A 143,398-nucleotide genomic window follows, 5' to 3' on the forward strand; every position below is an offset into this window, starting at 1 on the left:
TAATAAATAACCCAGTCTTCACCATAGGTTGATTATCTCAAGTATTTTGTTACAGTAATAGAAAACTGTGTAACACACAGTTCTCCAGAAATCTCCTTGAAAAAAATAATGATAATTATTTCCTGTTGGCCTTTCCTAAGAATATGAATTCCAGGGCCAGATATGGTGGTACATGCCTGTAATCCCAGCACTCAGGAGGCTGAGGTAGGAGGATTGCTGTGAGTTTGAGGCCAACCTGGACTACACAGTGACATCTGTCTCAAAAACAAACAAAAAATGTGAATTCCAGGAACAAATATTCATTCATATAATTATGTGGCCTTTTTGAAAAGGACTTGTGAAAAATAGCAATTATGAACATATGACCACTTCTAGCCTTCCCTTGCAGCCCTGAGAGCAGTTTGCATAACCTTCTACAGCCTGAGCAGAGAAGGGGACCTGTGAAATGCTCTGCAGATTTCCCCAATTAGCCATTTCCTTAATCCTGTTGGCCCTTTTGAAAGAGTTTTTGCCTGGGTGTCATAAGCAATATTTACACTGGAAGCTGTCCCCTTTGATTTCTAAGTCATAAGGCAATGGTGTCTTATTGATGAAAGCTGTCCAAACTGCCACATTTTGTTTGGTAATGAGGCCCAGGGATAGGCTGAGTGGAAGAAGCCACATGTGAGGCAGGGCTGCTGCCTGTCATCCGAGGAAGCTGCAAGACTGCTGTTGCCACAGCAGGGCTGCTGGCATTGCTCCCACGATGTGATGAGCAGAGTTCTCTCATCAGGCTGCGATTCAGTTTATGAAGTCCAAAGCTCTAAACTACGATGATGTTGCAAGAAAATGAGTTCCTAAGTAATGTGGCTAGTTTCCTCCACCCACTATCCTGGTCTTGGGTGGAACAGAAAAAGGAAAGCTCTGTTTAAACTGATGTTTGAGCTATTCCTTCCAGTCACAGCAGGCTGATTAAACTTAGGGTGTCTTATCTTGGACACCTCAAGATCTAATGAAGATCTTGAGTGAATTCCAGGAAATAAAAAGGCTAATAATATAAAATGTTAAAATATTCTCTCAAAACATTCACTGTAAGAAGAAAGTCTGTTTAGGAGTCAAGGTAACAACTGCAATCTGCTGCTTATCAGGAGCAAATGGACTGACATCAGTTACTTGCTCTCCTCTTTTCCTCTCCATTTTTCACCCCTCCCTTCCCTTTTCTCCCCTAGCTTTTTCCTCTTTCTAACAGCAGCACCCCAGCCAGATGTGCTCAAGTAGCAGTAAACAACCAATAGACAAGTTGATTCTAGTAACAGTACCTTTTATACAGCTACAAAACACTCAAATAGACTTTATGTGGCCTGGAACCTCAGAAAATCCTGCCAGAACTTCTGGGAACACACTGCTGTTGACCTGTCATTTCATTCCAAGGAGCTGTGCTGCAGGAGCTCTCTTCTGGTCAAACAGGTCTGCCCACCATTCCCTAAACACATCACAGCTTCTCATCATCTGGAATGTCTGGCCCTGCTGTCATCTTTATGACCCAAGTCCAACTCTGCTTTTTCCATGAAGCCTGCCCCCCACCCCACGGCTGAATTCCTCCCAGCAACTCCTATCTGCCCATGGCATTTGAGAGCTACACCCGCACAGTAAGTCAGGTGTGTCTCGTCTCTCTTAGAACCTTCTGGGACTAGGGACCCCTTCTTATTCACAGTCTCAATCAATGTGCAGGGCTTGTCAGCCATATGGAATGGTAAAGCAAACAAATTCTGGAGCCAGGCTGCCAAACTGTATCACTTACTACTCAGTTATGTCACTTAAACTACATATTCCTTAATTCCTCCAGAAGGTGGAAATTTTTTTACCCATTATAGTTTTTTTCTAATTTAATTGTATTGGTACAGTTTAGATATATATAATGATCACATTCATCATAGGGAATTTGTACCTGTACATGATATATCTTACTTTTTCTTTCTTTCCCATTCCTCTCCCTTCAACCCCTCTTTCCCTCCTTATTTACAAAAGTTTTGCTTCCATTTTTCCTTCTTTTCTCATTTTTTTTCTTGTCCCTTCCTTCCTTTTTCCCTCCCTCCTCCCTAGCTCCTCTTCTCACTGGAACATTTTCTTCCAATTTCCCAATATCTATTATACGTTTTGGTCCTTATTTGCCCTTTTGATTTCCCATACCAGAGAAACAATGTGGTATTTACACATGTATGTTCAATTTATTTTACTTAAGGGTGCATCCATTTTCCCAGAAATGTCTCAAAACTACCTTCTTTATGGCTGAGTAGTACTCCATTGCATTAAAAAAAAACTTCTTTATCCATTAATTCGTTGACGGACATTTGGGCTGTTTCCAAGATTTAGCTTTTATAGACTATACTGCTATAAACATGGGTATGCATATATCACTGTGGGATGATGTTTTAAATTCTTTTTTTTTTTTTTTTGTCTTTTTCCTTTTTATCAGTACTGGGGATCAAACTCATGACTGCCTGCTTGCAAGGCAGGTGCTTATGCCACTGAGCTAAATCCCCAGCCCCAATGTTTTAAATTCTTTTGTGAAGATACCAAGAAGGTGAATAGCTGGGTCAAATGGTACCTCTAGTTTTAGTTTGTTTTATTTTTTTTTTTATCGGTACTGGGGATCAAACTCATGACCACTCACTTGCAAGACAGGCACTTATACCACTGAGCTAAATCCCCAGCCCCTAGTTTTAGTTTTTTTGAGGAATCTCCACACTGATTTCCACAGTGCATCAGTCTACACTCTCACCAGCAGTGGAAAAGGGTTTCTTTTTCCCCACTGCCCTGCCAGCATTTGTTTTTGGTTGATTTCTTGATGATAGCCATTCTTTCTGTAGTGAGATACAATCTCAGCATTATTTTAATTTTTACCTCTTGAATGCCCAGTGATGCTGAACGTTTTTTCATATATTTATTTGCCATTTCTAAGAAGGTAGGAATATTAACAATGCCTACATCATTAGGTTGTTTTTTCAAATCCGTTTTTTTTTTTTTTTTTGAAGAGGAAAACAAATTTCAAAACATCAATCTGGGGGCATCAGTGATATATATATATATATATATATATATATATATATATTGCACATTGTCATCCCCAAATCATTCAGTCAGAGCACAAGACATCTGCATTCTGTTGTCCAAAAATACCAGCACAAACCTTTCTATTCAATGAACTCAGAGAAATCAGTAGTATAACTATCTTAACTCTTTTTATATACATATACATATACATATGTTGTTTCTTCAGCTTCACACACTAGTGAGATACTATGATGTTTACACGTGTTTATAATTTATCTTACTAATGAATACAGTCCTGAGTTGCATCCATTTACCTATAACAGTCTCCAGTTTATCCTTCTTTATGGATGAGTAGTGCTCCATTGTATAAATACTACATCTTTTTTATCCATTCCTCAGTGAATGGGCATTTAGGTTGTTTCCAAGATCTGACTATTACAAGTTGTGCTGCTATAAAGATGGGTGCACAAATATCACTGTGGTATGATGTTTTTAATTATTTTGAGAAGATACCCAGAAGGGGAGTAGCTGGGTTGATCCATTAGGTTTTCTTGAGGCTCAGAATTATACTCAAAAAGCACTTTGAGAGCTGGACATGGTACTACACACCTGTAATACCATCACTCAGGAGGCTGAGACAGGAAGATTGCTGTGAGTTCTGAGACAGCCTAAACTACACTGAGTTTAAGGCCAGACTTAACTGTGTAATGAGACTTTATCTTAAAAAAAGTGCTTTGACCATTGCCTTTCATGCATTAAGTACGTAAGAAATGCTAGTCCTCTTCAACTATTCCAACCTATACTCAGCAAGAATTTCCAAGTGCCCAAGAATGACTTTAAGCTTGGTCTCCCCCACCCAGTGGGGGAGACCAAATTTAGCAGGCACTTACTGAAGGAATTCCCTATTTGACTTTGAATGTCCTCTATAATCTGAGCCCCTTTGTTGACCCCGATACATAATTTCTTTCTCTCTCCCCTTTTCTTTCTCTGCACTCCCTTGGCAAAGTCAGGACCATGTAATTGAATACGTACCACCATTTCTTGTGTCTTGGTCTTATCTCCTCAGGAAGTTAATAAATTCCTTTTGTTTCTTAAATTTTGTGCTGGGGATGAGACCCAAAGCTAGGCAAGTGCTCTCCCACTGATCCCCAACCCTAGCCTGATACATTCCTTAAGAACAGTTGGAAATCTGGCAAGGTGGCCCACACTTGTAGTCCCAGCTCAGAGGCTGAGGCAAGAGGATCTTGTGTTCAAGTTCCACTTGGGTGACACAGTGAGATTTTGTCTCAAAATAATAAATAAAGCCAGGAGTGGTGGTGCAAGCCTGTAATCTCAGCACTCAGGTGGCTGAAGCATGAGGATTGCTATGAGCTTGAGGCCAGCCTGGGCTACATAGTAGATTCATGATCAGCCTGAACTACACAGTGAGACCCTGTCTCAAAAAATCAAAAACAAACAAATAAATAAATATATGAGAGCTAGAGATATTACTCTGTGGTAGAATGCCCCTGAGGAGGATCTCCACCTCTGCAGAGCAAACAAAAATAGGATTTTACCCCTTCTTCTCCCCTTGACTCCACCCAGCAGGTAGTCCCTCTTTTCTGGGTTCCTAGTAGGTGTCCAGGAAAAACATATCAACTGACATCTCCAGGTGCCCAGGGTTAGCGGAGGGAAGCTGAGACCCTGACTTTCTGGTTCTGAGCTCAAACTGGGTTGAAAAGCAGAAAGCAGGGGGCCAGTTTCTATTGACCTGCACTACTTACTTCTTAGCTCAAATTGTAAAATGAATAGGGTCTTGGAGAAGTTCTCAGTTGTAGAGACCTTAAAACTAGAGTGATTGGGGCTGGGGATTTAGCTCAGTGGCATAAACGCCTGCCTTGCAAGCAGGCAGTCGTGGGTTCGATCCCTGGTACCGATAAAAAAGGAAAAAGACAAAAAAAAAAAAAAAACTAGACTGATTAATGGCTGTTATCCCATTTACCTAAATGATTACGAGGATTTGTTGTTTATAATCAATACAGCAACCACCTTGCCCTTGCCCCTGAGGATAGGAGATCATTTCTAAGTAAGTTTTAGGGTTCTGAGATGTGATTGGAAATACTTTGGTCTGTCCCCAGCCACTCAGTGCACAAATAATAAGTACCTGGCCAGAAGTGGTGGTGCAAGACCCCCCCCCCATCCTGTTATATGGGTGGGAAGAACTGCCATCCCCACCTTGAATGCAGCTCCATCATCTATGGCTTTTCCTTCCCCATTGTCACAGTTTTAGAGGCTGAGAACTGGAAGGGAGGGCACCCAGAGCAGAAGCCCCCCTCCCCGACAGAGCAGGGGTAGCCTAGGTCCAGTTCTGTTTCCCAGACAGGCCAAAAATGAACCTTGTGAGCAACAGCGATGCTTCTTTTCCTCTGGAACTGGGTGGTAACTCCAGACTATGTGATCTGGGGCCCCAAACCCATTGGGAACTCAAGCAGATCAATCTTGTTTAATCATTGTGTGTTGGAGGAGGTGGGGCTGGTTAATGTTTGTCTGGTTCCTCTTGGGCTGTGGGCCATTTCTAGCTCAGGCCCTGCACCCATTGTCCCTCCCCTGGGCTGGGCTGACAGGACTTAGTGGCATAAGGCACACACACCTTACAGTCTCTGGAAACGGGTGGCGGTGGCGGCAGCCAGGTGTGGCAGTGTTGGAGAGGTGAGGACTGGGGACTGGTGGCTGGGGGGTGGGCTGGGGAGAGCTGATGTGGCATGGAGCCAAGGGAAGGCAGAACTTGGTGATAGGGAAAGACCAGGATCTGGGCCTTCTCTTGATCTCAGGATTCAGCCACTTGGATCCCTTGCATGCTTCCCTCTGAACAGGGCTGAGGTTGCTTCTGCCAGCTGCCAGGATTACTTAGCTTCTTTCTGCAGCCTCCAACCCTTACCCTCTTTCTAGGCTCCACGTTGCTTCTCCTCACTCCTTTTTTCTTTCTATCTTTCTTTCTTGTTTTGTTTTTTGAAACAGGACCTCACTATGCAGCCCAGGCTGGCCTTGAACTCATAGTGATTCTCCTGCCTCAGCCTCCCAAGTGCTGGGATTACAGATATGTGCTACCACGCCTGGTGTACTCATTTTTTTCTAAACCAGATTTTCTGAATCCTCACAGGGGTCTCCCTTGACACAAGGTAGCCAAATTCATCTGTCTGAGACACTTTTGCCACACAGGGTTAGGGTTCAGTGAGACCACTGAGTAATACCAGCTGCTGTTTTCCTTCTCTGATTACAAGGTAAACCGGGCATGCACACAACATGGGCTACAAGGGGTTAAATAATATAGTGCACTTGATGGGCTACAGAAAGGCCATCAATAGGGCTGAAGACATAGTCATGTACATTTTCATTTTCTTGAAGGAGGCAGGCAGAGTGTAGCTAAGCTTGGGGTGACCAGAAGTTTGGAGATTTAAAGGAGGGGTGCCACCCAGCTGTCTGAAACTCGTTCCAGCTATTGGGACTGGCACAGCAGAATGCATGGACTTAGAAAATGAAATAAAAAGAGAGAACATAAACAAGTGGAGTTTCAATGGACAGAAATATAGATGAAAATGTAGCATAGCAATGGGGAAGGGACTTGGGCTTGGGTGAGGAGTCGGTATGACTCCCAGTCTGAGTTCCAGCACTTATTTACCAACTGGGTGATAAGTTACTCTACTTCTCATTACCTTGTCTGTGAACTGAAGACAACAGCTCATGATCCACAGAGTTGTTTTAGGATGAGAGCTCATAAACATTCAGTAGACATTGCATAAATGGTGGCTGTTACCATAAGTTCAAGTTGAGAGCTGCAGGAAGTCAGGTGGGTGATGAAGCCATGGATAGGGAAAGGTCAGTGTTAAAAGAGCTGCCATTAGCAGAAATTTTTTGAAAAGACAACAGCATGGCTTCTTGAACTTTTGGCTAAGGTCAAGTGAAAAGACCCCTGCCAGGAAACAGAAAGAGAAAAGTGGATGAACTAAGCTGGATGTGATCAAGGCCGTTCACAGCATATGTATGCTGAGGAGGAAACATTATGTCCCATGACTAAAATACGGTAGACTCCCAAAGTGGAGGCTGGGAAGGTAAGCAGGGAAAAGGAACTAGAGGCCTTAACCATGCCAAACTGATGAATGAAGGAAGCCAGAAATTCAGAGGGAGATCTCAAAGCAGACCACATGGCCATAGGCTGCCTGGGAAATGGAAGAATGTGAGTCTTTGCCCAGCTGGGCCTCTCTGCCCTAACCTCCAACCCCCAACACAAGGATTGTTCTATAGTTGGAAGGAAGAATAGGGCAGAAGTGAGAATAGGACAGAAAGAAACAGACTCAATGAAAGCACTCTGCGTGTGTGGGGGTGTGCACACATGCACATTCATATGCCAGCCCACACAGGAACGAGTATAGGTGTTTTATTTTGTACTGGAAATTGAACTTAAGACCTTGTGCTTGAAAGGGAGGTGCTGTGCCACTGAGCTATATCCTCGGACAGAGTATAGATATTTTAGTTATGGGCTTGATCTCAAATTAGAATGTAAGGGTCCAGAGATATAGCTCAGCAGCACAGCACCTGCCCTGCACGCAAGGTCCTGAGTTCTATTTCTGGTATCAAAAAGAAATCAACTTAGAATGTAGTTTCCTTTAAAACAAAAAGGAGCCCCCAAAAGTAGTGCTATGTATACTGCTTTTGAGATTAGAGTAACATAACTGAATTTTACCAGTGCAGTTATCATTGAGGCAAGTTACCTAATCTCACTGAGCCACAACTTCCTGGCCTGAAAAGTGATAGTAATATAATAGAACTGTTGGAAGGACTAAGGACAATCTCTTAATTTTGTACTGTGCTTGAGTACTGGGCCAGATCAGAAGCCTGAGAAGTCCTATCTAATTAACATGGGAGTGAGACACACCTTGAGCAACGCAGAGCATATCAATATTTGGACTTTAACCCAATGTCAGGAAAACAACTTGAATTTCAAAATCAAGTCACACTCCTGGATGTTTTTTAAAATACAACCTATGGCATATTGAGGTTGATATAGGATCATTTCTCCTTCCAAAGGGGAAAGCAAAAGGTGAAATCCCAGTGCCCACACAAGGGTTCTTAGGGGCCGTACAAAGAGCTATTGGCTGTGTCCCAGACAACTCAAGAAGATAAGAGGCACACAACTACAAAAACATAGAAGCTTAGGGGTAGCCAGGATGTCTGTGAGGCACCACTGAAGGGCAGAGAGAACAGCTACAATTTGCCTTGGAGTTCAAGAAAAGGGGGGAAAATAGACCAAATCAGGAAGCAATGGAAAACTCCAGATAAGAAGAAAAAAAAGAAGTGTCAACTGATAGGAAAGAAGAGAAGGAGTAAAAGGAGTATAAACGATTAACCAGTTGTGCAAACCCCTATTCCTAAAAAAATCTAGATAGAAAAGTTATCCATCTGTTCAAGGCAGTACAGTTTATGGGAAAGAATATTGGGAATTGGCTTGACCTGGCTCAAATCTCAGATCTATTGTATGTTGATTGTCTGATCCTTATGCAAGTCTTTTAAACCTTTATTTGCCTCAGTTTCCTCCTCTGTAACATGAGGATAAAAATAACATCATAGGCCAGGCATGGTGGTACATGGCCTATCATCAGCACTCAAGAGGTTGAGGTAGGAGGATCACCTGAACAACATAGTGAGTTCAAGGCCAGGCTAAGCTACACAGCAAAACTCTGTCTCAAAACAAAACAAAAAAACCCAACATTTTACCTGATGGATTTGTTCTGAAGATCACATCAGAGTACATGTGCAAGAGCTGAGTACATAACAGGAGCTCAGTGGATGACTATTCTTAACAATTCTCTCCCCTCACACACCTGTGTTGAGTCTAACACATCTCACTGGTTGATGTATTTCTTTTTCTTTTTTTTTTTTTTTTTTTTTTGTATCTGTAATCAAACTCAGGGCCTTGCACTTGCCAGACATGCACTGTACCACTGAGTTATATCCCCGACCCTGAAGGATTTCTTTACAGCTTAACCGGGTTGCCCCTAGCAGCTTTGCCTCCAAAATTCCAGGCTTAAGAAAAATAACATCCATGCCTCTGTTTTCCAATGCTGAGTTGTTTTGTTTTTTTGAGACGGGGTTTCACTGTTTAATGCAGGCTGGCATTGAACTTCATTGTATAGCCCAGGCTGGCCTCGAACTCACAGCAATCCTCCTACCTCAGCCTCCTGAGATTACAAACTAAGATTACTGGAGCATGCCACCATGCCCAGCTTGCATGCTGATTTAAACACACAGCACAAATTCACTGAGGCTGTTTGTTTTTTAAAACAAGGTCTTACCATGTAGTTCAGGCTGACCTTGAACTTACTATGTAGCCCAGGTTGGCCTTGAATTTGCCACAATCCTCCTGCCTCAGCCTCCCAATGCTGGGTTTATTGAAGAGTGCCACTACACCTGGTACCAAGGTGGTATTTTTTTAAATTAAATTATTAAGAAATGTTTAGAGACATAAACTATGTCCTATAGACTGCCTCTTCTTCCCTCTGTGTTTTTTGTTTCGTTCTGTTTTGCAGTACTAGGGATTGAACTCAGAGCCTTCACACTGTACTACCAAAATACATCCTCAGTTCTTTTTAAATTTTTTATTTTAAGACAGAGTCTTGATAAATTGCTAAATTGCCCAGGGTAGACTTGAACTTATGCGCCTCTTGCCTCAGTCTCCCAGAGTACTAGGATTACAGGTTTGCTCCACTCAGCTTCCTCCAATTTTTTTACCACATTCCTTACTTTTTCCAGTTGCTGTTACCCAGCCCCTTCCTTTCACAGCAAAGAGGCCCACCCAGAACTGAGTGCAGGGCTTCTTTAGGAATCACCGGCCTGCTGTGGAGCACACTGATGACAGACATTGACCTGCATTTCCTCCAGTCCAAGCCTGCCTGTGCTCCTCAGAGTTGGTGCCCTGCTTCCAGCACATTTTCTGGCAATGTAAGGACAGACATGGTGGAAGGTGGAGAGAGGCTTGCTTTTGCCTGCCTAAGGGACCTAGAAGAATTTCCTCCCTAGAGCAATTGGCAAACTCCTGAGAGTGGGAGGTTAAAAAGCACCTGATACTGAGGGCAGGTCCACAATAGCACAGTGGAGAAAAAAGAGATCCTGGTTTTGGCGGACCATTTAGTACCCCTCAAAGGCAGCATTGTTTTATCTTCTTGAGAAGCATCACACACACACACACACACACACACACACACACACACACACAGACATGCTAAGAATCAAACTTAGAGTCTTCCACACTGAACTACATCCCCAGACCTTTTTCCATTTTTTATTTTGAGACAGGGTTTCACAAAGTCACCCAGGCTGGGCTCAAATTTGACATCCTTTTGCCTCAGCCTTCCAGAGTGCTGAGATTACTCATATGTGCAATCACACCCAGCTCCTAGAATGCTGTTAACACCCTTGATAACTGGGTATGGTGATGTATGCCTGAAATTCTAGCACTTGGGAGGCTGAGACTGGAGGATCACTGCGAGTTTGAGACCATCCTGGGCTACATAGTGAGTTCAAAACCAATTTGGACTACATACTGAGACCTTGTCTCAAAAAGACAAAAACAAAATAAAACACCCTTGATCACTGACTATGTATGATCTGGGCTAGCTGGGCATGGTGGCTCACGCCTGTAATCCCAGCACTCAGGAGGCTGAGGTGGGAGGATTTTTGTGAGTTCCAGACCAGCCTGGGGCTACAAAATGAGCTCAAGGCCAGCCTGAACTGCATAGCAAGACCCCGTCTCAAAAAAGACAAAAAGAAAAAAGAAATGAACTGGGCTAAGAACTTTTTTAGATGGCCTTAAGAAGCCTTATCATCACCCTGGGTGGTATGTATGTATGTAAGTATGTATGTATTTTGGTTTCTTGAGACAGAGTCTCACTATGCAGTGCAGGCTGGCCTTGAAGTCACTACATAGCCCAGGCTGGCCTTGAGCCCATGGAGGTCCTCTTGCTCAGCCTCCGAAAAGTTGCGGTTAAAGGCTACACCACCATATCCGGCCACCCTGAGTATTAACAGAATCTGTGAACAAGTAAGCAGGCTCATATAAATTCAGTAAGTAGCCCAAGGTCTTATTAAGTGAAAAATCAGAATTCAGACCTGAAGCTATGTGACTCTTGCCTAATCTGCTTTTTCCTTGTGACCTCTCACTTTCTCCTCCTGGCTTGTCCTCATCATGGGCCCACCTACCCATCCCCTCTACAAGCTGATTTTCCTACAATTTGAGGAGAAATGGTCAGGATTTGTTTTGTGGCACTAGAACTGGAATGTGCTAACAGCCAAACAGCCTTCATGTTTTCTGAGTTTGTACAGGTAACATTAGCTTTTGCTTGCTTTTCTTTACAGCAAGCCCTTTCTTTTGCTGACACCACCTGCAAAGGTACATGGAATCTGCTGTGGAAATAGTCTAAATTTCTGCTTCAGACACTATTGTATTTCATCTAACCCTCCCACTTTCTAGTTTGTGATGTTGGGGAATGAGTTATCTGAGTTTCAGCTTCCTCATCAAGAAAATGCCTTAATAGGCTTCCTAACCGTGTGGAAAGAAAAAAATGTACAGGAAAATGCTAATCACAGTTCTTAGTTTCATAAATATGAGCTCCTTTTCCTCCCCTCTAGCTCACACAAACCCTGGAGGGGATCTAAGCCTAGGAAAAATTCTGCTGACCTTAAGTTTTTGCTAGGGCCATGAAGAGGGCCTCAGTCCAGAGTCTCCTGGCCCACTAGGGTCCCCTCTTACATGCACCTGTCTTTCATCTCCCTTGCCCCATGGCCATTCTTCTGATGGGGCCATGGCGCCGGTGCAGCGATGGACCGGGCGGGCACAGAACAGGTGGGTGCAGGCTGGGTGTCCGGCACTAGGACACAAGTGCTCTGTGTGTAGGGTGGGCGGAAGTCAGGGCGTTTGATCTGAATTCTAAAGGGCGTTGTTCAGAGACCCACAAAGGTCCCATTGTGCAGGCACTGGGTATAAAGCAGCATATGACTCCTCAGCACCCGGTGGTGATGAATTGGAACGCAGGCGCGGACTCAGGGATCACTCCCCCTCCACAGACATGAGACCATAGGGGACCTGTCTGGGTGGCCTCAGGAATAGGTGCTCCCCAAGGTAATGGCTCTGTTCAGTCTCCCCAGGTCTGGAGTTAGGAGGTGGGAATAGGGAGTCAGAGGATGGCTGATGGCAGAAGAAGATGGGCCTGGTAAAGAAAGGGACTAGAGAGAAAAGAATGTTAGATGAATGTGAAAGAGGGGGATGGGGCTCAGGGAAGTCAAGTTGAGTGAATGAGGAGGAGGAGAGATTGGCAGGGGAGATGGGGTGATGGGGAAAGCTACAATGATATCTCCCTTCCTTCCCTGACACTTGAAAGAAGGGAGAGGGTTGAGCAGCATTATGGTGCATAGCTTCCTGACATTTTGCTTTGTGCCTTGTGTTTTGCAGGTGTGAATGAAGCAGGATGAACTGGACAGGTTTGTACACCTTGCTCAGTGGTGTGAACCGGCATTCTACTGCCATTGGCCGAGTGTGGCTGTCAGTCATCTTCATCTTCAGAATCATGGTGTTGGTGGTGGCTGCAGAGAGTGTGTGGGGTGATGAGAAATCTTCTTTCATCTGCAACACCCTCCAACCCGGCTGCAACAGTGTCTGCTATGACCAGTTTTTCCCTATTTCCCACGTGCGTCTGTGGTCCCTGCAGCTCATCTTAGTTTCTACCCCGGCTCTCCTTGTAGCCATGCACGTGGCTCACCAGCAGCACATAGAAAAGAAAATGCTGCGACTTGAAGGCCATGGAGACCCCCTACACCTGGAGGAAGTGAAGAGGCACAAGGTGCACATCTCAGGAACACTGTGGTGGACCTATGTCATCAGCGTGGTGTTTCGGCTCCTATTCGAGGCTGTTTTCATGTATGTCTTCTATCTGCTCTACCCTGGCTATGCCATGGTGCGACTGGTAAAGTGTGAGGCCCACCCCTGTCCCAACACAGTGGACTGTTTTGTGTCCCGCCCCACCGAGAAAACCATCTTCACCGTCTTTATGCTGGCTGCCTCGGGCATCTGCATCATCCTCAATGTGGCCGAGGTGGTGTACCTCATCATCCGGGCATGTGCCCGCCGAGCACAGCATCGCTCCAATCCTCCCTCCCGCAAGGGCTCAGCCTTTGGCCACCGCCTCTCACCTGAATACAAGCAGAATGAGATCAACAAGCTGCTGAGTGAGCAGGATGGCTCCCTGAAAGACATACTGCGCCGCAGCCCTGGCACCGGGGCCGGGATGGCTGAGAAGAGCGACCGCTGCTCAGCCTGCTGATGCCACCAACCAGGCAACCTCCCACCCCATGCCCCCACCCTGCCTTGGGCCTGCCCTTCCTTCTCCCCTGCTGGTGCACAGGCCTAGGCCTGCTAGGAATTACCCCATCAGAACCTTCCTGTCCTCCTTACTACCTTCCCTCTCAGGGACTTCTCTCTGAGGAGGTAGAGGGGTTGGGAGCTGGAGACCACCTTGATCCGGTGCTCAAGGTTACTGAGGGTGTGGGCAGGTCTTACTGCCTGTACCCCTTTCTCTTCCCTCTCCCTCTTCCTGGGACCACTGGGCACAAGAGATGGGATCCTTTGACAAACGTCTCCAATGTTGAAACTAATTTTAACCCCGTGCTGTCAGATACCTATTTCTGGAGTCACATCAGTGGGGATGGATGTGGGCAAGTGGAGTGGAGGAGGGGTGCTGTGGATGTGGACATGTGGGTGGAGAAGGGAAGGTAGCAGCAAGCATGAGGGAAAGGAAGACACCTTTGGGGCCAGGGAATTAGGGAGGGAGGAGCAGGCAGAAGAGTGGGGGTTGGTCAAGGCTGCCCCGTCTCCATCCCTAAGGCCTCTCTCTGCCTGAAATGCTACACATTAAACAGGATTTTACAGTATATGAAGAGATGGGTGTGTGTTTGTCAAAGTTCTTTCTCCTGCAACACCTGACCTCCCCCTGGATGAGCTGGGATGCTGGCTTTTTGCTGATCAAGAAAGGAAGGAGGCAAAAGAAAGAATGATTTGAAGCTGCAGATGAGGAGCTACTACTGCACTCATGGCTGGGCAAAACAAGATCCTGAGTCTTCTGCTTTGTTCTCCTTGTTGTCTTTGTTTTTCACTTTTTATAGCTGCATTGGGATCTAACCCACATATATCCTCCCCTCCCTGTGATTTTAAACAATGAAAATGACAATTCTCCCTGGAGAGACAGGAAATGACAGAAATTTCTCACATTTGAGAGAGTGACACACATTCCCTGAGTACCCTGGCAAGTACATTCTCCCACACTCCTGGAGTTGTCCGCTTAATCTTCAGAAGCTCTGCATACCCCTTCCCACAGTCCACCAGTCAGTTTACACAATGACTCTGACTTCTTTCCTTTGAATTTAGTTCCTAATTCTATCCTCTGCCCCAGCTTTTTTTCTTCATTGATTTCTGAATCAGTACTCACACCCTAGATAGCCTGCCTCCCTAAGTCAAACATGTCAGAGGTCACAGCCAGTTTCCTTTGCAATACCACCCTCCCCCATCAGCTGTGGTAGGAATATCTCCAAGGCAGGGGAGAAGACATAGAAATTAGGAGACCTGGATGAAGCTAGGTTCAGATCCTAGGTGTGTCACTTACTAACAAAGCATCCCGTACCCCAAGCTTGTTTCCTTGTGAGCAAACAATGGTCAGGTTAGTACATTGCTAGGCTCCTTTCAACACTGTGCCTCTGGGATCTTCAAAAGACTTCTGCAGCTTTAAAGGGCTTTACCATCTCTGAGCCAGTGCCTTCACCAATGGCCCCTCAGTCAAAGTTTCCCCCATGGCAAGCACATTTCCCTCCTCAGCTTCCCTGTCTCTTAAGAGTAGAAAACATTTCCGCTCCCTCTCTGACTATGTAGGAAGTGTATCAGAGAGGAAAAATCAAGCATAATCTCAATCAGAATTGTTTTCCCTCTGAGAGTTTTTTCTCTTCAAAGAAGAAGCATGCAAGAGTCGTTCCTTCAAAGAAATTGCTCCCTTAGAAAAGAAAGGAAAACTGGGTATGATGCATGGTTGTAAACCCAGCATTCAGGAGGCTGAGGCGGGAGAATCTCAATTCAAGTCCAACCTGGGCTATACAGTGTGTTCAAAAACAGCTTGAGCTACATAGTGAGACCTTGTCACAAACAGCCAAAACTAAAAAAATTTCTTCAGAAAGAAAAGGAAGCCAGGTGTGGCGGCATATACCTGTCATCCCAGCACTTGGGAAGCTGAGGCGGGAGGGTCACTATGTGTTTGGAGACAACCTGAGCTACATAGCTACAGAGTGAGTACAAGGCCAGCCTGAACTACACAGTGAGACCCTGTCTCAAAAAAATTATAATATATATATATATATATAATAACCCTGAGAGTTTCTCCACTCTCAAAAACACTTCTTTCCTGCCAGAAATTTTCTTTCTCCTTAGAAAATGACATGACATGCTGTCAGAGGAAGCACTCATGGTGGCAGAATATTCCTTTTCTTGTAGAAATCTACCCCCTTCACCCACAACACAAAAAACAGCATTTCTTCTCTTCCCAAAAGGCTATTAAGAGCAAGATTTTTCTTAGTCCATGAGGAAACCTCATATCCTGCCCACAGTAAGAAACGCTAAAACCCCATGAATCTAGTTTGTCTTCAAAAGATACTACCAATCCCTCTTGGAAAGAGGTTCTAATTCCAGATCAAGGCTTTCCTTCTCCAGGGGGCAGTGGTGGAACAAAAAAAGCTATTGAGCTGTGTGTTAACAGCTGAGGGAGGACATGCTTGCCTTCTTTTTATAGTTGTTTTGAGACAGGGTCTTGCTATGTAGTTCAGCCTGGCCTTGAATTCACTGTGTAGCCAAGGTTGGCCTCGAACTCCTGCCAATTCCTCCCAATGCTGGGATTACAGGTGCATGCCACCAAGCCCTACTCCAGGACATGCATTTTTGTGTCCTATGAACCAGGTGGGAGCAGGTTGAAGGAACTTTTAGGGGAAATTAGTGGATTCAATGTCTCAGGGAGATAAAGGGAGGATCAACCTAACCATAAGACTTTTTTTTGAGACCTTGTTATGATAGTGTAAGGGAGAGAAATTGAGGCAAGTGGGGCTTAGTACTTGTCACATAATAGATAATGTGTTGAGGGACCAAGGTAGGGAAGAGGGCATTGGAATTAGGAGACCTGGCTCTCCACTGACTAGCACTATCCCTTGGATGCATTATACTCATTCTCTCCAGGTCTGTTTTCTTATCTACAATATAGGGTTTAGAGCCTAGCATGGTGATGCACATCTGTAATCCTAGCACTCTGGAGGCTGAGGCAGGGGGATCTCTGTGAGTTCAAGGCCAGCCTGAACTACATAGTGAGACCCTGCCTAAAAAAGAAAATATATATATATATATATGGTTTATAACACCCTTTCTGTCTTTCACAGAGCTTTTGTGAGAATCAAACAAGACATGATCAGCTGGGAATGTAGCTCAGGGGTACAGTGCTTGCCTAGCATGTACAGACTCTGGATTCAAACCTCATTACAGCCAAAACAAGATATTCTCAAAACCTGGTTATAGGTGGGCATTCTGGCACAGCCTGTACTATCAGCACTCAGGAGGCTGAGTGGGAGGACTACTGAGAGTTCCAGGCCAGCCTGGGCTACATAATGAGTTCAAGGCCAGCCTGACCCTGTCTCAAAAAAATGCTGGTTGTGAACTATAGAGGAAGGTAATTTTTTTAAGCACTGAGATCATGGCTTTACAGCAACTAGAACATTTTGATGGAAGCTCTAAAAAGGAGTGAGGCCGGTTCAGCTAGCTGAAACTAGTGCCAAAGAACTTGGTAATATAGGGAGCCAGGTACGGTATCATACTTCTGTAATCCCAGCACTCAGCAGGTAAAGGGGACTGGGAGTTTGAGGACAGCTTGGACTACATAGTAAGGTCTTGTTTCAGAAAAAAAAAGGAAGAAAGCAGGCATGGTGGCATGCTGGCACAAGCCTATATTCCTTCCCAGCAGTTGGGAAACTGAGGCAAGAGGATTGAGGCCAGCCTGGGCTACAAAGTGAGTTCAAAGCCATCCTAACTTCATAGTGAAGCTTTGTCTCAAAAAGACAAAAAAGGAAAAAAGAAAAACTAAGTTGGCAATAATGGAGTTGGCTCCCTCAGGAAGCAAATAGCAGTACAAACAGTAAAGTCTAAGAGATATTGCAGACTTGAGGATAATTCAATGAAGGTTAATATACAAGAGGTCTAATCTAGGGGCAGAAAAGGCCTAGTAACAGGGACTTCTCAGACATTGTCACAATGCTGGTGTTTTTAGAGATACCTGTGGTCTTTTAGATGTGTCTACGTGCAGAGATGCCAGGAGCCATGGTAAAGGGCAGAGTTCACTCCTGAATGAAGAGGCGGCTGAACTAGGGGTATAGTCAAGATCTCAGCCAGCTGATTTGAGATTTCAGAGCAAGCTTCAGTATCCATAGAGAATTGGCATAGCAACCACAAACTGGATTCAGATGCTCAGTCAGATAGCCTGGGTGCACACAGTGGGGGATAGAGGGAAATGCATACTCTACTTACTGATTCTACAATACTTAAATGCCAGGCCTGACCTGTGGTGCACAAGGGGCTGCATAGTCCTACCAAACTGGGCTCCCTTTGACTCCTAGACTAGGCCAGGCTGAACCTACAGGATCAAGTAGGAAAAGGATTGAGGCATTCCAGAGAGAGGATAAAGCAGGCAGAATACATACAGACATCTGAAAAACGTGTTGTGTATCCTCAGAATTAAGACAATGCTCTGTAGATGATCAGGAGCAGAATGAATAAATGGGAGGTGGGGAAGATAAACTATGACTAGATCATGATGGGGCTTATGTAATTAGGAGTGGTTAGTAGACATTCTAGATACTGAAGAAATCATTAAAGGTTTTGCTTTGTTTTGCAGAACTGAGGGTTGTTTTTGTTTATTTGTTTTTGTGTTTGAGATAGTGTTTCACTGTGCAGTTCAGGTTGGCCTTGAAATCACTTTGTAACCCATTCTGGCCTCAAACTCACAGCAATCCTCGTGCCTCAGCCTCCCAAGTGCTGAGATTACAGGTGTACACCACCACGCCTGGCAGTACTGGGTACCGAACCCAGGCCTTTTGCACTGAGCTATATCCTCAGTCCTTTTTTTATGTTGGGACAAGTTCTCACTAAATTGCCCTGACTGGGCTTGAATTTGGGATCTTCTTGCCTCAGTCTCCCAGAGTACTGGGATTATAATTATGTACCAACATGTTTGAAACCATTAATGGTTGTTAAGGAGAGGAGTGACACCTTCAGATTTGTGTGTTTTAGGCTGAGTCTTTTTTTTTTTTCTTTTTTCTTTTTATCGGTACCAGGGATCGAACTCATGACCGCCTGCTCGCAAGGCAGGTACTTATGCCACTGAGCTAAATCCGCAGCCCCAGATTTGTGTGCTTGGAACTATCACTCTGATAGTTGTACACAGAGTTAACTGGGGATTATAAAGACTTGAGGCAGAATGACCAGATAAGGAGCTTTTGTGATAGCCCAAGTAGGGCCTGTAGGACTATGATAAGTGGCAGAGGAACAAGAAGCCCTTCTCGGTTCACCTCCTACTACAACCCTCCCCACTCCCTCCCATGCATTGTTTGCTCTGGTCATAGCTCATATGCTCTACTCTTTCAAGACTGTCTCAAAAGCATAAAAATTTTGGGGCCAAGGATATAGCACAGAGGCACAGTGCCTGCCTGGAAAATGCAAGGTTGTAAGTTTGATTCCCGGAAACAAAATACATAAATAAAATAATTTTAAAATACAAGGCAAAACCTGGGGTTGTAACTCAGTGTGGAGGTCCTGAGTTCAATCCCTGATACTGCAGGAAAAAAAGAGATAATCTACATCAGAATTTTATATCTTTAAATTTGTATATATATATATATGATAGCTAAAATGATAGTACAACTAATTGTATTAGTTTTTGAAAAAGAACAGTTAATACTCATATGACTAGATCAATTTTACATGTCTATATCTGATAATCTAAGCAACCCTTTCAAAGGTAACAATATGTAATATTTACAACCATTGTCAAATTCCTATCATCTTGTTTTGAAAACCTATATTGTTATTGTTTTGGGTTTGTTGATGTTGTTTGTTTGTCTCTTTGGCTTTTTTTTATGTCCTTTTTCCTCTTAACTAAATATATAAACAAAAAAGAATTTGAGGTCTGATGTAGGGGATGGAGGTGAGGGTGCGGGTAGGGAAACAAAGATAATTTGCAGGTTTCCTTCCCCTTCCTTAACTTGAAAACACCTAAAATGTCAATCTGGACTCACATGTCATTTTGTCTTTGGAGCCTCTGTCCTTTCTCCCCACAGACCAGGTCCCTCAGAGAGAATGAACATTTCCCACCACTCTGAATTCCCGCAGTACATTACAGTAAACGACAATGAGAATGCTTATCAAGCCATGTGGCAATCACTTGCATAAGCCTGACACATGGTAGGTGTTTTGACAAAGTGTGATAGTACATACTTATAATCCTAGCTAATTAGGAGGCCAAGACAAGAGGATCGTGAGTTTGAGGCCAGTCTGGCAACTTAGTGAGACCCTGTGTCAAAAAAAGTAAAATAAAAATAAAAAGGGCTGGAGATGTAGCCCAGTGCAAGATCCTGGGTTCGATCCCCAGTATCCTCCAAAATAAACCCACAATATAGTTTAGGCACATATGTGAAGTCATGAGTAACTCAGAGATATGTAGGTACTATAAGCACATGCAAAAGTTCACAGTCTTGAGTGTATAGACTAAAGAGGCAGAAGGGGCCCCAAGAATTCGAAAGTTTGAGGCCAGCCTGTACTACATAGTGAGTTCAAAATTAGCCTGAGCTACGTAATGAGATTGTCTCCAAATAAATAAATAAATAGAAAAAAGAACATGGTCCAGACTATGGTATCATATTCCATGATAGCCATGATGTTTGCCAGACCAGACATAGTGTGTCCTTTTTATTTACTCGACCCAGGAACACTCTGTAAGCTAGTTTCTCTCCTAATCTTCACTCTTGCTTTCTCCAATAAACTTTGCCACTACTAAAAAAAAAAAAGAACACAGTCTAACCTGACATGGTAGTACATGCCTGTAATCCCAGCACACTGGGAGGCTGAGGTAAGAAGATTGAAAATTTGAGCCCAGCCTGTAAAGGCCCTGGGCTTATTCCAGTACAGAGGGAGGAAAAAAGAAAGAAAGAATATGGTTTTACTTCCTGGGCTGGATTGTGGCTTAATGGTAGAGCACTTGCTTAGCATGTGTAAAACCCTAGGTTCCATCCCAGCACTGCCAATGAACAGACAAAAAATGGTATACTTTTTTCGGGGCGGGGGGTACTAGAGATTGAACTCACAATCTCAAACTTACCAGGCAAGTGCTAGAACTGCTGAGCTAAATGCTCAGCCTTAAATGGTGCACTTTCTACCTATATGACTTCAGCCATGTTACTTGGTCACTCTGTGCCTCAGTTTCCACTCTCTTTCCGAGGCAGAGATAATTATAGTACCCGTGTCACAAGACTGTAAGTGAGGAGTAAATATGTTAACTAAACTGAGTATGGTGGTGTAGTACCTACCTGTAATCATAGCACTCTGAGAAACTAAAGCAGCAAAATTGCAAATCTGAGCCCAAAAGTGGGCCATTTATCAATTTAGTGAGACCCTGTCTCAAAATAGAAAACAAAAAAGGAGATGGGTGTGATGGTGGCATGCCTCTAATCCCAGTACTCTCCAACTTAAGCCCAGAATGGACAATTTAGTGACATAGTAAGACTGTCTCAAAATAAATTTTAAAGAGGGTAGGTATAGCTAGAAAAAAAGAGTCAAAGCTTTTCAATACATAAATGTGATAAGTAGAAAAAAAGGAAAGAAATAAGTAGTTGGGCATGGTGGTCCACGCCTCTTAACCCAGCATTTAGGAAACTGAGGCAGGAGGATCACCACAAATTTGAGCAGCCTGGACTACATAGTGAGTTCAAAGGTGACCTAAACTACATAATGAGACTGTCTCAAAAAAACCCCGAAAAACAGGGGACAGACTGACAGACAGAGACAGAGAGACAGAAAGAGACAGAAAAAGGAAATGAGACACAGAGAGAGAGAGAGAGAGAGAGAGAGAGAGAAAGAAAGAAAGAAAGAAAGAAAGGCAGGCAGGCAGGCAAGGGCAAGGGAAATAGCCCTTGGCACGGTGCCTGGCAAGCATAAGGTTGTGAGTTCGATTCCTGGTACCAAAGAAAGGCAAGCAAATTTAATGAACTTTCCCTGGCACTGGTATATGAAGAAGATTTCCACCATGACCACTGATGTCTTTTCTTTTTTTTCTTTTTCTTTTTCTTTTTTTTGGTACCAGAGGTCTAACTCATGATCTCGCATTTACAGGCAAGCACTTGAGCCGCTGGGCTAAATCCTTGGCCCAACCACTGGTGTCTTATACATTTGACACTCTTCCTCCTCTTTTTTTGGTCTCTCCCTCTTGGTTCCTTTCTGTGATTAACTGGAGACATTCCTTGCTGTATTTTTTTAGTACTAGGTAGTGAACTCAAGAGTGCTCTTCCACTGAGCTATATCTCCAGCACTTATTTTGCTCATTTATTTATTTATTTTTGGTGGATACCAGGAATCAAACTCAGGACCTCACACTTGCCAGGCAGACACTGCACCACTGAGCTATATCCCCAGCCCCTATTTTGTTTATTTATATATAGTTTGGAGTACTAAGGATTGAACCCAGGGCATTTACACTGCATCACACCTCCTGGGATCCTCCTGTCTCCCAGAATGTTCAGGTTACAGGCATGTTCCAATATTTATGGCTTTTGTCTTTTTTTGAGACTGTCTTGCTAAATTGCCCAGAATGGCCTTCAATTTACAACCCTCCTGCCTCAGCGTCTTGAATAACTGAGAATATAGGTGTGCCCACCATGCCTCGCTCTATTCCAAATGACTTCATTTACTCCCAGAGCTTCAGCTAGAAGCACTTGGGAGATGGCATTCATTCATTCATTCATTCATTCATTCATTTATTATTGTGGCTCACGTCTAGACATCTTCCAAAATTTCATGTAGCCATGGGTGGCAGGCTTTTCAGAGGTGGCTAGATCTAGAGAGTGTGATGGTGGGATCAAGGATGTGTGAGTCACTTCTCAGATGAAGAAATACAAACAGAAAATAAATATGTGAAAAAATGTTCAACATCACTAGTCATTCAAGAGATGCAAATTAAAATAATATTGAGATTCCACCTCACCCCAGAAAGAATGGCTATTACCAAGAAATCAAGCAATAGCAAATTCTGGAGGGGCTGTAGGGGAAAAGGAATCCATCTCCACTGTTGGTGGGAGTGTAGACTGGTGCAACCACTATGGAAATCAGTGTGGAGATTCCTCAAAAAACTAGGACTAGAGGTTCCATTAGATCCGGCTATTCCCCTTCTGGCTATCTTCTCAAAAGAATTAAAAACATCACATCACAGTGATATATGTGTATCTATGTTTATAGCAGCACACTTTGTAACAGCTAGATTTTGAAAATAACCTAAATGGGGGCTGGGGATTTAGCTCAGTGGCATAAGCACCTGCCTTGCTAGCAGGCGGTTGTGAGTTCGATCCCTGGTACCGATAAAAATGAAAAAGACAAAAAAAAAGAAGAAAAAAAAGAAAATAACCTAAATGCCCATCAACTGAGAAATGGATAAAAAAGATGTAGTATTTTTATACAATGGAGTACTACTCAGTCATAAAGGATAAACTGGAGGCTTTTATAGATAAATGGCTGCAACTGGAGACCACACTCATTAGAGAAATAAGTAAGACACACATGTTTAAACACATATGGTATTGTTTCATTAGTGTGAGAAGCTAAAAGAAAAAGCATATGTGTATATGTATATATATATATATATATATATATATATGTATATAAAAATAGTTCAGATAGTTATACTACTGATTTCTCTGAGTTTGCTGAAGAGCAAGATTTGTGCTGGTATTGTTTGGACAATTGTAAGCAGATGTCTTGTGCTCTGGGTAAATGATTTGGAGATGACAGTGTGCAATGTATGTACCATCGTTGCCCCCTGATTGATGTGTTTTGAAATTTTTAGTTTTTTTTCTTGCTTTCTTTTCCTTGAAATAAAATGGATTTGGAGAAAAAAGGGGATGTGTGATTAGTGAATCAATCCACCGATTGTTTTGCCATAGTTCTGGCTAGGATTTTTTTTTTTAAGTTCTGGCTAAGATTAATGGTGGGAGTGCTATACCCACTTTGGGGCATGTAGTTTGCATACAATATAAAGGACAATATAAGGTGTTCTTGCTTGCCTGTTTACTGTGGATTATTCCTCCTCTGTGATGTCCCCCTCCCATTGCACCCTGCCTTGAGTCAGCTTATTATGGACTGAATTCTACAAACACTAAGCCAAATGAGCCTTTCCCCCTTTAACTTTGGATGTTGGGTATTTGGCCTCAGCAACAAGAAAATTAACTAAGACATTTATTTTATTTATTTATTTAACACACAGCTAGGGATGGAACCCAGGGCCTTGCATATGCCAGGCCAGTGCCTTACCACTGAGCTACACACCAGCTTCTGCGTAACTTCTAAACTGACATCTCAATTCTCTTCCCAATCATTCATCAGACCCTGCAAAGTTACTCTGAATCCATCCTCTCTTCCCTTCCTTACCTGCATAATCCCCTGGAAGCCAGCAAACTGTCTCAGCTATATTTCTCCCACACATCTCCATGCTCCTAGTCCTGTTCCCTCCATCCTTCCTGTTGTTTTAGGGACCTTCTCCTCAAATCAATAGATCTGAGCCTGCCTTTTCCCGTCTGGGATATCTCAACCTTACACTTCCCAACCCTGTACCTATGGTCTCAATTCCTGTCTTCAAGAGTATGTCAAACACTACCTTCCTCAGTACTCACACATTCGCCTCACCTAAAGCAAGTTCCTCATTTCCTTGCTCTTCCATTGCATTCTTTCCCTCATTCTGTCCCATACTGGCTGCTCTCCCCCTCTGCCTGGGAGCCTACTGGGGACATGAAATGTTTACTTTTTGTCCTTTGTTCTTTCTCCCTATTTGTGTTATGTTTATTTTGGAGAGATAGGGTTTCACTTTGTAGTGAAGGCTGGCCTTGAACTATGTAGCTCAGGCTCACCTCCAACTTGTGACAATTCTTCTGACTCAGTCTCTCGAGTATTGGGATTATAGGTGCATGCTGCTATGCCTGGCTAATCTTTGTCTTTTTTGTTATTTTGAGACAGGTTATTTTGAACTGTCTTTGCACTGAGTGCTGGGGTTACAGGCATATGCCACCATGCCTGACTAGAAAAGTCATTTTAATAGCAAGTTTCCACACACTGAAAAAAAAAGTTTGCAAACACTTAAAAAATATTCAATAGCCATCTACTGAGGACCCACTAGATTTAAGGACCTAAATCACATGTTTTAGGAAAGACAAAGTTTGCCGGGCACGGTGGTACATGCTTGTAATCCCAGTACTTGGGAGGCTGAGGCAAGAGGATTCCTGTGAGTTCAAGGCCAGCCTGAACTACATAGCAAGACCCTGCCTCAAAAACAAAAACCAAACAAACCACGACACTTCTAGTAGATTCATTTAGTGGGGTATGCAAGAATAATTCTCAAACTGAAATGGGACATCTGAACTCCTTATACTTTGAGGGACCTGAAGTTATCCAGTGTTGCTGGTCTACGCTCCTCAGCCCTCCAAACATCACTCCCCCTCCTCCAGAGAAGGCAAAAGTCAATTTTAACTCTTTATTTGAAACAAACAATTTCAGAGACAGAAAGTTAGTTGTGACAACAGCTTCTCACTACAACACAAGGGCAGGCATGGCTCACTGAAGGGATAGGCCAGGAGCCTCAGAACAATATATACAATTTGAACAATGGCTAAACTGGTGACAGTTATAAAAACACAAAAAGAAGGCTAGGTAACAGCAAAGCCAATAGGGAAAGAACTGGGTACCCCCTTTGTGGAACACTAATAGTTTTCTGGGACTAGAAACGCAAGATGAGGAAAGGAGATGTAGGTAGAAGGGGCAGGAATCACCCCCACAGCTCCTCACAAACCACATCCTGAGGACATAGGCCCCCGCAGGTTTGGCCTGGTTCTTTTGATAGGGGAGAACAAGAGCAAGGAGCCCAGCCCCAAAGCAGGCCAGAAGATAGTTTTGACTTGCGAGCTTTGTCCATGGAATTAAAGGGAGGCAGTTACAGAGGGGGCTAGGCATGTGGATTGAACACCATGGCTCATGACAACTTAAGATGGCAGAGACAAACACAGAAACCAAGGGGATAGGAGTCTACACAACAGGAGTCTGCTCCCCATACTTAAGAGTCATTCTCTGCCTTTGAGGAGAAAAAAAACAGGCGTTTGGAACTGTTAAAACTGTAGCCCCAAGGATTGGTGCTTACTGGGGTGGGAAAGGGGTGTGATGGTGAGAGGGTGCCAAAACCCAGTTATCTCATGGGAAGGGAAGTGTTTCTAAGCTCTGTGTTTTAGGTAAATGGTCCCCTTGTTACTTCCACTGTTCACCTATCAAATGAGCCCCTTTCACATGGTACTGGGGAAGACAAAGGAGGGAGTGGGCAGCTTCGTTCTTCCCTAGGTCAGACTAGGAACAAGGGGCTTCATCTACACAGGTGGGCCAGGAAACCCAAAGCCAACAGGATCACCAGAGCTACTGACACTCTATCCAGAGTCTGGCCCTAAGAGAAAAGATTTACTTTGAAGCACAAAGAAAGTGAAGCCAGCTGGTTTTTGCCCATCACTGGGGAACTAGCCCTAATTTGAGGACCCCTTTGTTGTCAAGTACTACTGAAGAAGGTAAAAGACAGCAGTTCCCAGGGAAGGCAGGGAATGGATGAGTAGAGAGGGGTAGTCAGGGCCCTTCAGAATGAGTAGCACTGGTTCCTGGGCCATTCACCCTGCAGGATGGGACCACAGGATGGACAATATGTGAAAGACGGAAACAGGTGGCACATGGCCTCAGTCCAGGTCTTCCTCCCCAGAACGACCCAGTTCCTCGTAAATCTCCCGCACAGCCAGGATGCGATTGAGCATGCTCTCCAACATGCTACGGTCCATAGGGATCACTGAATACCAAAGAGGTGATTCAGCGATACAAGACCGCTCAGGTTGCAGGTAGAACACATCATTTCGAGTTCGGAGGCTTTCAGGACTACAGTGGGGGACAGGAAGAACAGATGATCAATACTAAGGCAAAGAAGATGCCTTGGGTCTGTGTGCTGATGTCATTCCTGAAAACCCTCCAACTCACCATTTTGAGAGATAAAACTCATAGAACTTCACAGGACAGCGGAGAGGATTCATGCGGTTCTCACGTTGCTCTAAGATAGGGGCTTCATCTTCTCTCTTTCGTTTCCCAGGACCTGTGTCTATAGAGGAGGGAAATGATCTAGACTTATTAAGAGTACAGGTTCATGGTGGGCATGGTGGCGCACAACTGTAATTCTAGCACTTGGGAGGCTGAGGCAGGAAGATTACTGCGAATTCAAGGCTAGCCTGTACTACATAGCAAGACCTTATCTCAAAAAACCAAATCAAATCAACAAAACAAACAAACAAACAAAGAGTACAGGCTCAACAAGCTACTTTCCAGAGCACCATCCAGGGTACAAGGGGGAGGTCTTGGGGCACAAAATACAAACTCAAATAAAGGGAAATCGGGTGTGTAGCTGGTGGTAGAGCACTTGTCTAGTATACACATGGTCCTAATTTCTATCCTTAGTATCACAAAGATGGGTGTGTGTGTGTGTGTGTGTGTGTGTGTGTGTCAGTCTCTCCAGGGCCAGAGAAGAGGCTCAGTGGCACAGCATCCACCTGGCAAATGCAAGGCCCTGAGTTCAATTCTAGGTACCAAAAAAAAAGCGTTGAATCAGTCTCTTTATACCAACCAAACCCTTTAAGTACTTCGTAGGGGTACTGCTTTGCAGCCTACACTGCTCCCTATTCTTACTGCCAAAGTCTCCCTTTAAAATCTCCCCCAAGTTGATATCTTAAAGAGGTGACCTAAGAAGCCATATAATATAGACTGATGAAATAGACCCTACTGCAAGGTGCAGCTTGCCTTCCAGGACAGAGAAACAATGCTTTCCCCAACCCCCATGCATCGGTCCAGGTAGAGGTCCAAGTCCAGAGACAGGACTTAGTACTCACATTCAGACAGGACACAGTTCCAGGGCCAGACAGAATGGAAGCCAAGATATGGTTTCTAAACCATGGAAACTCTGTTGACTCTCCCTGATACCCTGATACATCTTACCAGCTTCCTGACTGTTCAGCCCCCCAAAACACTAGGTAAGCAAGCAACGTGCCTTGAAATGAGGAAAGATGGGGAACAGGTAGTCAGGTCACCTCCTACTTATGCAACAGCCACTGTCTGACAGCTAGAAGAACTGTTTTCCTCTTTTCTACAAACAGGAATAGAATAGGAAAACTTGGGGGAGCTGCAATAGTGGAGCATGGCAGGGAAAGTAGAAAAGCATCAAAAGCAAAGGCAGGAAAAAAGCCTCATACCTCGCCCTTTCCTCTGCCGGACAGGGGCGTAGTAGCGGATGCTCACCACCTTGGAGGTGCCCCGAGGGGTAGTACACTTGCGTGACTGCCGCACCACATTGGTGAAAGAAAGCTGCATGTGTTCTTCAGCTGTCTGCAGCCCAAAAAACTTAGTGTTGAAGAACATGAGAGTGTTGAGAAGGACAAAGGGTGAGTAGACACCTAGCTGCTTGCACTCCCAGAGATGCTCCTCCTCCACTCGTGAGAATACTGTATCTGCAGTAAGGAAGAGGAGAGGTGGCTCAGAAGAATGGACTACCAAACCCAACAGCTTCTGACCAAGTTATGTGCATGCACACTTACTGCAAACTTGTCATTTGGTGAGTAACCATTTTATATATAAAAGACCTTGACACTCAGCTGTACTACACAGTGACTCAGCATTTTTATATGCTTTCTACCTGCATTTGGAGCTTCTCTCACATCTTCAAGCTGTAAGCAGATAGACATAAACCTTGAAGTTTTGCAATATAATGATTTCTTTCTTCACTTACCACTCAAACCTGAGCCATCTTTTTTGGTCCCAGAGATAACTCTTCAGACCTAAGGTGTTTTTTTGTTTTTGTTTTTTTGAGACAAGGTCTCACATTGTAGTTCAGGCTAGCTTTGAACTGTTTACATAGCTTAGGCTGGCCTCAAACTTGCAGTGATCCTGCCTCAGCCTCCCTTGAGTGCTGGGATTACAGGCATGTGCCATCATGCTTAGCTGGGCAAAAATCTTGATTCCCTCCTCACGTTCAAGGACAGAGGCTCTTGCTTCTCTAGTTCTAAATCCTGAGGCATCCAATCACATGTTCATGCCCTTGGACTCTTTATGAAAAATGGTAGGCCAGTGTGCGGGAAGAAGAGAAGAAAAGAAATTTCCAGGGTTGTTAAGTTCCTGTCCCTTACTGTTGGGAAGAAGTGTGGGCTGCCAGGTACTCAGAGACTTGTTGAGCTCTTGAACGAAGGTCAGGTAGTAAAGGTCCGTGAAAATGTTTACCATGCGGTTATTTTCAAGCAAGTACTGGAGAAAGAAGAGACACACACATAAAACCAGACTGTAAATCTTACAGGAAAGACGATGCTGAAGGCCCAGGCCTGGTGCCTTTGACACCAATTAGGAAACAACAGGAAACAGCTGGTTGATTAGGTGACCAGCATGCTTTCCCCAGGTGTTTCTACACCTCTGAAGTGTGAGGCTTTGCTGGAAGAGGAGCAGACTTAGAGAAGATACTCCTCAGAAACCCAGACTCCCTTGTCAGGTAATATGACTGACTTCTCCCAGTGAGAACTAAAAACATCACCCTACCACTCAAGTAGCCCAACCCCATTCATCCCTCACTTCTGACCATGGTTTCAAGGCAAAGGGGACCCACATAAAAAAGTCTACTTCTTGACCAACAGTCCCAGTATCAAGCTCTGATTAGAGGAGTATTGACATCTCACATCCTATGTTTCATAGGAGAGTAAAGCAAGCTGCCTATTTGGGCTAGGAGACAAGTGTAGTTCCAGTAGGACCCTGTCTGTTCTGTTGAAAGTGACAGGAAACAAGACGGTATGTGAGGGATACCTGCTGGATGCCAAGACACAGATAGTAGATACTGTCAGGTTCATATCGTTCACCGTTGGGTCGAGTGATTTCTCTCACAAATTGGGCCAGACCATAGTTGAGTTCAGCAGCTGAACAGGCGAGAATATCTTCTTTGATACGCATGGGTTTGGCTGCAGTGATATGTAGTGGAGATGGGCGCAATTAAGAAAACATGGGGAATTTCACTTAGCTCCACCACCATTAACCCTTTAGTCACACCTGATTCCTTAACAAATCCCCCAACTTCAAAAAACAGCCCTGAGCCTTGAATTGAGATACCACCTATCTTTATTTTTTTTTTTTTTTTTTTTTTTTTTGCGGTACTAGGGATTGAACTCACGACCTTGCACTTGCCAGGCAGGCACTTATGCTGCTGAGCTAAATCCCCAGCCCAACCTATCTTTATTTTTAAATTTTATTTTATTTTACTTTTTTGTTTTGTTTTGTTTTGGAGACAGGGTCTCACTATGCAGAGCAGGCCATCACTGAACTTGTTTATGTAGTCCATGGTGGCCTTGAACTCAGTGATTGGAGTGCTGGGATTGCAGGTATGTGCCACCATGCCCAGCCAGCATCTCTCTTTAATCTACAGATCTTCCCCATCTTTACAGGGCACCCTTATGTGATCACACCCTTATTCCTTTAGACATGTTCAGCTGACTTACAGAAAAGCCCCTTTCTCCTCCTCCTTCCTGGCCTTCCTTTCTTCCAAGTACTTACGGCCAAAGCGCAGTTCGTCACCTTTGCTGGTTTCTCCATTGGCGTATTTTGACTGCACCCAGCACTTCCAAGCATTGACACCATATGAATAGTTGAGACCAGTACAACTAGGTTGGCTGCTCATGGAGTCCCGTGAACAGCTTTCAGAAAGCACTAGCCGCTTTTGACCCTGGAGTGGAAGAGGAGAGGGTGAGGTGGCAGAGGGAAGGCCAGGGTCACATCAGTGTTCACCACCAGCGATGGGGGACGAGGTAAAAACACAGGAAGGCTCCACGGTACATAGCTCCAGAACAGCTCTGATAACCTTGTGAACAGGAAGGATTGTATCTCAGGATATAGTTTGGCTATAACTCAGGATTCCTCATACTGGAGAGAGGAGGTTAGAGATCAAAGTAAGATTGCTGGTTTGGCTACAGGCACACTCACTCCTCCCCTTTGGGCCTCCAACCTCTTTTTGTGAATACAGGAGCCCCAGTCCTCACCTTCCTCATGGTTCGGGGAAGGTCTTGTTCAGTAGACACATCCTCAGGCCCTACTAGGCCACAGTCAAAGAGGAAGTCCACACTAGGGTTGATGTCCAAAGGATCTAAGAGAGGGGAAGAAAGAAGAAAGCAATCTTTTAAGACCTCAGACTTACAGTCTGATCACACCCTTGCTGCTCTGCCCACCTGACTCAAGATAAGCCTCTTGGACAACTTCACTGGCCTCAAGTAGAAGCCACAAAACTATACCAAAAATATGTTCAGAGGAACCAAAACACCAAATATAAACACAATTATATAGGTATACACAATGGGAACTGTACACTTAAAATGGTGACAATGGTAAATTGTTTTTTTTTTTTCTTAAACCACACTTAGAAGTAAAAAGCCGGGTGTGGTGGTGCATGCTTGTAATCCTAGCACTCTGGAGGCTTAGGCAGGAGGATTGTTGCAAGTTTCAGGCCAGCCTGGACTACACAGTGAGTTTAAGGCCAGTCTGTGGTCTCACAGAGTGAGACCTTGTCTCCAAAAAAAATACGGTAAAATAAAATAAAAATAATTCTTGAGACAGTGTGGTTAAGAGTAGATGGGTCGGGGCTGGGGATTTAGCTCAGTGGCATAAGTACCTGCCTTGGAAGCAGGCAGCCGTGGGTTCGATCCCTGGTACCGATAAAAAGGAAAAAGACAAAAAAAAAAAAAAAAAAAGAGTAGATGGGTCCTACAGCCAGACCAGAGTTCTAATCTCAACTCTGCCTGCTTTTGAGACAGCTGACTTTGGACAAGTCACTGGGCCTCAGTTTTCTCATCTTTAAGTTATATATATATATAGTCTTACTAAGTAGTTCAGGCTGAACTTGACTTCATCATGTACCTGGAGCTGGTCTTGAACTCCCAGCAATCCTGCCTCAGCCTCCCAAGTGCTAGGATTATAGGTCTTCTAAGAATAAGAGATAAACTAGGTATAGTGTCGCATGCCTGTAATCCTAGCATTTGGGAGGCTGAGGCAGGAGGATCAAGGACAGTTTGGGCTACATAGTTTAAACTAGCCTGGAATACACAGTGAGACTCTATCTCAATAAAATGAAAATAGCTGGGTGTAGTGGTGGTGGCACACAGCTATAATCCCAGCGGTCAGGAGACTGAGGCAGAGAGTTCCATGAATTCCAGGACAGCCTGAGGTACATGGTAAATTCGAGACCTGCCTAAATTGCTTAGTGAGACCCTATATCAAAACACACACACACACACACACACAAAATCAGTACACTTGCTATCTCTAGCACTATTTTCTGTGAAAACCTTCTGTCTTAGGGTAACACTAACCACTGTTTAGGGGCATGCTCAGGGTCACAAGAAACACTCCTTTCAGGATAGCATAAATGCTATGTTTTCAATGCTACTCACTCTTGGGGAAGTCTGCTTCCAAGTCTTGCCCAGGCTCATCCAAGACATTGGCCATCTTGACAGCCATAGCCAAGACATCATCTCGGGCTGGCCCAAACAAGTCACAGTCTTCCAGAAGTCCCTCTGCACTCTGGTTGCTCACAAGATCTGGGAGGCAGAGAATTCAGCTCAGTTGCTGCATTTCCTGGAACCCACAGGGACCTTCAGGGCTGATCCCAACTCTTCTCATTCCATTTGGCACCAACGTCACCACTCTCTACCCCCTTAGGGAGACAGATTAGCAGCACCCTATCTCCAGCATTATTGCCATCCATAGAATACCACAAAGGTCAGATGAGGCTTTGTCTAACTCCTCAGCCTCTGCAATCATTTCTGCCATAGCCAAGATGTCAGCCTCCAAAGGATTGGAAGGAATCTTCACTTTCAGCTCCTCAATGGTCTCCACAATCTTGTCTGTGCTCTCCAAGGTAGTAGGCAAGAACATGGGCACAGGCACCTGGAGGCACAAATTCCAACTAAAGGCCAAGAAACACACCAAAAACTGACAAGAGTAAGAGAGAGAGGTGAGTCTCAATCCAGCTGGGGCAGGGAAACTTACCGGGATAGGCATCGAGAAAGGCACCGGGACTTTCTGGCAGTACAGATGCATAGGCACTGGCACAAAGATGGGGACAGGGATGGGCAGCACAATCACCTGTGGCTTCCACTCTTCTGCTGATAAGAAAGGGGTCTTCTCAGAGCCCCTGCTAGATAGATCATATCTGACCCAAGACCCAACACTAACCTGCCATCCTTAAAAACTCTACCATTGCTTAATGTCAGAAAACTGCCCTTGAACCAAAAGTTGAGAGAAAGTTTTGTCATAGGACAACCATATGCAAGATCCTCCAGTCACCTATGAAATGCCCTAGCCTAACTCCTCAACATAGGGTTGAAGGCCTAGGACTGAATACAATCTTGGAATCAGAGAGTTTTGCTTACCTGTCTGACTCCCTTTGGACTTCATCTCCACCTTGCAGGAGACTCCCCGGTTCTGCATCAGTGGCTTACACATGGCTGCTTTGTTTTTGCGGGGAGCTGCTGGGGGTGGCAGGGGTGGAGGGGTTGGAGTGGCTGGAGCTGATTGGGTCTTCATAGGGATCTGCAGAGACAAAGGAACATTAGTGCTGCTAACTATAGTACCCTTCTCAAGATTATCCTCCCTGTTGGCTTTTATCCTAACCTTGCTCAAATTCCCATTTTCCTCTGCGGTCTTCACTATGTTGCTGCTCTCCACTTTGGTTTGAGAAGGTGTCTGGGGCTTTGACTCAGAAGACTGGCCTGTAGATCAAAACAAATGAATGTTCTTGTTGGAGGAACTAGTTATCCATTTTCCTCACCTCTGTCCCAGGAGAGCTTTGTTAAGAGATACTCCAAATATAATTTTCAAGTCTAAGCTTTCCCTTTCTTGTCAGCCCAGGTATAGCCTTCTCTGTTCCAGCAACAGTAGCTGAGAAGATTCTTTGCCCATGGCTACGGAAAAGAAAGAAATACTGCATCTTCTCCCAAATCCACAATTTGAAACCTTCCATTTAGATAGGCCCCAGGAGTTTGGTATCTCTAAAGTGGTGGAAGGATCAAGGTAACATCCAGAAATTGGAAGTTTTCAGTATCATTAAAGGTAGAATTTATTATGCTAGCACTTCCTTTTCTTTGAAAATTAACCATAATCCTCACATGCCCCCTCCTACCCAGGTAGGCATCCACTTTCTTAAAAATATATCTTGCATAGAAAAATCAGCAGACGGGGGCTGGGGATTTAGCTCAGCGGCATAAGCACCTGCCTTGCAAGCAGGCAGTCTTGAGTTCGATCCCTAGTACCGATAAAAAGGAAAAAGACCAAAAAAAAAGAAAAGAAAAGAAAAATCAACAGACTCCAACTCTGAGAAGATTTAAGTAAGATTCCTCCTGGTACCTACAAGGTCTAGAAGTTAAAAGACAGCATAGTACTAGGAGCTCTGGCCAGGATGAGATGAGGGCAATAGAGGAAGCAAAGGGCTGAGTCTAGGGTTACAAGAGTCTAGGTCAGTTCAAACAGAGTACCCCTCATCCAGGACTTACTGTTCAAGAGGCTCTCAGGTCCACTCTGGGTGTCCAAGTTTGGTTGGTTCTGCTGGCTATAGAAACGCAGTAGACACTGTTGGTTGCAGAAGTGACGTATTTGCCCACGCCAATGGATGGTCTCCAGCAGCTTCCCTTGGCGCTTACAGGCATGGCACCGGGCAGCCTAAAGGTGTTGACAGGATGGTCAGATCTACTTCTCTAACACATGCTACGCCCTTTTTCCTGGGGAAGTCCTGCTCCTCCCCTTGGAGACTGAAGGTAGCCTTCCCTTATTTGGAGACCAGCCTCCCTCTTTTATGACATGCCAAGTCTCCTTACCTTGCAGTACCATAGAAGGTATTTGCTCTTACAGTCCTCACTGCAGAAGTCCCAGGTGCTGCCATCCAGTTGCTCAGTGACTCCGCGCTGACAAGTCTGGGAGCAGTAAGTACAAGTGATACAGCACAAGCCCAGCTTCTTAGTAAAGTCTTGTTTGTAAAGCAGCACACAGCCTGGAAAGAGAAGAGGAGAAAACATCCAGACACATGAAGATACCCACAGGCAGAAGACTAAGCCTTTTCAAGGCACCATACCTGAAGCCTCTTAACAGCCTCTCATGCCCAAAACATTACAATAGATAGGGAAGAGCATCCTAAGCAGAAGGATCTGCTGGGACTACTTTGCAAACCTTGCTACCTTCTCTAGCATTCTCCCTGGTTGAGAGGCACAGGGCCTCCACCCCTTCCCTACCTCCTTACCTTCACTGCAGAAGCTCTTCTCCACCCCACTGAATCGGAGCTTCTCATGCAGGAGTTTCTCCTGCCTGCAGTGTTCACACTGGGATACCACACCCCGAAGCCGCTTGAAGTCCTCACAGCAGTCACGGCAGCAAAACTGGAAAACCTGATCCTGAGGGGAGCACAGGGTAAGGGGTGCAGAATCGCAACATCTGAACCTGGTGGGATCCAAGTGAAAGGGCTCCTTCAGGTATGTGGTGAGATGTGGGTGGGGGTGGAAGGGTCTTACCTGCCAATCCAAGACCTCAGGCTTGCCACTGAAGAGGCTGTGGCAGTAGTGACAGCTCAGGTGAATGCCCCCCTCAGGGCTTGTACGCTAGAGGGAAGAAGACAAGTAAAGGAGGGGCAAAATGTGTGCAGTGCTGGAGGGGAGGGCAATCAGCCTTTTTCTTTGTTCTACCCAGGCCTACCTACCCCAATTCTCCTACCCTCTCTCTGTTACCACACCCTTTATCCCTGGTCCAGGGTCTGGAGTACCTGGAACTTGGTCCAGCAGCTGGGGCTGCAGAACTGGTAGACTGTGCGGTCAACCTTGTTGTAGTAACAGGGGTCAGAAAGGCTGCGGCGGCAGAAGCTGCAGGGTCGGGGAGGGCCTGGGGCAGAGAGAGAGAGAGAGAGAGAGACAGAGAGAGAGAGAGAGACAGAGAGAGAGAGAGACAGAGAGAGAGAGAGACAGAGACACACAGCGAGAGAGACAGAGACAGAGAAAGACAGACAGACAGAGAGAGAAAAGAGTAGAGAGAGAGGAGAGAGAAAGAGCACACAGAAGGTGTAAGGCAGTGCAGAAATGGAACAGAAAATCCATGGGAAGACGTAGTTGGGGCTGAGGTCGGGCAGCAGGGATTGCTTTAAAAGAGGGGAATATGGGAGGTAGAAGGAAGGCCAGCAGGGGTCTCAGAGAAGAGGGCTTTGCACCTACCAGTGAGCCCTGCCTGCTTCACTTTGTAAGAAGTGGTACAGCACAGGGAACAGAACAAGCTGGTCTTGCCATTACGATCCACATGTGATAGCATCTCAAAGTTCTTACACAGGGTCTTGCACCAGACACATGGGTACACACGTGTATTTTTCTGTGAGGATGGGGAAGGAGAGGCTGAGGCTGGATTTGTCCCTTCACTTTTATTTTTTAAATTTTTTAAACAGGAAATAGTTCAGGCATACAAAAAAGAATAGATGATGATATAACAAAGACCTGTGTATCCACCAGCCAGCTTCAAAAATAAAACATAACAGATACAATTGAAACCCCCTTTATTGTGTTTTATTTCTCCCAGCCCTTGACCCATCAGGCACCTTTATTTATCACCCAAGAACCACACCCCCTTCCGAAACCCTCTAACGCACTACTCCCTCGGCCCCACCTTCTTGTATGCCCCCAAGCACGTTGTGTTGCAGAACCGCTTTTGTTGGCCCTCATGGAAGAGGAGCTCAGGGCCAGGACTCCCGGTCTTGGTATAGATGTAAGCCCCGCACTGGTCACAACAGTTGGTTTTCAGTCCCTTGTTGGCCCGGAATTTGGAGAAGCAAGAATCGCTGCAGAGCCGGTGCACCACGCTGCCATTGCTGACCTCATGCAGGACCTGCCACACACACACGCACACACACCCTGAGCCGGGGCCTGGCTACCACCGCCCACCCTGATGCAAGGATAGCCCCCCACCTCACCCTAGACCTTCACAGCAGACAGTGGGCCCAGGGACCCCCCAACCTGTGCATCAGGCTGCCGACTTGATGGTGAGGTCCTGGGAGGCCAGCTGCATACATCCTGGAGAAACTCTATCCTTGAATATGCTCCCTCCTGATGGCTGCCTTTCCTCCCCATCTCCCTTGTTCACAGGGTCTGGCCCCTGCAGCCCCACAACTGGAGGGGCAGGTCAGGGCTAGCCAGACTCTGTAAATGAGCTTCATTGAATGTCTCACCTCTCCAGTCTTCTGGCATATACTGCAGCGAGTGGCATCAGCAGGATCCCCAGACTGGGGAATTGGGCGCTGCTGCTGGGCCTCATACAGGGAGAGACAGACAGACGTGCAGAACTCATGGAAGGAGCCTCCTGAACCAGTTTGTGCCACGACTGATTCCTTGGTGTTCCAGATCTCCCTAGAGGTAGGAACAGGTTGGAATATCTACTTACGACCACTTTCTCACTTCATCATTGTGAACTGATGACCACAGGAAAAATATTCTCTGCTCCTTTCCCTTAATTGCTCTCCCAGCTCCATGCTGCTTGGTTCTTGCCAATGCTACCCTACCCACTATTCCCGCCCTGATTTCTGCTTCCCCAACTCTAAAGTTCTCACGCACTTCTTGCAGAAGGTACAGGTCTTTTTGCCCGAGGGCTTCTTGGAAAAAGTAGTGAGACAAGATGAAGAACAGAACAGCTGAGGCAGTCCCTTGCGCTGATAGGCCGTCTGCCCCTTCTGCAGCGGTGTTCGGCAATGTGCACAAGTCATCTTGGTGCCCACTGAAGAGCGCCCAGACCTTTGTGCCACACTTGAGCGTAGGGACATGCGAGGAGAGCGCCGGGGCCGGAATGGCACAAAGTCCTCATCATTGGGATCATCCACCATGGCATCAGAATCCTCATCTGAGACTGGAACTGAGGAAAGCGGGGAGGGTCAGTGAGCAAAGGCTGCCAGACCAGGCTGCCAGCCATGTGATGACCCGACTAACAGTTCAGTCCTGATCCCGGGATCCCAGCCCCATCTCCATTTACAATAGTATCTTCAGTCACTGGTGTCTCTTGCCCTAGGTTTCTTGATAATGTTCTAGAGAGGAGAATGGAGGGGCTCTAAGAGAGAATATTGGGGACAGGGATGGCACAGCTGGAACAGGGAACTGTCCATTCTCACTGCTCTTGTTTTCAATCTCCCCCACTGCCCCTGGCTCCCATGCCAACCCACAGTGGAGACACACTTCAAAGTCTGTATGGAGAGGCACTACAGGAGCTGAATATCTACGCCTTTCCATATCCCACCTTTGGCTCTTCTCCACACCCAGAATTTCCAGGCCATACTTTCTCAAATCCTACTCACTGCTCTCAGTGGAATCCACAACCTCAGGTTTTGGAGGCTCTGCTCTTCTAACGCGCTCGCTTCTCTTCTGTACCTTGGAAACATGGGGAGGAAAGCTGACACTAGGGCCAGGCTAACAGAAATATGGGAGGGGGTGCAGGGAAGTGGGTAGGAGAAGGAAGGAGTGAGTAGGGATCCTTGGCCTAGCCCTTAGGAGGGGAGAAAAGAGGCCTGACTTTCTTCTTTAGAAGCAGTAGACAGACACAAGAGCTCCCTCCCTCCTTCTAACACTCCTTAGAGGCAGTCTCCACAGAACATCTGGGAGAGAAAATAAAGGGTCTGTCCTTCCCAGAGCTATAGGGGGAACCAGGCTTCTTCCAATCCCCTCCCCCCTCACCCTCTCAGGTGGCTTCTCACTCGCCTTCCCAGTCAGGCCATCTCCTGCAAAGGAAGCAGAAGACACCCCAAATCTTGAGCCTGCCCTTGCCACCCCTTCCCTGGCCCAACCCCCTAACGCAATCTTCATTACTGGGGAAGAACCTGACTCAAAACTGAAAGGGAAAACTTGAGTACCTGTGGCTTAAGGCCTCTCTCAAGATTACCTGGGGGGAGGGGCTCTGTCCTAAAGGAGGGTGGGTTGCATACATTTTCCATTTTAAATCAATCCTTCCCTTCTCACTAGATTTCTGACCCAGTTATTGGGAATTAAGGAAACAGGTAATACATCTTTTGAGGAGAATTTGTATTTTACCAACCAACAAAAACAAATGCAGGGCTGGGGATTTAGCTCAGCAGCATAAGCGCCTGCCTTGCAAGTTGTGCAGTTGTGAGTTCCATCCCCAGTACCGATAAAAAAAAAATGCAACTAGTCACGGGAAGGAAGAGGAAAGCATCAATGTATGGGTAGATTCCCCTGGACTTGAGTGGTTACATAAATCCCAAGACCCTGGTCACAGTCTGGAGAGAGGACACCACTAAGCTAGGCAAAGCAGAGGAATGCTAGGCTATCCTTTCCCTTCCTATCAGAGATACAATCTGAGGCTCTTTGGTCTACCATTCCTCTGAAATAGTAGGCTGGCTGGGGCTCCAGAACCTAGCTACCATGCATCAATTCTAGAAACCCCACTTCCATCTAGATCCAAACAGCTAGAAAGATCTTAGAGCCGAGAAGGTGAGTATCCTTGCACAGATCCTGAAGGCAAGACCCCAATCGAAAAGCCCATTGGGTTAGGAAAAGAGAACAGCTCCCATCAAACCCATTCCTCCTCAATGCCCTCTGTGCTTCCCACTACCTCTATTTTCTTTAATCTTCACCATAGCCTTCCACTCCTCCTTCCCAAACCCCAACTTCTTCCACATACTCTCCTACTCTTATCTCATGCCCCCACCCTCCTCAAAGAACACTGCCACCCCTCCTTACCGCCACCCTCTCCCTAACCCTGATTTTCCACATCAGACAACCTACCTGGCAAGGATGGATGTGCAGGGGGGCTAGAGACTCCAGGTTTGGTCTGAGAATTGTTGATCCCATCCCCCAGAGTCTCTCCCACTGAAGGACTAGGGGGGCCATTTGGGCTCTGTGGCTGCCCTTGGGGAAGCTCCTCCTCCTGCCTAGGGGAGCTCCTTTTCCTTGTAGCTATGGAAGTTGTCTCCTCCTCTTCAATACGGGGGGACTGCAGGGTTATTGGAGAATCTGGAGCCAAAGGCTCTAGTAGCCCCACCGGTGAAGAGGGATTTGCCCCAGCCCCTGGATCAGGTGGTACAACCTCAGGGGTCTGATCCCCTGAATTCCATGGAAGGGTTCCCTCAGGACCATGATCCACATCTGGGGGGGAGGGGGCTTTATAGAGCAGCCCCCCCAGCCCCAGAAGCTCAGTGGCTCCATCCAGGATTACTCCAGGGTCTTTTTCCAGGCCAGCAGGGTTATCAAGCAGGTCCAGAGCTCCCGAGGATGGAGAAGGACCAGGGGGGACCCATCCTCGAGTTGGGGCAGTCTGGGATTCCAGCAGATCCTCTCCAAATTCCATGTCTACTGGAAGGTCTCCAGCCAGGGGCTTCTCTGGCAGGGTCAATGGGTCAAATGGACTGGGGAACTCACTGGGGTCCATGAGGAAGGCTGGATATGGGCTGCAGACTAGGAGTAGAAGAGGGGGGCAGTAGAGGTAGTCTTAGTCATAATTTCTTCTTCTATAGGCTTTGGGACACACCCCATCATCCACTTGGGTTTCTCCTGAACAGCCCCCCACCCCACTACCCCCAGGCATTTCCACAGGCTTTAGTCCCAATGAACACTCCCCCCACACACACATACAGCGCCCTCTGTGGTGAGTGGCTTTCCCCGCCCTGGCCCCATGCTCCTCAGGCAGGCAGTCAGTCAGTCCTTTCAAACGCCAGCCCCCCCCCCACCCCCGCCATGCAACTCCCAATTCCCCTCCCCCCTTACCTTTCAACCTCCCCCCACAAACTCCGGCTGAACGCTCCCCTTGAAGTCTCCAAGGGCCTTCGCCACCAGGAGCCTTTCCCGCCCCCACGACCTCAGTTTCCAGCCCTCCTCAGGCTTCGTGCCCCCCGCCCCGCGGTTCTCAGTCTTTACCCATCCTGTCTACACCCCCACCTCGCGTTACAAGGTTCTCCTACGGCCCTTCCCCACCTCCACAAACTGCCCTTCCTAACCATTCGCCCCCTACCCTTAGTTACCTTTCAGGGTAGTCCACTTCCCAGCCCCGTCCCCGTTTCCCATTTCTTCCCCAGTTCTCTCTTCTGTTGCCCACCCCCCACCTCAGGCATTTACAGGAAGACATTTTGGAGCTACGATTTCTCTTCAGACCCCCTTCCCGGCTTTTTCGAGATCCCGCCTGCAGGTTCGGTTCGGCTTGATCATGCCCGACCCCTACCTGCGGCAGGGTTAGTGTAAAGGCTACAAGCCTAGAACTGCAGACAGCGACGGCCCCGCGCTCCTTCTCCACCTCCCTCCCTAGCAGCCAGGACAGGGGTCGCGGCCCCTTTAAATGGCAGCGCCGCTCACGGCGCCCAGAGCGCTGCACCAGGCGGGCGGGCGGCGCCAGCAACCAACGCTATTGGCTGGCTCAAGGAGGGGGCTCGCGAGACAGCCCAGGCCCCCGGCGCGAGACTCCCAGCCTAGTGGCGGCCTGGAAATTGCGGAGTGGAACACAATCATTGGAGATGGAGCTTGAGCCCCCGCCCGGGGCCCCGTTAGTTGAGGAGGAAAAGATAGCTTCTTAAGCTTCCAAACTCGCTCCTAAGAAAGGCGGCGCCCCCTTTGCACCGAAAGGCCTAGTACATTAAAAACAAAAAATAAGAGCTACGCACCTGCTTCCCTTACCTGCCTCAAAAGTCTGGCCCCGTTGCACCCGTGCCCGCCCTACCTCCTAGCTCCTTCTCCACCCGTGATCCCCTCCTCTCATTCAAATGGTTCCTGGTCCCCTCCCCCTCCTCGTGTCTCTACTCTTCCCACTCGTGTTCGACAGCCGCCCCCCCCCGTGTGCGCCCTCCCACAGCAGTCCCTACCTACGCCTAGCAGCAGGCGCCTGCCAAGATTACCCTTCCCCCATCTGCACCTCTCGGGGCCCGCCCCCTGAGCTACTGTTGGGGTTGTGAGTGACAGCGAAGAATGGGGGAGGCAGGGACCCAGCCCTCGCGTGCTCCTCCTCCCCTTTTCTGCAGCTTTGGGCCCCCCTAAACAATCTGAGAGTCACAGTTATGGTTGTCTTAAGCTTGCTCTCCAGCCACCAGAGGCATGTTAAATGGCTCTGGATCAGTGACAACGCCTGTGCAGTAACCTTTACTGCTTGCTAATCCCTAGACCATTTTCTGCAAAGGTACCCCCAACTCTGTCAACGGTTTTATGGTAAGTTCTGTGATCTCCCTGAGTCTTCCTACAGGAGCTCCCTATATTATTTCTTCTATAGTTTTCCTCACAAGGGCCAATAGCTCGGCTCATGTCTTCTCTGTCTTGGTATCCGGCTGCTCTTCCTCTTTACCCCTCTCCACCTCTTTCTGCCCTTGTCTGTCTCTTTTCTTCCTCCTCTTTTTCCTCCTCCTTCTCTTTGTCTCTGTCTCTCTGTCTCTCTCCCTCCCTCTCTGTGTCTCTCTGTCTCCTTCTGTCTCTCTTTTTTTTCTCGGTCTCTTGTCTCTTTGCCTCTCACATGCAGGAGCACGCAGGCGCTAAGACACACTCAGGCTCCCCCGCCTGGATAGTGCTCAGTATGTAGGTGTGGCTGAGGTTAGAGAAGTAGAGTAGCAGTAGGGACCACTAGTATTAGGCCTACTGGCTTTAAAAAAATATGCGTTAGTATTCACTCTCAGTCCTCGTTATACATAGTTAGAACACTATAATCCTGCTCACCACGTTCCCACTCCAATCCTTAAAGGCTGCACAGCATTTAGTAAATGAGATAGTAGGTTCAGACAGCAACAGAATACCTTTTGGAACTTGTAGATTTGGTGTCCAGGGCCCACTCTACCCTCTTTTTGCCTGTAGCCTTTCCTCCTTCCCATACTAGCCTTGAAGCCTTGGGGATTTAACCACCTTTTCTTATTCAGTTTTTCAGAAACCTTATCCTTTCTAACTACGCTCAGATCCTTGAAGTTATCTTTGTTCTTTGCTGTATGCAGATAGAAATGCAGTTTTTTTCCCCAAGGTTTCCTGAATTTAGCTTTCTCTCAGTTTTAACTAGTGGTCTGTATACCAACCTTCTGCTTATTTCTGTGTTCTGCCTTCCTTTAACATTTTCTGCTAGTTCCATCTCAGTTGGGCCACTTAAAGTATTACCCTAAGGTTATTATTTGTCCTCAACACATTCTGGATCCTTGACTACTCTTTGTCACTAAGATACTTTCAAGTCGACAACTTAGAAGAGAGTAAATGGCATATTATTCTAGAAACAAAGCTGGGGGTAATGGCGCACACCTGTAATCCCAGCACACTGGAAATTGAGGAGAGAGGATCACTGCAAGTTCCAAGCCAACCTGGGGCACATGGTTGAGTTTAAGGTCAGCCTAAATTATAGGGTGAGACCCTGTCTCAAAAAATTAAAGTAAAATAAAATAAAAATAATTCTAGAGACAATGTGGTTAAGAGTGGATAGGTCCTATACAGTCAGATCAGTGTTTTAATCTCAACTCTGCCTTCTTTTGAGACAGCTGACTTTGGGCAAGTCACTGGGCCTTAGTTCTCTGACCTTTAGTTTTTTTGTTTTTTGTTTTTTTTTTTAATACAAGGTCTCACTGAGTAGTTCAGGCTGGGCTTGAACTCCCAGAAGTCATCCTGCCTCAGCCTCCTGAGTGCTAGAACCACAGATGCATGCCACCATACTAGGCAGCTTTCTCATTTTTAAAATAGAGATAAGCCCAGCGTGGTGGAACATGCCTATAATCTTAGCATTAGGGAAGCTAAGGCAGGATGATCCAGGCAAGATCAGGCTACATAGTTCAAGCTATCCTGGACTATAGTGAGACTCTGTCTCAGTAAAACTAAAGATAAGAAAAAAGGAAGAGAGGGAAAGGGGATGAAAAAACAAGAAGTGTTGTGTACATACAATTCTCCATGATGAATGTATTCATTATGTACTATAAACACACTAATTAAAATAGAGTGGGCTGGAAATGTGGCTCAGTGGTAGAGCTCTTACCTTGCATGTGTAAGACTAGAGTCTAGATTCAATCCCCGACACCACATACAAGCACAAAAATAATAATAAAATAGAAATAAAGAAACAACATAAATGTCCAGCAATGCCAGGTTTGTTGCTGCACACCTGTAATCCCAGCACTCTGAGAGGCTGAGGAAGAAGGACACAAGTTCAAGTCCAGCCTGGGAAACTTGGCAATTTAATGAGAACTTGTCTCAAAATTTAAAAGGAAGCACTGGGGATGTAGCTCAGTGCAAAAGGACATGGAATCGGCCCCAGTACCACTCCACAAAAATCTAGTTGTAGGGCTTGGTCAAATCTATTTTGGTTATATTTATGCAATGTACATAGCCATTAACAACTACATTAAACTGGCCATTCATGATGGCACATATGTATAATCCCAGCACTCAGGAGGCTGAGGCAGGAGGATTGCTGTAAATTTCACACCTAAGTGGCTACAAAGTGAGTTCAAGGCCAGTCTGAACTACATAGCGAAGCTCCCATCTCAAAAAGACAAAAAAATTTTTAAAAAACTAAGAAGGAGCATATTATGGTACTGAAACTACTCTATATGATACTATAATAGTGGATATATGTCAGTGAATATTATTCAAACACATTCAACATACAATAACAAGAATGAACCCTAGGTGGCTGGGGATTTAGCTCAGCGGCATAAGCGCCTGCCTTGCAAGCAGACAGTCGTGAGTTCGATCCTCGGTACCGATAAAAAAGGAAAAAGACAAAAAAAAAAGAATGAACTCCAATGTAAGCCATGGTCATTAGTAATGATGTGTCATTGTGGGTTCATGGATTATAACAAATGTGCCACTCTAGTAAAGAATGTTGATAGGCAAGGAGGCTGTATTGGGCAGGCAGGGAATGTAGGAGAACACTATACTTTCGGCACCATTGCATTGTGAAACTAAAACTGTTCCAAATATTAAAGTTTATTGCCAGTTAATCCCAGCTACTGGAGAAGCTGAGGCAGGAGGATCCAAAATTTCAGTCTAGCCTGGGGAATTTATTGAAACCTTACCTCAAAATTAAAAGGGCTAGGGGCTGTAATTCAGTGCACCCTGTGCTCAATCCTCAGTGCAGCAAAATATAAAATAAAAATAAAAGTCTGTATTACTTTCATTTTCTAAATTTTTCTCTTGAGTACATATTTTTTTTACAATCAGGAAACATTAACATTTAAAATTAAGGATAGGGCCAGGAATTTAGCTCAGTGGCTTAAGCGCCACTGGCAAGCATGAGGTCATGAGTTCGATCCCCAGTACCAATAAATAAATAAATAAATAAAATAAGGACATAGCTGATTATGGTGGCATATGCCTATAATCTCAGCACTCTGGAACCCAAGGCAGGAGGATTATATTTTCAAGGGTACCCTGGGAAATTTAGCAAGTTCAAGGCCAACATAAGACAGAATTTGTCTCTTTAAAAATGAATTAATTGGACTGAGATTTAGCACAGTGGCTTAAGTGTCTGCCTGGCAAGTGCAGGGTCATGAGTTCAATCCCTAGTACCAAAAAAAAGAATTAATTAAAAATAAAGATAAATAATTAATATGCACAAAGCCCTGGATGTGATCCCCAGCACCATAAAAATAAAATGAGAAATGAAAAAAATAACATCTACCTTGTAGAATAGTGAGAAACTATGTTCAAGTACCCAATAGACTTTCTCTTTTTTTTGAGACAGCGTCTCACTATACAGTTCAGGCTGCCCTTGGGCTCACTTTGTAGCTCAGGCTGGTCTCAGATTTGCAGTGGTCCTCCTGCCTCAGCCTCCCAAGTGGTAGGATTAACAGGCATGTGCCACAAGGCCCGGTTTAGATTTTCAATAGTTTGAGTTTTTTTTTCTTTTTTAATTAAAGAAATTTTTTAAGGAGCCAATGTTCATAGAAAGAGTTTGGACTTTTCTTTTTTTTTTTTTTTATTGGTACCAGGGATCCAACTCACGACTGCCTGCTTACAAGGCAGGCACTTATGCTGCTGAGCTAAATCCCCATTCCCGAGTTTGGCCTTTTCAGTCAAGAAAGATGAGGGGCCCAATCCTAATTCTGCCATTTATCACCTGTGGGGCAACTCTGAAACTCAGTGTCCACAAATGTAAAATGGAAATGATAATACCTCATGAGGAGGCAATTAAAAAATTAAATAAGGGAGCCTAGCATGATGGCACATGCTTGTTAGTTCCAGCACTGTGGGAGGCTGAGGCATGAAGATGATAAATTCAAAACCTGCCTGGGTAATTTAGCAACTTAGTGAGACTCTGTTTCAAAATAAAACATAAAGGGTTGGGATATGTCTCAGTGTGAAGGGCCTGTTTCATTCCCTGTACAGGGAGGGGGGAATTAAATAAAGGCTGGGAGTGGAACTCAGTGATAGAATACTTCCCTAGCATCCCCAAAGCACTGGTTAGAATACTTCCCTAGCATCCCCAAAGCACTGGGTTTATCCCCAATTCCATCAAAAAACCAAGCAAACAAAACATTAAATGATAAATATAACTGTCTGATATGTAACAATTACTCTCAATAGCTCCTGATCATTACTATCATTATTAGAGAAATACGTCTGGTTTCATACATGACCTGGGACTTCCCAACCTGGATCCTTCATACCCTTAAAATAAATAAAATTTTTTGTGACTATACCAAGAGAGCTCACAGTTGATAAATTTTTTTCTTTTCTTTTCCTTTCCTTTCCCTTTCTCTCACTTTCTGTCTCAAATAAAAAAGCAAAAATGAACCTTATACTCTTTAGTTATCACCCTCATCTCTCGGTCCCCTGGCTTTAACAACAACTGCTCTACTCTATCTGCAGAGATTCACCTATTTGGGACATTTCATATAAATTCACCGATTGGCAGGGCTGGGTATTTAGCTCAGTGAAATAGGCATCTGCCTTGCAAGCACTCAGCTGTGAGTTCGATCCCCAGTACCAAAAAAAAAGTTCACCTATTGGGTAAATTTTGTATAATGTGGTCATCCTTAATTAGCTTCTTTGCCTCGCATAAGGTTTTCAAAGTCCATCCACATAGTAGTCTATATCAATATGTACTGAATGATTGTATGTTGTATTTTGTTTTATCCATTCATCGGTTGTGCACTTGGGTTATTTCTACCTTTTAACTCTTTGGGTTTTTTTTTTTTTTTTTTTTTTTTGTCTTTTTCCTTTTTATCGGTACTGGGGATTGAACTCACGACTGCCTGCTTGCACGGCAGGCGCTTATGCCGCTGAGCTAAATCCCCAGCCTAACTCTTTGTTTTTTAACTCTTAAGAATAATGCTGCTTTTTTTGACACAGGATCTCACTATGTAGTTCAGGCTGGACTTGAGCTCACTTTGTAGCTCAGACTGGTCTTGAACTTACAACGATATACCTGCCTCAGCCTCCCAAGTGCTGGGATTACAGGTGTGTGCCATGCCTGGTTGAATAATGCTGATATAAACATTTGTGTACAAATTTTTGTGTGACTATGTTTTCAGTTCTCTTGAGTAGGTGACTATGAATAGAAATTCTGGGCCAGGGCTGGGGATTTAGTCAATGATAGAGCATTTGCCTAGCATGCTCAAGGCTCTGGCTTCAATCTCTAGCACTAGGGGGAAAAAAAAAGAAAAGGAAATGGAGGGTCATATAACTGTTTATTTTTATTTATTTCTTCTGAACTGAGGATCCATCCAAGGGTTTCATGCAGGCTAAGCCCACTACCACTGAACTACACTCCCAGTCCTGATGATTCTATTTGAAGAACTGTAAAATTATTTTCTAAAGTAGCTGTATCATTTTATATTTCCAGCAGCAGGGTTCTAATACTTTCACATCCATATTAACACTTATCTGATTTTGATTATAGTGATCCTAGTGAACATGAAAGGTAGATTTGATTTGTACTTTCCTGGTTGCTAATGATGTCAAACATCTTTTAGTGTGCTTTGGGATTTTTTTTATGGTACACTATTAGGGATTAAACCCAGGGCAGTTAGCTACATCCCCAGCTGCCCTTCACTTTTTTTGAGAGAGGTTCTCCCTAAATTACTAAGTTGTCTAGGCTGGGCTCAAACTTGTGATCTTCCTGCCTCAGCCTCCCAGGGACTTATAGATATGTGTCACCACATGTCTAGCATATCTTCCTCCGGAGAAATGTCTACTCAAGTCCTTTTTCCTTTCTTAAAAACTAGGCCATCTTTTTTTTTTTTTTTTTTTTTTTTTTTATTTAAGAGGAAAAAGAGAAAAACACAAAACAAACCAAAGCGGCGTAAGGGTACACGCAATACAGAACTACAAAACAAAACAAAACAAAACAAAACAAAACAAAAAACCATAACAGTAAGAAATTACCTGCTAGTAGATTACACACTATTTTCTTGAAAATAGTTCCTCAAATCACAGTATCAAAGAACACAAGGTGGACATTCAAACAGGGAGACTGCAAACAGCTGTGTTCAATGTTCCAAAAACATTGATAAAGTCAGCTATTTAACACCCCCAAACACACTTGCTGTTATACCCGTTAGAGCTCTTTTTCTTTTTTTTTTTCCCTCTCTTTTTTACAACAAAATTTACACATCTTGGATTTTATTACTCCTTAGTGCTTATTACTTTCTTTGTGGGGGGGGGAAGAATACAGTCAAATATGGCAAAACAAAGCTGTCAGTCAATACCAAGGATAGACATCTTTTTATTATTGAGTTACAAGATCTGTTTGTCTGTTTTGGATACAAGCCCCTTATCAGATATATGATTTACAAATATTTTCCCATTTGGTGGTGGTTTTTTTTCATTTTCTCAGTGATATTTTTTGAAGCACAAAAGTTTTAATTTTAATGGATTTTAAGTTATTCTGCTTTTTTTCTTTTGTTGCCTCTACTTATCGTATCATATCTAAGAATCTGCTGCCAAATATAAAATCGTGAAGATTTACCTCTGTGCTTTCTAAGAGTTTTATACTTCTTTCCTTTAGGGCTTTAATTCATTTTGAGTTAAATTTTGTATATGGTGGGAGGTAAAAATCCAACTTCTTTCTTTTGCACATAGCTCTTCAGTTGTCCCAGCCCCATTTGTTTTTCAACAAATAATGATATACTCACTGGTTTATTTCTGGATTACCAATTCTACTCCATTGATCTGTAGGTCTAAGTTTATACTATTATCATACTCTCTTGAGTACTATTACATTGTGGTAAGTTTTGAAATTAGAAAGTGTGAGTTCCTCAAGGATTTTGTTGGTTTGTTTTTCAAGGTTGTTTTGACTAATTTGTCCATTGCAATTCCATATGCGTTTCATTATCGGTTTGTCAATTTCTGAAAAAAAATCAGTTAGGATTCTGATAGAGATTACATTGAATCAGTGAGCTAATTAGGCTAATTAGGGAAATTTGTTCTTTTTTTTTTGAGTCTGACCATGTTTCCCAGGATGGCCATGAACTCCTTGGGTCAAGTGGTTCTCCTAACGTCACTTCCTTCCAGTAGCATCACAGGCACATGCTACCAGGTACTGCTGATGCCATTTTAAAATTAAGTCTTCTGTTCTCCAGTGCAGAATGTTTCTCCATTTTAAAAAAATCTTTTGGGGCCAAGGATATAGCTCAGTGCCATAGTACCTGTCTGGCAAACGTGAGGTCCTGAACTCAATTTCTAGTACAAAGAAAAAAAAAACTTTCTTAGCCGGGTGTGGTGGTACATACTTGTAACCCCAGTACTCAGGAACCTGAGGCAGGAAGATCACTGAAAGATCAAGGCCAGGGTGAACTATGTAACAAGACTCTGCTTCAAAAAAAAAAAAAAGAATTTTACCAAAACAGATCTTTAATTTCTTTTAAAATTTTGTGGTACTGAGGATCGAACACACAACTTTGTGCATGCTAGGGTCTTTTAACATTTTGTAGTTTTCATAGTATAGGTGTTGTTTGCACTTCTGTTATTTATTCCTAAGTATTTTAGTATTTGTGCCATTATAAATGTAATTGTCACCAGGCGTGGTGGCCCATGCCTGTTGTCTTAGCACTCTAGAGGCTGAGGCAGAAGGATTGCCACAAGCTTGAGACCAGCCTGGGCTATGTAGTTCAAGGCTAGCCTAAACTACATAATAAGACCCTTCAGGATATTCTATATACAAGATCCTGTCATCTGCAAATAGATAATTTTACTTCTAAAATAGTAAATGTAATTGTTTCTTTATTTTCATGGTGTTTACTTCTAGTGTATAGACATATAAAGACTTTTGTAACCTTTATCCCTGCTGGACTTATTTATTAGTTGTTTATTTTGAGACAGTGTAGTTTAGGCTGTGTAGTTCAGGCTGGCTTTGAGTTCACTATGTAGCCCAGGCTGATCTCGAATTCATGGTGATCCTCCTGCCTCAGCCTCCCAAGTGCTGGGATCACAGGCATGCACAACCATGCCTGACATATTTATTAGTTTTTTGTTTCTTTGTTTTTTGTTATTGGGCCTCCAGGGACTTCACACTGAGTGCATATCCAGCCTGTTTTTTATTTTTTTATTTCAAGACAGGGTCTCACTAAATCCCTACATTGCTCAGGCTGAGTTTCAATTTGAATCCTCCTGCCCCAGCCTCGAAAATTTCTGGGATTTACAGGCAGCTACCACAGCCAGCTTTATTTATTAGTTCTTTTTTTTTTTTTTTTTTTTTGTCTTTTTCCTTTTTATCGGTACCAGGGATCGAACTCACGACTGCCTGCTTACAAGGCAGGTGCTTATGCCGCTGAGCTAAATCCCCAGCCCTATTTATTAGTTCTAATAGTTTAGTTGTTTTGGTGTATTCTTCAGGATATTCTATATACAAGATCCTGTCATCTGAAAATAGATAGTTTTACTTCTTTTAAAGTCTGATTTTTTTTGAGACAGGGTCTCACTATGTGGTTTAGGCTGGTCTTGAACTCATATGCAGCCCAAATTGGCCTCAAATTCATGACAATCATCTTACTTCAGCCTCCAGAGTCCTAAGATTATAGGTGTGCAACACACCCGGTTTTCCTTTACATTTTGGGTAACTCTTATTTTTTTTTTCTTGTCAGTTGCCCTGGCTAGAATCTCTACTAGAATCTTGAATAGAAATGTCATCTTTAAAGATAGAGTTTTGCATACCAGGGACCTTTACTTTGTGATTTTGGGGTTTGAACCCAGGGTCTCATACAAGCTAGGTGAGTGCTGTAACACGGAGTTACACCACCAGCCCTTTTAATTTTATTTTTAGACAGGTCTTGCTAAATTACCCAGGCTGGCCTTGAATTTTTGATCTTCCTGCCTCAGCCTCCATAGTAGCTGGTATTACATGTGTGCTGTATTACACTCAGTTTAGGCTGGCTGGCTGGCCTGCCTGTCTGCTTTCCTTTCTTCCTATCCTTCCTCCTTCCTTCCTTCCTGTGGTGGGAATTGAACCCAAGGTTTTGCACATATTACCACTGAGCCACAACTCAGCCCATTTTTTAAATTGGTATTTTCTGCATATCAAGTTACACAGTGATTTTTTTGAGACAGAATTTCACTTTGTAGTGCAACTCACTATGTAGCCCAAGCTTGCCTGAAACTCACAGCAATCCTCTTGTCTCAGCCTCCAGTGAGCTGGGATTTACAGATGTGTGCCATATTGCCAGTTTAATAAAATAGAATTAAGCATTCAGTTCCTCAATCACATTAGTCATATTTCAAATCCTAAATGGCCACATGCATGCGGCTGGTAGCTACTGAATTGAGCAGAGCAGATACAGAACCTTACCATAACTCTATGAAATTTTATTAGGCAGCACAAGTCTAATTGCGTCCTCACATAAGGTGGTGCCAGTTGGGATACTCTGCAACCCTGAATGTGAATTAGTTAACTGATGAGAATTAAGTACAATATCCCTCAGTTGAGCTTTGTAATTCTTTTTTTTTTTTCTTTTTGAGACAGGGTCTCACTATGCAGTTTAGGCTGGCCTTGAATTCACTTTGTACCCCAGCTGGTCTCAAACTCACAACAATCCTACTGCCTCAGTCTCCCTAGTGCTGGGATTACAATGTGTGCCACTATGCTCGACCAGCTGAGCCTTGTAATTCTTGATTAACCACAGAGATGAGTTAGGCTATCAAAACAGTGAAGACAGGCCTCCTGTGGTATATAGAACTGTTCTGATCTGGAGGTCCATAATACATTCATCGCAGTGATGACACCTGTTGAATTTCTGGAAGGCATAAGAACAATAATGACATTTGGACTACTAGATTCCCAGGTTGTCATGGAAATGAGAGCGATAGTTACAATTCTGTATAATTACAGAGGTTAGGGTGTCAAGCCCCTTTCCATTTCTGCCTCTTTCTAAAACCGTGACCATTTCAGTGGTGCTTGCCAAGTAGTCAGGGGCGGAGGCAGCTGGAGAAGCAACTAAAAACGTGATTAAGTATAACTTGTCAGGGCGCAAACCCTAATGAGGAAGTGTGAAAAAAAGAAACATGGCGGGGCATTTTTTCAGTAGGAAAAGGCTAGATATACCATGTTGAATACAATGACATTGTTAAGCTTGCTTGCACAGGCGCAGTGCAAAAATTCTCACACACAAAAAATTCTCACAACACGCCTATGCACGCATTTTCTCCTCTTTTTCTCTTTCACTTTCCTCTCTTTTTCTCCTCTCCTTTGCCCCTCCTACCACTTGGTCGTTAAGTCTTTCCGTCAGTCCGTTTATGTCTTTCCTTCCCAAGCCCTCACCCCTTGTCCTCCTCTCCTTCCGTCCTCCGCGTACCGCCGCTTGTGCATGCGCATTAGGTATAAAGCCTCGCTCTTTGTCCCCATCTGTCGTTCACACGAACTCAAATCTTTGGCATTCGGTAGCCAATAAAATCTAAGAAATGGCGGAAAACGAGCCTGCCACCTTGATTGGCAGTTCACAGAACCAATCAAAAACGCCACTTCGTACCCCTTGGGAGGCACCGAGCTCCGTCGTCTCGTTTCCGGCCGTCGCGCGCTCTTTTCTCAGGACGGTGGAGCCTGTGTAGCGTCGCCGTTACTCTGAGGAGAAGATTGTCGGTATTAGGTGAGTTTTGGGGCGGCTTGGTTCTTGTTTGGGAGGGGAGTGAGATTTCACGTATGATGCATGAAGGGAGACGGGAGGGCGAGGCTGCGTTTGGAGGGAGGATGGCGATTCCAAGGCCCCTTGAGGCCTTGTCCCCGCCGCCACACGGCCTCCTCAGCCCACCCGCGGGGGCCTTATGCGCTCCAGTAGCCTCATCTCGGGCTTAACCCATTGCGTGTATTCATTCCTTCCCCGATTCTTTGTGCAGCTATCTGCGAATCTTAGCTCTATCAGTAGTAATTTCTCCGCGCCAGAGCTTCACTGGGCCGGAGGGTGTGGGGTCTATTATGCTAGGGCCCTGAAGTCGAGGTTGGAAGAGGAGGCGCTTTGTCGGACGCTCCTCCTCTCGGCCCCGCGAGGCCATTAATTCCGAATGGGCGAGTGGGGCTTCTCCGGCGATGTTTCTTTGTCAGAACTCTTAAGCTGGAAAGTTACTCCATTGTTCCAGACCCCGCAGCTTTCATGGTCAGATTTTTGTATTCTTATTTTTTGGTCTTGCTTCCTACCTTTTTGAGCCATTTGTGGCATTACTTTTTGAAGTGAAAGTTACAGCTTTCCAGTCGAGTATTTTCCACTGTGAGAACATCTTTATTTTACGCTGATAATTTTCTTTGTGTTTTTAACAGCAAAGTTAGGACTGGGAGGCACTTTTTGCTGTCTTCAATCAAGTTGAGGTAGGTATAGGTGGGGAGTAGAGGTTGCCAGATAAAGTACAGGGTGCTCAGTTGAGTATTTCATATAGATGACAAATTATTTTTTAGCACATGTTGCATGGTACTTAGATTAAACCTTTTTTTTAGTCTGAAAGTTTAACTGAGGCCCCCTCCTTTTTGTTTTGCTAAATCTGGCAACTGTATCAGTATGTTGGCCCAACTTCCCTAGAGGTCCTAAGAAACTTAGGAAAAAACCTTACCTCTTATATGTGTTTTACAGCTTTCAGGCTAGCTATCTGGGCTGCCATGTCAGCCTGGTAAATTTACATTATTAAATTTCTATTTAATAATTTGACTCCTTTCTTGGAAATTGAGGGAATACTTTGGATTGCAGACAGATAAGTGGAAATCCTTGTTGCTTATCTTTGTGCTTTGTTCTTTTTTCAGTGGCCCATTAATTAGAGGGCAGTGAATTTATTACTCAGAACAGATTTCTGCACATATTTCCAAATTATATTAGTGATCATCAAAAAAGTAGGTGATCGGAAGTAATACTTGAGTACTTGCTACTTTATGGGCACTGCTTACAATAGTACTTTGTACAGTAACTGCAGTCCATTAAGCCTGCTTTGGGGAGGAATATATAGAAAGGGAAGATTGTAAAGACTAGCATTGGGAACAGTCCAGAACACAAAAGAGCAGGGATGGTGGTTCCCTCCCCCATCTCAGCGCTCAGGAGGTAAAGGCAGGAGGATTGCCCTGAGTTTGAATCCTCCCTGGGACCCTGTCAAAAAACAAAAAAAAAACACAAATCAGGCAATTTTGTTATTAAAACGTTATCTCTTTTTTCTTGGTACCAGGGATCAAACTCAGGACCTTGAGCTTGCCAGGGAGGTGCTTATGCTGCTGAGCTAAATCCCCAGCCCAAACATTATCTTTGTTACAATCTGTCACAGTGGGAGACATGTCAGTGTGTAGTAGTTGATGGCAGCCATTTAATTGGAACACCCTCTGTATGTAGAAATAGGTATTGGTAATTGCTTTCACAGGTGTTAACTCTGCTGAGTACTCGGTTTAGTCTTCAAAATAACTCGTTCTGTATGGTTATGGAACAGATAAATAAACAGGCTTAAAATTTAAGTGGCATGGTCAGTAAGTGTGTTGGAGTTTAAACTGAAATCAAGCTGTACAAGCTGTACGTGTAGCACATTGAGTATGAGTTTTAGAGTTCAGCAGACCTAGGTTTCACTCCATCATACTTGGTGTATATCTCTCCTTCATGAACTTGATTCTTTCCACAATTCTTGTCATAAACCAAGTTGGTCATAGACTAAATCAAGTTGAATGGTTAGGTTCAATATTGACCTTATGGGGAAATATGTTTCAGTTTGTGACCAGAATCATGGAAAAAATTGCATTTTGTGAACCAAGTATCACCACATATCTCTAAGGCATTGGGTTCCTTAACTAGAGTAATAAATAGCGTAGCACTAAATGAGGCAATGCAGGCTTAGCATAGTGCCTGGCTTTTAGCGGTCAATAAATACTGTACCTGGTATGGTATTTATCTTCTAGGCTATGGTCTTTTCCTTTTTTATTTTGAACTGGGTCTTGCTGTGTAGTTTAGGCTGGGCTTCCTGTTGAAGATTCTCCTGCCTCAGCCTCTCAAGTGCTGGTGTGACATCACACTTGACTCAGGCCAAACTGTGAAACCAAAAAATTTTTTTTTCTTTTGGTACTCAGAATTGAACTCACCTCATGCTTGCCAGGCAGGTGCTGTGCTGCTGAGCTGTATCTCTGGCCCATTGAAATATTAAATGGTTTGGAAACATCTTAACATTTGGCGCTTAACAGTTTGTCCTTTAGGAGGTAGAGGTGGATCATTTCTACTTGAAGTTCTAATAAACTGTAAATATACTGCTTTGAATATTTTTAACTTTTTCATGGGTCCCTATATAAAGGTTTCTATTAACATAAATATATATTGTGGCTCTTGAATGTGATGTTAGCTACTCAGTCTGGGGCCACTGACTCCTAAATAAAAGGCTGGAAGAAAACAAAAGGTTCTTTGAAGTCTAACCTGAGGTAAGGTAAGAAGAACTAATGGGAGAAATGTTTATGAAGATAACCCAGATTTCTGCCATTGGCCACTTTGGGATTAGGGGAAGGGAGCTATTTATTTGGGTCTTTTTGAAACAGGGTCTCACTATGCTGTTCAGGCTTGCCTTCCACTCACTTTGTAGCCCAGGCTGACCTCGAATTCACAGTGATTTTTTTGCCTCAGCCTCTCTAGTGCTGGCATTACAGGCATGTACCACCATGTCCTGCTGAATGTAGGTTTTTAAATCAAAAGGAGATTTGATTGTGATACCCGCCTTACCTCATCTCCAGTTATTTCTAGGAATTAGAGTTTGTGTTTTAATTTCCTACTCTTATGTCTTTATTTTTAAAAGCCCTGAGTTTCCAGTTGGGTGTGTAGCAGCACACAGCTGTGGTCCTAGTGTTGAATGGCTGAGGATGAGGTGGTGAATGTAGCTCAGCTTTAGAATATGGACATACTCAGTGCTCTAGGTTTGCTCCCCAGCACCACCAAAAAAAAGGGAAATCATGTTTTGGATTTTTGCTTTGGTACTACAGATTGAACCCAGGGACTACAGTGAGCTAGTCTCAGTCCTTTTTTGAAAGTTTGAGGTAGGGTCATGTGAAGTCTCTTAAACTGCCCAAGTGGGGCTCGAATTGGGACTCCTGTGCCTTAGTCTCCCAGAGTGCTGGCATTACAGGTGTGTGCCTCCATGCCCAGGGGCTTTTTTTTTTTTTTGAGGATCTCATTGTGTAGTCCAGGCTGGTCTTAAACTTGTAATCCTCCTGCCTCAACCTCCACCCCCAGGGCAGGGATTACTGATGAATGCCACCACTCCCAGCCTGTTAGAACTTTTTGAGAGAATGGTGCTATGTTGTGTAGCAGAGTCACAGAGATAGACACTTACTACAGCATTGTAATAGAAAAAAAGCTGAAATAAGTGAACATCCAGTTGGTTTTATGTAGCCATTTAAAATTATGTTGACCATATAGAAAAGAAAAAAGCTGAACATACAGTGGTGTATTATTTGAATTTCTAAAATGGAAAGTAAATAAGCAAAAATAGAAGTTGTGCAAGGACTATTTAATCATGGACATGCCTAAAGATGTATCTTTGCACATTGCTTATAATGCCACAACGTTAAAAACAATTTAAGTATCAAATGCACCAGGGGCTTGACAGCTAAATACTGTGTTTAAGGGGTTTAGCTCAGTGGGGTAGGTGCTAGCTTGGCAAACGCAAAGTTGTAAGTTTGATCCCTGTTACCAAAAAACAAAAAATAACAAAAAAAATAAATAATGCATTCATTAACAGTGTAAGAGTTAATGACATAAAAGTGGTTTATTTTGTTTCTTGGCTTTTTGAGAGAAGATTCTGCTGTGTAGTTCAGGCTGACCTTGAACTCAGTGTATGGTCCGGGCTGGCCTTGAACTCATGGCACTTCTGCCTCAGCCTCCCTCCTGCTAGGATTACAGGTGTGCACCACCATGCTGGGCTCAGTGAAAGTGGTTTATGATGTGTCATAAAGAAGAAAGGACAGGTTTCAAAATAGTTTTTATGATAATGAAGTCTTGGACACATACAAATGCAGTCTGCCAAGAAATGTATACACACTTCAGGAAAAGAAAAACTTGTATAGATTTTTAATACTAAATATATTGAGACATGAGATTAATGAAAGTTATCTTTGGTCTCTGCAATTAGAAGAGATGCTCAAAGTGGTAGCAGTTAGCTTCCAGACATTTATTAGTATGGCAGTCAGCTGTGTGGGTAACCTTGGTCAGTTGAGATTGCCACACATGCATTTTTAATTTCTCTAAGGGCCAGCAGTGTAGTGGGTTTTCTCCTATATATCACATCCTTTAGGGTCCCCCCCATAGAAGGATAACACCATCTGTTGAAAAAACATCGTTTTTCTTTTCCTGAAGTATATATGCATTTTTGACTGACTATATATAAAGTAAATGACTAAAAGTATATATTAATGTTCATGTTGACGATTAGTGGTGACTATAGATTTAATTTTTTTATTTCTAAGTTTTTTTAAAATCAGTACCGGGGATCGAATTCACGACCACGCGCTTGCAAGGCAGGCACTTACGCTGCTGGGCTAAATCCCAAGCCCCTATTTCTAAATTTCTAAAGAAGTATTTTGAGATTAAAAATTGTAATTTCTGATTGGAAATGAAAAACCTAAGATTTGATGAAATGATGGGAAAGTTCAAGTCCTGGCCTTAAGGTCAATTGTTCTATTTAAAATTACAAATTGGGTGTGGTGGTGCACATCTGTAATGTCAGAACTGAGGCTGAGGCAGGGGCAGAGGGATTGCCTGCCAGAATTTGAGGCCAGCCTGGGTTGCATGTGAGATCCAGTGTCAGAGAGAGAGAGAGAGAGAGAGAGAGAGGAGGAAGGAAGGAAGGAAGGAAGGAAAGAAAGAAAATTACAGTCTGCTTCCTTCCACTCATATCCCCCCATTTATCTGTGTTTTTCTGTAGCACTTAACCATGTAAGTACTGTATATTTTGCTTATATTTTTTTCTTTTACTTTTTTTTTAATCGGTACGGGAATCCAACCCATGACCCTGAGTTTGCAAGGCAGGCATTTATGCCACTGAGCTAAATCCCCAGCCCTGAGCTGTTTTTTCATTGATTAGAAGGTAAGCTTCAGGGGCTGGGGATTTAGCTCAGTGGCATAAGCGCCTGCCTTGTAAGCAGGTAGTCTTGAGTTCGATCCCTGGTACCGATAAAGGAAAAATGCAAAAAAAAAAGGTAAGCTTCCAATAGCAAGTATCTGCTCTGAGGCACCTAGAATAGTACCTAGTAAATAGTAGATATTCAGTGAACATTTGAGTTTTTTGTTTTTTTTTTCTTTTGTCTTTTTCCTTTTTATGGGTATCCAGGTTGATCTTGAACTCATTATGTAGCCCAGGCTGACCATCTTCCTGCCTCAGCCTCCAGAGTGCTTAGATTTGAATTAGTAAAATGAAAATTTAGCAGTGAGTAGAAACAAGACACTACTTTTGCCTTTTTCTAGTCTATATTGACACATTAAAAAAATTCCCTCTTAAGAGTATGAGATGTATTTTTCATGTTTACATGGTTTTCATTTTCTGTTATTGTGTGGTTTTTTTTTTCTTTTTTTGAACAGGGTCTTGCAGTGTAGCACAGGTTGGCCTGTCTTGGGGTGATCATCCTGCCTTTTAGCTCCTGAGTGTTGGGATTATAGGTGTGTGTCACCATGTTCTTTTTTTGTTGTTGTTTTTTCTGAAACGGTCTCACTATATAGTTCAGACTGGCCTTGAACTCAGGTGATCCTCTTGCCTCATGCTCCCAAACACTGGGATTACAGGTGTGCCCCACCATGCATGGCTTCCATCTTTTTGACACTTTTTTTTCTTTTTTATTGGTACCGGGGATCGAACACATGACCGCCTGCTTGCAGGGCAGGTGCTTATGCTGCTGAGCTAAATCTCCAGCCCCTGGCTGGCCATCTTTTTTATTTATTTTTTTGTGGTACTAGAGATCGAACTTAGGACCTCACGTTTGCTAGGCAGGTGCTTATGCCACTGAGCTAAATCCCTGGCCATCTTTTTTTTTTTTTTAATTTTCACTTTTATTTTTGCATACATATTTGGTTTAAAAAATCAGTGAATTTCTAGGCTTGGTTGAGGTAACTGAGAAACCTTTACAAGTAGTTTATATTGTGTAGATCCGATGTATGCAGCAACCACAGTCTGAAGTAAAAGGAGAAGTAACATCTTTCTAAAGACAGGCTTGGATATTGTAATCCAGTATGTTAAGATGTTTCCTTTCTCTGGATAGCAGGGTTGATTGATATCTGGCTGCTATAAACCAATAGCCAAGCAAACAGGGTACAGACCACCAAAAACTGAACCAGTCAGTCCAGCCCGTGTCATGATATATAGGTTCAAATCACCTATACTCACAGGTAAACTTATAAAACTTTCGTAAGAGGCATTTGCTGACAAAAGTGGGATCACTGCCATTGGTAAGCCAGCAGCTATACCAGCCTTTGTCACATGTAAGATGTGCCAAAAAAGACTGCTTGCTATTAGACCACAGAAAGCAGCATTACGTCCAATGTATGCCAGTCCACGTCCAAGTAGACTCCTGTCTTATTTCTAGAAGTTGTTTAATTTTTCTGGCTATGATATCAATTAAGTTTTTCTGGTTTATGATCATTTAAACCATTTTCATTATTTTGTTACCACAAAGGCCATTACAGTAAGTGCTTTCATGGATATAGTTTATTTTTATTGGTACAGCTTAGTTACACCTAATGATCACATTCATCATAGGGAATTTATACCTGTACATGATATATCAATAATTTTTTCCCTATTCCCCTCCCCTCCCGTCAGCCTCTCTGCCTTTTTTATTTTTTGATACAAGGTCTTAACTCTACTTCAGGCTGGCCTTGAACTCACTGTGTAGTTTAGGCTGGCCTCAAATTCATGGCAATCCTCTTGCCTCAGTCTCCCAAATGCTGGGATTACAGGTGTGCACTATATTGCTTAGTCTTTTTTTTTTAATCGGTACCAGGGATCGAACTCACAGCTGCCTGCTTGCAAGGCAGACGTGTATGCCACTGAGCTAAATCCCCAGCCCCACAAAGCTTAGTCTTAACCTTCCTTATAAAATCTTTGTTTCCAATTTTTTCCTTATATTCTTTTTCCTTTGTCTCTTCTTTCTTTCCCCCCTCCCCTCCCTTATTCCCCTTCTCATTGGAATATTTTCTTCCCATTTCCTAAAATCTTGTACATCTTCAGTTTCTCACACCAGAGAAGCAATGCAGTATTTAAACACATGTGTCTGATTTATGTCTGATTTATTTCACTTACAAGGTGCATCCATTTAGCTGGAAATGTCTCAAGTTTATCCTTCTTTATGGCAGCATAGTACTCTGTTGCAATAAAAACCCCTACATTGTCTTTATCTATTCATGGTTAACAGGCATTTGGGGTGTTTCCAAGGTTTAGTTATTACAAACTCATGGTTGTGCATATATTGCTGTGATATGCTTTTAATTCTTTTGGGAAATACCAAGAAGGAGATGGCTGGGTACAGTGGGCCTGAGATTTTTCAGGAATCTCCACCACACTCCCACCAATAGTGAAGGGTTCTTTTTTCCCTATAACCCCACCAGCATTTGTCATTGGTTGATTTTTTTTTTTTTAATCGGTACCGGGGATCAGACTCATAACTGTGATCCGAGTGCTTGCAAGGCAGTGCTTATGCCGCTGAGCTAAATCCCCAGCCCCATGTTGATTTCTTGATAATAGCCATTTTTCCTGGAGTGAGATGGACTCTCAGTGTTGTTTTAATTTGTATCTCTCAAATAACCAGTGATGTTGAACATTTTTTTCATATACTTATTTGCTGTTTCTACTTCATCTGAGAAGTATCTAATCATTTTAGATGCCCACTTTTGTATTGGGTCTTTAAATTTGAGGGTTTGATTTGATTTGTTTTGTTTTTAGTTCTTTATGTATTCTAGGTAGTACTGCTTTGAGGAACAGCTGGCAAAAAATTTTTCCCACACTTTGGGTTGTCTCTCCAGTCTGGTTTCTTTTGCTGTGCAAAAGCATTTTAATAAGATGACATTTTGCTTGTTGATTCTTTGTGATGTATCCTGTATGAGTGAGGTTTTGTTCATGGATGTAGTTTAATTTTAACATTTCTTGATAAATTCTAAAATTCTTGAGTTAGAGAGCTGGAACTTTTTTTTGTTTGATTTTTTTTTTTTTTTTTTGGGTAAGGGATCAAACTCATGACCTTGAGCTTGCCAGGCAGGTACTTACACTGCTGAGCTAAATATTCGGCCCCATTTGATTGTTTTTTGAGACACAGTCTTGCTGTGTAGTACAGGCTGGTCTTGAACTTACTGTGTAGCTCAGGCTAGACTTGAACACCCTAGCAGTCCTCCTGCTTTTAATCTGTCAAGTGCTGCCATGCCCCATTGGTTTGTGTTTTTTTTGAGATGAGGTCTCATTGTAGTTTCAGGCTGATTTTGAACTCATGGTGATCCTCCAGCTTTAGCAGCTCAAGTGCTTGAATTGCAGGTGTGTTCCACCACACCTGGCTTTGACTATTTTAATATCTTGAGTTATCTATTATGAAACACTTTTTTGGCTGGGTATGGTGGTGCATGCCTGTAATCTTTAACACTGGGAGGGGGCAGGCTCAGGTAGGAGGACCTTTGAGAGTTTTGAGACCAGCCTGAACTGCATAGTGAGACCCTGTCTCAAAAAGACACATACACACAAAAGAAACACTTTCTATATACGGAATTTGGTTATTGCATTATTTACTAGGTGGTACATAGAGAGTAAATATCAGGAAGATGATGCAAACCAAAAGTACATCTAACCCTGTGCCACATCCTGGAAACTTTACTGTTGATTCTACTCTATCTGTTGTAAAATGTCTCCCCCAAAACCTAGACTTTATTACTCCAGTCTTAACAATCTGTTTTAGTCATTGATCCTCATCTCCACCTCTGTACTGGTGCTTAAACCCAGGATTTGAGCATTAAGCTATTGCCAGGCATTCTTTCTTTTTTTAAAAGAAATAATTCTCATTGTCTTTTTGAGACAAGGTTTTGCTGTGCAGTTCAAACTGGTCTTGAACTCAGCATTCCTCCTGCCTCAGCCTCCTGAGTTTTGGGATTACACCATGCCCAGTGTATTTTTTTTACGTTTTATGACAGGGTTTTCTCCAAGTTTCTCAGGCTGGGCTTGAACTTGGGATCCCACTGCCTCAGCCTCCCAGAGTGCTAGGATTATAGGCATGTACCACCATCTCCTTCCTTCAGTTACTGTATTTAAAGTGAGGTTTGAGGGCCAGGGTTTAGCTTAGTGGTATTAAGTGCCTGCCTGACAAATGGCGAGGTCATGGAGTTTGATCTCTAGCACCAAAAATAAAATGAGATTTGATATATTTTTAGGGAGTATGACAACTTTTTGATATATTTTTAGGTAATATGATAATTTTAATTATACTGAAAGACATTGCTATTAGTCCCCCTCACTTTGTATTCCATTAAATATATTATTTTTGCCCCTGTATGATTTTGGGTAACAGTGATTTATTGTTAAAGTACTTATGAGACATTTTTGTTTGTAGTATGTAATGATTACACTTAGTAATATAAATATATTAAAGTGGAAATTTTCTTTGTTCTTCTGGTAAAGTTCTCATTTAATGTTGCCTTTGTTTTTTTGAGTTTGGAGATTGGATTTAGTGTACCTCATAAGTGTGTTTTTAGAGTTTCGAATTGTACTACTTTGCCACAATTTTTCAAAGTGACCATTTGTTTGGATCTAGCAAAAGCCAGACTACCAAAGGTAATTCGTGACAATGTAAGTCATCAGGAAGGTGACTGATTGCAATTGTTAGCCCACTTTTTCTTTTTTTTAGGGTGTAAAAATGCAGAGCAATAAAACTTTTAATTTGGAGAAGCAGAACCATACTTCCAGGAAGCATCATCAACATCACCACCAGCAGCACCACCAGTCACAGCCGCAGCAGCAGCCGCAGCCGCAGCCACAGCCACAGCAGCAGGCACAGCAGCAGCCACAGCAGCAGCCGCCACCACCACCACCGATACCTGCAAATGGGCAACAGGCCAGCAGCCAAAGTAAGTAACTGCTCGAATAAAAATAGGTTCCATTTTGGAAATGCCTTCCTTGTTTTTTATTTTAAATTTTTTTAAGCTAGTGTCTTGCCATGTAGTTCAGGCTGGCCTTTAACTGAGGGCAGTCCTCCTGATTCAGCCTCCTGAGTACTGAGATTACAGGTGTTTATTACCACATCCACAACCATCTTTTTTTCCCCACAACCATCTTAATTTTTAGATTATATCTTAGAACTGTGAGGGAATAGGCTTTTATGGTATACCTTTTTGTTGTTGTTTTTTCCTGTTTCCCTCTTAATACCTTTTATGATAGAAAAGGGCTGATCCCCTGAAACCAGGGAACAGAAATGCATGATAGCATTTGAATATATATTGTTGTGTTGGTACATTGTACTACTAAACAGATGTCTATGTTTTACCTCATTTTGTTTCTTAGAAATAGTTATCAACCAAAAGAAAAAAAAAGAAATAGTTATCAATTGACTTATAAAGAAAATATTGGTAAGTCTTTAAAGTTTAGTGGCAAAAATTGGTTTAAGAGTTTATAAACCCTAGGGCCAATGACAGGCCAGTTTTAATCAGTTAATTGTCTAAATGTATGTTTCCGCTTGCGCGCGCGCGCGCATGTGTGTGTGTGTGTGTGTGTGTGTGTGTGTGTGTGTGTTTTGCACTGCTTAGTATGAAACCCCAAAGCCTTACACATGCTAAGCGTAAACCACTGAGCTAGATCCCCCTGTCCTGAGCAGTTGCTTTAAATTTAAAATCTGATTCCTTGTAATAAGAATCCTTTAGTTGCCTAATAATGTCTTTGGGCAGTAGCTCCTGTATTCATTCTCTCTCTCTCTGTCTGTCTCTGTCTCTGCCTCTGCCTCTGCCTCTGCCTCTGCCTCTGCCTCTGTCTCTGTCTCTGTCTCTGTCTCTGTCTGTCTCTCTCTCTCTCTCTCTCTCTCTCTCTCTCTCTCTCTTTGGAGTCAGGGTCTCATTATGTAGTCCAGGCTGATTTTAAACTCATGTGGCCCAGGCCAGCCTTGAACTCAGAGCAGTCACCATGCTTTAGTCTCCCAAATACTGGGATTATAGGCGTGTGCCACCACTCTTGACTACACCTGGCTATTTTCTAAGAAGTTTTTATTAGTACATATTTGTAGTACATAATGATTGGTGATATTATGAGTGACTAATTTTCTTTTTCCAGTTTTTTGAGGACTTCTGTTTCTTTTCTCAGATGAAGGTTTGACTATTGACCTGAAGAATTTTAGGAAACCAGGAGAGAAGACCTTTACCCAACGTAGCCGTCTCTTTGTGGGCAATCTTCCCCCGGATATCACTGAGGAGGAAATGAGGAAACTATTTGAAAAATATGGGAAAGCAGGAGAAGTTTTCATTCATAAGGATAAAGGCTTTGGCTTTATCCGCTTGGTAAGCAACTGTGTTCTTTGGGGCACATGATTTGATGGATATGGAAAAATAGATTTAGAAATAATTCTCAAGATTGCTTAAAGTTTGTAATTGATGAAATGAAAGAAAAATGTGAAGATTTTTTTTAATTTTGTTACGGGTTTTTTTTTCCTTTTTTCTTTTTTTTTTTTTTTTTTTTTTGAGAATTGGAAATTGAACCCAGGACCTCACATGCCTCCCAGGCAGGCACTGTGCCACTGAGCTATATCCCTGTCCCTTTCGTCAGTTTTTTTTTTTTTTATTTAAGGAGAAAAAGAAAAAAACAGAAAAAGGGTATAAGTAATACAGAAATAAAAAAAAATAAACAGGAAATCACTAGTTAATAGATTACATACTGTCATCTTAGAAATAGTTGTTCAAGTTACAAAATTAAAGCATATAAAGTAGACATTCAAGCAGTGAGATTGCAAACAGTTCTGTTCAGTGATCCAACAAAAACTCAGTAATATGGTTATCTATCTTATACGCTTAAATATACATGCAGTTAATCCTTTAGGGCAGTTTCTTTTCTCTCTTTTTTACAATGACAATTGCGCATTCTGGATTTTATGAGAATAAAACCAAATGTGACATAACAAAACAGAGTCAGTCAAATCAAAAGGATGAACATAGTACATGATGTAAAAACATAATACAAGGTGATCAACAATGGTTACCATAATGCCTCTTGCTATCTTAAAAAGAATTGCCTATATCATCAGGTATAATAAAATTGAACAAAACAGTTAAGAAAACCAATAAAACCGAATCATTGGAGATATTACAGGACCTCAAAAGAAGATAATAGTCAAACCAGAATGGGCATCATAGTGGATCTCATTATCTTCACAGTTGTTGCCTATACTCTCAAACTTGGTACTATCAAGCAAAACAGAATAGAGGAAAATCAGTCAAAACAAGATGGTGAGAGCAATACAGGGTTTCAAATCAAGTTAATAGGAAATCAAAGTGGGTTACTATAATATATCCTGCTATTTTTTATTTTTTTTCCTTAATTAAAAAGATAAAAATTAATAAAAAGAGATTGAGATAAAAGACATAACATAACAAAACAAGTCAGAACATAACAATTTAAGCAACATAGTGTTTCACCACAAGATATCCCAACATAAAAGTAGTTATCATAGTGTCTCTGTAACTTTATATACTGTAGCATCAAACATCAAGACAATGTAAAACCATTCAAGAGAATGACAGTATTACAGAGTATTTAGAACCAACTAACCGAAAACGAACAATGGTTTCTGTATTATCTCCTTGTCTATAAATGTTTTTGTTTATATTATCACATATAATAAAATCCAATAAGGTACAATATGTTAAGACTGATGGAGACAGAAGAACAAAAGCTTGATGGGACTTCAAGACAAGATGATATTAACTCAGCACTAGCTATTATGATGTCTTGTTTTCACCAAAATAGCTGTTCATACCAGCTCAGACAATAAAATCAAACAGCCCAGAATATAACCATTACAATTAATGAATGAAAACATTATAAGGCGTCAAAGTAATATAATGGGGAATCGTGATTACCACATACTTTTATGTATTATCATTTCTTACATGAGTGAAACTATTCGGTTTTCATACATGTGGGTTTGATTTATTTCACTTATGAGTATGGTCTCAAGCTGTGCTCGTTTATAAATATCTCAATGTTATTCTTTATAGCTGAGTAGTACTCCATTGTATAAAAATACCACAACTTTTTTTTTTGTCTTTTTCCTTTTTATCGGTACCAGGGATCGAACCCACGATTGCCTGCTTGCACGGCAGGCACTTATGCCGCTGAGCTAAATCCCCAGCCCCAAAAATACCACTTTTTTATCCATTCCTCTCTTTCCTCAGTTTTTAAGAACATAGGTTCATTTCTCTAGGATATGCTTGGAATTTATTTTGTTTTCATTGGGAAATTTGAATATAGTGAAGGTGTAAATATGCATTGCCCAGCTTCAACTCATGGTTAATTTTATTTGCTGTCCACTATAGCATGTTTTTTTCCAGGGAAAGTTTTAGTGCCACTCAAAGTTTATATAATGCATTTCTAAAGTCTATACATATATTGTCTCATTAGACGCCCCTAAAGTGATAGAATTTTGTACCTTTTCAAAATCTTTTAATTGAGGTGGGTGTGGTAGCACACACCTGTAATTCCAGCATTCCCAGAGGCTGAGGCACAAGGATCATTGAGTTTGATACCAGTCAAGACTACAAAGTGAGTTCAAGGCCAGCCTGAACTGCATAGTGAGACCTTGTTTCAAAAAGATGGGGAAAAAACCCTTTTAACTGATCACATAGGCACTTTTTAGAGGAAGAGTTTTGGGGATGGAACCAATAGCTTTGCACATGCTAGAGAGGTATTCTATCCCTGAGCTACACACCCAGCTTTACCTGTGTGTGTGTGTGTGTATGTTTGTGTGAGTGTGAGACAAAGTTAAGACAATACAGTTCAGGCTGGCCTAAACTAACTATGTAGCCCAAGTTGGCCTCAAACGTGGGGCAATACTCCTTCCTCAGCTTCTCAAGTGCTGGGATTATAGGTATATGCTACCATGCCCAGCAAGGGGAGAACATTTCTAGTTATTACCTTTCTCCATAAATGATTAGATCATGATGTGGCAGCAAGATCAGTAGACAGAGATAGAACTTTGTAGGTGTTATTTTTTATATGAGTATCAAGGAGTCCCATCAAAGTCTTTGGTTCTGAAGAAGTATCTTGGAAGATGTATGTGCTTGAGAGTGTATTCCTAGTGAAATGTAAAGTATTTTTTGTGCTGAATTGTAAGAGTAGAAATGTTAGGATGGTCTTGTTGTTTTGGTGATTTGGTTATCACTTGGGAAAATAACCTATCATGTAAGTGGTATTTATAGATTTCCAATTTCAGTCACTTAGGATAACTAGAGTTACCTGAAATCACAATTCAGTTGTTTTAGTTTTTATTCATTTCTTTATTTGTATTAACAAAGTGGGGGTGCATTCTGTTACTGAGCTATGTCACTTTATTGATGATTGCTCAAGTAGTCTGTATTAAACTGAATTTTTCCTAATGTTCTTAGGAAACACGAACCCTTGCGGAGATTGCCAAAGTGGAGCTCGATAATATGCCCCTCCGTGGAAAACAACTGCGTGTGCGCTTTGCCTGCCATAGTGCATCCCTTACAGTCCGAAACCTTCCTCAGTATGTGTCCAATGAGCTACTGGAAGAAGCCTTTTCTGTGTTTGGCCAGGTGGAAAGGGCTGTAGTTATTGTGGATGATCGAGGAAGGCCCTCGGGAAAAGGCATTGTTGAGTTCTCAGGGAAGCCAGCTGCACGGAAAGCTCTTGACAGATGCAGTGAAGGATCTTTCCTGCTAACCACGTAAGTAAGGATCATCAGAAATAGACCTTCAATTCCTACTGGTCTGGAGAATTATCCTTTAATAACCAAATTCCTGTGTTTAAAGTTGTATGTGTCTATTTCTAGAAATTGAATCAAGGGCTTTTGTACTCAGCTACATGCACAGCCCCCTTTTTTTTGCTGTGTAGTTCAGGCATTGAACTCACTGTGTAATGCAGGATGGCTTTAAACTCGTGGCAAGCCTCCTGCCTCAGCCTCCCAAGTACTGGGATTACAGGCATGTGCTAGCACACCTGGCCTTGAAAGGTTGCTTTCTGCACACAGTCTCTCTGTATTTCAGTTTATTTAGTGAAGTTCTATAGATATCAAATGTTAGGCTGCATTTAAGTATTGTACTATCCTACTTTTAACAATTTTTTGGTGACCATATTCAGAGATGTGAAGCCTAGAGACTTCATCCTGTTAACCCCAAATTCTGTATAATGCAATTAAAAGGATTTGGTTACTTGGGGATAGATGTAGAAATATGTCTGATTGTCTAGTCCTGGTCCCTAGTTAGTTCTTTGTGCAGTTGGGCTTTTGTTTTTGTTTTTTGTTTGGTTTGGTGAGATAGGGTCTTGATATGTAGTTCAGGCTGACCCTAGAACTCATGGTGATCTTCCTGCCTCAACCTCCGGGGAGGGGAGATTACAGGCATGCACCACCATACCTGGCAAAGAGATGATTTTATTAACACTAAACTTCCTTCTTTCACCCAGATTTCCTCGGCCTGTGACTGTGGAGCCTATGGACCAGTTAGATGATGAAGAAGGACTTCCAGAAAAACTTGTTATAAAGAACCAACAATTTCACAAGTATGTTGGCATGATACATTACCTGTTAGGTGTGACCTATTGTTTGTTTGTTTTTTGAGACTCTTACATAGTTTAAACTGGTTTTGAACTCACTATGTAGTGTAGTCTGACCTTAAACTTGCTGTGATTCTCCTGAATCCTGGGATTAGAGGCTTGTGCTACTGTGCCAGGCTTTGTTGATGTTGTTGGTTTTTAATAAATGAAGCCTATTTTATCATTTTAAGTGTTAATGATAAAATTTCAGCACAGCTGTTGTTTTTGTTTTTGAGATGGGGTCTTGCTGTGTAGTTCAGATTTGCCTTGAACTCACTAAGTAGCCCTGACTGGCTTTAAACTTGTGGCATTCCTCCTGCCTCAGCTGGGATTGCAGTTTTGAGCTACCACATTGGGTTTTATCTACTGAGGTACTTCTTTTAAGGCATATGTAAGAGACAAGTGTTTGCTTTACATATCCTTTGGCATTTAACTTTGCTCTCAAAAAGAATGTGTTGCTTTGCTGGGGAAATTTCTTTTGTCTTTTTGAGACAGGATCTTGTTATGTAGTTCAGGCTGGCCTTGAACTCATTTTTTAACCCAGTATGGTCTTGAGTTTGCAGTGATCCTCCTGCCTCTGTCCCCCAAGTGCTGGGATTACAGGCATGTCCTACTATGCCTGGCTGCTGGGAAAATCTTGAACAGAGTTAGTAATTTTGAAACCTTTTCACAGGGAGCGAGAGCAGCCACCTAGATTTGCACAACCTGGCTCCTTTGAATATGAGTATGCCATGCGCTGGAAGGCACTTATTGAGATGGAGAAGCAGCAGCAGGATCAAGTGGACCGCAATATCAAGGAAGCTCGTGAGAAGCTAGAGATGGAGATGGAGGCTGCTCGCCATGAGCACCAGGTTATGCTGATGAGGCAAGGTGAGTATAGCCTTGTCAGTTTAAAGCTAGAATAGGGCCAGGATTTAGCTGAGTGGCACAGGCACCTGCCTGGCAAGTGCAAAGTCCTGAGTTCGATATCCCAGTACCAAAAAGTAAATAAAACTAGAAGAATAACAAAACGTTTTTTTGTCAGGAGTCTCTGCTTTTATTCTGTGAAATAGTTTATGTTGCTCTTGGTAGTCTAATAAATGGCTTGGGGAAGGAAAATATTAGATTCTTGGAAGAGGAATTTATATAGATTTAACTTGAATTTTGGGCCCTGGGCATTTAACCTCAGGGGATATTATCCTCTTTGCATTCTGGATCCTAATGGAAAATTATCAGATACATGAGTAGTACTCTCAATATGTTGATAGATTTGATGAGACGCCAAGAAGAACTTCGGAGAATGGAAGAGCTGCATAACCAAGAGGTCCAAAAACGAAAGCAACTGGAGCTCAGGTAACTTTTCTCGAACCTTTTTCTCTGACAACTGGAAAAGGTAATGTCTCCCTCTTGCTTCCTACCACTGTGCGACTTCATACATCTATAAATGTATTGGTGAATATCTCATGGTTGCTTCTCAGATCCTCCCTTTGAATGGGAGATGCTTTAGTGCCTGTGGTTCTAGAAAATTACCTGAGACTGCACTAGAAAGAAAGCAGCTAAGTATTGTTCTCATCAGACTTCCTTGAGGGTTGCCATAATTCTGGGTGAGCTATGATAGTCTTGGGTGAGTGATCTCATCTGCTTGGCTCAGCCTCCTGTTAAGATCTGCCGAAGTTCTGGAATGCCTGTATCTTAAATACAATGATGGCTCTCTAGGCAGGAAGAGGAGCGTAGGCGCCGTGAAGAGGAAATGCGGAGGCAACAAGAAGAGATGATGCGGCGACAGCAGGAAGGATTCAAGGGAACCTTCCCTGATGCGGTATATCTCCCATGTGTCTGTGATGTACCAGGCTATTTGTGATATCACAAAACCACCATGAATTGTGTACCAACATATAAGGTTATGACCAATTTTTCTATGCTGTGAAACTCCTTTTAGAAAAAAAGGATTCATGGGAGCTAGAGGTAAGGTTTGAAAGGGAGTTCATCTTCTCTCACTGGTGATTAGGATGCAAATTTGGGGACCCTCGCCTGTATGTTCACTGTATGTTGTAGACTCAATAGTTGTAGAATGAGATAAATTGAGTTCTGCTAACAGCTTTGTTTAATTTACTGCTGTTTCTGTAGAAGTTGGAGTCCCAAAAGAAATAAACCATTTCTCTCTATACCCCTCACTTTGTTACTAATGGGAAACTTAGCTTGTATCCTAATAGCTGTGTGACCTGAACTCCCTGTGCAATGAGTAAGGGTCTGTGAATTGCTCCTTACCTTAGTCTGAGTGCTCTTGGGATATGCTAACACTGTATTTTATTCCTTTTGTGTGTAGTTCTCAATAAATTGTGGTAGAATGCATTACTGTCTTGGACTGTCTTGAGTGTTTTTGTTTTTCAGAGAGAACAAGAGATTCGGATGGGCCAGATGGCTATGGGAGGTAAGGACTTCAGATGTGATGGCTCTGATTTACATTTTTGTTTGATGTCTGGAGAGCTATACATTTTCTCTTACCTTGTCCAGATTTAAATCTGGGTCTGATACTTACAGGAACTTTATTTTTTGTGGACTGTGTGTAATCTCTTTTAGTCCAGAGGTCATATTGAACTTTTTCTTTGGTGTAGAAAACCCATCCACTTAATCTAATGACACTTTCTGCTTTAGGTGCTATGGGCATAAACAACAGAGGCGCCATGCCCCCTGCTCCTGTGCCGGCTGGTACCCCAGCTCCTCCAGGACCTGCTACTATGATGCCAGATGGAACATTGGGACTGGTAATAAACTGCAGGGCCTTAAGAGTAATTCTAAATAATAGGAGAAAAGGCTTTGCCTTCATAGCGCCTGGGCCTACCTCAGTTTTGTAGGAAATAACCATCTGTAGGACTGCTGGTATCCATGAGATAGTTTGTTTTTCATTTGAAACAAGGTCTCCCTGTGTAGTTCAGGCTGGCCTTGAACTTGCTACAGTCCTTCTGTCTTGGCTTCCTGAGTGCTGGAATTACAGGTGTGTACCACCATGCCTGGTGGTGGGTTTTACTCTTGAAAAAATTCAAACACATTATATCTGAGTTAAGTGACAAGCCAATCTGATGGCTACTCTGGAGAGACAATGAAAGTTTGGCATTATCATATAAAATAGATATGAATCCAAAGACATGCCTCTCAGATCCAGGGTTTTCAGTTGTAGTGTCAAAATGGTAGTGCCAACAAAACTGATTAGGCTTAACTTGCTGGAGAGTGATGACCTGCCCTTGTTTAGATACTAATCAGGAAAAAGGATTTGTATTATTGTTTAGTCAGTAGTGAGAAATGTAGATAAAAGGTTCAAGGTAGGATGACTCAGTTTGTCCCAAATTCAGACAACTGTCCTCTGGAGGGTTACTCAGTGCTAGCATCAAGAGCCTTAGAATAGTAAATTGGAAATCGCATCCAGTGGAGAGAGTAACTATAGGTGAGTGGGTAACTTAGGACAAAGATTCTATTGTAACATTGCTCTCTTCTTCTCTTTTAAGACCCCACCAACAAGTGAACGCTTTGGCCAAGCTGCTACAATGGAAGGAATCGGGGCAATTGGTGGAACCCCTCCTGCATTCAACCGTGCAGCTCCTGGAGCTGAATTTGCTCCAAACAAACGTCGCCGATACTAATAAAGTTGCAGTGTCTAGTTTCCTGAAACCCTTAAAAGAAGGAACCCTTTTGGACTAGCCAGAATTCTAACTTGAAAAAGTGTTAGGGATTCCTCCCAATAGTTAGGTCTTCCCTGCCTGGTACTACTCTAAGGGAGTATGCTGGAGGCAGAGGGCAAGGGAGGGGTGATATTTAACGAATCAGTTCTGTGTGGTATATTGTTTAATCAATTTCTGTGTGATGCATTCCTGAAATTTCAAATATAATTAATTGTTGAAGGCCTGGGGCAACCATGACAATGGTTCCTTGGAGTCCTGTTAATCTTGATCATTCCGGTTTTTTGTCCATTGTGTTTTATTTGCTTTCTACACCCCTCACTCCAGAGACACTGCCACATATACCACAAAAACCAAACATCTCCATCTCCCAGTGACCTTAGCCCCATTGCTCCATTTGCTCCCAGATGAGGATTCAGGCAAATGTCCACAGAGGTCACAGACAGCTTATGTGTGTTCTGTTATATCCCATATATTATCCTTTCATGTAGTAAAGACATTTTCTCTTAGAGATTTTCATTTTAGTATATCTTAAAAAAATTCTTGTGTTAACTTGCCTCCATGTTTTCCTTGGGTAAGAACGTCCTAGGAATGACCCTTTTATGTCCATGATGTTGCTCTTCACAGCTTTTCTTGATAGGCTTAGTACAATCTTGGGAACAGGGTTGCTGTATGCTGAAGGTCTGACAGTAGCTCTTAGCCTTGCCTATCTTAGATAAGTATGCTGTGCATTTTTATTGGTGTACCATGTTTGATTTATCCCTGATACCTTAAATTTGGAGTTTTCTGAGAAATGGAGTGGTAATACAGCATCAACTTATTAAAGTACATTTTAAGCCTTTTAATTTTCTGTGCTGTTTTTTTTAAAGGGGAAGGGAGGGAAGTGTGGTTACCTTGTAAGGATACAAACAGGTTCTATAAAGGTGATCCATTATGACCTTCCGATTGAAGTATTAGTCATACATTTAGGCAAATGGGAAGGAGGTAGGAGTGAGGTATATACTGAGATTGAGATGGTTAAAAAGGATCTGTTGTCGGCGTTACATGGAAATAATGAGTGATCCCAGGGGAATTTTTTGGGGGGGATCTTTTTGAGACGGGGTCTTGCAATTCAGGCTGGCCTTGAGCTCACTTTGTAGCCTAGGCTGGTCTCGAACTCACAATGATCCTCCTGTCACAGCCTCCTGAGTACTGGGATTACAGGCATGAGCCCCACACCCAGCTCTTTTTTTTCTTTTTTTCCAGTCTCTAACTCCTAAAAGTCACAATAACCTTTCTGCCTCAGCCTCCGGAGTGCTGAGATTATAAGCATGCATCAGCATGCCAGGCTCCCAGGGAAGCTTTGAAAGGAAGAATGAGGTAGAGGAATTGAGGTATCTTAATTGAGCTGGGGTGAAGGGGTCGTCTCTTGGTGTTTGTTTCTGAGCAGCTGCTGGTGTGTCAGGCTTGGAGTTGGCAAAATCTAAAACTGTCTCAACAGTTCGCTGACCTCATGCAAGTCTCCCTGATTTTTTTTTTCTGGAGCCTCAAAGCTAAAATTCTCATAAGCTCCTTCCCATTGGCTGGGAAGACCAATTGGAGTTCCTTGCCCATGTTAGGAGTCATATGCCTTCTGAACTAAAGATAGAACCAGCAGGCCCTTCCAGGCAGCTAAAAGCCTCCAGAGTAAGAGGTGTTCCCCATTCTGCAGACTCCTTGAAATACCCTTTCAGTAATTCTACCAATACCTCCATGTCTCTACTCTGCCATAACAAAGGCTGTGGGCAACAATTTGACCCCAATACCAACCTTTCTGGTGAGTAGTTCTTAACCTGGCCAGCACATCTGTGGGATGCTTGGGAGTGGGTGGTCAGCTGTGGGGCTGTTAAGCAGGGAGAAAAACTTGATGTACTGGTTGTAATTGGTTTAAATGATCAATCTTTATGTCTTTTTTTTTTTTTATCGGTACCGGGGATCGAACTCACGACTGCCTGCTTGCAAGGCAGGCGCTTACGCCGCTGAGCTAAATCCCCAGCCCTAGATGATCAATCTTTGCTGAAACATTTTATATAGAGAGAAAATAAACATGTCAGACATGGTGGTATATGCCTGTAATACCAGCACTCTGGATGCTGAGGCAGGAAGGTCACTGTGAATTCAATAACAGCCTGAACTGCATAGTGAAACCCTGTCTCAAAAAGACCACCACCGACAAAATAACCTGGAGAAAAAGAATCGTAGTTGGTATAGTTCTCTTTTGATTTTTCTACTGATATTCACAGATTCCTGTTGCTATCACCCTGGGGTCCCAATCTTCCATGATGCTCTCAAGGTGAGGAGTAGGTGAAGAGAGATCACCTCACAAGGGAAGTATACCCAGGAATCTAAACTCATCTGGGTCTCTTGTTAACCAGGGTTGGTCCTGCTGCCAAAAGAGAACTATAGATTTCTCTGAGTTCTTAAACATCAAGGTAAATTGCTTCACTTCCTTGGATTATACTCCTAATAGAAGGATTCTGTTTCTAATTCTTTTCTCCTTATTTACAATAGGGCTGTACTATGGGACTACACTGTGCTGAAAAGCTTCCTGAGGCCCCTCAATCTGAGGGCCCTGCTACAAGTTCGCTTCAGGAGCAAAAACCTCTGAATACAATTCCAAAGTCAGCAGAGACCTTGTGCCGAGAAAGGCCTAAGTAAAGAGGAGGAAACCCCTGGGTTTTCCCTAGATTGAGGCAATGTCCTAGGAGTGATTAAATGGATCATTGGGATTTGGTAAATAAGGACCAGAGATGTGAGGAGGGTTTGAAAGGATATACAGTATTCTCTGCTTTAGGGGAAATTTTTGTCTGGAAATGTCTGTCCTCTGCTCAAAGAGGGTCTGAGGATGATGGGATTGATTATTTTGAATCAACAGAGTAGGTAGCCCCAGACAAATACATGCTTAGTAGATAATAACACAAAGGGGATGGTTGAGAATGATCTTTTATTTTTTTTTTCTGGAGAATAGTTTCAAGATAAATCTTAAAAGTAATTGCAGCCAGGAAGCTACAGAAAATTTTGTGAGACTAGTAAGAGCAACAGAAGAAAACTATGGTAGGTCCACAATTAGAAAGATGAGATGATGCAGTTCATTTAGAGCAGCTGAGTAGACGGACAAGAGAAGCTTTGGGGATTTATTTCCCTAGGGTTGAGGAATGTGGGATGTTAACAGAGATTAAGTTGGCAGTGGCTTGAAATTGATAAAAGCTAAGTGAAATGTGTGTACCAACTTTCCCCCAAACAGCTCAGCATTATTTAATACTAACATACACTAACAAAAGAAAAACATACAAACAAAACACTAAATCACCTGCCTATAACCTCTAGGTCTGATTTGCCCCTGAAGCTGCTGCCACTAAATATATCTCATGTCCTAGAAATGGCATTGGAACAAAAAGAACTAGACCAGGAACCTGGAGCAGGTAGGTAGATTCTTTGGAAGGCAGGGCTCACAGACTGGAATGTAGTGGAATAGCATTGGGGTAGGGGGCGGGATGAATAGGTTCCTGACTCTGTTTCCTTTGCCCAGGAATTGATAGTAGTCTGATCTGGACTGGTTCCAGCTGCCAGAACCCAGGATGTGACGCAGTAAGAGTTTTGGGGAGTTCATGTATGTGGATGAGAGATACTACACTTGAAAATAACTGAGTATAGATACGGGGGTACACCTTAGAATGACTTGATTCTTTTCGTAATGCTTCTTTATCTTTGTTAGGTTTACCAAGGCCCAGAGAGTGATGCTACTCTATGTACCTACCACCCAGGAGCACCTCGATTCCATGAAGGGTGAGGGAGGGGACTGCGTAATTTGTGAGGCAGGTTTCTCCCAATATTGATCATAAGTGTGGAATCTGGGGGTGGAAATTCAACTGAATTATCTTCCTGCCTCAGGATGAAGTCTTGGAGTTGTTGTGGCATCCAGACCCTGGATTTTGGGGCATTCCTGGCACAGCCAGGATGCAGAGTTGGTAGACATGACTGGGGGAAACAGGTAAGCCCTAGCTTTCTTGAGTTTTGGTCAGAACCTGATCCCAAAGTTAAACTTGCCATACCTCATGGCCAAGTTCCCTGTCTGCTTTCTTTAGACCGAAAAAGTTTCAGCTCCCAGGCCAGGGGTGTGGCTTAGTGGTAGAGTGGTTGCTTAGCATGTGCAAGGCCCTGGGTTCTATTCTCAGCACTATAAAAAAAAAGATTTTGCACCTGATTACTCTATATATAGCCTAGAGTACTTTGCCATACAATAAGTCTTGTTAATCTTTCTGAGACTGTGGCTGTCTGTCTTCACCGCATACCTGATAAAAACTCCTCTTGGATTGAATCTCTTTTCTGTCTCTCTGTCTCTTTGTCTCTGTCTCTCTTTCTGTTTCCTTTAGTACTGCGTATTGAACCCAGGGACTTCACACTGAGCTCTAGCTCTAGCTTTCTTTGCTTTCTGCAGTGCTGAGGTTTGAATCCAGGTACTTCACACTGAGCTTTAAACCAAGCCCTTTTTATTTTATTTTATTTATTTTTTTGTGTGGTACTGGGGATTGATTTCATAATCTTGTGCTTGCCAGGCAAGCACTTAAGCCACTGAGCTAAATCTCCTGCCCGCTTTTTTTTTTTTTTTTTTTTTCTTTTGAGACAGAGTGTTGCTACGTTTCCAGGTTGGATATTAAATGTGTTATCCTTTTCCCTCAGCCTCCCACAGTGCTAGGATTACAGGCATGTACCACCACCTCTAACAGTTCATTCTTACCATTCATATTTAACATCTTCTCTTTAGCTGCCAGCATCTTGCCGCCATGATTGGCACCAAACAGATTCCTTAGTAGTGATGACTGTATATGGCCAGATTCCACTTCCTGCATTCAACTGGGTGAAGGCCAGTCAAACTGAGGTGAGGAATGATCTGATGCAGGGTGGATGGCTAATGGATTGGATAATAGTACTAGTCTTGCAGGCAGAGGTCCTGTATGCAGTTAACCTGTAGGCTGCAAAGTCTCCTGAAAGGAAGGGAAAACTATTAGGTCAGAGTTGTCTGACCGTCCTATGGATAACACTCCTGTCATAATGACTCGTTCTGACGGTCTACCCTTGTAATTCTTTTTGTTCAGCTTCATGTCCACATTGTCTTTGATGGTAACCGTGTTTTCCAAGCACAGATGAAGCTCTGGGGGGTAAGTGAAGACAAAGAGGGGAGGAAGATAGGGTGAAGGAAGGGCCAGACTGGAATAAATAGAGTATCTTGAGGGAAACACTTTTAATGGGAACTTAATTTGGTTTCATATTCCCTCCCCCCTTTCTTCTTCTCTTCCCCTCTCTTTCATCTTTGTCCCTCTCCCGTTTCTTTCCTCCCTTTCCCCTTTTTATTTTTCTCTCTTCATCACTCCACCCAAACCTGAATCCCTTCGATTCCCTTGTTCCTTCTTTCCCTTGTGTTCTTCTGTCTTTCCCTCTTCCTCAGGTCATAAATGTGGAGGAGAGCTCTGTCTCTTTGATGCCATCTCGGGTGGAAATCTCCCTTGTCAAGGCTGACCCAGGATCTTGGGCCCAGCTGGAGCACCCCAGTGCACTAGCTGAGAAGGCTAGGGCAGGGGTTGTGGTAGAGATGGATGAGGAAGAATCTGAGGATTCAGATGATCTGAGCTGGACAGAGGAGGAAGAAGAGGAGGAAGCAATGGGGGAATAGTGACACCACAAAGTTTAGTGTATAGCTAGGACTCCAGTGACTATCCTAGACTCTGATTGACCATGTGGTATCATAGAGCAGTAGGACACTAAAGAAGGGGCGAACAAGACTGAACCATACTGTTTTATCCCATAAATAAATCTTGTATTCTACAGTTTCACATAGTGTCATTCTCTCACTCCACTATGTAAAAGATATTAATTCCCCCAACTTCCTTGTGTGCTTGACACACATGTGAAAACAAGCACACATACATGTCTTCTTTACAATCATGAGGTATTTACTCTGTGCCCAGTATGTGTTTGGTGCGTTAGAGATACCTGAGAAATAGAAGATTTACTCATTCCTCTTGAGAAAATTGTATGCTGGCTGACAAATCAAGGCTAATCTACATGAAATAAGAATAATGCTTATTATTAGATAATAATAGTTCTAAATAACAGTGCTAATTTTTTTACAGTGCTAAATTGTGTAGTATAAATTTTTATTTTTCTTTCTCTCTCTCTCTCTCTCTCTCTTTTGTTTTTTTTTTTTGTTTTTTTTTTTTGGTACTGGGGATCAAACTCATGTCCTCGCACTTGTCAGACAGGCACTTATGCCAGTGATCTAAATCCCCCAGCTCTTTTTATCTTTTTCAGTTATTTTCTGGAGAGTGTTTAAGAGCTATAGAAATCAAAAGAATGGAGGCATTACATGGGTTGAAATAAAAACAGAAGGCTCCATGGAAATAGCATTTTTAAAATTTTGTTTTGTTTGTGGTACTGGGGAATGAAACCAGGGTCTTTGCACTGAGCTACATCCCCAACTTGTTTTTTTTTAACCTTTAATGGAATTTGTTTATTTATTTAGTTAGTTTTTTTTATTTTTAAAGAGGGTAAAATAAAACATAAAAAAACAGATAAGATAACAATATACAAGACACAGATTTCAAAGTAAGACACTGGAGATCTTCACTATCATATTGTCTCTTGTTTTCTTTCAAATAGTTGTCCATATCTTCACATACAATGAATTCATACAAAACAAGATAATATAGAACTGATCAGAACAGGATGATGAAAGCATTTTAGGTCTTTAACACCAGACAGTAAGGAAGTCAACAATGGCTGCCATAATGTCTCTCATTCTCTTCAAAATAGCTGTCCATACCTTCATGTATGTTGAAATTAAACAAAACAAAACAGACTAAAATCACTCTGAACAATGAATAATATATTGCTGAACTTCACATCATGGTGCTACGGAATCAGCATTGGGTACCTTAGTGACTCTTGAGACAGGATCCCCTTATGTAGTCTAGGCTGGTCTTGAATTCACTATATAGCCCAGGCCGACCTCAAATTTATGGTGATCATCCTGCCTCAGCCTGTAAAGTGCTGGGATTACAGGTGTGTACCATCCATCAAGCCTGGCTTTGTTGATTTAGTCCTGAGTATATTTTTTCCACAATTTTTTTATTAGTTCATATTGGTTGAATAGATTAATGGGTGTCATTTTGGCAGATTTTTAAATGTATATAATTTTACCCATTATCCCCTTCTACCATTCTCCCTACTTTCAAATTCTTAGGGGATTTAAATGCATATTATATATTTTTTATCAGTACATGTTTGCAATGCATAGTGTTTACGTTCAGCTTGGAAGTTTTATACATATACATATACATATACATATACATATACATATACATATACATAGGCATCCTGATCATTTTTACTTCCCCTGATCCCCTGTCCCTCTTTCCCCAGGTCCTTTTCATATCTCTACAGAGTCTACCTCACTATTTCTCAACTTGGCTCTTTAAATTTTTTCTATTTTTGAGCTGGGCATGGTGGCACATGCCTGTAATCTCAGCACTCAAGAGGCTAAGACAGGGAGATCACTGAGAGTTTGAGGCCAGTCTAAACTACACAATGAGACCCTGTCTCAAAGAAATAAAACAAAACAAAAACTTGTTTAAATTTTTAGTCTGTGAGACTATGGGATATTTAACCTCATTTATTTCATTTAGCATTATGGTCTTGAGATCCATCTTTTTTTTGTCTTTTTGAGACAGGATCTCACTATGCAGTTCAGGCTGGTCTTGAGCTCCCTTTGTAGCCCAGGTTGGTCTCAAACTTGCAAGGGTCCTATTACCTCAGCCATCCAAGTACTGGGATTATAGGCATGCGCTACCATGCCCGGCTAGAGGGCCATCTATTTTTGACATATTCATCCCTTCTGTTACCTATCCTTATATTTCCTGCCTCTCTACTTATTCCCTTCCTCTTGTCTAATAATAGTCTCCTTTCTACTTTAAAATTTTTTTTTCTATCTACTTTTTTATCCTCTTTTTAGGTTCCATATATTAGAACATGAGATATTTGTCTTTCTGAGTCTGTTTTATTTTGTTCAACATGATCTGCAGATCCATCCCTTTTTTCCCCCAAATAACAAATTCTTGAGTTTTTAATGACTGAATAATACTCTATTGTGTATAATATACAATACACATTTCTTGTCCATTCATCTGTTGATGGGCACCTAGGCTGGTTCCATATCTTGAATATATATTAGGCTGCAATAAATGTGTGTATACGTTATCCCTATAGTCTGCTGACTTTAATTCATTTATTATCAAAAAGTGGTATAGCTAGCTATATCAAATAATAGCTTTGTTTTTCATTTTTGGAGGGCTTGAGAGTGGTGGTGTATACCTGTAATCCCAGCACTCTGGAGGCTTAGGCAGAAGGATTTTCATAGTGGCTATTGCTAATTTACATTCCCATCAGCAGTATAAAAGGGTTTCTTTTTCCCCAAATTCTCACCTGCAATTTTTTTCTTTTCTTTTGATTTTTTTTGACAATAGCCATTCTGACTGGGATGAAATGGAATCAGTGTGTGTGTGTGTGTGTATGTGTGTGTTGGTCTTTGAGACAGGGTCTCTCTATGCAGATCAGGCTGCCCTTGAGCTCACTTTGTAGCCCAGGCTAGTCTCAAACTTGCAACAGTACTACTGCCTCAACCTCTCGAGTGCTGGGATTACAGGCATGTGCCACCATGCTCAGCTTCTCAGTGTGGTTTTGTTTTGCATTTCCTATTTTACAGCTTGACACAGGGTATCACAAAGTCAGTAAATTGCCCAACCAGAAATTGAACTTGAGATTCTCCTGCCTCAGCCTCCCAGAGTAATGGTATCACAGATGTGCACCACCATACAGAGATTAAAAAGTATATTTTGGACCAGATATGGTGCATGCTTGTAATCCCAGTACTCAAGAGGCTGAGGCACAAAAATCATGGCAAGTTCTAGGCTAGCCTGGGCTACAAAGTGAGTTCAAGACCAGCCTGAACTGCATCATAAAACCCTGTCTCAGAAAGAAAAAGAGAAATATATTTTGAATGGAAATGTGAATAAAAGACATTTATTTGTATAGGTATATGGAGTAGTTGGGAGAATCAGATTGGAACAGAAGGTATTTCATTTTACTTTTTTAGTTTTTATGGTGCCAGGATTAACCCAAGGCCCTCCCCCTGAGCTACATCCTCAGTTCCTTTGGGATTACGCTGTGCACCATTAAGCCCTCCTTTTTTTGGAGACAGAATCTATGTAGTCCAGGCTAGCCTTGAACTCACTTCAGTCCTTCTGCCTAAGCCTCCCAAGTGCTGGGATTACAGGTATGTACCACCACTCTCAAATCAGATTAGGATTACAGGCATGTGCTTACATTGTCCAGCTCTCTCTCTCTCTCTCTCTCTCTCTCTCTCTCTCTCTCTCTCTCTCTCTCTCTCTCTCTGTTTGTGTGTTTGAGATGAGGTTTCCCAGTGCTGAATGCTGAGATCATAGGCGTGCACCATCTCATTGGGTATAATGGAATTTTTTTTCAAGTATGTATGTGTGATGTTGGAAATCAATCAAGTCTTTGCAGAAGAATTCTGTCACTGAGTTTATTATGCCCGTGGCCCTAGAATATAGGTTTAATTTTAATTTTTTTCTTTTATAATTCAGGGCCTTTGCACTGAGTAACATTCCCAGCCCTTTTACATTTTAAGAACAGGATTTTGCTAAATTGCTAAATTGTCAGAGCTCAACTTGAAATTGCAGTTCTTCTGCCTTAGCCTTCCAGAGTGCTTATATGACAAGCATGCACTACCATGCCCAATTTAGATTCTTAATTAGAATAGTGATCTCTTTTTTGAATCTTCATTGAGTCATATTTACTCCCTTAACAAAGTAGCCAAAAATCTGATAGTTGCAAACTCCTAGGAGCATCAAACTAGGAAGGTCACCAAACCTCAAATTATCTCAGGTTGTTTTCATAGCATCTTTTCCTGTCATCTCAGAGTCAATGAATTAAGGTGTCATGGGAGAAGAGATATGAGGTGTAAGGGATGGACATGGGCAGCAAAAGTAAGACATTACAGTATAGCCTGGATAAGAATTTGGAGGTTGAGGCAGGAATAGGGGATGTGCTGGACATAGGGGTGCATGCCTATGAATCCCAGAATTTGGGAGGCTGAGGCAGGAGGATTGCTGAGTTTGAGGCCAGCCTTGTCTGCATAGTGAGTTGAAGGCCAGCCTGAATTGCATAGCAAGACCTTGCCTCAAAACAAAAAACAAAAAACAAAACCAAAGTGGGGGGGGGATTAGGGGATGTTAGAGAAAGTGTCCAAAGATATGATTTCTACCTAACAGAGGTTTGATCAGAGATAAAGGGGCTTTCTGTATCTCTAGGGTATTTATTCTGGCTTTGCTGTTATTTTATGGATTTGGAGTGTAAATAAAGATTCCCTTTTGAACTGAACTCTTCAGAGTCCTTTTTCTTTCTCTTCAGTGTTAGGGATTGAATCCAGAGTTCCATTCCTAGACATTTTTTTTTAAATTTTGAGGCAGGGGTTTGCTAAGTCAATAAAATGATCAATTGTCCAGGCTAAGAATGAACCTGTGACCCTACTACTTTAGCCTTGAAAAGTGCTAGAATTACAGACATATATTTGTCATTGCGCCCAGCTCAATCTTTTTTCTAATGCAGGCAGCTTTTAATCTTAGAAGTTCAGGGTATTATTCATTTCACAACAGAGCCTGCCCATCAGATTTTTTTTTGAGACAGAATCTTGCTATGTTAGTGCAGGCTGACTCTGAACTAGCTTATGTAGCCTAGGGTGGCCTCCAACTGACAGCAATCCTCCTGCCTCAGCCTCCCAGGTGCTAGGATTACAGATGTGTGCCACCAGACTGCAAATTGTACAGTTATTTTGTTTTTGTCTCTTTTTTTTGTCTTTTTCCTTTTTATCAGTACCAGGGATCGAACTCACAACTGCCTGCTATCAAGGCAGGTGCTTATGCCGATGAGCTAAATCCCCAGCCCCTTTGTTTTTGTCTTTTTGAGACAGGGTCTCACTATGCAGTTCGGGCTGGCCTTGAGCTCACTTTACAAAGTCCAGCCTGGTCTTGAACTCACAACAATCCTCCTGCTTAGCCTCCTGAATGCAAGTTTTACAGTTTTAATAAAATAGTATACTAGTTCATTATACATAGCTAAAGCCTAAGATGTAAGACATTTCAAGCAGGTATGTAACATGAATAACATCAAAAGCTATAGATCCATGATAAAAATGAACATACTAGGCATTATGCTAAGTACTTTGCATGAGTTGTTTTTAATTGCCTACTTCTCACATCACCTACATATTTGCTCTCAGTAGCATACTTTTTTTCTTAATGCTTTTTATGCTTCATTTCTTCACATTGTGGGTTTTTATTCAGTGTCAGGAATTGAACCTAGAGACTTGTGCATTCTAGGTATCTACTCTGCTACTGAGCTACACCCCTATGTCTCACATTGTACTTGCACCTTTCTTAAAACATTATGGTATTTTCTCTCCTGTCCATTCCCTCTCACTGTGATTTTTTCACTAACATTTATACATGCTCTTCTCTCTAGTCTTACAGTTTCTTTTGAGTTCACATCCTTCTCCAGCTACTACTTAACTTCATTCTCTCCTTTATAGCCAAACTTCTTTTTTTTTCCTGGAGATAGGGTCTCATTTCACTATTCCAGGCTGGTGTTAAATTCACTATGTAGCCCAAGGCTGTCCTTGAACTCACTGAAATCCTCCTGTCTCAGCCTGCTGAGTGTTGGGATTACAGTTGTGTGCTACTATACCCTGATCATTCTTGAAACAACCATATTCATCCATTTCCTTTGGGAGGCGCACTGATGCTTGAACTTAGGGCCGTATGCATGATAAAGTATATCCTCTACTAATGAGCTACACTCCCAATCTCCCTTATTCCTATTCTCTATAACATTCATTTCTCCTCTCTTCTCATTTCTTTTTTCATTTCTCTTTCTCTACCTCTCTCTGTGTCTATGTCTTTCTGTCTCTGTCTCTATCTTTGTCTCTTTCTCTGACTCTATCTCTGTCTCTCTCTCCCTCTCCCTCAGTACTGGAAATTGAACCCAGGACTTTTGCATCAAGCTATATATATGTTTTTATTATTGTGGTACTGGGGATTGTACATGCTATGCAGGCTCTATGCCATTAAAAGTTTAAGTCCCTAGCCCTCCTTTTTTCCTAATATTGTCATACCTTGGTTCAAAAACTTAATTCTTTCCATGATTCTGATTACAAACTGAATTGGAAGGATCAAATTCAGTGGTTAGGTTCAATGTTGAACTTATAGGGAAATTTGATTTGGTTTTTGTCTAATTCAGCTTGCAACCAGAACTGTGGAAATAATTGAGTTTGTGAACTGATAATGACTATATAGTATATGCTTGTGAAGTTATGGTTCAGAGTTTGTGGTCTCAGTTGTTTTCAAATTTCTCCTTTAAACCTAAAACAGTGGCATAGGCACCTGCCTGGCAAGTGTAAGGTCATGAGTTTGATCCCCAGTACCAAAAACAAACAAACAAACAAACAAACCAAAAAAAAACCCCAACCTAATAATTGTTCATAGAAACTCCCATAATTTTGCAGAATCTTTTTTTGTTTTTGGTATCGGGGATCGAACTCATGACTGTGCATTTGCCAAGCAGGCGCTTATGACAATGAGCTAAATCCCCAGCAATTTTGTAGAATCTTCAAGTATATTCAGCAGGTTTTTTTTTCTTTCTTTTTTTTGTGGGAGGTTCACAAGTAGCTGAGAGTGTTACTCAGTTCTTGCTGCTGATTGGCTGCTGCCCTGTAACCCATCTCTGGCAGATGGACTAGAAATCCCGCATTATAGAAGATTGCTGTACCACATGAAGCTATCTCCAGGAAAAAGTGTTCTTGTTTTTGTTCTTTGTAAGGCCCTAAGATTCCTAAGGTTCTAGCAAAATGCCCGGTACATTTTAAGACTTTTAAAATATAGTATTTTAATAAATTACGTAACTATCGTAGACATAGCATACTTAGGTTTTAAACTATAACAGTAGGCATTTTTCTGATCATATCTGAAATTTGCAGTTTTGCCACAATTCATGGATACTCTAGGAATGTGATTCCCATTAATTTCGAGGGTCTACTGTATATGTTTTTATTTTGAAACAAAGTCTCAGGAAATCAGTAAGTTGCCCAGGCTAGGCAATCTGTAGTGATAAGGTTACCTTTGACCATTAAGTCACTAAATCCAATCGATACTTTTAGTATTCATCTTTCTTGACCCATCAAGCAAAATTTGGTTCATTCATGGTTTTTTCTTCCTTGAAATATTTTCATATGTTGTTTTAGGGTCCATCATTCCCCTTCATTTTCCTACTTCTATAACTATTTCCTTTAGTGTGTTTTGCAGGCTTCTGTTTTTACTATCTGGCATTCAATGATGTTTCTCAGTACTTAGTCATTTGTTCTCCTTATTTCTAGACATTCTCAGTTGTCCAGAACTTAAGAACCACCCACAGGAAGATGATTCACACACATTTTGTTCATTTTTTTCAGACAGGGTCTCACTAATGTAGTTCAGCGTGACTGCGAACTCACTATTTAGCACACAGTGACCTTGAACTCCTGCAATTCAGCTCTGGAATGCTGGAATTACAGGTGTATGTTACCAGTCCCAGCAACTCATACATTTTTACCTATGGGCCATATCTTTCCTCTGAAGTTCAGAATTTACTATGCACTGTACTAATAAAAATCATTATCTTTTCTTTTCTCAAAGCTTTTCTTTCAGTTCATTAGAAAAGTTGGGGAGTTTTTTCTTTTCCTGAAAAGAGGAAGGATATATCTCTCTAAAATCTAAAATTTTATAGTTTCCATAAGGAAACTAAGATTTTCTTTTTATTGTTTTTATTTTTTAGCAGTGACAAAGTTTATTTGAAAAAGTGAAGCGGTAGAGAGTAACAGAATGAACTTGATCTGAGTAAAAGAGGAAAAAGCAAAAGTACACCTTAGAGGACGCAGGGCAGGCTATTATGAAGAAAGTAATGATAGCCAGATTTTCTTGATAGCCAGGTTGGCTGCTCCATAAAGTGATAACATGTCATATGTGAGTGATTTTTGTAGTGCTAGAGATTGAACCCACTGTCTTACACATATGAGACAAGTGCTCTACCCTGAGCTATATCCCTAGCCTCTAAAGTAATAACTTATTTATCGTACAATTGTATCAGCTTCAGGATTAAAGGAGACAATATTCATTTACCTGCTGAGACAGTGCAGTATCTTGTTGAATGCCATGGTACCAGGCACTTCTACCAGCATTATTTCACTTAAACCTCATAACTGTTGTGTGAGATAGTGTTACCCCAAATTTCTATATATGAGGAAACAAAGGCATAAAGAAGCAAATGGCAAACACAAAGAAGCAAATGGTAGGCTGGGAGGATATAGCTCAGTGTGAAGCATGTGCTTAGTATGCTCCAGGCCCTGGGTTCAATCCCCAGTACTTCCAGGTGTGGTGTTGCACACCCATAATCCCAGCACTTGGGAGACTGAGGCAGGAAAATTGCCAGGAGTTCAAGGCCAGCCTGGGCTACACTGTGAGTTAAAAGTCAGCCCAAACTATATAGTGAGACCCTGTATCAAAAAAAATTAAGTCTCAGTCACTGGTAAGAGCCATTTGAAAACATTTAAAACCTAAGGACAAACTAGGAATTTAGAAGAGGATATTGATACTATGCCTCTATGTCCTAGCAAGAGTGCTTTTGAATATCTTATATTATTGTAAGACTTTCCTAAAACACATCTCTCATCGACTGAGTAAGATTTCCTAGCCATTCTACCTCTTTTGCTCCAGATCAAGAAATTACTTTTTAGGGCTGGGGATATAGTTCAGTGGTTAGAGAATTTCCCTAACATGCCTGAGGCCTTAGGTTCAATCCCTAACACCACAAAAAAGACAATAAAAAGCAAGGAAGGAAGAAACTCCCAGTTGTATTAGCCTCTTCCTCTACTTTATATACTTCCTGAGCAGCCAATTAAGGTGTAAGCTATCTCTGGCAATCTTACCTTCATTGTCTTCTTTCTCCTTTTCAGCTCCCAAAGTCCCAGAACACTGCTAGAAGAAGAACCAAACAGACAAATATGAATTTATGCTGTCTAATTTCAACTTGGCCCTTGCAGATGCTCAGTAATCCTTTTATTTGTCTCATACATTCCCTGGCACTCTTACACAGAGGCTGTTACAGACTTTCTTCCTTTTCCTCAAACTGCAAATTGCAATATCCTTCTTTCTATTTCAGAAGATTTTATATTAGATACTTTCACCAAAATAAATGTTGCTGTCACAACAGATAAGTAATGTTTCTCTCATACCTGTCCTGGAAAGCCATCCAGTTTCCTTCCTGGAAAAATAATTAATGTTATTGTACATTTATCCTTCCAGAGATATTTCATGACCTTATAAGCAAAAGCATGGAAAAGAATGAACTTGCACTGGTTATTAAAGACAAGTAGGAAAAAAATTAAATAAAGATAAGTAGGATTTGGATAGGTAGAGACAAAGGAGTTATTCTAGCCAGAGGAAAAGCCCTAGGCACAGGCACAGAGATGGAAATGAAGAAGATATTTACAAAACAGAACATTGTGAGTAGAGTAATCTGCTGAGAAATTATTCCAGTTGCTTCCTCTACTGCTGCTACTTTTCCAGTTCTGACTGCAGTTTAATTGCTTCCCTTCCTCTCTTGGTTTACATACCAGCCAAGTGGGAATCTGGCACTACATGGTCTCTCACCCATCCTACCTTTCTTGGGCCTCCATTACTGTTTACTGAGCTTTGACCTCTACCACCTGTTTCACACCGAGTAAAGAGGGATAATTTCTCAGCAGATTACTCTATTTACAGTGTCCTGTTTTCTAAATATATCTGGATTAGGGTGGCAAAAATGAATAGGACCCAGGTGCAGTAGCATGCATCTGAGGTCCCAGTTATTCAGGAGATTGAGGCAGCAGAATCATTTGAGCCTAGAAAGCCAAGGCCAGTCTTGGCAATGGCAACACAATGAGACTATCTCAAAAAAGAAAAGAAAAAGAATGGCTAGGAGTGAGGCATGTAAAATAATATTCAAAAAAAGGAGACCATGCAGAGACACCAGTTATCACTTTGCCAGTCATTGTGGTGCACATGTGTGATCCTAGCAATTGAGAAGCTGAGGCAGGAAAGTCACAAGTTTGAGGCCAGCCTGGGCTACATAGTGAGTTCAAAGCCAGGCTGAACTACCCAGTGAGATCCTGTCAATAAAATAAACATAAAATAGAATAGAATAGAATAGAATAGAATAGAATAGAATAAAAAAGAAGCCATGCATAGAAGTATACATTTGTAATCCCAGTTGCTTGGGAGACTGAAGAAGGAGGTTCACAAGGTAGAGACCAGGTGGGGCAATTTAGCAAGACTGTCTCTAAGTAAGTATAAAGGGCCAAGGAGTGCAGCTCAGTGATGGAACATTTGTCTAACATGTCCCAGGTCCTAATTCAATCCCTAATTTCAAAAAAAGAGAGAGAGAGAGAAGGAGGAAGAGAGACAGGGACAGAGCGAGAGACATTGAGAGGGATAGAGAAAGAGAATATGAAAGAGAAAGAAGGAAAAAAAGAAATCCTGGGCCTGGGAGTAGATAACTTAGTGGTGGGAATACTTGCTTAGGCTGTCTGAGGTTGTAAGTTTGATCCATGGCACTAAATAGAAAGAGGGAGCGAACCTTGGACTTTACTTTTTCTGACATCATGAGAAAAGTGGGTTAGTGGGGTTTTTTTGTTTGTTTTGGTGCTGGCAATAAAACTTAGAGCCTGGTGCTCTGGGGCAAGCAGTATACCATTAACCATATCCCTCTCCCTGAAGGCTAGTACTGTAAACAAAAATAGGAAACCCATGAGCTATATAACTAATTATTTAAATATTTTTATGATAATAAAATATTTTATTTTTTGCATGTTAGAGATAGAATCCAGAACCTTGAACATGGTAGGCAGATACTTTACCACTGACCTCACCCCATGAATTTTATTTTGGATACGAATTTAAAATAATGGCAAAGCAAAAAACAAAGAGCCAGGGGTTTAGTTCAGTGACATAAATGCCTGCTTGGCAAACACGAGGTTGTGAGTTCAATCCCGGTATCAAAAAAATAAATAAATAAAATAGAATAATGTCAAAACATGAGTGGAAGTGTTGGGAGATGCTGGTAGTTATTTATAAAATAGGAATTTTTTTTGAGAAAAGTCAGCACTGAAGATAGATTTGACTATTACCTGTATCAATGTGATACTTTAAAAATATTCAACATTTTGGACTGAGCTTCCTTTATTTCTAAAAATCAATATATACTGGGCATGGTGGTGTATGCCTATAACCCCAGCATTCAGGAGGCTGAGGCAGGAGGATTACCATGAGTTTGAGGCCAGCTTTGGCTAACTAGTGAGTTCAAAGCTAGCCTGAACTACATAGTGGGACCTTGTCTCAAAAAAACCAAAAACAAAAACCAAAAAAACAAAACAGCAACCTCAAAAAGCAACAAACTTTCAGAAGTGAATAAAATGAAAAGTAAAGTATTTCAGCCCTCCAATTTATTCTTCAGAGGAAATCATTTTTAGCACTTTGGTATATATCCTTCCAAACATTTTTCTACGCATTTGCAAATATATACTAATGTACAACATGTAGAGATGCAGAAAATATCTCAGTAGATATCTACCCTATGGAGACATTTGTTATTTTCTTTTGGGATAACTTGGATTCATTCTATTTCCTTCCCTCCTTCCTTTCCTCCCTCCTTCTCTCCTCTTTATTTCTTTTTAAATTTTATTTAAATAGAAAAAAAACAGAAAAAAGAGTAGTAATAATACATAATTTAAAAAAATAAACAGTAAGAAATCACGAGTTGATAAATTACATACTGTCATCTTAGAAATAGTTGTTCAAGTTACAAAATTAAAGCATACAAAGTGGACAGTGAGACTGCAAACAGTTCTGTTCAACGATCAACAAAACTTAGTAATATGGTCATCTCTCTTACACACTTAAACATACATGCAGTTAATATCCTTTAGAGTACTTTCTTTTCCTTTCTTTTTAAAAATAGCAACTACACATTTTGGGTTTTATTACTCTTACAGTTCTTATTACTTTTGACACTAGAGACACAGTGTGAAATTTATAAATATGATTCTTATTTCATTTATGATGATAGTCTCAAGTTGTCTCCATTTATCTATGAGGGCCTTAAGATCATCCTTTTTTATAGCTGGGTAATATTTCATTGTATAAAAATACCACATCTTTTTCATTCACTCTGTGGTTGATGGGCATTTTGGTTGTTTAAAGATTTAGCTATTACAAATTGTGCTGCTATGAACATAGGTGTACATATATCACTATGACATGACCCTTTCAGGTTTTCTGGGAAAATACCAGGAGGGGATTAGCTGGGTTGAATGGAACTTCTAATCCTTGTGTGTGTGTGTGTGTATGTGTGTGTGTGTGTGTGTGTGTGTGTGTGACAGGATTTCACTAAACTACTCAGGTGAAACTTGAACTTGGAATTCTACTTTAGTCTCCCAGAATTCTGGGATTACAGGTTTATGCTGCTGTACCCAGCTCATTTTTATTTTCTGAAAGTTCCTTTGTGTATATTCTACCAGATGAACCTCAGAATTAATTTTCTAATAATCCCCATCTACTACCCCGAATTTCAATGGGGTTATCAGAACTTATAGTTATCTGACAATTTTTAGTTATGGAATTTTTCTTTTTCCCCTCTTCCCTTCCCCAATGAAAATTTTCATTCATAAATATTATACTTTTCTCCATATGTCAGATTTTTATAATTACAGTAATTTTTTTAGTTTTCTCATGAATATTTTATGTATTTCTTATTAGTTCTATTCCCTTATATTTTGGATTGTTTTTTGTTTTTGTTTTAGAGACAGGGTCTCGCTATGTAGTTCAGGCTAGCCTTGGGCTCACTTTGTAGCCCAGGCTGGTCTCCAATTTGAAATGATCCTCTTGCCTCAGCCTTCCAAGTGCTGGGATTACGGAAGTGTGCCACCACGCCCAGCTCTATTCCATTGATCTTTAGGTCTATTTTTTGTCAGTACCATAATTTTTTTATTACAGTAGCTTTATAGTATAATTTCAAGTCAGGGATTGAGATAAAGACCATCTATTCCAATTTTCTGTAGGGTTTTTATCATGAATGGGTGCTGGACTTTGTCAAAAGCTTTTTCTACATCTATTGACATGATCATATGATTTTTGTCCTTCGCTCTGTTAATATGGTGTATTACATTTATGGATTTAAGTATGTGGAATCATCCTGCATCCCTGCGATGAATCCCTCTTGATTACAATATATATATTTTTAACAATTTGCTGCAGTCTGTTTGCCAGTATCTTATTGAGGATTTTTGCATCAATGTTCATTAGGGAGATTGGCCTGTAATTCTTTTAGTTGGGTCCTTCTCTGATTTTGGAATCAGAGTAATGCTTGCTCCCAGGAATGAATTTGGGAGTATTGCTTCCCTTTGAATTTCATTAAAGAATTTGAGAAGTAGTAGTGTTAGGTCTTTACTAAATTTCTTGCAGAATTTAGCAGTGAATCTATCAGGGCCTGGGCTTTTCTTTGTTAATACGTTTTAAAATACATCTTTAATTTCTTTTATCAATATTGGGTTATTTCAGATTTTTATATCTTCTTGATTCAGCTTCAGTATTTCATATGTATCTAGGAATCTATCCATTTCTTTTGTATTTTCTTTTTTGTCTTTAGATTTTAAAATTTATTTTAAAGAAGATAAAATAGAATAAAACCAATCAAAACAAACTAGTTACCATAATGCCTTTTTTTTGTCTTTTTCTTTTTTATCAGTACCGGGGATCGAACTCATTGACTGCCTGCTTGCAAGGCAGGCTCTTATGCCGCTGAGCTAAATCCCCAGCCCCTCATAGTGCCTTTTGATGTCTTCAAAATAGCTACAGATAACTTCAGACATAGTAAAAATCAAAACAGAATAGAATAAAAGCAATAAAAATAAGACAGTCAATGCAATAAAGGACTTCAAAACAAGCCAACGATATGTCCAAAATTGTTACCATAATATATCTTGCTATCTTTGAAATAGCTGCTCCTGCCATTTGATTTGATATAAACAAAATGAGAATAAAACCCAACCCAACAAAACAATGGAAATGATATAGGACTTCTAAAACAAGACCATAGGGAATCAACAATGGCTACAACCCTCAGAAGGAGATCCTCTCTAGATGTCATACTGCACACCACTGTCCTCTGAACCCATAATCAGATCACTGGCCCTAGACCTGCAATGTTAGTGAAACTCCAAAGCACCACAGGCATCCAATTGCATTTCACTTCCATAGCTATCACCACAGCCTGTGTTTCTCCAAATAAGCCTGTTGCTTACAGGCAGGGGAGGAGTGGGACAGTGGGATGGTACTTTTTGTTTGCTAGCACTGGAAGGGGCTTAGGGTCTGGCTGTTCGAATCCACTGAGGGTCTGCGCATGGTGCTGGTTCCCAGACTGGGTTTGCTTGCTGATGTGTCCTTGGTTCTCTCTTATATTTTCCATCTTATTAGAATACAAGTTTTCAAAGTAGATATAGATGATTTTTTTGGTTTCTACAGGGTCTGTTGTGATTTCACCCTTTTCATTCCTAATTGCATGGATTTGAATCTTTCCTTTTTTTAATAAGGTTGGCCAAGGGTTTGTCAATTTGATTCATTGATTCTTTGCATTGTTTTTTTAGACTCTAGTATGTTAATTTCTACTCTGTTCCTTATAAGTGCCTCTTCTGTACAAGCTTTTGGTTTAGACTGCTCTTCTTTTTGTAGAAGTTTGAGGTTCAACATTAAGTTGTCTATATGTGCTTACTCTGTTTTCCTGGATATGGGTATTTACTGCTATAAATTTCCTTCTTAAGCCTGCTTTCATTGTGTTCCAAAAGATCCATATGTTGTATTGTCATTGTCATTCAACTGTAAAAGCTGTATATTTTCCTCTTTAATTTCACGTATGACCCATTGATTGTTCAGTAAGGCGCTATTTAATTTACATGTGTTGATAAAGTTCTTGTGGTTTTCTTTGGCATCAATTTACAATTTCATTGCACTGTGGTCTGATAATATGCATGGGATAATTTCAGTTCCTTTACCTTTACTTAAGCATGTTCTATGAGCCAGTATGTGGTCTATTTTGGAGAATGTCCTGGGTGCAGCTGAGAAGAAAGTGTATTCTGATGTTGTGGGTTGGAACATTCTGCAGACATCTACTAAGTCCATTTGCTGAAAAGTTTGATTTAGTTCTAATATTTCATTATTGATTTTTTTTGTCTAGTTGATCTGTCTTTTTGTGACAGTGGAGTATTGAGTTCTCCCGACACTATTGTATTGTGGCTTATTTGATTTTTTCATGTCCATTAATAATTGTTTTATATAACAGGGTACACTAATATTTGTTGCATATATATTTATGATTGTTATCTCTTTCTCTTGGATTGTTCCCTTTACAAGGATGTAGTGAACTTCTTTATCTGTCTTAATCAGTCTTGGCTTAAAATTCACTTTCCCTGCAAGTAGAATAGCAACCCCTGCTTTTTTCTAAATTCCTGTTGCATGGAGTATTGCTTTCCATCCTTTGACTTTCAGTCTATGAATTTCTTTTTGAATTAAATGTGTTTCTTGTATACAGCATTTTGTTGGATCTTGCTTCTTGATCCACTCTGCAAGTCTGTGTCTTTTGACTGGTGAATTGAGGCCATTAACATAAATAGTTAAAACTGATATATATATATTGACCTATCCCTGTCATGTGATTTTCCTATTATTGGCTTCCCCCTTGTTTTTTTTTTTTTCTCTTCCCTCTAATTCTTTGTCTTTCCTTGTGGACTCCTTTTGTTGGGGTTCATGAAGGTGTAGTCCTTATTATCTCTTTTTAGAATGTCTTTCAGAACATTTTGGAGTGCTGGTTTGGTGGTCATAAATTTGCTCAGATGTTGGGCTGGGGATTTAGCTCAGTGGCATAAGTGCCTGCCTTGCAAGCATGTGATTGTGAGTTCAATCCCCAGTACTGATTAAAAAAAAATTTCCTTAGATGTTCTTTGTCATGGAAGTATCTAATTTCTCCACCAATTTTGAAAAAGTTTTGCGAGATACATCTATCTGGGTTGAAAGTTGTTTTCCTTTGGAACTTGGAGTTTTATGTGTCTTTTAATATGTTTGAAACAGGATCCAAATAAAAACTATGTGCTGTAGTCTGTAAATATATTTCTTAAATTCCTTAACCTATAAAACCCCTTATATATCCTTGCTATGAAATTTATTTGTTGAAGGAATGGATTGTTTGTCCTAGAGAATATCTCATAGAATGAGTTCTATTGGAGGTACCCCTGTGGAGGTGTTTCGTACCCTATATTCCCTGAATATAGATTAGGTGAATATAGATTAGCTTAATTAAATATAGATCTGGATTGCTTTTCTTGGCAAGAATATTTCATAGATTATGTTGTGTACTTCCATAACTAGATACAAACTCTCTTATTCCTTTTTAAGATCTACTCTTTGATGTTCTAAAGTTTCACCACAGTGTGTCTGGTTAAGGATTTCTTGCCCTTCTCCTCTTTCAGAATTATTGAGTCTTGAAGAGTGGCATCTTTCATGAATTCTCAGCTACTTTTTCTTCAAATATGCTGACCTATTTTTTAAAATTAAGTTTATTGGTACATTTTATATTTATATAATGATCACATTCATCATGGGGAATTTCTACCTGTACACAATATATCTTGATTATTTTTCACCCTTCCCCTACCTTCCTTTCGAATCTTCTTCTCCTCCCTATTTACAAAAGCTTTGTTTCCATGTTTTCCTTCTTGTTTTTCTTTTCCCTTCCTCTCTTTCCCCCTCCCCCATCCCTAGTTCCCCTACGCACTGAACCTTTTCTATTTCCCAATATCTGTTATATATTTTGATTCATATTTATACTTTACCTTTCACACACGAGAAAAACTGTGCGGTACTTACTTAAGAGTACACTTTTTTTTTTTCACTGAGAATCAAACTCAGGACCTTATGCTTGCCGGGCAGGTGCTTGTGATGCTGAGCTATATCCCTGGCCCAAGGGTATGTTTTAAAGATGCTATTTATCTAAAAATGTCACAAATTTATCCTTTTATGGCTGTGCACTGCTCCACTGTATTAAAAAAACACACCATCTTTATCCATTCATTAGTCAATGGGCATTTGAGCTATTTCCAAGATCAAGCTATTACAAGCTCTGCTGCTATAAACATTGGGGTGCATATTTTGCTGTGGTACGATGCTTTTAATTCTTTAGGGAAGATACCAAGAAGGGGAACAGTTAGTTCCAATGGGACTTGTAGTCCTAGTTTTTTGAGGTATCTCCACAACGATTTCCACAGTGGTTACACCAGTCTATATTCCTACTAACAGTGCACAAGGGTTCTTTTTCACCCACAGCCCTGCTAGCATTTGTTATTGGTTGATTTCTTGATAGTAGCCATTCTTTCTGGAGTCAAATGGAATCTCAGTATTGTTTTGTGATTTGCATCTCTCAAATGACCAGTGATGTTGAATATTTTTTCATATATTTATTTGTTGTTTCTACTTCTTCACCTGAGAAGTATATATTCATTTCAGATGCTCATTTCTGGATTAGGTCTTTAAATTTGGAGGGTCTGATTTTTTTTAAAGTTCTTTATATATTCTAGTTCTGTGTCTGAGGAACAGCTGGCAAACATTTTTTTAAAGTCTTTGAAAGAGTTGCTGGCTCAGACCGAACACTGTAACCAGGAAAGGCTGCAGCTAAACTCCTCCCCGCCCTGCCCACTATGGACTTGACTGTAACCCTATATCCCCATCCTTAAGAACCTGTGTGCCAATGAGATACCTGTGCATCTCTAATGGCCTTAGGGCGCTGCCCTAAGCTTAGGCTATTTAGATTCCCCCATGCCACGTGTCCGAGAGAGTTCGCCAGAGAGAGAGCTCGCCAGAGAAAGATCGCCGGATTCCAGCAGCCAGTGCGCCAGTCTCCTCTCCCCGTGTTAACCACAGCCTGGCCCCGGGTGCAGTGGAGAGGCTGCACCCAGGGCCGGCGGAGGGGGGCCCCCTCCCCGCATTCCCGGAATAAAGCCACCGCTGCCCACTACTTTCACGGCCGTCCGCTCCATTCCTCCCATGGACTTCTATCTCTCTCCCTCTCTCTCCTCCTCCCCCTTCTCTCAGACCTAACAGTCTTCAAGAGTTCTACCTATTTTGTCTTCCAATAGATTTAGTGTTTCTTTTTTTGTTGTTGTTTTTTGTTTTTTGTGGTATGGGGGATTGAACTCAGGACCTAGTGCTTGCCAGGCAGGCAGGCAGGCACTTATGCCACTGAGCTAAATCCCCAGCCAGATTTAGTGTTTCTAAAACTTTGATCCATGTGATTTATTTTAGTGCATGGTGACCAACATGGATCTAGTTTTAATCTTTGGCATGTGGAAAGCCAGTTTTTCAGGTACCATTTATGAAAGGGACTATCTTTCTTCCAGTGAAAGTGATTGGCTCCTTTGTCAAAGATAAGATAACTGAGTATGTCTGACATTGTTTCTAAATCTTCTAAAATGTTTCATTGATCCTCAGGTCTGGTATTTTATTTGTTTGTTGGGGTGGTACCATGTTTTTTGGTTGCTTGTTTTTTTTAAATTTTTATCACAGCAGCGATATAGTACAGCATCAAGTCAGAAATTGTAATGCCCCATTCCTTGGGTTTGTTGCCCAGAATTGCCTTTGATATTTTAGGTCTCTTCTGGTTCCAAATAAATTTTAGGATTGTTTTCTGTAATTCTGTGAGATATGTTGTTGCAATTTTGATTGGAATTACATTAAGTCTGTACAAAAATTTTGAAAATATGGCCCTTTTCACTGTATTGGTTCTTCCTACCCAAGAACAAGGGACATTTTTCCATTTCCTGTTATCTTCTTCAATCTCCTTTCTCAGAGTACTTCAGTTTTCATTGTAGAGATCTTCTACTTTCTTCATTAGATTGATTCTTAGGTATTTCATTTTTGGATACTATTGTGAAAGGTTTTGCTTCCCTAATTTCTCTCAGTGAGTTTGTTATTTGTGTACAGAGAGGCTATTTATTTTTGCATGCTACCTTTATATCCAGGTATGCTACTGAGTTTGGGTATTAAATGTAGAAGTCTTTGGTGCAGTTTTTGGGGTCTTCTATATACAATGTCATGTAATACACAAATAATGATAATTTAACTTCCTTTTCATATCCATATTCCTTTTATTTCTTTCTCTTGTCTATTTGCTCCAGCTAAAGTTTCCAGGCCTATGTTGAATAAGAGTGGAGACGGTAGACATTCTTGTCTTGGTCCTGATTTTAGAGAGATTGTTTTGACTTTGTGTCCATTTAGTATGATGTTGCTATTGGTTTGTCATAGATGGCTTCTATCAGATTGAGTTAAAGGCCACCTATTTCAATTTCCTGTATTTTTTATAATGAGTGGGTATTAGATTTTGTCAAATGCCTTTTTTGCATTTATTGAGATGATTATATGATTTCAGTGCTTACTGTAGTATGTCGTATTACACTTATTGATTTGCATATGTTGAATCATCCCTACATCCCTGGGATGAATCCTACTTGGGCATAATGCTGCATTCAGTTTGCTAGTATCCTATACAGGATTTTTGCATCTATGTTCATTAGGGAGATTGGCCTGTAGTTCTCTCTTTTGGTTGAATCCTTCTCTGGTTTTGGTATCAGCATAATGCTTGCTTCTAGACATGAGTTTGGGAGTACTATTTCCCTTTCAGTTTCCTTAAACAGTTTCAGAAGTAATGGCATTGTCTTCTCTAAATTTCTTGTGGAATTTAGAGATGAATCAGTTAGGACCAGGGCTTTTCTTTGTTAGTAGGGTTTTAGTTACACCGTCAGTTTCATTGACTGATATTAGTTTATTTAGAATTGTTACATCTAATTGATTCAGCTATGGTAATTCATATGGATCTTGGAATCTGTGCATTTCTTCTGTGTATTCCATCTTATTAGAATATAGATTCTTGATGTAGGTGTTGATCTGTATTTCTGCAGGATCTCTTGTGATTTCATTCCTAATTGCATGAATTTGACTCTTTTTCCCCCTTTTTTGATAAGTTTGACTAAGGCTTTGTCAATTTCGTTTAAACTTTGATAGAACCAACTCTTCATTTTTTGCATTTTTTTTTTTTTGTCTTTTTCGTTTTTATCAGTACCAGGGATTGAACTCATGACTGCCTGCTTGCAAGGCAGGCGCTTATGCCGCTGAGCTAAATCCCCAGCCCTTTTGCATTTTTTTCTTAGCCTCCATTATACATTAATTTCTGCCTGATCTTTATAATTTTCTCTGTCGTATCAGCTCTGCGCTTGACTTATTCTTCTTTTTCAAGAAGCTTGAGGTTCAACATTAAGTTGTTTGTTTGAGCTCACAGTTCTCTTAATATGGGAATTCAGCACTATAAATTTCCCTTGAAGGACTGTTTTCATTGTGTGCCATATGTTCCAATATATTGTATTAGCATGATTATTTAGTTGCAGAAGCTGTCTAATTTCTTCCTTAATTTCATCTGTGACCCACTGTTTGTTCAGCACATGTTACTTAATTCACGTGCTTATGAAGTTCTTGGGGTTTCTTTGCACTTGATTTCCAATTTCACTGCACTATGGTCTGATAATATGCACGGGATAATTTCAGTTCCTTTGCATTTACTTAAGCATATTCTATGAGCTAGTATGTGATCTGTTTTGGAGAACATCCCATGTGCAGCTGAAAGGAATGTGTATCCTGATGTTGTGGGGTGCAACACTCTGTATACACCACTATGTCCATTAGTTTGAAAGTTTGACTCAGTACTGATATATGTTTGTTGATTTTCTGTCTGGTTGATGTATTTGTCACAGTGGAGTATTGAAGTCCTCCATTACAATCATATAAGTGCTTATTTGATTTTTCATGTCCGTTAATACTCGTTTCATACAGTTGGGTTTACTGCTCATTGGTGCATATGTATTTATGAGTATTATCTCTTCCTCTTGGATTGTTCCCTTTCAAGGATATAGTGACCTTTTTTGTCTCTCTTAATCAGCCTTGGTTTGAAATCTACTTGGTCTGCAAATAGAATAGCTACCCCTGCTCATTTTCCAGGTTATCATTGCCTGAAATATTGTTTTCCACTCTTTGGCTTTCAGTCTATGAATTTCTTTTTGAATTCAATGCATTTCTTGTATGCAGCATAGTATTAGACCTTGCTTCTTGATCCATTCTGCCACTCTGTGTCTTTTGATTGGTGAATCAGGATCATTTAAATTGATATGTATTGTTATATGATTGTTATAACTGATATGTATTGACTCACCCTTATTGTGTTATTTTCCTATTGTTGGTTCCCTTTTGCCCCCTCTGTTCAGTTCACTGCCTTGCCTGGTGGATTCATTCTGTTGGGGCTCATGGAGTTGTAACCCTTTTCTACCTCTTTCTAGAGTATCCTTCAGAACATTTTGGAACATTTGTTGTTTTGTGGTTTGCTGTTCATGAATTTCCTCAGGTGTTCTTCTTCATGGATGTATCTTATTTCTCCATCAATTTTGAAAGATGGTTTTTCAGAGTACATCAATCTAGGTTGGAGGTTGTTTTGTTTAAGGACTTGAAATACTTCACTCTGAGCTCTCTTTGGCTTGAGGGTTGTGTTGTGAAGTCTATTATGATTCTTATGGGCTTTCCTTTATACACGATTTGTTTCTTTAACAGCTTTAAATATTCTGTTCTTGTGTTGGATTTCTGGAATCTTGACTATAATAGTCAATAAATATCCCTTGGTGTAGATTTTTGTTTTTGATCATGGCTATTTGGATAGGTGCCTCACTTATCTGTGTGTCAAATTCCTTTTCCTTGCTTGGGAAGTTTTCTGGTATGACTTGTGACAGATTTTTTATGTTATTTGTGCTATCTCCTGCTTTTTCATTGACTCCAGTCAATCTTATGTTACTCTTCTTTGCATCATCTAGCAGCTGCTGGATTGATCTCTCATTGTCCCTTGCTATTCTTAAGAAATTTTTCTTTTCTTGATCACTAACTACAATCCTGTCTTGGGTATCTGAGATTCTATCCTCACATTGGCTCATTCTGCCATGCATCCCTTCAATGGAACTTTTAATCTGTTGGATATCTGAATCTATTTCATGGATTCCATTTTTTCCTATGTTGGGCATTCATGATTTCCATCATTTTCCGAAGCACCTCTATTTTTAAATCTATATCTGCTCTAGTTCCTAAGCATGTCTTTTACTATGATCACCATCTCTGTAGTTATCTGAGAGATTACTTCCAATTTGATTTTTTTCTAGAGCCTCATTTATCTGCTTTGTTACTTCTGCTGTTTCCACTTCTGAGAGTCCAGGTGGGTGGCTTTCAAATTATTCCACCTCATTGCCCCCTGGGTTTTCCTATGGTGAGCTGAAAGTCTGGGTTGCAAGTTGCTTAAGTGTCTTGTCATTTTGTGCCTTTCTTTCTTTCTTTCTTTCTTTCTTTCTTTCTTTCTTTCTTCCTTTCTCTCTTTCTTCCTTAGCTTAGTTCCTGGGTAGATGCTTATGAATTGCTTATGGCACGTAGATTTATTCATAGTATTTAGAACTCTTAGGAAATGACTACTTCTGAGAGATGTCTTCCAGGTGTAGCTGACTTTTGTGTTTTGACTTTGTTGCCAGATCCTATGTTTTGGAGAACCACCAGAAGCTCCTGAGATCCACGCCATGTTGGAACTTAGGACCCTGGGAAATCACGCAAGAAGCTTGCCTCCCTGGTAAGAGGCTGCGGTGTGGCACACTGCAGCCCTTCCTGTGGGAGAACCACCAGCGGCTCCTGATATCTGCGCCATGTTGGAACTTAAGATGCTGGGAAACGAAGCAAGCAGCTCCCCTCCCTGGTAAGTGGCAGTGGCGTGGCAGACTGCGGCCCTTCCAGGGGGAGAACCATCAGTGTCTCCTGAGATCTGTGCCATGTTGGATCTTAGGAGGCTCGGAAGCCAAGCAAGCACCTCCCCTCCTGGTTAGTGGCTGTGGTGTGGCAGACTGCACCCCTTCCAGGGGGAGAACCACCAGTGTCTCCTGAGATCTGCACCAGGTTTGAACTTAGGGTGCTGGGAAACCAAGCAAGCAGCTCCCCTCCCAGGTAAGTGGCAGTGGTGTGGCAGACTGTGCCCCTTCCAGCGGGAGAACCACCTGAAATCTGTGCCGTGTTGGATCTTAGGACCCTGGGAAACCAACAAGCTCACCTCCCTGTTTAGTGGCTGCAGTGTGGCAGAGTGAAGCCCTTCCGGGGGAGAACCACTAGTGTTTCCCGAGATTCACGCCATGTTGGAACTTAGGACCCTGGGAGACCAAGCAAGCAGCTCCCATCCCTGGTAAGTGGTGGTGGTGTGGTAGACTGTGACCCTTCCAGGGGGAGAACCACCAGTGTCTCCTGAGATCTGCGCCGTGTTGGATCTTGGGACGCTCAGAAGCCAAGCAAGCACCTCTCCTCTCTGTTAAGTGATGGCGTGTAGCAGACTGTGGCTCTTCAAGGGGAGAATCACCAGTGTCTCCTGAGATCTGTGCTGTGTTGGATCTTAGGACCCTGCGAAACCAAGCAAGAACCTCACCTCCCTGGTTACTAGCTGCAGTGTGGCAGACTATGGCCTCTTTAGGGGGAGAACCACCAGTGTCTTCTGAGATCCACATCATGTTGAAATTTACAATGCTGGGAAACCAAGCAACCAGCCTGCCTCCCTGCTAAGCAATAGGAGCCTACTGGTGCACGGCCTAGCGTCAAACATCCCAGTTCCCCTACCCCCCTTCTTCTGTCCCCCTGTTAGCAAATGAGAACCAGAAATCTGAGCATCTACTGGGAGGTTGACCATAGCAAATAATGAGGATTTCCTTCTACCATCTCTTTGAAGGCAAATATTTTTATTACTGTTTTGCTTTATTCTGATTAATGGTACTGCTCTATTCAATATTCTATTTTGTTGAGTTCTATAATGTTTTGTATTTCATTTTATTTTGATATACGTGATTGAAAGAACAACTATTTTAAAGATAACGAAATATGCTGTGATACCTATTACTGTTATCCCGGTAACCTGCTATGAAGTTCTGTACCAATTTCACTGTACAATCTTAGTTGGCTTTATTCTGTCTTGTTCTGTTGTATTTTACTACTTTCAAAATAAAATTTTAAAAAATGCTATGTCTTGAATTTACTGGGAATGAGGACTTTTTCCCTGTTTGACCTAGCCCCCTGTTTTTTTTTTTTTTGGCACTGGCCTATAGCATCTTTTATGACTTTAGGCAGTCTCAGTTTTGATAAATCAAGAAGAACCACTAGTTAGAACAATTATGTCACCTTGGCTGAAGTAGTACAATTAATAATAACAGTACCATGTAACATAGCCTGCTAAATGACAAACTGAGGTAACTATTACTTTACCACCTGGAGCTAGATTTGGGGTTATATAGAAAAATCCAAAACAAACCAGAATATTGTATGCAGTAAATAAGCCCTCAAAATAGCAGTTTTACACTCAGGAGAGAAAATTTTTAACAGGAATTGAGGAGGGTGAAAAAGAAGAGAAAGATATTAGAACCAAGGCTGGCAAAAAAAGATCACCCACGCTTTGGGAAACTGGTGAAAATACAGAAAGGAAAGAAAGAGATATAAAAAGAACAGGAAAAAAAAAAACAAATAAACTAGGACCCATGTATTCGCTCTCATAAAAACAAGAACAAGCAATCAAGAAAAAAACAAATGAAACACAAATAGAAGGAAAATAAAAAGGAAGGAAGGGAAAATATTGTCCACTTCAAGGTGTATCTCTGCTGTCACTAGCAGACAACATGGACAGACCAAATCCAGATCTGAGTTGATTAATATGAGCAAGCCAGCTGTAGTTTTACTCTGGGATATTGAATAAAAGATTGGCTCCTGGGGCTCCCACTCAGTTATAATTCACTCCCAAAATTAATCACACTCTCACTTTTATATTCATATATTTATTGCCTACATTTGAATTTTACATAAAATGAAATCATATATAATATGCACCCTTTTGGATCTGACTTCTCTCATGTAACATTGTGAAGGCAGGCATGGTGATGCATGCCTGTAATTCTAGCACTCTGGGAGGCTGAGGCAGGACTACCGTAAGTTAGAGCCCAGCCTGGGTAATTTTGCAAGACCTTGTCTCAAACCAAAACAGGAGTGGTTACAGCTCATTGTGAATACCTTGCATTCAGTCTCCAGTACTGAAAAACAAATAACATTGTAAGCTTCATCTGTGTTTAATATATCAATAGTTCATGCTTTTCATTGCTACATAGAATTTTACCTTTTTTAAAAATTAATTTCTATTTTAAAGGCATAATATGATGTAGTTAACCAGTCATGTATTAATGAATATTTAAATTTATTTTTAGTATTTGTTTAGTAACAAACACTACTGTAGTGTTTGTTTGTGTTTTGTATCTTGTGTTTTGTATCAAACTGTCCTTGAACTTGTGATCCTCTAGCCTCAGTCACCCAAGTGTTTGGATTGCAGGTATGTACCATCCGCACGCAACTGTGTTCATGCATCTTTGCCAATATGTGTAAGTATACCATTAAGATAAAAATCTTAGATATGTAAGTGCTAGATGAAAGACTGTGTGTACTATTATATGGGAGTAGTTAAAATATTTGTTTTTGATACTAGGGATCAAACTCTCAACCTCATGCTTGCCAGGCAGGCGCTTGTACAACTGAGCTAAATCCCTGGCACTTTAAAATATTTTTGAAGTTTTGCTAACAATACCTGTCCTGGGCGTGATGGGGCCCTCAGATACTGATGCCAGCATTCTGAGGAGATAAATCAAGAGCGCTACAAGTCCAGCCTGTGTGACTTAGTAAGATCCTGTCTCAAAATAAAAAATAAAAAGAGCTAAGAATGTTGCTCAGTGTAAAGGACCTGAGTTCAGACCCTAGAACTAGAAAGAAAACAAAACAAAGCAACACACTTGCATATGGCAAAAAATTCAGGCGACATGCTGGACATGGTGGTGCATCCCTGTAATCCCAGCACTCGGGAAACTGAGGCAGGAGGATTGCTATGAGTTTGAAGCCAACCTGGGCTACAAAGTGAGTTCAAAACCAGCCTGAACTGCATAGTGAAACTGTTTCAAAAGGCAAAAAAAAAAAAATAATATTTCAGGCAATATGAAAGAATATACAATCAAGTTATATATTATCTTTCCTTATTCCCTTATCCCTATTCTCTGGTTCCTTCTTCTTGTTCTCTATCCAGAGATAACTATTATTACAACTTTCTTGTGTATCTTTCAGACACAGCCTATGGAAATCATGGATATTCAAGTATATTTGGGTATGTGTGTGTATGTGCATGTGTTTGTATCTCCGTGTGGTTCATTTAGTGATAAAAAGTTTTGTTTCCTTGTTTATCCTTAAAAACATATTTAACCATCTCTTCTTTTTTTCAGAAATGCTTACATTCTATTTTTTTGTCTTTTTCGTTTTTATCAGTACCAGGAATCGAACTCACGACCGCATACTTGCAAGGAAGGCTAAATCCCTAGCCCCTTACATTCTATTATTGGTTCTACTTCTTTCACATTATATATTTTCTTTTTTTTTAAATTTTATTTAAGGAGAAAAGAAAAAAGAAGAAAAAAAAGCAGAGAAAGGGTACAAGTTATACAGATTTACAGAAAAAAATAAACAGTAGGAAATCACTAGTTAATGGATTACATATTGTCATCTTAGAAATAATTGTTCAAGTCACAAAATTAAAGCTTGTAAAGTGGACATTCCAACAATGATACTGCAAACAGTTCTGTTCAATGATCCAATAAAACTCTGTGATATCATTTTCTATCTTATACACTTAAATATACATGCAGTTATATAGTTTAGAGCACTTTCTTTTCCTCTCTTTTGTAAAATGACTATTACACATTTTGGGTTTCATTGCTCCCACTGTTCTTATTACTTTTTTTGGAAGAGAGTAAAACCAAATGTGACATAACAGAACAGAATCGGTCAAGTCAAAAGGGTGGACATAATAGATAATGTAAAAACATAATACAAGGTGATCAACAATGGTTACCATAATGCCTCCCGCTATCTCTAGTAGAATTGCCTATATCATTAGTTATAATACAATTGAACAAAACAGTAAAGAATAAAACCAACAAAACCAAAACTTTGGAGACATTGTAGGTCTTCAAAAGTAGATAAAAGTCAACGAGAATGGGCATTATAATGAATCTCATTATCTTCACAGCTGATGCCTAAACTTTCGAGCCTGATACTATCCAGAAAAACAGAATAGGGGAACATCAGTCAAAAACAAGATGGTGAGAGTAACACAGGGCTTTAAATCGAGATAATGGAAAGTCAAAGTGGGTTACTATAATATATCCTGCTATTTTTTTCCTTTAATTAAAAGGATAAAAATAAAAAAGTAAATAATGGAGTGGAGATTGAGATAAAAGAGGGCATAACAGCAAAACAGCGCAGATCAAAACATAACCATTTAAGCAGAATAGTGTTTCACCACCAGATAATCCTGACCTAAAAGTAGTTACCATATTGTCTCTTTCCTTGAAATCCTTGAGTACAACTTTGTATACTGTAGCATTAAGTATATCAAAACAATGTAAAACCATTTAAGAGAATGACAGCATTACAGAGTATTTAGAATCGACTAACAGAAAATGAACAATGGTTTCTGTATAATCTCCTTGTCTTTAAAAGGTTTTTGCTTATACTATCGTACATAATAAAATCCAATAAGATACAACCTATTTAGACCATTGGAGACAGAAGAACAAAAGCTAGATGAGACTTCAAAACAAGATGATACTAAATCAGTATTACCTATTAAGATGTCATTTTCTCCAAAATAGCTATTCCTATCATCCAGTCTTCTCTGCCTCATTTCTGTTGAGCTCTTTTTCTGTCAGTAGCTGTCAGTTTGTCTTCTTCATTTTGTTCTCTGCTCCATTCATTGTGGCCTCCCCGCCACTATTTCTGGATTCTTTGTATTTTTCTTGTTTTAGAATATCCTGCAATACTCTCTGTAGAGTTGAATTGATGGTTGCAAATTTCCCCAGTTCCTCTTTATCCTGGAAGCACCTTGTTTTTCCATCAATTTCCAGGGACAGTTGTGCAGGATATTTCAATCTTGGCTGGAGATTATTATCTTTCAAAGCTTGAATTATTTCCCCCCATGCTCTTCGTGATTTGATGGTTTGTGCAGAGAAATCTGCTGTAATTCTGATGGGTGCTCCCTTGTAAGTGGTCTGTCTCTTGTCTCTGACAGCTTTTAATATTCTGTTCTTGTATTGAATTTCTGGAATTTTTATTATTATATGCCTGGTTGTTGCTCTGTTTGGGTTGTAGGTAGCTGGGGTCCTGTATGCCTCATACAACTGAGTATCTTTACCTTTTGCTAAATTAGGAAAATTCTCTTGGATTATTTCTGTGAGTAGCTTTTGTAGTTCACTTGTTTGTGTCCCTACTTCTTCTTTTATGTTCTTAATCCTTAAGTTATGGATCCTCTTATCATCTTCTTGTCTTTGTATTATTGCTGTTTGTTTCTTTGTTATTTTTAAGAAGTTTTTCATTTCATTCTCCCATATTGCAAGTCTGCCCTCCAGTTCAGATAGTCTGTCCTTAGTTTCTTTCAAGCTGTTATGCCAGTCTTCGATAGACTTCTTAGTTTCTTGGTAGTCCCTTTGAACCTGCTTCATGTATTCTATGCTTTCTCTGTTTTCTCCATCAAACAATTCTCCCCTCTTTTTCTGTTCTTCCATTCCACCATCTGTTTTTTCTTGGGTGGTGCTTAGCATTTCTCTAACTATTCTGCATACTTCTAGCTTCAGGTCATTGATAACTTCATTCCTGAATTGATCTATGAGGCTCTCTATATGGTGCTTCATGTCTATTGGTGCGATGTCCGCTATTACCTGTTTCTCAGAATTGGGGGCTGAGGAGCCTTTCTTGTTGCTGCCTCTTCCCATATTCTCTGTTCCTTATATATGCAAGCTTATATAGGAGACCCAGCTTCTCTCCCTGTCAGCCACAGCCTGATCGAATTGCGTCGGTTAGGTGTTCCTGCACACCGCAGTGCACCAGGGAGTTACGGACCAGGCAGCCTACACGGGGCCTGCCCCTCCCGGCCACCGTCAGGCTCTGGGATCTGGGTTGGGCCAGCCTACCGGGTCCGCCAGCAGCGTCATGCAGGCCAGGCACTTTTCACCAATCCCGCCCGAGAGGGGGATGTGTGGCTAGAGTCGCCACCGCGCCCTGCTGCTGCAGGACTGCCTGGGCCCAGAAAGTCCTCCACTGGAGTCAAACTGTGGTAGAGTGTCAGTTTCTCTCACTCACCTCACCACAAGTCAGTGTACACCTCCCTGCCTGTCCTGTTTTCGACTCTGTTCACAGATTCCCGTTCTCAGAGCTTCCGCGCATCTCTCTCCCCGCCGAGCCGCCGTAGAGGCAGTTGCCACATGGCGGGAAACCCCAATTGCGGCTTCCAATGGCGTGGGGTCCAGCCTCCACACTGAGGCTTTTCTGTTCCTGTTTTAGCACCAGGACTGCATTCCAAGTTGGTTTCTCACAGCCCAGTTCGTTCCTGAGTCAGCAGAGCATATCTCCACCTGCTTATGTCTCCTTACTCCGCACCCTTCCTGACTTCTGAACAAAGCCTTTCAGAGAGCCTCCGTAGTATCTGTTATCTGTCTGCCATGTTCTCCCCCACATTATATATTTTCAAGATTGTGGCATACAGCCAAGCACAGTAGCGCATATCTCTAATTTTAGCACTTGGGGGGCTGAGACAAGAGTATTGCTGCATGTTTGAGACCAGTTGGGTTAATGTACTGAGTTCAAGGTCATCCTGGACTACAGAGCAAGACTCTGTCCCAGAACAAATACTGTGTTATATAAATATTCATACCCCTGCATTACTGTTTTTTGTACAGCTATGTCATTATTTAGTTGCTCTCAGGCATTTCAGTTATTTCCAATTCCTTGGCTGTTTTGTTTTGTTTTGCTTCATTTTGTTTTGTTTTGTGAAACGTGGTCTCTTTATATGGTCCAGGCTGGCCTCAAACTTGTTAGATAGTCCAGGCTTTAAATTCAAGATCCTTCTGCTTCAGTCTTCTGAGTGCTGGGATTAAAGGCATGTGCCATTAAACCTGATTTAAACAGTTTCCTTGAACATAATTACTTGTGCATGTGTTCCAATATAAGTATAGGATGGACTCCTGGAAATGTAGTTGCTATATCAAAATATATAGTCACTGTCTTAGTTACTTTTGTCTCATTGCTGAGACAAAATACCCAGCACCCAAATTAAGAAGGAAAGGTTTGGGGCTGGGGATTTAGCTCAGCAGCATAAGCACCTGCCTTGCAAGCATGCATTCATGAGTTTGATCCCTAGTACCAAAAAAAAAAAAAAGGAAGGTTTATTTAGCTCAATTTGTGGAGGTTTCAGTCCCTAATCAGGGTGATGTGGCAGAAGAGCAGCCATTCATGGCAGCAGAAGACAACATAAGCAATAAGAACAAAAGGGGAAGAGAATGAGGAGAAAACTTTTATTCTTAGGGAAGTTGTAGCACTCATACCCATAATGCCAGCATTGGACCATGAATCAATCACTAACTCTAGAAGCCCAGCCTCATGACTGCCTGAGGCTTTGGGAGGACATCTAGACACAAATCATGGCATCTTATCCTTGGCCCCTCAAAGACACATGCACATCCCGTTATGCAAAAGACATTTAATCCATCTTTTAGAGTTGCCCAAAATCCTAACATTTTCAGTATTGCTGAAAAGTCCAATCCCATGTCTCTTCTGGGATCTAAGACAAATGCTTATCTGTGAGTCCTATATAAATGAAAAGTTAAACACTTCTAACATTCAATGGCACAGGATAAACATTACTATTCCAAAAGATACAAATAGGAATACAAAGGATTGGGACCAAAGCAAGTCCAAAATCCAACAGGGTAAAAATTAAGTCCTGTAGTCCTGTAGTTCTGTAGTTTCATGTGCAACATCTGAGACAATCTGTAGCAAGATGTGAGCTTCAAAGTGCTTGGCTACCTACATCCCTGCAGCACTTCTGGTGGTTGTAGGTCCCCTGGTTTCTCTCATGGACCTGCTTTGCTCCCTCCTTGCAACTTTCCTTAGACAATCCATGTTCCAACTTCTTCCAAACTTCTGGGCCCTCCACTGCACCTTTGGCTTCATGCTTACAGCTCCACAAACTACCCTATCAGGGATACACTTCCCAGCTTCTCAGGCCTTCTGAAAGCAAGGTGGAACCCACCTTATCCCCATAACTCTGGCATTCTGCATGTATCGAAAACTGGTGCCACATGGATGATGCCAAAGACTTCTGCTATGTGGAACAGTAGCCTGGTTTCCCTCTCTCTTGGCTGTAGGAGTCAAGTGCCAGGATTGCTGAGCATTCTGAATCCAATTCTGAGGAACAAGTCTCTATGTTGTTGCCATTCTGGCACATGGTGCACTGTGGCTTTCGCCTCAAATCAATCTTTCACTTTTTCAGTTTCAAGGCTGCAAAGAGTGGGACTTGTGGCTTGTTGTAATGCCCTCAGGCCATCCGTTCTGTTGTTCTGTTCCTTCTCAGCAATGGAGATCTCCTCAGCTCTATTTTTGCCATCCGTAACTTTATTGGACTTTCCTTTCTGACTGTGATGGTTTATGTCAGTGGCCGCCAGGCCTCATGAACCTGCATTGTGCATTTGTGATTTGTTCATTGTCTTGTGTAGGGATTGATTGTGTCAGTGCTACATCCACTTAGGGATGGAGCCAGCATACAATGTAATGGCAGGAAGAAGGTGTGTCTCTCTCTCTTGCCAGTTTCTGTCTTGCTGTTTGCAGCTGCCATAAACTGCTGCCCTGCCCTGCCACCCTGCCTTGGATCCAACTGAGTATAGACTAAAACTTCCAAAATCTGTAAGAAATAAACCTTTCCTTTCCCAACTTTGGGCATCAGGTATTTTGTCTCAACAACAAGTAAAAAGTAACTAAGAATTTGGTACCAAGAGTGGGCTTGTTGCTGTGACTATGCCTGACCATGTTTTTCGAGAGGCTTTAGAAATGGCTTGTGGACAGAATTTAAAAAGGTTTGGACATGTCTCCTGGATGCAAAGAGCTGAAGCAGCTTAGGCTATTTTGTAGAAGAGATTCTGTTCAGAGCTCAGGAGACCAAAAGGCTGCTAGAAAGCCTGATGGTAAAGACCGGGTTTGGGAGGTTTCTGCTGGGAAGAAGGACTACATCGGTTGTTGGGCTCCCTACAATGTGGGTTATGGCTTGGCAGAAAGTTTGTCTGCATTTTGCTCATGCCTAGAGACTTTGCCTGAGACTGAGACTAAGGGCAATGGACTAAACTCCGCTGGCAGCTGGGGTCAGTCTGCTCCCCATTCAGAGCCCAGGAGACTGTGTTAAGATCATAGCTCCCAGAGCTCAAGAGCCCACCCAGAGCCCAGCCACACTAGGCTGTGCTTGCCTGGCAGGTTTCAGGCCTGCCCAGGACATGCCCAGTGACCTTCTCTGGAACCAGGAACCATGAAACTCAGCTGGTGGCTGGGGTGAGCCTGCATGCCATCCCAAGCCCAGGACTTTGTGTTAAGATCATTGCTTCCAGAGCTCCAGGACGCTCCCAGAGCCCAGCCACACTAGACTCACCTGTGGAGGTTTTGCAGCCTGAGTAGATTACCCCCAGTGACCTTCTTCAATTACAGGAGTGGAGAGCAGGTGAAGTGAGTTTCAGGGCACTGGTCTTTGCATGGGGAGAGCTTTAGCCCACTATCCACAGTGGGTAGGTGCCTGCCCAGCTACCTGGAACACTGAAGGTAGCATGGGAGGGCCTGAGGGCCTGATTGGACCATGCTCAGCAAGCTCCATTTAGTCCCAGGAGCCTAGGGCATTGGAAACGATTTCCAACACATCCAGGGGAAGCCTTAGAAAAATAATTGAAACACAGAAATATAGGAAAATGACAAAACAAAAGATGAAAATGAATCTAAAACCTCCAGCCCATCCCAAGAAACCATAGGAGCCATGTATATAGAAGAAAATATATGCAATACACCTGAAATAACCTGTAATAATAGCAACTGAAATAAAGAAGCAACTCCAGTAAGCTTTAAAGGAATTCAAACTAGAAATAATCTCCCAGGTAAAAGATGAAATGATAAAAGCAATGAAAGAGATGCTGAACACATCTAAAGAAGAAAAAAATTAAAAAATTAGAGAAACAAAACAAAAATATAGAATCCCTGGGTGAGCAGTTTAAGAAACAAACAGAAGGCATGAAGCAAATTCAAAGAGATACACAGGAAATCAAAAATTCCATCAAAAGTTGTCAAAACCGACTCAACCAAAGAGAAGACAGACTTTCAGACCATGAAGACAAGATTGCAGCTAGTGAACAGGAATGGAAAGATCTTTTTAAAAAACAAGGAATCAGGAAATAACAATTCAACAGCTGCAAGATGATGCAAAGAAAAACAACATAAGATTAATAGGGATATATGAAAAAGAAGGGAACAGCACAAATGATATCAAAAGGCCATTCACAGAAGTCATAGCTGAAAATTTCCCAAACATGAGAATGGAAACTGACATTAGGATTAGTGAAACCTATAGAACTCCAAATAGCCATAACCAAAATAAAATGACACCCAGGCATATAATAATCACCATCTCACAAATCCAACATAAGAATAGAATACTAAAAGCTATCAGAGAGAAAAGACAGATCACCTATAAAGGAAAGCCTAACAGAATCACAGCAGACTTCTCAGCACAAACAATGAAGTCAAGAAGAGCATGGAGTGAAGTATTTAAGATCCTAAAGGAAAAATGATTTTCAACCTAGACTGATGTACCCTGAAAAACTGTCCTTCAAAATTGATGAAGAAATAAGATACTTCGATGACAAAGAATAGCTGAAGAACTTCATGATCACCAAGGCAACCCTGCAAAGAATACTGAAAGACAGTTTAGGTACACTTAGGAAAAAACCACTAAGCAAAGCAAACAATTAAACAGAACAGAAAGATTAAGATGCAACAGCAGAAAGATAACATAACAATAAGCCAACATATAACAGTTATAACCATTAATGTAAATGGACTCAATGCACCAATTAAAAGAAACAGACTGGCAGAATGGATCAAGAAACAAAATCCAACCATATGCTGTCTACAAGAAACTCATCTAACCCAAAGGATACTCACAGACTGAAAGTCAAAGGATGGAAAACAATACTTCATGTAACAGGAACCAAAAAAAAAAAGGAGGGGTAGCTATTCTGCTTGCAGACAATGTGAACTTCAAACCAATAATGATCAGAAGAGATAAAGAAGGTCATTACATACTGGTTAGAGGAAAACATCAAGAGGAAGAGATAACTATCTTAAATACATATGCACCAAATTCCAGAGCACCCCAGTTATATAAAACAAGTATTAACAGAAATAAAAAACAAATTAGCCATTACACAATTATAACAGGAGACCTTAATACACTATGGACACCGAAGGACAGATCAACCTAACAGAAAATCAGCAAAGAAATAACAGAACTGAATCACACCTGTGAACAAATGGATTTGATAGACATATACAGAGTGTTCCATCCAACAACATCAGAATACACATTCTCCTCAGCAGTACATGGGTCATTCTCTAAAATAGACCATATATTAGCTCACAGAGCATATTTAAATAAATGCAAAAGAGTTGAAATTATCCCTTGCATGTTATTGGATTATGGCACCATGAAATCAGAAATTAATGATAAAAGATACTGCAAAAATCCCAGAAACACATGGAAACTGAATAACACACCCTTGAGTAATCAGTGGGTCACACGGGAAATTAAAGAGGAAATTAAACAATACCTAAAAGCAAACAAAAACACAAATACAACTTACCGGAATCTGTGGGATGCAATGAAAGCTGTCCTCAGAGGAAAATTTATTGCACTGAGTTTCCACATCAGGAAAACAGAACGAATACAAATAAATAACCTGATGCTACAACTCAAACATCTAGAAAGAGAAGAGCAAGGCAAGCCCAAAGCCAAAAGAAGAGAGGAAATTATTAATATCAGGGCAGAAATTAATGCAATAGAGACTAAGAATCCAAAGAATCAATAAATCAGAGAGTTGATTCTTTGAAAGAATAAATAAAATTCATAAGTCCCTAGCCAACCTTATTTAAAAAAGGGAATAAAAAGCTCAAATTCATTCAATAAGAAATGAAAAAGGTGAAATCACTACAGACTCTATCGAAATACAGAAGATCATCAACACCTGTTTTGAAAACCTCTACTTTCATGGGTTTGATAACACAGAAGAAATAGACAGATTCCTAGAAACATATAAAGTACCAAAGTTAGGTCAAGAAGATGTAAAACTGCTGAATAACCCAATCTTTATTAATGAAATTGAAAACATAATTAAGTCTTTACTGACAAAGAGGCCCAGACAGATTCACTGCAGAATTCTACAAGAAGTACAAAGAAGACTTAATACCAACACTCCTCAAACTCTTCAATGAAATTGAAAGGGAAGCAATCCTTCATAAGTCATTCCTGGAAGCAAATATTACTGTAGTACCAAAACCAGAGAAAGACCCAAATAAAAAAGAGAACTACAGACCAATCTCCCTAATGAACACAGATGCAAAAATCCTCAATAAAATATTGGCAAATAGAATGCAGCAAATCATCAAGAAGATTATACACCATGACCAAGTGGGATTCATCCCAGGCATGCAGGGATGGTTCAACATATGTAAATCAATAAATGCAATCCATCATATCAATAAAACCAAATGTAAGAATCACATGATCCTTTCTATAGATGCAGAAAAAGCTTTTGATAATGTCCAACATTCATTTATGATAAGAACCTTACAGAGAATTGGAATAGATGGTCTTTACCTCAATATAATAAAGGCCATCTTTGACAAACCAACAGCCAGTATCATACTGAATGGCCTTTACTTTAAAATCAGGCACAAGAGAAGGATGTCCCTTATCACCGCTCCTATTTAATATAGTACTGGAAGTACCAGCCAGAGCAATTAGACAAGAGAGAGAAATAAAAGGGATAAAGATACAAAAAGAAGTTAAATTATCATTATTTGCAGATGATATGATACTCTAGATAGAAAACCCCCAAAACTCCATTGAAAGACTCTTAGATATAATAAATAAGTTCAGCAATGTAGCTAGATACAAAATCAATACTCAAAAATCAATAGCATTCCTATAACTAACAACAAGATCACAGAGAGAGAAATAAAAGAAGCCACACCCTTCACACTAGCAACCAAAAAATGAAATATTTAGGAATTACTCTCACAAAAGAAGTGAAAGACTTATACAAGGAAAATTATAATACACTGAAAAAAGAAATTGAAGAGGACCTCAGAAAGTGGAAAGACATTCCTTGCTCATGGATAGGAAGAATAAATATTGTGAAAATGGCCATTCTCCCAAAACTGTTATACAGATTCAAAGCAATCCCAGTAAAAATACCATCAACATACCTCATAGATCTAGAAAAATCACTCCTAAAATTCATCTGGAAACAGAAGAGACTTAGAATAGCAAAGACAGTTCTAAGCATCAAAGGCAAGGCAGGATGCATCACAATCCCTGACTTGAAGTTATACTACTAGAAAGCAACTGTAGTAAAATCAACATGGTACTGGAATCAAAACAGAGCTGAAGATCGATGGAATAGATTAGAAGATACAACCACAACTACAAACACACTCATCCACCTTTGATAAAGGGGCCAAACGTGTTCACTGGAAGAAGGACAGTCTCTTTAATAAATGATGTTGGAAAAACTGGCTCTCCATATGCAGAAAACTTAAACTAGACACATGCCTATTAGAATGTACTAAATTAAAATCTAAATGGAGCAAAGATCTGAATATTAAAAGAGAAACACTAAATTTATTGGAAGACAAATTGGGAAGAAACCTTGAAGACATAGGGGTAGGTAGAGAATTCATGAACAGGACTCAAACCACACGGGAAATACTTCCTAGACTCAATGATTGGGATCACGTCTTATTAAAAAGTTTCTGCATGTCAAAAGAAATCTCCAGCATAGTGAAAAGAAAACCCACAAGCTGGGAAAAAATGTTAGTGAACTCCCCCTCAGACAAAGGACTTCTGTCTAAAATATATAAAGAAGTAAAAAAATCAGACCCCCAAAATTCAAAGATCCAATCCAAAAATAGGCATCTGAGATGAATACACAATTCTCAGATGAAGAAATACAAATGGCAAATAAATACATGAAAAAATGTTCATCATCATTATGCATTAGAGAAATGCAAATGAAAACCACACTGAGATTCCATCTCACTCCTGAAAGAATGGCCAGGATCCAGAAAACCAGCAACAAAAAATGCTGGAGACGCTGTGTAGAAAAAGGAGCTCTCCTGCACTGTTGGTGGGAGTATAGACTGGTGCAACCATTGTGGAAGTCTGTCTGGAGATTTGTCAAAAAGCTGGGAGTGGAAGTCCCATTTGTTCCAGCTATTCCACTGTTTGCAGCTGCCATAAACTGTGGTCCTGCTATGCCACCCTGCCTTGGATCCAACTGAGTATAGACTAAAACCTCCAAAATCTTTAAGAAATAAACCTTTCCTTTCCCAACTTTGGGCATCAGGTATTTTGTCTCAGTGACAAGTAAAAAGTAAGTAAGACACTGCCAAACTCACATTTTAAATCATCCTGCTAGGCTCTTTGCTCTAATGTGAAATATAAATCTGGCTAATAGCCCCCAACAATAGCCATGCCACTGCCTCAACATTAGACTGTCTTGAAATTTTTGCTGCCAGATTTATTACTCCACTATCCTTAATCTCAGTCACAGGCAGTCTCTGGACAGAAGTAAAATGAAGACAAACTTTTACCAAGACATAACATATCATCTGAAATCCAACAGCCAATACAGTCCTTCTTCCCAACAGAAACCTCTTAAGTCTATTCTTTACTGGTGAGATTTCTGTCAGCTTTCTGGTCTTTTGAACTCTGACCAGAATCTCCCATACAGAACAGCCTAGCTGTACGTTTTCAGATGACATCTCTGAACCTCCTCAAATTCTTCCCACAAACCATTCTCAAAGGGCCTTGGACCACATGGTCAGGAATGTCACAACAACAACTGCATTCCTCTGGTACCAACTTCTGTCTTATTTTTCTCTCACTGCTGAGACAAAATACCTGATGTCCAAAGTTAAGGTAGGAAAGGTTTATTTGGCTCACCATTTGTGGAGGTTTCAGTCCATAATTAGCTGGCTCTAAGCAGAGTGGCTCATGGCAGAGAAGCAACAATTCATGGTGATAGAAGACAGCACAAGCAACAAGAGCAAAAGGGAAGGAAACAGACAACTCTGTCCCTTATATTGTATGCAGGCTACCGAGGGCAGGTATAGTACTCACACCCATAATCCCAGCATTGGACCATGAATCAATTACAACCTCTAGAAGTCCACCTCCATGACTGCAAGAGGCTTTGGGGGGACATCTAGACACAAACCATAACAGGCATTGATGTTATTCCTTGCCCAATACTCACTCCGTATTGTTCCCATTTCTTAGCAGTCATGTTACTGTGGATAGGAACATATCATTGATTTCATCCCTAGCTTCTAGAGAGGTATCCCTTGGATGTAATCCAATCCTCTGTCTCAGTGATTGATGCAGGAAATCTAGGCTTAACAAATTGGTGCATACCATTGTTGTAGTCAAGGAGATTTTTGACTAATGGGCCAGCAACCAAGTCAATGAAGTTTTAGATGACATTTATGGAGGTATTTGAGGAACAGAGTTTTTAGATTTTTTTTCATTCTGAGAGAATAAAAAAAGCTTTATCTCTTTTTGATAGTCTTACACTACACTGCATTTGATACCAACAAGCAAAAAAGTAACAACTCATTATTATAACTTTTAATTTACAGTCTTTTTTTGGTACCAGGAATCAAACTCAAGATGCTGTGCTTGCCAGGCAGGTGCTGTGCTGCTGAGCTATATCCCTGGCTTTATGGTCTTTTGATAATGGTTAATGTTAAACTTTTTTAATACGCTGGAAACCTGTATGTATTTTGTATATGGGTAACATTTTTAACTTTGGCAGTGGTACTGGTTATTAAACTCAAGGCCTTCACACTTAGCTATATCCCACAGTTTTAAAAAAAGTTCCTTTTCTTTTTTCCTTTTTTTTTTTTGAGACAGGGTCTAGATACATAGCCCAGGATAGCCTTGAACTTGCAGCAATTCTCTTGTGTCAGCCTCAGCCTCCTGGGTATTGGCATTATAAGTGTGCACCACCATTCCTGGCTCTATTTGTAATCTTTACTCAGTTTTATTTGAATCTTTTTTTTGGTCTTTTTGTAGCCCAGGCTGGTCTCAGATTTGCAATGATCCTCCTACCTCAGCTTCCTGAGGGCAGGGATCACAGGAGTGCATCACTATGGCTGGCTTTTTTCCCCTTTTTTTGGTACTGGAGATCAAACTCACAACCTCGCACTTGTCAGGCAGGCACTTATGCCATTGATCTAAACTCCTGGCCCCACTTTGTTCAGTTTTCTAGTTCTCTTTTTCATTGTAAGAGCTTTTCATTTACTAAAAAAATACCTTACCAAGGATCTAAATTCCTAGACCTGTTGGGGATATGTAGTAATGGGAATTAAACTCAGGGAAGGCACACTGAACTATATCCCCAGCCCTTTTTAAAATTTCTCACTTTGAGACAGGACCTCACCAAATTGCTAAATTGCCCAGGCTGATGTTATGGCTTGTGTCTGGATATCCCCATTAATCCTCATGTAGTCATGGGGGCAGGCTTTTCAGAGGTGGATGGATCCTGAGTGTGTGGTTCTGGAATCAAGAGAGTGTAATTATTAATCAGTGATTGGTTTGGCATACTTCTGGCTAGGATTAGGGTGTGAGTGCTACACTCACTCTAGGGCAGGCAGCCTGGATAAATAAATTATAAGGGACAGAAAGAGGGCTTCTGTGCTCTTGCCTGTCTGCCTTCCTGCTGTGGACTGTTTCTCCTTTGTGATATCATCTGACATGCACTCTGTCTTGGAGCCAGCCAACTATAGATTGAAACCTCCAAAACAATGAGCCAAGTAAAGCTTTCCTCCTTTAACTTTGGATGTCAGGTATTTGTTCTCAGCAACAAGAAAAATAATTAAGACAGCTGTGTTGTAACTTGTGGTGCTCTTGCCCCACATCCCATAATTCTGGGATTACATTTGTGTGCCACTGTGCCCAGCTTTCTTTTTTTCTTGTCCAAATGATATCATCATTTGTACCGAATTGTTGCATTTGTACTGCATTGTTCTGAATCTTGATTTTGTCTTAATATACTAGAGATCTTTTGAATTGTATTCCTTTTTCTCTTTTAAAGCAGTGTCGGGGGGCTGGGGATTTAGTTCAGCAGCATAATCACTTGCTTGGCAAGCGTAAGGTCATGAGTTCGATCCCCAGTACCAAAAAAAAAAAAAAAAAAAAAAGCAGTGCTGAGGACTGAATGAATGACCAGATGCATGGTAGGCGAACTCTCAATTTCATTAAAGAGTTTGAGGACTACTGGAATGAGATCTTCCCTGTAGTTTTTTTAGAATTTAGTGGTAAAACAATCATTCATTGGGCTTTTCTTAGTTGGTAGGGCTTTTTTATAAAGGATTTTAAAATTATTTTTTTAAAAAGGATTTTATACTTTATTTTAAAATCTAAAATAAAAATAAATCCAGCAGCCACTCATGATAAAAAGCCTTATAAAATATGAATAGATGATCTTTATCTCAATCTGATAAAAACCATCTATGACAAACCGACAGCCAAATACTAAATGGAAAAAACCTGAAAGCTTTCACTCTAAAATCAGGAACAAGACAAGGATGTCCACTATCACTACTCCTATTCAATATGGTGCTGGGAACATTATCCAGAGCAATTAGACAAGAGAAAGAAATAAAAGGAATAAAGATAGGAAAAGAAGAATTCAAACTATCATTGTTTGCAGATGACATGATACTCTACTTAGAAGACCCCCAAAACTCCACCAAAAGGCTTCTAGATTTAATAAGCAAATTCAGGACCATAGCTGGTTACAAAGTCACACTAAAAAAATCAATAGCCTTCCTGTGAACAAATAACAAACTCACTAAGAGACAAATCAGGAAAACAATACCTCTTGGACTTCCAGAAGAACGTGGCAGATAGATAACAGCAGCTACGGAGGCTCTCTGAGATACCCAGCTTAGAATCCAGGAATGGTGTGGTGTGAGGAGTCCTAAGCAAGGAGAGATACACCCTGCTGACCCAGGAACGAACTAAGCTGAGAGAAACCACCTGGAAATGCAATCCCGGTGCTACAACCGGAACAGATAAAATCTCAGCACGGAAGCTGGAACCCGTACCTCTGGAAGCTACGATTTGAATTTACTGCAGCCGCTGCTGCATCTGAATTGACAGAACAGGGAGAGAGATGCACCAAAGCTCTGAGAGCAGGAATCAGCGAATGGAGTTGAGAGCAGGACTGGCAGGGAGCCCTGCATCAACCTGCAGTGAGTGAGAGGAACGGGGACACTTCCATACACTAGGAGGCACCAAAAGAGGACATTCTGGGACCAGGCAGACTAGGCGGAACCCTAAGTGATCTGTTTCTTCTCTCTGACAGCTTTTAATATTTTGTTCTTATATTGGATTTCTGGAATTTTGATTATTATATGCCTGGGTGTAGCTCTGTTTCTGTTGTAGGTGGCTGGGGTCCTGTATGCCTCATACATCTGAGTATCTTTACCTTTTTCTAAATTAGGGAAATTCTCTTGGATTATTTCTGTGAATAGATTTTCTAGTTCATTTGTTTGTGTCCCTACTTCTTCTTTTATGTTCTTAATTCTTAAGTTATAGATCCTTTTATCATCTCCTAGCCTTTGTAATTTTGCTGTTTGTTTTCTTGTTATTTTTAAGAAGTTTTTCATTTCATGCTCCCACATTACAAATCTGCCCTCCAGTTCAGATAATCTATCCTTAGTTTCTTTCAAGCTGTTATGCCAGCTTTCAACAGAGCTTTTAGTTTCCTGGTAATCTCTTTGAACCTGCTTCACATATTCTATGTTTTCTCTATTTTCTCCATCAAACAATTCTCCCTTTTTTTCTGTTCTTCCATTTCACCATCTGTATTTTCTTGGGTGGTGCTTAACATTTCTCTAACTATTGTACTTATATCTTGCTTTATTTCGTTAAATACTTCAATTTTGAACTCGTCTATGAGGCTCCGGAGATATCGCTTTATGTCTTTTGGTGCCATGTCTGATATTGCGTGTTTTCTGTCTTCATTCTCCTTTGCATTTACCTTTCCTGGATCAGTATTCTCAGGATTGGGGACCGAGGACCCTTTCTTGTTGCTCCCTCTTCAAATACTTTTTGTTCCTTCCATACAAGCCTATATAGGAGGCCCAGTTTTTTTCTTTGTGAGTTATAGTTGTTTGAATTGTGCCTGATAGGTGTTCCCACCCACTGCTGTGTACTAAGGAGACACAGACCTGGGCAGCCTCTGCTGTGCCCGCCCCTCTAGGTCAACCTACTGGAGGCTTCACTTCTAGGGTGCACCTCCAGGTGCACAGACCTGGTTTGGGCTAGCCTACTGGGTCTTAGCCACATAACGCAGGCCAAGCGCTTCGCACCAATCTTGCTTGAGAGGGGATTATGTGACTGAAGTCACTGCAGCGTCCTGTTCCAGCTGGTCTGTCCAGTCCCAGAATGTCCTCTTTTGGAGCCTCCTAGTCTATGGAAGGGTCCCTGTTCCTCTCACTCACTGAATGTCGATGCAGGGCTCCCCGCCAGTCCCCCTCTCAACTCTGTTTGCCGATTCCCGCTCTCAGAGCTTTCACAGGTCTCTTTCCCTACTGTGCTGATTTAGACACAGCAGTAGCAGCAGGAAATTCAAATCATGGCTTCCAGTGGCGCGGGTTCCAGCTTCCGTGCTGAGATTTTATCTGTTCCGGTTATGGCACCAGGATTGCATTTCCAGGTGGTTTCTCTCAGCTTAGTTTGCTCCTGGGTCAGCAGGGTACATCTCCCCTTGCTTAGGACTCCTCACACCGCACCATTCCTGGATTCTAAACTGGGTATCTCAGAGAGCCTCCATAGCTGCTGTTATCTATCTGCCATGTTCTCCCAGAAGTTCTCGTATGATCATATTAATTAGCTAAGGGAATCAGAACTTCTGCAGAAAACTCACTGGGAACAGGGTCCTTCAGACTTGCTGCAATATATGGTGGTGTGTTCAAAGTCTGTTGATTGTCTGCAGGTCTGCAGAGCACCTAGCTCTAAGTCAGTGACTGGAGCAAGAATAGTGCTTCATTTTGTCTCTTTGGCTCTGCCTAAATGAAATCTGCTTTCTTACCTGAACCTGAGACTTCAGAAGCTTGAAATTTTTGGACCAGTCTTCTGTCACTGGTTTTTAAGTCACTGGTTTCTATTCCATGTCATGATATGGAGACATCTTTTAGGTTTAATGCTGGCCAAACAGCCAACTTTGCCCACGGGCCATAATAGCTATAGTGGGGAATCTAGCCACACTCCACTGAAAGTCCTAGACCACAGGAGCCAGTAGTGATGCCCATGCTTTACCATGTCTGTAGGGTACTAATTGGTAGGGTTTTTAAAAATTACTGCTTCAATATCATTGCCTGTTACTGGATTCAGAGTTTTTATATCTCTTGGTTCAGTTTTGGTTATGCATATGTGTCTAGAATTCAAGATTCTCCAATTTGTCAAAATACATGTTTTTAAAGTAATTACTAATGATCTGAATTTAAGTGATGTCTTTTTTGTTTGTTTTTGTTTACTTTTGTTTTCGAGACAGGGTCTCACTACACAGTTTATACTGGACATTATCTCATTATATATCCCAGATTGCCTTTGAACTCACTTCAGTTCTCTTGCCTTAGCCTCCTGAATGCTGGGAATACAGGCATGCAACACCATATCCAGCTATCTTTTGCATTTCTAATTATATGAATCTGTGTTTTTTCTTTCTTTTTTGGGATAAGATTGGCTGTTCGTCTATATTGCTTATTCTTTTGAAGAATCAGCTTTTCAATTCACTGGTTCTTTGTAGTTATTTTAGTCTTTATAATTTTGTTAATTTTTACTCTGATTTTTATAATTTATTTCTTTGTTCTGGCTTTGGATTTTGACTTTTCTTATGTTTCTAGGACCCTTAGGTACATCATTTGATTATTTATTGGGCTCACTGTTTTTTGTATGATTTTTTTTGTACCAGGAATCAAACTCATGACCTTGCACTTGCCAGGCAGGCACTTATACCACTGAGCTAAACCCCCAACCCCTAAGGGCTCATTGTTTTTATAATACAGACATTATAACTATAAACTTTCCTCTTAGGACCGCTTTCATTATGTCCTATAGAGTCTGTTATGTTGTACTATCATTATTTTTTTTTTATTTTTTTTTATTTAAGGAGAAAAGAAAAGAAAGAAAAAAAAACAGTGAAGGGGTACAAGTTATACAGATTTACAGAAGAAAAAAATGCGCAGTAGGAAATCACTAGTTAATGGATTACATATTGCCATCTTAGAAATAATTGTTCAAGTCACAAAATTAAAGCTTGTAGAGTGGACATTCCAACAATGATACTGCAAACAGTTCTGTTCAATGATCCAATAAAACTCTGTGATATCATTTTCTATCTTATACATTTAAATATACATGCAGTTATATAGTTTAGAGCACTTTCTTTTCCTCTCTTTTGTACAGTGACTCTTACACATTTTGGGTTTCATTGCTCCCACGGTTCTTATTGCTTTTTTGGAAGAGAGTAAAACCAAATGTGACATAACAGAACAGAATCGGTCAAGTCAAAAGGGTGGATATAATAGATAATATAAAAACATAATACAAGGTGATCAACAATGGTTATCATAATGCCTCCCGCTATTTCTAATAGAATTGCCTATATCAATAGTTGTAATACAATTGAACAAAACCGTAAAGAATAAAACCAACAAAACCAAAACATTGGAGATATTGTAGATCTTCAAAAGTAGATAAAAGTCAACGAGAATGGGCGTTATAATGAATCTCATTATCTTCTCAGCTGATGCCTAAACTTTCGAACCTGATACTATCCAGCAAAACAGAATAGAGGAACCTCAGTCAAAAACAAGATGGTGAGAGTAATACAGGGCTTCAAATCGAGATAATAGAAAGTCAAAGTGGGTTACTATATTATACCCTGCTATATTTTTCCCTTTAATTAAATGGATAAAAATAAAAAAGTAAATAATGGAGTGGAGATTGAGAAAAAAGAGGGCATAACAGCGAAACAGGGCAGATCAAAACATAACCATTTAAGCAGAATAGTGTTTCACCACCAGATAATCCTGACCCAAAAATAGTTACCATATTGACTCCCTCCCTGAAGTCCTTGAGTACAACTTCATATACTGTAGCATTAAGTATATCAAAACAATGTAAAACCATTTAAGAGAATGACAGCATTATAGAGTATTTAGAATCGACTAACAGAAAATGAACAATGGTCTCTGTATAATCTCCTTGTCTTTAAAAGGCTTTTGCTTATACTATCGTACATAACAAAATCCAATAAGATACAACCTGTTTAGACCATTGGAGACAGAAGAACAAAAGCTAGATGAGACTTCAAAACAAGATGGTACTAAATCAGCATTACCTATTAAGATGTCATTTTCTCCAAAAAAAGCTGTTCCTATCATCCAATCTTCTCTGTCTCATTTCTGTTGAGCCCTTTTTCTGTCAGTAGCTGTCAGTTTGTCTTCTTTATTTTGTTCTCTGCTCCATTCGTTGTGGCCTCCCCGCCACTATTTCTGGGTTCTTTGTATTTTTCTTTTTTTAGAATATCCTGCAATACTTTCTGTAGGGTTGAATTGGTGGTTGCAAATTCCCCCAGTTCCTCTTTATCCTGGAAGCACCTCGTTTTTCCATCAATTTCCAGGGACAGTTGTGCAGGATATCTCAATCTTGGCTGTAGATTATTATCTTTCAAACTTGAATTATTTCTCCCCATGCTCTTCGTGATTTGATGGTTTGTGAAGAGAAATCTGCTGTAATTCTGATGGGTATTCCCTTGTAAGTGATTTGTTTCTTGTCTCTTACAGCTTTTAATATTCTGTTCTTGTATTGAATTTCTGGAATTTTTATTATTATATGCCTGGGTGTTTCTCTGTTAGGGTTGTAGGTAGCTGGGGTCCTGTATGCCTCATACATCTGAGTATCTTTACCTTTTGCTAAATTAGGAAAATTCTCCTGGATTATTTCTGTGAGTAGCTTTTGTAGTTCACTTGTTTGTGTCCCTACTTCTTCTTTTATGTTCTTAATCCTTAAGTTATGGCTCCTCTTATCATCTTCTTGTCTTTGTATTATTGCTGTTTGTTTCTTTGTTATTTTTAAGAAGTTTTTCATTTCATTCTCCCATGTTTCAAGTCTGCCCTCCAGTTCAGATAGTCTGTCCTTAGTTTCTTTCAAGCTGTTATGCCAGTCTTGGATAGACTTCTTAATTTCCTGATAGTCCCTTTGAACCTGCTTCACATACTCAATGCTTTCTCTGTTTTCTCCATCAAGCAATTCTCCCCTCTTTTTCTGTTCTTCCATTCCACCATCTGCTTTTTCCTGGGTGGTGCTTAGCATTTCTCTAACTATTCTGCATACTTCTAGCTTCAGGTCATTGATAACTTCATTCCTGAATTGGTCTATGAGGCTCTCTATATGGCACTTAATGTATATTGGTGCGGTGTCCACTATTGCCTGATTCTCAGGATTGGGGGCCGAGGAGCCTTTTTTGTTGCTTCCCTTCCCCATATTTTCTGTTCCTTATAAAATGCAATCTTACACAGGAGGCCCGGCTTCCCTGCCTGTCAGCCACAGCCTGATCAAATTGCGCTGGCTAGTTGTTCCCGCCCACCGCTGCGCCCCAGGAAGTTGCGGAGGAGGCAGCCTACGTGGGAGTTGGTCGCTCCTCCGGGCCACCGTCAGGCTCTGGGATCTGGGTTAGGCCAGCCTAGGGAGTCCGCCAGCAGCGTCACTCAGGCCAGGCACTTTTCACCAATCCCGTCCGAGAGGGGAATGTGTGGCTGGAGTTGCCACCGCGCCCTGCTCTTACAGGACTGCCTGAGCCCAGAAAAACCTCCGCTGGAGTCAAACTGTGGTAGGGGATCAGTTTCTTGCTCACCTCGCCACCAGTCAGTTTTCGTGTACACCTCCTTGTCCGTCCTGTTTCCGACTCCGTTCGCAGACTCCCGTTCCCAGAGCTTGGCGCGTCTCTCCTTGCCGAGCCGCTGTGGAGGCAGCCAGCCGCCGGGCAGCGGGAAATCCAAACCGCGGCTTCCAATGGCGCGGGGTCGAGCCTCTACACCGAGTCTTTTCTGTTCCTATTTTAGCGCCAGGACTGTATTCTAAGTTGGATTCTCTCAGCCCAGTTCGTTCCTGAGTCAGCAGAGCATATCTCTACTGGTTCGTATCTCCTTAGTCCGCATCATTCCTGGCCTCTGAGCCGAGCCTTTCAGAGAGCCTTCAGTAGTTGCTGTTGTCTGTCCGCCATGTTCTCCCGGAACGAGTATCTATCTTGTGGGGAGGGCCGGGGATTTAGCTCAGTGGTGTAAGCACCTGCCTTGCAAGCCTATAGTCATGAGTTCCATCCTTTCTAGTGTTCTTTTTGCCAGTTAGCCGGAAAGCTAGCCTGGTCCAGAGGTGAGCACCACCAGTCCACAGCAGAGGCAGGGATGACATCTGTTGCCCGAGGAGTGGAACTGGGGTTTGTCCTGTACTATCATTATTGTCTACTTTTTTCCTTGATTTGTTCTGTACCCGATTAATGATTCAAGAGTATTGTTAAATTTGCATGTGTTTGCCTAATATCTGTCATTTCTTTTGCTGCTGATTCCTAGTTTCATTTCACTATGATCTGATGATATGTATGGGAAATTATTTTGTGTTTACATAAGCATACTTAATGAACTAGTGGGAGGTCTATTTTGGTGAAAGTTCCATATGCTACTGACAAGAATGTATATTCTCTTGTTGGGTGGAGTACTATTAAGTCCATCTGTTTAAAGGTTTAGTTGAACTCTGATTTTTTTGTTGTTATTTTTTGTCTAGTTCATATGTATATTTGTGACAATGTAGTAGTGAAGTCCCCATTATAATTTTGTTAATGTTTATCTGATGTTTTATGTCCAGTCTTATTTGTTTTATGAAGTTGGGTGCACTTGTGTTTGGTGCATATATGGTTTATAATTGTTATCTCTTTGTATTGAGTTATTCCCTCAACCAATATGTAGTGACTATTTTTGCCTCTTCTGATAAGTGCTGGTTTAAAGTCCACTTAAAGTCTGAAACAAGCTACTCCTTGTTTTTGAGCTCCTGTTTCAGAGAATATTGTTTTCTACCCATCAACTTTTAGTCTATGAATTTTTTTAATTAAATTTCTTTCTTTCTTTTATTTTTGTCTGTTTTTTGAGATAGGGTTTCACTATGCAGTCCAGGTTGGCCTTGAACTCACATCCATCTGCCAGCCTCAGCCTCCTGAGTGCTGAGATTACAGGTACCACCATACATGGCTAAATATGTTTCTTATATACAGTATACTGTTGGGTTTTATTTTGATTCAATATTCCAGTCCCTGTCTTTTGACTGGGGAATTGAGACCATTCACACTGGATTATTTTCATATACCAGGAAGAACAACTGATTTGAACAATTGTGCTACCTTGGCTTAAGTAGTAAAATCAGCAATAACAATAGCATCAAACATGGCCTAGAAAATGACAAACTGTGATAGCTATTAATTTGCCACCTCAAATCATATGACCTAGACTTCTGATATAACAAAATCTAAAACAAATGAGAAAATTTTATACAATAAATATACCCTTAGGATGGTGATTTTACCCTCAGAGCAGAAAATTTTAAAGGGATTAGGGGGAAAATAGAGAAACAGAAGAAGAGGAAGAGGTTAAAAGCAAGGCTAGAAGACAAAGGAAGGTAATGCAAACTTTAGGAAACTAGTGAAGAAGACAGGAAAGAAAAAAAGAGGAAGATATAAAAATGAGAACAGAGCAGAACAACAACAAAAATTCTAGAAACAATGTTAAGTCACCAAAAAACGAACAAATAATAAAGAAAAGCAAATACAAGAAAATAAGAAATGAATGTCCATCTCAGAATGTCTTCACTGTCACTGGTAGACAAAGTTGGCAGACAAAGTCTCGATCTATGTTGATTATTCCCAGCAAGCCAGCTGTAGATTTTCAGTGGGATATTAGTTAATCACAGCAAGCTTACCTTTTTAATTCCAATTGAAATTTAGGCTGGTTTCTGGCTGTGAGGCTGGAACCTATTTTTTTTTTTTATCCTAGGAATCAAACTCACAACCTCACGCTTACCAGCCAGGCACTGTGCTATTGAGCTATATCTCCAGCTGGAATCTAATTTATTCATCCTGTAACACTCCATAGAACTCCTGCCAGCTTGACTTGGCTCCTTGATCTTCTTCTGACTGAACTCAGTTCTGCCTCACTCTGACACTTGGAGCCAGTAGATGGAGCCAATCTGCAGCTGCTCTGAGTTCTGAGCTAGGTTGGCTCCTGTCCAAGGTAGCTTCTGGCCAACCATCCATTTCTGGGGGAAGTCTGAATCCTAATAACCCACCAGCCACTGCAGTTTCCTGTATCCATTGCTCCATTCTTCTGTGGAGGCCTCTGGGTTTACAAGCAGTCACTGTGTGTCAGCAGGTTTGAGCTGCCTCTCCCAAACAGTGAGCCAGGGCTCAGAAAGAAAGTGCCATGCCCTCTTATTCTTTGTTGAGGTATTTGTCCTTGTCTCCCCACACACTTCAATTCTCACCTCCTGGGAACTCACTTCCCTTCTTGTCTTCTACATGTTGTAATATTCCAGTGTCTGTACACCAAATGTTGAAGAGGCTCTTTCTCTGCTGTTCACCATTCCACCATCTTCCAGCAAGTCCTATGCTGGCATTTCTGATAATGATACAAAAATAATGGTGGGTGAAATTGTTTGTGTTTTTCACTAATCAAGACAATAACATCAAACTGCATTCATAGTCCTTGTATTCTCTATTGCCATAAAATTTCAGGGGAATAAAAACTTGAGAGTTATTTTGAAAAGCATTGACTTATTAATGTCATTGTATTTATTGTTTTCTTGTTGCCAATTCCTTTTTCTCCCTTTAGTGTAACTGCTTATCCTGACTGGTGTTTTCATTGCATTAGGCTTTTTGGTATTATTGGCTTCATTGTCTCTTTCCAGGTTATCTTTGGGAATGTTTTGGAGTGCTGGTTTGGTGGGCATGACTTTCTTGAGAACTTGTTTGGAGGTTCTAGCAGGGGAACACAGCTACTTGTATGCCTTGACCAAGGAAATGGTCCTGCTCTGTTGGGGGTGATCTTCCTCTCTGACCAAGCATGCAACTTCAGGAGTAATGCACATGGAGTGGTGAGGAATGAAGGGGACACCTGCCTGGAAGGCCAGATCAGCTAAATCAACCCTGGCGATCAATGGGGTGACAGATGTTGCTGCCAGATTGCCCTCACATTCAGTTCATCACTTTAAGATCCTCTTTCTCATGGAAAAACCATATTTCCCCATTAGTTTTTCTTTAAATTAAGTTTATTGGTTCATTTTATATATATATTTTTAATTGTTTGGTACTGGGAATTGAACTCAGGGCCTTATGCTTGCCAGGCAGGTGCTGTCTCACTGAGGTATATCTCCAGCCCTATTGATACAATTTAGATATACCTAATGATCACATTCATTGTAGGGAATTTGTACCTGTATATGGTATACCTTGATTCTTTTTTTTCCCATTCACCTCCTTCCCCCTCTGCCCACTCATTTTTTTTGTACTGGGGATCAAACTTATGATCTTATGCTTGCCAGACAGTTGCTTAATGCTGCTGAGCTAAGTCCTTGGCCATCTCCCCACCTGTTAAGACAATGTCTCACTCTGTAATTTAGGCTGGCCTCAGACTCACAGCAGTCCTCTGCCTAGGCCTCCCAAGTGCTGTCATTCCAGGCATATGCCACCACACCCAGCTCTCTATCAGTTTTTTGTCGTTTTTGCTGTTTTTGTTTTTTGAGACAGGGTCTCTCTATGCAGCTCAGGCTGGCCTTGAGCTCACTTTGTAGCCCAGGCTGGTCTTGAATTTGCACTGATACTTCTGTCTCAGCCTCCTGAGACCATCACTCCTAGTTTCTCCAATTTTGAAAGATATTTTTTGCAAGATATGCCAATTTGGGTTGGAAGTTGTTTTCTTTTAGGATTTGAGACACTTCATTGCACGCTCTCCTGGTTTGTTAGGTTTGTGATTTTTTTTGTCTTTTTCCTTTTTATCGGTACCAGGGATCGAACTCATGACTGCCTGCTTGCAAGGCAATTGCTTATGCCGCTGAGCTAAATCCCCAGCCCCAGTCTGTTAGGTTTGTGTTGTCTGCTGCAATTCTGATGGCTTTGCCTTTATAAATGATTTGTTGTTTTTCTCTAACAGCCTTTAAGATTCTGTCCTTGGCTTGGAGTTCTTGGATTTTGACTATGATATACTGTGGAGAATTTTTTTTTCCTGATATGGCTTTTGGAGATTCTATATGCCTCATTTCTCTGTATGTTTAATTCTTTTCCTCATTTGGAGTTTTCCATTATTTTTGAAAATAGATTTTTTTCATGTCATTTGTGCAGTCTTCTGATTTTTCACTAATTCTAATTAATCTCAAATTAGTCTTTGTGTTATCTACCAGGTGGTAGATCCATTTTTTATTTTCTCTTGTTTTTATGGCATCTCTGAGTATATGTTCACTTGCATTAGCCATATCTCCTGAAAGTGTTTTCAGCACAATAAAAGAGAACATACAAAGTAAAAGTAGCCTTTATTCCAAGGATGTAGAGAGAAGTCCATGACTGCCTGCAGACTGGCTTTCTCTGGTCAGAATGTGGGGTATGGGATATACATATAACCTCTGATCAGGGGTGGCGCTTAGGGTGGGCATTAATGAGGTGCAAGGAGCTGATTAGAATTTTCTTTGCATGCAAACAGAAAGGGGGGTTGCAGTTCAGGCTGAGGAAGAAGCAGGAGTTGGTAGACATTCCTGCTTTGGCCTTCCACCACTTTAGACCACTGCCATAACTGATAGTAATTCATACTTGGGCAAGAACCTTTCATTCCCATCTTTTTATTGTTTTGAAAAGGGCAAAGACTCTCTCTTACTACTTACTGCTGAAAGGGGGCACCATATTGGGGTTCAGAAGGTTGACAGGATGATTGTTGATGCCCATGCAGAAGCTGGTACCAGATGTTTCAGCCAGGACAACTTTATCATTGGTTAATGCCTGCATCTTAGATTGGAAAAACAGAGAGACAAGGTGCTATGAGGAGGCAGGCCACTATCATATTTAAGGACCCAAGAAAGGTAGAAGGAAAGGTGTCTTTGATTTAAATATGCCATTCCATCAGGACCATGATGAGGTAGAATTGTGAAAAATAAATGTGAAGTTAGGAGGAGTGAAGTTATGAGAGGTAATTTTTTTTTTATCTGAAAGGGTAAAAGTTAAAAGTATAGGTAGGTAGGGCTTGTCTCTGGTTTAGGAGTTGAGCTGGAAAGAATAAGAGGGGTGGGGAGGACCATGGCCGTGTCACTATAAGGGAGATAAGAGCCTAGACCCACAGGAATCTCATGTTTGACTAAACAGCTGAGGGTAGAGAGAACTAAGAGAGTTGTCACATAGAACAGCATGAACATGATCTTACACATGATGTGGCAATCTTTAGGAAAGACCATCAAGAGATCTGCTGTAAAAAAATAATTAATAGAATGTAAGGAATTAGGAACCAAACTGGATAACAAAACATGACTTAGCCTGATAGTTGCGGGTGTGAGGCCTTAGTGAGACGGGCAGGCAATAGAAGATGAGATGACCACTCAGGATAGTTAGATTTAGGGTTGGGAGGGCACCACTTAGCTTGAGTGATGTGGAACCAGGATGGCAGTCCTGCAACTTTGACCATTGTTGGGGTTGCCAAGAAGACTAGGTAGGGGCTGCTCCCTCTTTATTGTAGTCCTTTGTTGATTTCCTGTAACAGGACTTTATTAAGTATATCAATAGTCTCCCTGATTGTAGGAAAGGCTTTTATCTATCCTGAACAAGTACAAACATAGGTGAGAAGATATTTGAGAGATTTGTGGTAGGGCATATGCGTAAAGTCTACCTGCCAGTCCTGACCAGGGTTGTGTCCATGAAACTGATGAATAGGAAAGAAAGGGGGTATTATGTGTCCCTGAGGAGAGGTTTTACTATAGAGATAATAGGTGTAAGTTGTTGATACCTCAGAGTGTCTGCATAAACACAATGGAATAAAAAGGCATTTTTAAAATCTGTGACTGTAAAGTGAGTGGTGGAGGGAAGGATATGAGGGAGCATGGAATAAAGGTTTGGTACCACTGGGTGGATTGGGATAATGACATTATTGACTACCCCGACCATGCACTAGACAAAAAGACCCATTAGGCTTAAATACCGGGAGAACGGGAATATTATAAGCTGAATGGGTAGGTTTAAGAAAACCATTGTCTAAAAGGTACTCAATTATAGGTTTAAATCCCTGTAAATGTTTGGGAGCTATGGGATATTGGGGAATGCAAGAAAAAATTGAAGGATCCCTGAGATGAATTAAAATAGGCATGGCATGGGTAGCACAGGTGGGATTGGAGGTATCTCAAACTATGGGATTGACCAGAGAAGAAGGGAGTTTGGAACCTGCATGGAGTAGGCCCTGTCTGTAGAGGCTGCATAAGTTGGCCGTCAACACCCACTACAGAGACTGAGGACTTAATATAGCAGCCTGAAAACTCAGGAAGAACACTATACATGGCTTCTATGTCCACAAGTATAGAGAATGTCTTACCTGAGACCTCCAGTGGGACTTGGGGCTCTGAGAAGGACACCTTAATGGAGGGCTGTGGACCTGAGCCCCATCAATCTTCAGCAGCAAGTCTGAGTAGCTCAGTCAGCAATGAATCTGGTGGTGATGAGATTTCCTGTGAGGGCAAGGAGTCAGAGGATGGCTTACCTGCTCTCTGGTGGCTAGGATAGTTGCTCTTGCAATGGCCCTTGAGATTGCAATAGGGGCAAGGCTCCAAAGGAAAGCCAGGGTTGGGGCACTCTCTTGCCCAATGTCCTTTTTAGTTGCACTTGAAGCATGGTCCAGAAAGGGCTCGGGCAGCTCCACCTTGTCTTGGTTTACCTGTCTGAGAGATCCAAGTGTCACTGCTAAAATATCAGATTGTTATTTTTCTTTTTGATTTTTATCTCTGTTGTTGAGAACATGAAAAGCCATATTAACAAGGTCTCCCTGTGGGGCTTGAGGGCAAAGTTTAGCCTTTTGTCTTGGAATCTGGCCCATAGTGGAAGGTATCTGTCTCCTCCACAGTTACAAGACATCTGGCTTTTATCTTGGGTAGGTGTACAGCTTTAAGTCTAAAGGAGACAACGGCAAAGAATCAATTAAGAATACAGGAGTCAAATAATATAGTCAACAGGGTATTTATGAGTATAATTAATAATGGATTCCCATAAGGAGGATAAAGATAAGGTCCAGAGATTGTAGAAACTGGCACGTCAGGCTGGGGATTTAGCTCAGCAGCATAAGCGCTGGCCTTGCAAGTGTGCAGTCATGAGTTTGATCCCTGGGTGTGTGTGGGGGGGAAACTGACATGTCTTTCATTTGTCATATACACATTTAGGTTTTACAATTTTATAAGTACCTCCTGTGCTGTTAGAATGTCTAATGCCTTCTAATTTTGCAGGATGGTCTGTTTTATTAAATTTACCTTTTTATTTAGGAGAGAGATCAGCTGCTGTGTCATTTAAGGCCAGTTGACTATAGTTAATTATGGCCCCAATATGCATCATATAACCTTTTTCTGGAAAAGATCTGGTGGATCCCAGTAAAAAGAATCTAAAAAGAATTTAGTATATTTGTTATGATGCCTTTGGGTTTGGCATCTTTTAGGCAAGAATAAACTTTAACCAAAGCATGCATAATCAAAGTATAAAGTATGTATAATCAAAGCATTAGCAGTAGAGCTGATAGTTACGCTTAGAAACTGCTTTTAGGTTATCATTTGACTGATGACCTTATGTTGTTTTGACTTGACTCTCTTGGCTGGAGCACAAGAAAAAGGCAGATGTTTGGATCTGAAAGAAAATATTTATCATCATAAACAATCCCAATTTTATATTTGAAGGCATGAATATACCAACAGATCAGCAACAATGAATTGTCTTAGTCATATGAACTTTATTTAGTTGAGGTGTCTCCCATTGGGGCCTCTGATTAATGAATAAGAACTGGTTAAAGTTACCAGGTGGCCACTTTCTTATTCATCAATTGAAGTCTTGTTCAGTGTCTCCTTACCCCAAGGGATTTTGCTTAACTAGTTTTAGCATCATTTTGAACAGCTGACCATCTAGATGGAAGCATGTTTTTTTAAATCTATAACCCAAATAAATCTTGATTAAATGATCTGAAAATGCAAAATAAGAGGAAAAAAGATTGTTGAACTCATATAAAAAGGAACAGCTGTTTACAAAGCAGGCAAATGGACAAACATGGACAGAAATCTGTACAGTATAAACAGACTGGACAAACAGACAACAGATATATAGACTGACAAACATCTTACAAACTCAGAGTGCACTCGAATATATTTGGCCAATTTTAACTATAATAAATAGACTAGTGTGAACCTTTTTTTGTCTTTTTGAGACAGGGTCTCACTATGCAGTTCAGGCTGGCCTTGAGCTCACTTTGTAGCCCAGGCTGGTCTTGAACTCGAAAGGATCCTCCTGCCTCAGCCTCCTGAGTGCTGGGATTACAGGCATGAGCCACCACACCCGGCTAATGTGAACCTTTTTGTAGATCAATTAATAGAGATCTCTTGAAAAAAGAATAGCAGAAAAGGACCTAATTTATGGCTAATCTGAGATAGGTCAGAGAGGAAAAAGGAACATGAATATGAACGAATCCCTTGGGATCAGCCTGTAGATGGCTGCTGCTGGTCCCATGATGAGGGACTGCAAGAGGGAGACCATTGATTCTTCGACCCATTGCAAGATAGCGGTGCACTTGCATGGAGGAGGGCTACAAGATGGCAGCTGTCTTCCATGGGAGCTGCCGCAAGATGGCTGCTGAGAACCATGTGGCCTGCTGGAAGGCTGGAAAACATGAGACTGTGTATGGTGAGCCAGCAGAGAAAATGGTGATGCAGGGGAAGGAGACAAAGAACCATCTGACAGAATAGATGGCTCAGATGGACAGGACTGAGAAAATGGAGACTGGGAAGAGAAATTAAGGGAAGGATTAGAGGACACTGGGGGTGAGTAAGGGGGAGAGGATGGCGCAGAGGGCACAGAAACCTCTGGCTGAGAAAGCTGTGGGATTTGGTCTGGGAGATACGGGGAGGAACCATAAAGACAGGAGATGCATCATCTAAGGGGTCCTTGCAGAGGGAAGGAGAGTTCCTGGTGGAGCAGAGCGAGCCAGAAGTGCTTGGGCCCTCAAGACAGAGTGAGAGAAGGACAAGTCTTCAAAATGAAAAAGGCCTGAAAATGAAGGGTTTCTGCCAACTTGCTGCCATTGTGACAAAAGCATAAATAAAAGACCAGCTTTTTGGTTTTTATAGCCTTTTAGAAGCCAAGAACACCAAGATTATGAACGAGGCACCCCAGAGGTGTGTTTTTCAGGGGACAGGAAGTGGTCACCATGACCGAATTATAAGTGAGCTGAGAGAACAACTTTGCCTCAGGATGTAAGAGCTTTAGCGCCCCCCCCAAGGAACGTGGAAGCTGTCCTCGGTCACAATTAACAAAAGAGATAATCACCTTTTTTGACAGTGTGACACAGAAAGTCTCAACACCCAATCTCCTAGGCTGAGTCACCAAAGAGTGTGGGGTGAGGCCGTACAGCCTAAGGAGTGTGAGAACTGGTATCCCTGTTCAGGGATCACAGGATAGTTTCTCTGCTGCAAGCTTGCTAAGGAACGGAAACATAAAACCCCGGACGGAGGGTAGTTCACCTATTATGAGTGAAGAAGGTCTCTGTTGCATACAAGTCAAGAGTCCCGGAGGGGAAGGAAAAGGTGTTTTTTAGGCAGAGGGTCTCAAACTGGGAGGGGCCCCAGGAGCCACTCAGTCTGCCATCCGAATTGTGGCACCATTATGGAAGAGTTTTGGGCACAATAAAAGAGAATATAAAGTAAAAATAGTTTTTATTCCAAGGATGTGGAGAGAAATCCATGACCACTGGTGGCCTGGCTTTCTCTGGCTGTAACGTGGGGTATGGGATATGCATATAACCTCTGACCAGGAGTAGCACTTAGGGTGGGCATTGATGAGGCGTGAGGAGCTGATTGGAATTTTCTTTGCATGCAAACAGGAAGGGGAGTTGCAATTAAGGCTGAGGAAGAAGCAGGAAGTGGTAGGCATTCCTGCTTTGGCCCTCTGCCACTTTAGACCACTGCCATAACTGTATAGTAATTTATACTAGGGCAAGAACCTTTCATCTTCTAATTCCCCTTAGATCAGCTTTGGGGGAGTTGGGGAGTTTGGGGAGGCATTTTGTTGTGTTGTTTTCTTGTATTTCTATTATTTTCATTTTTTGTTTTTTTGTGCTGAGGTTTGCAGGTCAATTGTATTGGAAAGACTTTTTTTTTTGCTAGTATGGAGATCTCTATTTAGTGTATGGTTTTAAGTGATGCAGTCTGGGTGTGGATAACCATAGGTCTCTGCATCGGCCCCAGAATCCAACTGCCTTCATTAATGAGAAAAGAGGTTTCAGTGTAATTGGCCTACTACCCCATTCTCTGCAAGTGAACCACATCACAAAGACAAACCAGATATTGACATTCAGTAAAAATTAATAACAACAACTATGCCATCCTAGCAATAGCAACAAAATTAGCAACAATAATAAAGCCAGAGACAAACTGCAAATTGACACACAATAAGAACCAATAAGGGCTGGGGATTTAGCTCAGCAGCGTAAGTTGCCTGCCTAGCAAGCACGAGGTCCTGAGTTTGATCCCTGGTACCAAAAAACAAAACAAAACAAAAAAAAAACCAATAAAAGCTACCTATATACTATCCTTAACTATAGAAAAGAGACATATAATTATAGACACAAAGCCAAGTTAAATACTGATATACAGTAAATATCTAGTAATTGCAATAACTATACTACCATTAATAATAATAAAAGGCCAAGTATGGTGGTGAATGTCTGTAATTCTAGAATTTGCGAGGCTGAGGTAGGAGGATCATTGCAAGTTTTAGACCAAGCTAGGCTACATAGTGAGTTCAAGGCCAGCCTGAACTGCAGAGTGACACTCTCTCTAAAAAAAAAAAAAGAATTCAACAATAATAGCATAGAGTTAACTTAAAGATTAGTTAAAAATACTTAAAGATTAGCTGGACATGGTGGTTCATGCCTGTAATCCCAGCACTCAGGAGGCTGAGGGAGGAGGATTCTTGTGAGTTCAAGACCAGCCTGGGCTACAAAGTGAGCTCAAGGCCATCCTGAACTAAATAGCGAGACCCTGTCTTAAAAAGACAAAAAAATACTTAAAGATTAGTAAAAATAAATAGTAATACTAGTAATGTTAAAGGGCTGGGAAGTGGACAATGAATAAAGTTTCAAAAATAGGTGCATGCCTGTAATCCCAGCACATGGGAGGCTAAGTCAGGAGGATCGCTGTTGTTTGAGGTCAGCCTGGACTACAAAGTGAGTTCAAAGCTAGCCTGAACTATATAGTGAAAGTCTGTCTCAAAAAGACAAAAAATCAATAATAAAGAAATCTGAGAATTAGAAAAGAGGTAAAGTATCCTATTCAGGAATAAAAGAAAATTAGATTTATATAAAAGTAATCGAAAAGGACAAACGGGAAATGGAAAAGAAAAAACAGTAAAATGAATAAAAAAGAAGAAAGAAAAAGCCAGGCCTGATGGTACATGCATGTAATTCCAGCACTCAAGAGGCTGAGGCAGGAGGATCACCGTTAGTTTGAGCCCAGCATGGGCTGCATAATGAGTTCAAAACCAGCCAGAATTACAAAACAAGCCTCGCAAATTCTGGGATTACAGGCATTCACCACCATACTTGGCCTTTTATTATTATTAATGATAGTATAGTTATTGCAATTACTAGATATTTACTGTATATCAGTATTTAACTTGGCTTTGTATCTATAATTATATGTCTCTTTTCTATGGTTAAGGATAGTATATTGGTAGCTTTTATTGGTTTTTTTTTTGTTTTGTTTTGTTTTGTTTTTTGGTACCAAGGATCAAACTCAGGACCTCGTGCTTGCTAGACAGGCAAATATCTCAAAAATCCAAAATAAAATAAAATAAAAAGAAGAAAATAATAATAGAATCCCCTCCTCCAAAGAAAAAAGAGTGAAGGAAAAAAAGAATTCCAGAAAAAATTCATCTGTATTTTTGAATGAGTGGTCTTTCCAGGGTCCTCTGTATTTGGAATCCAATAGGTATGAGGGAGGGATAATGTTAAGACCTGCTTTGTTTCCACAATCACATTTTTTGTATGTGATTGCTGAATCCTGTACCACCTTTCCTTCTGTTCCTGATTGGTCAATGGTGTCTGCTTTAGGACTACAGTAACTCAGCTTCTCCGAGTTTCTGTGTCTCTCTGTAAACACAAGTCATGGCTTTCTCTGCATAGCTTTACATCCTGTGGGGTTGTGAGATTTGCCATCCCACTGATCCAGGAGTCCTTCTGCCCATACACCCCAAGCTGTGGCAACCATCAATGCTGAAGTGTATCCCTGATAACACTGGAAAAGGGAGGAAGCAAACAGACCACTGATCTCTGTCTTGCAATTACATAGCAGGGTAGGGATGATGTCAACCAATCTGCTGGATTTAATGCCAGCACTTTTAGACCCAGCTCCCTGTGGAAGCCACACATTACTAGCCCCACTTTTCAACACAACTCAGAGGGTAAGACTCCCTATAAGCTTTCTGGTCTCATTTTAAACTTCTTGGGTGGGCAAGAGGCCTATATCTAGCCTGCACCCTTTCTACAACTGTCGTAGCCATCTCCCACCCAGTGTCACTGTGTTAGGGTGACACCAGAAACACTGACATGTGGGTGTCTTATATATGTTCTGTGGCTCAGTGTTAAACAATTAATCTCTTCCCAAAATGGCTCCTGGATAAACAGTCTCAAGTATGACAATCACTGCACTGGATTTTTTCTCTAAATCTAGACTTCCAAGCAGAAGGAATTACTTTGAGTAAAACCTTGTGCTATTTTTGCAGTTTAAAATGACCATGGACTTTTCTTGGGACTAGTGCTGCTGGCGCAGTCTGTTGTTTTTCTCTAGGTGTGTATTGACCCTCTCTGTACTTACCTTGTGTCAGCAGAGACAGGTCCCCTTTCATGGGATCCAAGGTTCCTTTCTTGACTGCTTCATTCTTTTTTTATATATTGTGTTGCATTTTCCCAGCTTCTTTGTAGCTATCTCTGAGATCTATCTGTGTTTTTTTTGGTTTTTGTTTGTGTTTGTTTTTCTTTTGTTTTGTTCTGAGACAGGGTCTCACCATGTGGTTCAATCTGGCCTTGAATTCACAGCATTCATTTTTCCTTAGCCTCCTGAGCACTGGGATTACAGGTGTACACCACCACATCCAGCAAAAATGTTTAATTTCTTTTTTTATTTTACAGAGAAAAAATAAAATAGTTTTTCAAAACAGGCTAATAGGAGAGTAAAAATAATACATACAGTGCATACTGTTATCTTTGTAGTAGTTACTCAGTACAAGATACAGACATGAAATATTGTCTAAACAATATTAGCACGAACTTTTCAATGAACCAAGAGAAACTAGCTGTATAACCTTCACAAACAGTGAGCCAAATAAACCTTTCCTGCCTTAATATTGGGCATTGGGTATTTTGTCTCATCAATGAGGGAAAAATAACCAACACAGTGTTGTTATCAGAACCTTCTGACTTGATCTTCCTGGATGACTACATCAGAATGTTACTGAGTAGCCTGCTAAAAGTGGCTTTGCCAGTAAACTTTACCAAGTTATGGGTTTCTCTACTCTCCTTCTGGAGTTAGATTCAAGGTTCTTCTCTTGAACAAAGAACTGAATGGAAAAGCTCTCTCTGTCTTTTTGAGACAGGGTTTCACTATGCAATTCAAGTTGGCCTTGAACTCACTATATAGGTCTGACATCTTATATTATTTTATTGATGTACTGAGGATTGAACCTAGGACCTTTGCACTGAATTACCTCTCCAAATATTCATTTATTTACTTATTTTTGGTACTGTGGATTGAACTCATGACCTCGCACTTGCCAGGCAGGTGCTTGTGCTGCTGAGCAAAACCCCCGGCCCATATTTATTTATTTGGGTTTTTCGAGACAAGGTCTCACTACATAGTTCAGGCCATCTTTGAACTCACTACGCAGCCCAGGCTGCCCTCCAACTCACAGTGATCCTTCTCTTCTGCCTCAGCCTCTCAGAGTACTGCGATTATAGGCATGTGCCACCATGCTTATCTAAAAAATGATCATTTTTAAAATGAAATGATCATCAAAGCATGGAAAGACAGAAGGATCTCAAATGCATATCACTGAATGAAAGAAGCCAGTTGAAAAGTGTTGAATCCAAATATGTAACATTCTGGAAGAGAATCAAAAGGGAGCTGGGTTAAGGAGAAAGAATGGATAAATAGGCTGAACCCAGGATTTTTAGGATGGTGAACCTATTCTGTATGATACCATAATGGTAACAAATGCAGTGGTAATTACTCTGTTAGTGTAGGATGTTGAGCTAATGGAGGAGGCAGTGCACTTGTGGAAGTAGGGAGTGTAATGGGAACTTTACTTTCTGCTTAATTTTGCCTTGAACCTAAAACTACTTTAGAGCCGGGCGTGGTGGCTTATGCCTGTAATCCCAGCACTTGAGAGGCTGAGGCAGGAGGATCATTTCAAGAGACCAGCCTGTGCTACAAAGTGAGCTCAAGGCCAGCCTGAAGTGCAGAGAGAGACCCTGTCTCAAAAAGAAAAAAAAAAAAAAAACTACTCTAAAAATTGTGTATGAGGCTGGGGGTCTAGCTCAGCAGTAGAGTACACAATTAGCATATGTGAGGCCTTGAGTTCAGTCCCCAGTGCTAAAAACAAGAAATACAGTCTACAAAAAAATTTACTGTTCAAGCTGAGTGTGGTAGTCTATACCTGTAGTCCCAGTTACTCAGGAGACAGAGGCAGAAGGATCATTTGATTCTAGGAGTGGTTGCCAGTCTAGGCAATATAGGGAAATTCTGTCTCAAAAATTTTTTTTTTAATGGTAAGTTTTACTATACATGTTTTACCACACTTAAAAGTAATATGTAATAAAACAGAAATCATTGAATTGTATTCTTTATGTTTTTTGTGTGTGGGTTTATTTTTTATTTTTTATTTTTGAGGCAGGGTCTTGCTTTCCAGTTCAGGCTGGCCCTGAGCTTACTGTGTAGTTTAGGCTAGCCTTAAACTTGTAGAAATCCTCCTGCCTCAGCTTCCCAAGTGCTAGGATTACAGGCATTTGCCACCATGCCCAGCTACCCTTTGTATTTTCAAAATTAAATAGAACAAAAATATTTTTGCAGTGCTGAGATTAAACCTAGGGCCTCAAACGTACAGGACAGTGACTCTACCACTGACTTCCACCACTGCCAGTCCAAATTGTGCACTTTATTTTTTTGCACAATTTTGTGTTTTAAATGAATGAATTGTGTGGTATGTCAATTTATATCTCAATAAGCCTGCTTTTAAAAAGTACATACTGTATAATTTCAATTATACAAAACTCCAAAATATTCAAACTAATATATAATGATAAAAAGCAAAACTAATTTTTCACTACATCATTTTATCAACCCCATTTTCTTTTTCTCAGATACTTTTGCTGGTTTCCAACTGCCTTTTTTGTTAATATTGGTCTGGGGAAGAAAACAGATAGAGGGTTGTTTTACTTTGCCAAGGAAAAGGTAAGGCTCCAAGGACTTCAGAACTGAGTAATTTGTATTGTACTGGAGTTGGGGGTATAATTAGTTCTTGTATAACCTGAAAGTGGTGTGGTTTAGGAGGTTTGGATTTGCTAACACAAGACTGGCTGTAGAACTCCACCTCCCAGAAGGTCCGGAGACCAAGATGTGAGTGGGATTCTGGTCGCTACTCAATGTGGTGCCAAACTATAAGAGCTTGCTAGCATAGCCCAAGATGTCCAGTAGGCTCAGCCAATGGCACTGGAGGACAATCAAACCTTTATTGCCATTTAACGTTTATTGTGAGACCCCCGAATTTGGTCTCCTTTCCTAAAGTCACCACATCCCCTGGATGGCTGCCTTAATATATTAGCCACTTCCTAGATGGAAGGAATTTGAAGGTGGAGTCAAGTGTACATAAAGGGGATTGACTCAGCATTTCTTATTTGTGAATCCCATGGGGAAGAGGCCCCTCTTTGTCCAAGCTTATGAGTCCTTATGAAGCTGTGGAACCTAGTCCACAGTCTGAACTAGATAGTGAGACCCTGTGTCCAAATAAATAAATGAGAGAGAGAGAGAGAGAGAGAGAGAGAGAGAAGGAAGGAAGGAAGGAAAGAAATAAAAAAAGAAAGAAAGAAAGAAAAGAATGTGAGGACAGTGCTGAGCTGGTTTGTGGTTTGTTGATGAGTCACTGGGATTGCCTGTCTTCTGGTTAAGTTTCCTCACTAAGGATATAGTCTCTCTTGGCTTAGAGTTGGGTAGTGTTCAGCATATCTTCCTTTTCTTCTTAGTTTTATAAAGTCTTATGTGACCCATATTGAACTAAATAAGTTTAGTCTTGAATGTGAAAAGCTTCCCAGGGTTAGAGATAACCAAATTGCAGAAATTAGTAAGTTAAAACGAGGGCCTTATGTTGCATTATTTTGGTTTCAGAAAGAGTGATTTTGAGTGATGTAGACACGACTACAAAGAGCCATGGTCTTGTCTTGACTGTTGTTGGGGCTTTTTTTATTGTGAGTCCAGCCAAGGGAAAAATTTACTGCTGGGTGGACTACTTGTGGAGGATGCTTTATTAGGTAAGACTGAACCATTTAGGAGTGGCATAATCCTAAGCTTAAGAGTGAATGGTTGGAACCAGCATGCCTGTAGTTCAAACACTTGGGAGGCTGAGGCTAGTGAATTGCTGTGATTTTTTTTTTTTTTTTTTTTTTTGGTATCAGGAATCAAACTCAGGACCTCGGGCTTGCTAGGTGGGTGCTTGTACCACTGAGCTATATTCCTGGTTTTTATGCCAGCATGGACTACATAGTGAGTTTAGGCCAGCCTGAACTAGATAGTGAAACCCTGTGTCTAAATAAATAAATGAGGTGCACCTCCACTGGAAGGCCCTTTGCTCTGTGCCCAGCGTTGGCCAAGAGAACCAGAAGATCTGCCTCTGTCTGCTGGGTGCCACACTAGAAGACCCTTTCCTCTGCCAGCATGGACCAAGAGAAGCAGAAGATCTGCCTCTACCTGCCAAGTGCCACCACCAGAAGACCCTTTCTTCTGTGTGCCCAGTATAGGTTGAGGGAGACAGATCCACCTCTGCCTGCTATGTGCCGCCACCAGAAGGCCACATCCCGCAGGTGGCCAGTGTGGGCAGAAAGAACCAGTAGATTCGCCTTCACCCTCAGAGAGCTGCCACCAGAAGGCTCCTTCCTGCAGGCAGCAGCAAGAGCAGA

At 41.5% G+C, this 143,398-nt stretch overlaps 4 protein-coding genes and 1 pseudogene across 21 annotated transcripts; 3 read left to right on the top strand and 2 right to left on the bottom strand.

Moving 5' to 3' along the window:
• Positions 1–5,680: 5,680 nt before the first annotated feature.
• Gjb1 (gap junction protein beta 1) lies at positions 5,681–13,558 on the top strand (the record flags this gene model as incomplete). The annotated part of the gene is given in 2 exon segments (NM_001172761.1): positions 5,681–5,721; positions 12,515–13,558. A coding segment is annotated over 1 exon segment (852 nt). The 3' UTR covers positions 13,383–13,558.
• An 11,342-nt stretch (positions 13,559–24,900) lies between these two features.
• Positions 24,901–41,359, bottom strand: Zmym3 (zinc finger MYM-type containing 3). Of its 13 annotated transcripts, none has more exons than XM_023565593.1 (26): positions 41,337–41,359; positions 39,274–39,942; positions 38,206–38,249; positions 37,830–37,902; positions 37,099–37,393; positions 36,717–36,894; positions 36,505–36,561; positions 36,158–36,376; positions 35,716–35,866; positions 35,274–35,389; positions 35,026–35,112; positions 34,758–34,908; positions 34,339–34,511; positions 34,018–34,183; positions 33,140–33,237; positions 32,899–33,058; positions 32,516–32,631; positions 32,239–32,413; positions 31,918–32,064; positions 30,514–30,617; positions 30,032–30,200; positions 29,291–29,442; positions 28,630–28,744; positions 27,700–27,954; positions 26,441–26,558; positions 24,901–26,341 (listed from the first exon to the last, which is right to left on the bottom strand). In XM_023565593.1, the coding sequence occupies exons 2-26, from the start codon at positions 39,914–39,916 to the stop codon at positions 26,149–26,151; spliced, it is 4,155 nt and encodes a 1,384-aa protein (XP_023421361.1). In that variant the 5' UTR covers positions 39,917–39,942; positions 41,337–41,359; the 3' UTR covers positions 24,901–26,148. The 13 variants fall into 13 exon arrangements, with proteins under 13 accessions (XP_023421361.1, XP_013009152.1, XP_013009153.1 ...); XM_013153698.3 differs by lacking the exon at positions 41,337–41,359 and adding an exon at positions 41,139–41,231; XM_013153699.3 differs by lacking the exon at positions 41,337–41,359 and adding an exon at positions 41,152–41,173.
• A 10,996-nt stretch (positions 41,360–52,355) lies between these two features.
• On the top strand, positions 52,356–73,120 carry Nono (non-POU domain containing octamer binding). 2 transcript variants are annotated; one of them, XM_005004179.4, is made up of 12 exons: positions 52,392–52,505; positions 53,171–53,218; positions 62,720–62,939; positions 64,162–64,355; positions 67,455–67,756; positions 68,494–68,589; positions 69,296–69,492; positions 69,870–69,954; positions 70,318–70,420; positions 70,993–71,032; positions 71,257–71,366; positions 72,105–73,120. In XM_005004179.4, exons 3-12 carry the CDS (start codon positions 62,729–62,731, stop codon positions 72,237–72,239), a joined length of 1,473 nt encoding a protein of 490 aa, XP_005004236.1. In that variant the 5' UTR covers positions 52,392–52,505; positions 53,171–53,218; positions 62,720–62,728; the 3' UTR covers positions 72,240–73,120. The 2 variants fall into 2 exon arrangements, with proteins under 2 accessions (XP_003471047.1, XP_005004236.1); XM_003470999.5 differs by lacking the exon at positions 53,171–53,218 and having other exon boundaries at positions 52,356–52,505.
• LOC101788452 (transmembrane protein 126A-like) lies at positions 58,924–59,482 on the bottom strand (annotated as a pseudogene).
• Positions 73,121–73,891: 771 nt separating the features above from the next.
• On the top strand, positions 73,892–102,652 carry Itgb1bp2 (integrin subunit beta 1 binding protein 2). Of its 5 annotated transcripts, none has more exons than XR_010046589.1 (14): positions 73,892–74,070; positions 74,537–74,586; positions 74,669–74,725; positions 74,805–74,947; positions 75,621–75,715; positions 75,823–75,881; positions 76,009–76,079; positions 76,185–76,284; positions 77,059–77,172; positions 77,390–77,452; positions 101,137–101,354; positions 101,442–101,599; positions 101,678–101,831; positions 101,960–102,652. XR_010046589.1 is itself a non-coding variant. In XM_063246071.1 (11 exons), the coding sequence occupies exons 1-11, from the start codon at positions 74,007–74,009 to the stop codon at positions 87,667–87,669; spliced, it is 1,077 nt and encodes a 358-aa protein (XP_063102141.1). In that variant the 5' UTR covers positions 73,892–74,006; the 3' UTR covers positions 87,670–87,684. The 5 variants fall into 5 exon arrangements, 2 of the variants coding, with proteins under 2 accessions (XP_063102141.1, XP_003471046.1); XR_010046590.1 differs by having other exon boundaries at positions 101,715–101,831; XR_010046588.1 differs by having other exon boundaries at positions 101,442–101,831.
• Positions 102,653–143,398: the final 40,746 nt, after the last annotated feature.

This window comes from Cavia porcellus, unplaced genomic scaffold (genome assembly GCF_034190915.1).
Source record: "Cavia porcellus strain 051 isolate PalLab524CR breed Dunkin Hartley unplaced genomic scaffold, mCavPor4.1 scaffold_3, whole genome shotgun sequence".
NCBI lineage: Eukaryota > Metazoa > Chordata > Mammalia > Rodentia > Caviidae > Cavia > Cavia porcellus.

What these genes read in the sequence shown, in the direction of transcription:
- Zmym3 (XM_023565593.1), bottom strand. Translation starts at nt 39,916, where the DNA reads ATGGACCCCAGTGAGTTCCCCAGTCCATTTGACCCATTGACCCTGCCA. An exon ending in GTCCAAAGGGAGTCAGACAG is followed by an intron (nt 32,632 to 32,898) that starts GTAAGCAAAACT and finishes CTTTCTTATCAG; the next exon opens with CAGAAGAGTGGAAGCCACAG. An exon ending in AGCCTCATCTGACCTTTGTG is followed by an intron (nt 32,065 to 32,238) that starts GTATTCTATGGA and finishes TCTGCCTCCCAG; the next exon opens with ATCTTGTGAGCAACCAGAGT.
- Nono (XM_003470999.5), top strand. Translation starts at nt 62,729, where the DNA reads ATGCAGAGCAATAAAACTTTTAATTTGGAGAAGCAGAACCATACTTCC. An exon ending in GGATCTTTCCTGCTAACCAC is followed by an intron (nt 67,757 to 68,493) that starts GTAAGTAAGGAT and finishes TCTTTCACCCAG; the next exon opens with ATTTCCTCGGCCTGTGACTG. An exon ending in AGGGAACCTTCCCTGATGCG is followed by an intron (nt 70,421 to 70,992) that starts GTATATCTCCCA and finishes TTTGTTTTTCAG; the next exon opens with AGAGAACAAGAGATTCGGAT.
- Itgb1bp2 (XM_063246071.1), top strand. Translation starts at nt 74,007, where the DNA reads ATGTCTCTACTCTGCCATAACAAAGGCTGTGGGCAACAATTTGACCCC. An exon ending in AGAACCCAGGATGTGACGCA is followed by an intron (nt 75,882 to 76,008) that starts GTAAGAGTTTTG and finishes TATCTTTGTTAG; the next exon opens with GTTTACCAAGGCCCAGAGAG. An exon ending in TGAAGGCCAGTCAAACTGAG is followed by an intron (nt 77,173 to 77,389) that starts GTGAGGAATGAT and finishes CTTTTTGTTCAG; the next exon opens with CTTCATGTCCACATTGTCTT.